Consider the following 144,179-nt stretch of genomic DNA (forward strand, 5'->3'; position numbering starts at 1 on the left):
AGGTGCAGAACACCCCCACCCCAGTGCACTGACTATAAAGGTGGAGAGTGTTACCCATTTTGCGACTGACGACCCCATTCCATTCCATAATCTGTAGGCACGATTAAAAAAAAAAAAAAAAATTACACACTCACCACAAGTGTGAACTGTGTAGATATTTTAGTCATTTAGCAGATGTTCTTCTCCAGAGAGAGTGAATTACAGGAGCAATTACAGATTAAGTGCCTTGCTCAAGGGCACATAAGACATATTTTCTCACCTAGTCAGCTTTGGAATTCCAACCAGCCACTTTTCGGTCACTGGCCCAAAGTTCTTAACCGTTAGGCTACCTGCAGAACTCTTCCAGTGGTTTTCCAACCACCATGTTGCAGATCTTGAATAGCTTTAATCTGCACGCTTGTCTGATAACTTATTTTTATGTAGACAGTTCGCCTCACCTGCTCTCCCTCTGACTGAGCAGCACCGGGCCTCTGCGTGATCCCCCTCGGCAGGGGTCTTTCCTGCCGCTATGGCCTGGTACAGCTTCTTCTTGCTTGGCCTCGAGGCAGCTGTAGGTGGTCCTGGTGGTGAAGGAGGTGGATGCTCCATTGAAATACCCTCTGTCACTGCAGTGCAATTCTGGGTGATAAGAGACAGAGAAGGGAATTGATAAGGGCTCCACACCATGACAGGAAGCTATTGAAATAACACATATCACCCACTGATGGAATAAAGTTGCATTAATGATTAAGTGAAATTTGCTTAATTTGTGTACATACATTTTTTAAACATTACTGTGTAGGAGGCCTATTAATTGAGCTCCTTATTGCTTAACTTACTGTCAGAGCGTCTCCATCTAATGCCTAGATACAGTGCATCCAAAAAGTATTCAGACCCTTTACTCAGTACTTTCTTGAAGCACATTTGGCAGCAATTACAGTCCTGAGTCTTCTTGGGTGTTGACACTACAAGTTTGGCACACCTCTATTTGGGGAGTTTCTCCCATTCTTCTCTGCAGATCCTCTCAAACACAGTCAGGTTGGATGGGGAGCGTTGCTGCACAGCTATTTTCAGGTCTCTCCAGAGGTGTTCGATCAGGTTCAAGTCAGGGCTCTGGTTGGGCCACTCAAGGACACTCACTCCTGCATTGTCGTGTTGGAAGGTGAACCTTACAAAAAAACTATATTTTCCTCAATCCTGACTAGTCTTCTAGTCTCTGCCGCTGAAAAACATCCCCACAGCATGATGCTGCCACCACCATGCTTCACCGTAGGGATGGTGCCAGGGAGTTCAATCTTGGTTTCACCAGACCAGAGAACCTTGTTTCTCATGGTCTGAGAGTCCTTTAGGTGCCTTTTGCAAACTGCAAGAGTGCTGTCATGTGCCTTTTATTGAGAAGTGGCTTCCGTCTGGCCACTCTACCATAAAAGCCTGATTGGAGGAGTGCTGAAGAGATGGGTGCTGAAGAGAGGGAAGGTTCACCCCACAGAGGAACTCTGGCGCTCTGTCAGTGTGACCATTGGGTTTTTGGTCACCTCCCTGACCAAGGCCATTCTCCCCCGAATGCTCAGTTTGGCCAGGTGGGCAGCTTTAGGAAGAGTCTTGTTGGTTCCAAACTGCTTCCATTTTAAAATGATGGAGGCCACTGTGTTCTTGGGGACCTTCAATACTGCAGAAATGTTTTGGTACCCTTTCCAGATCTGTGCCTCAACACAATCCTGTCTCGGAGCTCTAGGGACAATTCTTTCGACCTCATGGCTTGGTTTTTGCTCTGACATGTACTGTCAACTGTGGGACATTATATAGGCAGGTGTGTGCCTTCCCAAATCATGTCCAATCTATTTAATTTACCACAGGTGAACTCCAATCAAGTTGTAGAAACATCTCAAGGATGATCAATGGAAACAGGATGCACCTGAGCCCAATTTCGAGTCTCATAGCAAAGGGTCTGAATACTTATGTAAATAAGGTATTTCTGTTTTTTTTTAAACTTTTTTTGCTTAGTCACTATGGGTTATTGTGTGTAGATTGATGACAGAAAATAATAATTAACTTTAGAATAAGGAGTAACGTAATATGTGTAAAAAGGGAAGGGGTCTGAATACTTCCCGAATGCACTGTATGTTACATCATGACTAAAGTTGCAAAAAACATTTCTGAAATATGTGCATATGACATGCAGTTTGATTAACATTGACTTTATTGCATGTCTGGTTTAGTTGAGTTTAGTAATGACACGACTTCAAGTGCAGACCTGAGAGCTATTTTCAAGTTTTTACATGTTAGGACTAGTAGCTGCTAGCTAGGTAGCTGAATAAAGCCATGTTTGGTAACAAACACGGCTTTCATTTAAAACGGCTACAATGTGGCATTTTCTACAGTAAGGTTACAGAACAGAAGAACTACTTAGTTAGCTAGCTATCAATAACAAAATAATGTAAAAGTAGTTCATCTTTTGAACCGAATAATAGCTGTTTGAAACATACGGATGGCTCTCAAACGCAGTAGATTGCACGATGATAATATCATAAGGATATGTTAAAGCTTATTTCTTTGGATGTGTAAAAGTAAATCAATATGGTTTACAGATTTGATCATCTGCGTAGCATCTTGCTTAGGTTGATTCTCGTGAACGAGCAGCAATAGGCGGGAGCGTCTGAAATGTAGCACATCATATCCAATGATGTTAACGGGGTGGCTAAAATAATCCAATGAAAAGCTATTCTGGACAGGATCCGGAAATTACACCAGCCAATCAAAATAGTTGGCTTGTTAGCTATTAAGGCTTTATACGTCTACTACGTTAGCTAGTAGCAAGCTCCAGCAGAGATAATAAAGTGGGTTGTCGGGTTCTCGTGTAGCTAGTTTCATTCATTTCTTTCGAGGCCGATTATATTGTGCATCCCAGTACTGAAAGGTAAATACAACGTCTCAATTATTAAATTTTTCTAATATGCAAGTTCGATAAGTCACCAGTTTGTAAAAATGAGTGGACATTGATGGCGTGCGTCTGCCAACTAACGTTAACTTATTTGTAGTAGCTAACTTAGCCAGCAGCTAACATTAGCAAATGGTAGCTAGCTAGTTATCTTTTTTTAGTTAACTGTCTACTTTTTAATTGTAAAACACTTGGTTAATGGTTAAAACTAGCTAACGTTAGCTACCAACTTATTCTACATATAGCTACGTAAGTTAGCTAGCTACTTTAAGGAGGTTATAAGGCGCTAACAGTATCGTTAGTTGACATGTGTTCTAAATGACCAATTTGTTTTATTTCACAGAAGATGGCTGCTCCGGATATGCGTCTCAACCACACCATATACATCAACAACCTAAACGAGAAGATTAAAAAAGATGGTTAGATCTAGCTACCCCTTCATTTTTGTTACTGTTTTGCCCTCATGTTTATTTGTTTACCCATCAACCATGCCAACTTCTCCTTGCCTAAACATGTATTGTTTGTACCCTTTGTCCCCCAGAACTGAAGAAGTCGTTGTACGCCATTTTCTCTCAGTTTGGTCAAATCTTAGACATTTTGGTTGCCCGCTCCCTGAAGATGAGGGGTCAGGCCTTTGTCATCTTCAAGGAGGTCAACAGCGCCTCCAATGCCCTGCGTTCCATGCAGGGGTTCCCATTCTATGACAAACCTATGGTGAGCTACTGCCAATACACATGGTACACATCAGCTAGCTTTTGCCTGACACATGTTTAGCTAGAGAATGAAGATTCTCTAGTATGCAGCCCTGTTTTTTAAAATAGTCCTGTCGTCAACTGTACCGCTTTCTCATCACAGCGTATTGGGTACGCCAAAGGGGATTCTGACATCATCGCTAAAATGAAGGGCACCTACGTGGAGCGCGACCGTAAGAAGGAGAAGAGGGCCAAGGTCAAGGGCCCAGAGGCTGCAGGGGCCAAGAAGGGTGTGCCAGGAACCCCTGTAGTACCTATGGGCCCTGGAGTTCCAACACCCATGCCTGTAAGTGATCTACTGTGAGACAGAACCACCTTTGTAGCCACTGTTAGCCATTGTGCTTAACATGTTTTCTTAAAGACAAGTCTATCTAAAATGGCAGATTGTGTTATTCCACGTGTATCGCTAATTGATAATCCGGCTGAGTTCATTGAACATTCTTTTTGTTCTTCTGAAGGGAATGCCACCCATGAGCGGGGCTCCTCGTATGATGCAAATGCCAGGGCAGCCCCCTTACATGCCCCCGCCAGGCATGATGCCACCTCCTGGGATGGGCCCTGGGGGAATGCCCCCTGGTGCCATGCCTCCGGGTGGGATGATGCCAGGGCAAATGCCCCACGCCCAGGTATGGATTACGTGTGTTTATCAGTGTTAGTTTATATCTTGTAATATCTTGTCAGCGCCCTTTTTTATTAACTAAACAGCAGGTCTGTTTAGTGGAACGCTGTAATCATGAGTTTGCTTGATGTTCGTCTTACTGTATAATCTCACTAACTTATTATGTTGATAAATGTGATCTTCTTTACCTCCAGGTTGCAGAAAACCCTCCCAACCACATCCTTTTCCTCACCAACCTCCCAGAGGAGACCAACGAGCTCATGCTGTCTATGCTCTTCAACCAGTTAGTACCTCTTCATTTTATTCCCCCCTTCTCATATACTCCTTGGTGCTGTGTGTAAATGTAATGTTTATTCTTCCATGTTCTGTCGTATTGGAACATATCTGTTCTGTTTTCAGTTTCCAATATTGTGGTTATCTACTAGTGTTTGTGTGTGGTGAGATTGAATATTTTGACAAGTATAGACCCTTGATGTGTGTGTCTTTTTGACAAGTCTGCCTGAAGTTCTGTCCTGATGTTGACTGTTTTCCCACTTCAGGTTCCCTGGGTTCAAAGAGGTGCGTCTGGTACCTGGTCGCCACGACATCGCCTTTGTAGAGTTTGATAATGACGTGCAGGCTGGAGCGGCCAGGGAGGCACTACAGGGCTTCAAGATCACCCAGACCAACGCCATGAAGATCTCATTCGCCAAGAAATAACACACCAGAGAGCTTTTAAATGGTTTACAATCTCACACACACACACACACCAGAGAGACCTCCTCACCTTACACTACCAGCACAGAGCTGACTACTAACCTGTCCTTTGCCAAGAAAGCGCAGTGCGTTACTTGTCCACACAGAATAACTGGAGATGAATTGCCTTGTGTCTGATTGTAGGGTACCTACCAGGTTTAGAGTACAGACACAGACAGGTCAGCGTTTTGATGATTGCAATGCTGGCAGTAGGCTCAAACGATAACTTGTAAGGAATATATTGGTATAGTGATTTGGTGCCAACATAAAGGACAGTTAGCTGACATTTGTGTATCCATAGCTCTGGTTAAGAAACATTTAAATTCAGTCAGTTTCTGCACCCATTCTTTGAGGATAATATCTGGTGTTTGTATGTAAGTATATTTACATTTTTATGATTTGTCTGTTATAAAGCATTGCACCCAGGGTCTGTTTCACCCAGACATTGTACCTGGAGCTTTTCTGTTTGATTAAAATTTTCCTTTTATAATGACTAATGCTGCGGGTGTTTTCTGCTTTTATGTCTGGGGAGACACCAGGGGCTGTATTGCAAACAAAACTATGGAGCAAAACAGGCTGGGTTGGCTTAGATTGTTGACAACTATATTTTGTCTTAATGTTTATTGAAAACAAATACATTTGTTCAATGAGCACTTCTCTCAAATACGTTGTTGGTTAACTAACAAATTTGTATATTATAAACGCCTCCAAACCAACTGAAATGAGCCACCTACGATTCCCCACATGGCAGCATCTCATTGTTGCTAGCTGACTTCAAAATCATACCGAATGTCTGCCGGCTCCATCGGTGCGCGCATCTTTTTTCTACTGTCAATTAACTTGTCTACTGATTTATGATTTAAGCCTTTCCTTCTCGAGCACAATTGAATATTACATGGAGAAGAGGGACCTGGGCCGCTATCCACAAAAGCATCTCGGTAGGAGTGCTGATCTGGGGTGAGGTTTGCCTTTTAGATCATGACTATGATTATATGGACAGATCCTAGATCAGCACTCCTACTCTAATATGCTTTGTGGATACAGCCCCTGGTCTTAGTTCAGCACACTTATTCTGAGATGTTTGTTTCATATGGCCCCAGATATGGGTTCTTGCACAATGTCTCTAGACCAAAGATGTAATTATATCTATAGTGATTCAAACAGCCTACTGTAACTTCATGAACATCTTACACTGAACCAGTGTTTCAGTATCAAGACCACCACTATGGCTGCAATGATGATTAACACCCTGATGAGGGCAGTGTTTATCAGTGTTTTCCATGGCGTGTCTAGTGTAACCACATTGAATGATAGTGGACTCCCGTGCCAAAAGCCAGTTTCAGCATGGGCAGTGCCATTGAGGTCTTTCACCATTTTGAAGTAGTGAACTGGGTGGGACTTCCTATGGGTTAAGGAAGGATAACATAATTTCATCCAGGTTATCAGGAGGGATCAGCCTATAGAGAATGATCAAGGCCTCTAGTGGCCAAAAAGACTGTATTAACAGCGGCAGCGCCATTGAGGTCTTCCACCGTTTTAATGTAGTCAACTGGGTGGGACTTCCAACTTCATTGGCTGATCCCTCCTGGTGACCCTGTTGGAGTCATGTCCAACTGGGTCATCAGGAGGGGTCAGCCAATTTTGAAGAAGAAAATGGACTACTTCAAAATGGAGATAGGATGTGCAGCGCCTTTGAGGCTGGCACAGACACTATAATGGCACAGATATGAGGCCTCTCCATCTCTATGGATCAGCCAATGAATTATACTTGTGCGCAAACCTTCCATAACTGCAGGTGGCAGTAAATTGCCAACCTTGGCTTTATACCTGTTCAAACAACCCACTCCAGCTGGCAATATGTACCCTTTCAGTTTGTTTTACCATCTCATAGAAGTAGTAGAAGAAGAAAATAGACTACATCAAAATGTCGATGCCCATGCTCTCACAGACACTATAATGGGACAGATACAATGTTGTGTCCTCTAACTATGTGTCTAACTAACTAATGCAGTGAGAAATATTGTGCTTTTCCCAACATGTTGCAGTAGGCGGACTGGTGGGACTGTAGTCTAAACTTTGATTTGGCCTCTTGTCTACACTTTTGCAAGAACTTGAGTTTGTGCCATTCCCTTGATAATTCTGCAATCAATTAAAACATTTTGGGATAACGTTTCCATTTGATTATTATAACCTATAAAGTAATGCGATTTCTTTCTTTCTGGAGCATTGTGTCATAATCAAATGGCTCTGTGCTACCACGTAAATCATCATTGCTGACTCACTCTCTGCCCTTTCTGGCCTCAGCCACTGCAGTTTCATCTAATTTCTACCATGAATCAGACAGCAATGCCTGGATAGCCCATTTCATCAATGCTATTTTCCCTTTGTGCTCATTTCATTTAAAGACGTTTTGGAGATTTCATTTAAGACGTTTCCTCTTTGAATGTCTTTAGCATTGATTGTGTCTGAGTAGGTGGGCTGTGAGCCTATAAATCAGCACAATCTACCTTTTCATTTTTTCAAATTGCCGCTGTCTTGGAGCTAGAATTGGGACCATGTATACTGTGCTAATGCCAATATAAAAAAAGAGTAACTGAGAGCATTGTACACTACGGCGAACTTAGCAAATTAGGCATTTGTGGTAAATACATGGGGGCTGCCATCTTTATGCACCTTCGCCATTAAGCCTTTTTTTTACTTACCCAGAGTCAGATGAACTCATGGGTACCATTTTTATGTTTGAAGGAAGTTAAAGGTCGTTTCTACAGCTATTGCTAGCTGTTCTTGTAGACTTCCAGTATTGCGCTAACACTATTAGCGTTGGCTCCAGAAACTACCTTCAACTTTCTACAAACTGCACGCAGTGACATAAAAATGATATCCATGATTGACGGAATTTATTACAGAATTAAAAGCAGTAGACTGCTCCAGCCAGAGACAACATTACATACATTTAAACATTATCGAGGATAAAAACACAATAAAGCCCAGAGAATTATTTCCATTGTGGTCCTCATCAAGTTCATTTGACTCTGGGTATGTAGAAAAAAGGGCTTAGCTGCCAAAACGTCGTATTATGCCTTTAATGGCCGCTGATCTGAAAGGTCTTGATAGAAGAAAGCAATGAGTGGGGTTCACAGGATGACAGAAAGGACAGAAGAACAGTTGGATAACAAAGCAAATACTTTATCACGTACGAACTATCTTCCTTTATGTGCAATCAGTGAAAGCATGACCGTGTTTATCTCAATTCTACAAGGATAACACAGAGGAAGTTTAGTCCGGTGCTGTTGGTTGGTTATCTTTGAATGCGGCAGGTAATCTTATAAACACATATACATAAGGTTTACATCCCAAATGTCATGGCCTCATGTCCATCGGTTCACCCCTTATAGCCCTATATAGTGCTACTACCTTGTGGTGTACCGTGGCCAAATTTGAATGCAACAACTAATCGTTCTCAATTCAGTTTATATACTACATCTGGAGTCAATCTGATTTATGGGTCATGAGAATAAAAAATAAAAAAGTTATTTTAGCATTAGCATATGTGCTAATGTGCATCTATGGGTATACAGCCATGTTTGAATGCAGCAAAAAAAAATTTTTAAACCATGAAAGACTGATGTAATGAGTCTAAATACAACATCTGGAGTGGATCTGATCTATGGTTCATGAGGAGAAGATGATTGCAGATGATTCTGAGCATTAGCGTTACATATGCAAAGAATGAGTTGTTAATATATTCCTTTTTTTATATCAATACCTTTATTCAGGGTGGTTGATCATAGGGATGTCCATGATAGCGATTGCAAGTTTCAAATTGATAGGGCACTGGGAAGTGGATTTACAGTGGTTTCAATGGACATGTGAAATCTGATTTTTGATTTGTCATTCACTCAGCCATCTTTCGACCAATCCCTTAGAGGGAGGGAGGGAGGGAGGGAGAGAGAGAGAGAGAGAGAGAGAGAGAGATAGGAGAATTAGAGGAAGCATACAGTACTTAAGATCACACAGGACACCAGATAAGACAGGAGAATTACACCAGATAGGACAGACTGACCTTAGCCCCCAGCACGTAGACTATTGCAGCGTAGATACCGGAGATATCAACAGACCACCAACTTACTACCTGTGACAAGGCTGAGTATAGCCCACAAAGATCTTCCTCGCCGCACAAGCCTGAGGGGGTGCAAAACCAGACAGGAAGATCACGTCAGTGACTCATCCCACTCAAGTCGAGTATAGCGAAAAAAGCCTGTCATGACGTGACGCACACCTCCTAGGGATGGCATGGGAGAGCACTAGTAAGCCAGTGACTCAGCGCTCATAATAGGGTCAGAGGCAGAGAATCCCAGTGGAGAGATGGGAGCCGGCCAGGCAGAGACAGCAAGGGTGGTTCGAGATGAGTCTTCAGTAAAGACTTAAAGGTCGAGCCCGAGTCTGCGTCTCTCACGTGGATAGGCAGACCATTCCATAGTAATGTAACTCTATAAGAGAAAGCCCTGCCTCCAGCTGTTTGCATAGAAATTCTAGGAGCAATATGGAGGACTGCGTCTTGTGATCATAGCGTACATAGGTAGGAGCAAGGTCATGTAATGCTTTGTAGGTTAGCAGTAAAATCTTGAAATCAGCCCTAGCTTTAACAGGAAGCCAGTGTAGAGAGGGTAGCTCTGGAGTATAATGATCACATTTTTTTGGTTCTAGTCAAGATTCTAGCAGCCTTATTTAGCACTAACTGAAGTTTATTTAGTGATTTATCCATGTAGCCCGGAGAGTAGACCGTTGCTGTAGCCTAATCTAGAAGTGACAAAAGCATGCCCTTGAAATGTTTTTGGGATGTTCGTCAAAAGAGAGATCAGGGTCAAGAGCAACGCCAAGGTCCTTCACAGTTTTGTTTGGGATGACTGTACAACCATCAAGATTAATTGTCAGATCAAACAACACATCTCTTTGTTTCTTGGGCCCTAGAACTAGCATCTCTGTTTTCTCCGAGTTTAAAATGAAAACATTTGTCGCCATCCGCTTCCTTATGTCTGAAACACAGGCTTTTAAAGTAGACAATTTTGGGACTTCACCATGTTTCATCGAAATGTACAGCTGTGTGTCGCCTGCATAGCAGTGAAAGTTGACATAGAATATATAGTGAAAACAATAGTGGCCCTAAAACTGAACCTTGACGAATAACAAAACTTACCATTGATTTGTCAGAGGACAAACCATCCACAGAGACAAACTTATATTTTTCCGACAGGTAAGATCTAAACCAGGCAAGAACTTGTCCGTGTAGACCAATCAGGGTCTCCAATCTCACCAAAAGAATGTGGTGATCGATGGTGTCAAAAGCGGCACGAAGGTCTAAGAGAAGTAGGACAGATGCACAGCCTTGGTCTGATGCCAGAAGAAGGTAATTTACTACCTTCACGAGTGTGGTATCAGTACTATGATGGGGTCTAAAACCAGACTGGAGTGTCTCGTATATATTATTAGTCTTCAGGAAGGCAGTGAGTTGCTGTGCAACAGCTTTTTCTCAAATGTTTGAGAGGAATGGGAGATTCAGTGTACTGTAGGACAATAGTTTTTTAATTTTCCAGGTCAAAATTTGGCTTTTTCAGGATAGGCTTTATTACTGCCACTTTTAGTGAGTTTGGTACACATCCGGAGGACAGGGAGCCGTTTATAATGTTCAACATAGGAGGGCAAAGCACAGGATGTAGCTCTTTCAGTAGTTTAGCTGGAACAGGTTCCAGTAGGCAGCTGGAAGGTTTAGAGGCCATGATTATTTTTGTGAATGTGTGGAGAGATACAGGATATAAAACACTTGAGTGTTTCCATTGATCCTAGGTGCTGGCAGTTCTGTGCAGACTCATGACAACTGAGTTTTGGAGAAATACGCATATTCAAAGAGGAGTCTGTCATTTGCTTTCTAATGATCATAATCTTTTCGTCAAAAAAGTTCATGAACTCATCACTGCTGAAGTGAAGGCCATCCTCACTTGGGGAATGCTTCTTTCCAGTTAGTTTTGCGACAGTATCAAAACTAAATGTTGGCTGATCGAGCAGCAGTGAGGGCTTTTCGATATTGCACGATACTGTCTTTCCAAGCTTGTCGTAAGACTTCCAGTTTGGTGGAGCGCCATTTCAGTTCCAATTTTCTGGAAGCTTGCTTTAGAGCTCGGGTGTTTTCTGTTTACCAGGGAGTTTGTTTCTTGTGACAAATGTTTTTTTTTTAGAGGTGCGACTGCATCTAGGGTATTACGCAAGGCAAAGTTTAGATCCTCGGTTAGGTGGTTAACTGATTTTTGTCCTCCAATGTCTTTGGGTAGGTGGATGGAGTCTGGAAGGGCATCAATGAATTTTTAGGTTGTCCGAGAATTTATAGCGTGACTTTTGATAATCCTTAGTTGGGGTCTGAGCAGATTATTTGTTTGCGATTGCAAACGTAATAAGATGTTGGTCCGATAGTCCAGGATTATGAGGAAAAACATTTAGAACCACAATATTTTTTTCTATGGGACAATACTAGATCTATGTTGGATAGATGTCAAAAGAGGTTACAGAAGATGGAAATGAACAAAGTGCCCCACTTATTCCACAATCACGCTATAGTGTGGCCATCTTTGAATGCATCAACATTCTTTTTTTCAAACTCTTTAGGGACTATTGTGTCCAAAGACCACATTTGGAGTGAATCTAACTTTCAGTCCATGAGAAGATGATTCTTTATGATTCTTTTAAGCATCAGCGTTACATAGTCAAAAAGTGAATTGCTAATAGTCCCTTTCGGTTCCATTCTTTTTGACCAAGTTGCTCATAGCCTCTAGTTTCTGTGTGCAGAATTAGAAAAAGGTTACCAATCTATGCTTTGGTTATTTGACCATGCCAAAAAAATGGAAATTTCAGATAATAATAATTGGTGAACCCCGAATTAAACACTATTAATTTCATAGCACTGGGAGCTAGCCAGACAAGGCCTTTTAGGGGTCTTTTTAGCACTCTGGTGGTCACTGGCTTTTTACTGATGTGCTACTGTCAATAAATCCTTTGTTTTCTTTCCAGGACAGCGTTGCTCCCACAAAACTATAAACGTTTCACTGCTCTCTATCTTTAACGGTAGCTGTTCAAAAGTGTATAGTTCATGAAGCGTCTTAAGTGCTTGTGGTTAAATTTTAGGTCATTCCAAGGCAACATCAACCTCACTGTTTAACCTGTGCTTATGACACATTTATGTTTATGAACCATACCAGTTACCCAAGTTTGTTTATTCATGAGTTAGAATTGGTGGACCCATGATTTTTCCCTGGTTTAGCCAGAGCAGGCCCTTAAAAAGATAGTGGAGTGTAATTGCTAGTCAAGAAGGAGCACCTTCCCCTCTCCAAATGGATTTAAGAAGGGAGAGCAGAGCGACTTGTGAATTAAGCTTGAAAGGGTTAATTTAGGCCTGTACCATCAACTGTATCCAGTGCAAACAAGGGCCTACTGTTGTCGACTTCCACTGTTCCCTGAATAATTGTCTTTAGGTCAGCTCTTCAGTGTACACAAAATGCTTATTCTTCTGCAGTTTCCCAAGCCTTTCCACACTCCCTTATTTTGCCTTGAGAAAGCGCTGACCTTAGCCGATCGGGCGCGGTGTGTGTGTGTGTGTGTGTGTGCGTGTGTGCGTGTGTATGTGTGTGTGTGTGTGTGTGTGTGTGTGTGTGTGTGTGTGTGTGTGTGTGTGTGTGTGTGTCAGTGTCCCATGCTCTTGGCGACATGCCACTCCCCATTCACTACACTGGGATCTTTCAGCCGGGGAACTGAGGCAACTTATCCGCCATCTGCGTGGGACATCTCCGAGCACATCTACGTATATTAAGATCAGAACATCAATAGCATTCCAAAGACAATAACAGTTTAGGCTAACCCTGAATTAAGTAAATCACCTTTTTATGTTTAAGGGGTGTTTACTGTAGGCTACTCCTGTCCTGTTGAAGGGTCTTTCACACGAAGCCTACTGCTCATCTCTGTAGGACTTGCTGCGTCATTGGATAGCACTGGTTGGCCATCACTCACTATCCAGAGTAGATCTATCTGTGGCTGTAGCCGTCTTCAAAGCACTCTGGCCGTTCTCATGCTTTGACACTTAACAGTAAACTGGCTACTGTGATTGCTCACATTTGTTATTGCTTTGACGTGAAGTAGCCTATGAGGTTATTGAATGGTCACATAGCGACAACTAGACCAATTATAAGGATAGCCTAGATCCTGTCGAAAACAGCCTCCAATGATGCATGGACCCTATATATACATCCTTCATTTGTGCCCATCAAATGTCCTAAAACATCATCAGTTAGAACGACTATGCGGTTAAAGTCGTAGATAGTTTGGGGCCCCTTGGTGATCTCTCATTACTTATGTATGTGTCATTAAGACGGTCACCATCAGATGGCACCAACCACCCAACCACTAATGTTGGGTATTCAAAACAATTATTGACCAAGTCACTTTGTACATTCAGCTGGCAGTGTAGATGATAACAACAGGCCCTTCACTCTTCACCAGGTACCAACATAATGCAGAATCAACCTGCAGGTCGCTTCATTCTGGAGGGAGGGAGAATGATTCAAATTCAGCACATGTCTCGGGGTCACTGCTGCTCTATGCTAATGAGCACAGAGCGCCTCAAGAGCCCTCTGTTCTGTCCACGGGTCGCGGCGCAGCACGTGGCAACGGAGATACTAGGCCTACTGGTTGCCAGGGGCGTCAGCGTAAGCAACAAGTCCATCCCTGCTCTCACAGAGAAGGGAGAGAAAGAGAGGGGGAGGACTGGGGTCACTAAAATTGCCTCATTATATTTCAGGCATGAAGCGGACACATTGTCCTGTAGTCTTGGTTCCAACGGACGCGCGGAGAGGAACTAGATGGACAGTGGAAAATATTTACTGGAACTAGTGCCAAAATGCAAAAAGACGCAACCCACACTTCTCATCCATTTGTATAAAATGTATTCAACGTCAAGATGGCTACATACAACGTTACCTTTATGCACATACAAGAAACTGGATTCTTTGGGTAGTTGACGTGACACCCCTTTTTTTACCATGATGTCAAACACAAATATAACTAATTAAATTGGCTAAAATTACAATAGCCTATAATACTAAAAGCGTTTTAATTGTTTTACTTGGATCATTTGTAAATTCATGCATTATTTGTTTTCTAGCTATTTTTAACCAAACTTGACAATTGTCCAATGGTGTGACTGTCCCAGGTAAGGTTTTGGAACATTGAACATAAGTAAATTAATAAAAAAATGAATGACATTCCCTTCACCATTTCTTTTAGTTATATTTCAAGAGAGTATATTCATGTCATTTCCAAATAGTTCTGATTGACAACATTTTGACACTAAAAGCAATGTCCACTTGGTTGTGTGACACAACTCTGTGATTTAACAGCAAGTCAGCATTTGGGCACCATTGCACCGGGGAGGGTTCTCTTGCAAAAAGGAAGTACAGAACACATGGCTGGAGCACATGGCATGAACAGGTAGTAAGCTTTATAAGAAATATTTAGCACTTATCTGCCATTGTCATAAAAGGGTACATTTCTTAGTCCTTTGGTGTGACGCTTTTTGAATGTACAGTACCAGTCAAAAGTTTGGACACACCTACTCATTCCAGGGTTTTTCTTTATTTTCACTATTTTATACATTGTAGAATAATAGTGATGACATCAAAACTAAGAAATAACACATATGGAATCATGTAGTAACCAAAAAAGTGTTAAACAAATCAAAATATATTTTATATTTGCGATTCTTCAAATAGCCACCCTTTGCCTTGATGACAGCTTTGCACACTCTTGGCATTCTCTCAACCAGCTTCATGAGGTAGTCACCTGGAATGGATTTCAATTAACAGGTGTGCCTTGTTAAAAGTTCATTTGTGGAATTTCATTCCTTCTTAATGCGTTTTAGCCAATCAGTTGTGATGTGTGAAATTAGGGATGGTATACAGAATACAGCCCTATTTGGTAAAAGACCAAGTCTATATTATGGCAAGAACAGCTGACATAATCAAAGAGAAATGACAGTCCATCATTACTTTAAGACATGAAGGTCAGTCAATCCTGAAAATGTCAAGAACTTTGAAAGTTTCTTGAAGTGCAGTCACAAAAACCATCAAGCACTGTGATGAAACTGGCTCTTATGAAAAACGCCACAGGAAAGGAAGACCCTGAGTTACCTCTGCTGCAGAGGATAAGTCATTTGAATTACAAGCCTCAGAAAGTACAGCCCAAATAAATGCTTCACAGGGTTCAAGTAACAGACACATCTCAACATCGACTGTTCAGAGGAGACTGCGTGGATCAGGCCTTCATGGTCGAATTTCTGCAAAGAAACCACTACTAAAGGACACCAATAATAAGAAGAGACTTGCTCGGGCCAAGAAACACGAGCAATGTACATTAGACCGGTGGAAATCTGTCCTTTGGTCTACTGAGTCCAAATTTGAGATTTTTGGTTCCAACCGCCATGTCTTTGTGAGACGCAGAGTAGGTGAAGAGAGGATCTCTGCATGTGTGGTTCCCACCATGATGCATGGAGGAGGAGGTGTGATGGTGTGGGGGCGCTATGCTGGTGACACTGTCAGTGATTTATTTAGAATTCAAGGCACACTTAACCAACATGGCTAACACAGCATTCTGCAGCGATACGCCATCCCATCTGGTTTGGCTTAGTAGGACTATCATTTGTTTTTCAACAGGATAATGAGCCAAAACACACCTCCAGGCTGTGTAAGGGCTATTTGACCAAGAAGGAGAGTGATGGGGTGCTGCATCAGATGACCTGGCATCCACAATCACCCAACCTCAACGCCAATTGAGATGGTTTGGGATGAGTTAGACCGCAGAGTGAAGGAAAAGCAGCCAACAATTGCTCCGCATATGTGGGACCTCCTTCAAGACTGTTGGAAAAGCATTCCAGGTCAAATCAAATCAAATCCAATTTATTGGTCACATACACGTGTTTAGCAGATGTTGGTGCGGGTGTAGAGAAATGCTTGTGCTTCTAGTTTCGACAGTGCAGCAATATCTAATAAGTAATATCTAACAATTTCACAACATGTTCCCAATACACACAAATCTAAGTAAGGAATGGAATTAAGAATATATAAATATATGGAAGTGCAATGTCAGAGCGGCATAGACTAACACGTGAGTGCGTCCGCGCGCGCCATCGGATGTTTATTTTGTTCACCCACACCAGAAGCGGTCAGGACACGCAGGTTGAAATATCAAAACAAACTCTGAACCAATTATATCAATTTGGGGACAGGACAAAAAGCATTAAACATTTAAGAATACATTTTTGCCTAAAATGACATACCCAAATCTAACTGCCTGTAACTCAGTCCCTGAAGCAAGGATATGCATATTCTTGGTACCATTTGAAAGGAAACACTTTGAAGTTTGTGGAAATGTGAAAGGAATGTAGGCGAATATAACACAAAAGATCTGGTAAAAGATAATACAAAGAAATAAACACTGTTCTTTTATATTTGTTTTGTACCATCATCTTTGAAATGCAAGAGAACGGCCATAATGTAGTATTCCAGCCCAGCTGCAATTTAGATTTTAGCCACTAGATGGCATCAGTGTATGTGTACAGTTTTAGACTGATCCAATGAACCATTGCATTTCCGTTCAAAATGTTGTATCAAGACTGCCCAAATGTGCCTAATTTGTTTATTAATAACTTTTCATGTTCAAAACTGTGCAGTTTCCTCAAACAATAGCAAGGTATTATTTCACTGTAATAGCTACTGTAAATTTGACAGTGTAGTTAGATGAACAAGAATTTAAGCTTTCTGCCAATATCAGATATGTCTATGTCCTGGGAAATTTTCTTGTTACTTACAACCTCATGCTAATCGCATTAGCCTACATTAGCTCAACCATCCCGTTAAACATGTATGGCAATTTAGCTAGCTTGCTGTTGCAAGCTAATTTGTCCTGATATATAAACATTGGGTTGTTATTTTACCTGAAATGCACAAGGTCCTCTACTCCGACAATTAATCCACAGATAAAACGATAAACCAAATTTGTTTCTCGTCATCTCTCCTCCTTCCTCCAGGCTTCTTTTTCTTCTTTGGACTTGATATGGCGGTTGGCAAACAACTTTACAGCATTACTACAACCGACCGGAGTGTGGACCAAAGTTCATCTTTCATTCACCCATGTGGGTATATGCTCCTAAAAACCAACGAGGAGATGGCATATGGGTATATGCTCCTAAAAACCAACGAGGAGATGGGAGAGGCCTGACTCGCAGCGCATTGAGCGTCACAAATAGAACCAATTTCTATTTTAGCGCCTGGCCACGCAGACGCTCGCTGAGGTGTGTGAGCAGTGTGGGTACAATGATTGAATAACATGTACAGTTGAAGTCGGAGGTTAGCCAAATACATTTAAACTCAGTTTTTCACAATTCCTGACATTTAATCCTAGTAAAAAATTCCCTGTCTTAGTTCAGTTAGGATCACCACTTAATTTTAAGAACGTGAAATGTCAGAATAATAGATAATGATAATGATTTATTTCAGCTTTTATTTTTTTCATCACATTCCCAGTGGGTCAATTCGTATTTGGTAGCATTGCCTTTAAATTGTTTAACTTCGGTCAAACGTTTCGGGTAGCCTTCCACAAGCTTCCCACAATAAGTTGGGTGAATTTTGTCCCATTCTTCCTGACAGAGCTGGTATAATGAGTCAGGTTTGTAGGCCTCTTGCTCGCACACACTTTTTAAGTTCTGCCCACAAACTTTCTATAGGATTGAGGGAGGGCTTTGTGATGGCCACTCCAATACTTTGACTTTGTTGTCCTTTAGCCATTTTGCCACAACTCTGGAAGTATGCTTAGGGTCATTGTTCATTTGGAAGTCCCATTTGCGACCAAGCTTAAAGTTCCTGACTGATGTCTTGAGATGTTGCTTCAACATATCCACATAATTTTCCTCCCTCATGATGCCATCTATTTTGTGAAGTGCACCAGTCCCTCCTGCAGCAAAGCACCCCCACAACATGATGCTGCCACCCCCGTGCTTCACGGTTGGGATGGTGTTCTTCGGCTTGCAAGCATCCCCCTTTTTCCTCCAAACATAACGATGGTCATTATGGCCAAACAGTTCTATTTTTGTTTCATCAGACCAGAGGACATTTCTCCAAAAAGTATGATCTTTGTCCCCAACCGTAGTCTGGCTTTTTTATGGCGGTTTTGGAGCAGTGGCTTCTTCCTTGCTGAGCGGCCGTTCAGGTTATGGAGATATAGAACTCTTTTTTACTGTGGATATAGATACTTTTGTACCTGTTTCCTCCAGCATCTTCACAAGGTCCTTTTCTGTTGTTCTGGGATTGATTTGCACTTTTCGCACCAAAGTACATCCATCTCTAGGAGACAGAACGCGTCTCCTTCCTGAGCGGTATGACGGCTGCGTGGTCCCATGGTGTTTATACGTGCATACTATTGTTTGTACAGATGAACGTGGTACCTTCAGGCATTTGGAAATTGCTCCCAAAGATGGCTTGTGGAGGTCTACCATTTTTTTTCTGAGGTCTACCATTTTTTTTCTGAGGTCTTGGCTGATTTCTTTTGATTTTCTCATGATGCAAAGAGGCACTGAGTTTGAAGGTAGGCCTTGAAATACATCCACGGGTGCACCTCCAATTGACAAATTATATATATTAGTCTATCAGAAGCTTCTAAAGCCATGACACAATTCTCTGGAATTTTCCAAGCTGTTTAATGGCACAGTCAACTTAGTGTATGTAAACTTCTGACCCACTGAAATTATGGGAGATAATCTGTCTGTAAACAATTGTTGTAAAAATTACTTGTGTCATGCACAAAGTAGATGTCCTAACCGACTTGCCAAAACTATAGTTTGTTAACAAGAAATGTGTGGAGTGGTTGAAAAACAAGTTTTAATGACTCCAATCTAAGTGTATGTAAACTTCCGACTTTTGCAACTCTTGTGTACGGCACTCGAGCGGTGTGTTCAGCATTGTTAGATATAGTAGAATAGTATAGAATACAGTATATACACATGAGAAGAGTAATGCAAGACATGTAAACATTTTTAAAGTGACAAGTGTTCCATTTATTAAAGTGGCCAAGCTGTTTGAGAGAACGCCAAGAGTGTGCAAAGCTGTCATCATGGCAAAGGGTAGCTACTTTGAAGAATCTCAAATATAAAATATATTTTGATTTGTTTAACACTTTTTTGGTGACTACATGATTCCATATGTGTTATTTCATAGTTTTGATGTCTTCCCTATTATTCTACAATGAAGAAAATAGTAAAAATAAAGAATAACCCCTGAATGAGAAGGTGTGTCCAAACATGTTGTGGATAGCTGTATTGTCAAATGAGTGGCTGTACTGTTAACAATAAGACCCAAAAATGGACCATACTGTCACGCCCTGACCTTAGAGAGCCTTTTTATGTCTGTATTTGGTTTGGTCAGGGTGTGATTTGGGGTGGGCATTCTATGTTCTGATTTCTATGTTTTTGTATTTCTATGTGTTGGCCGGGTATGGTTCTCAATCAGCGACAGCTGTCTATCGTTGTCTCTGATTGGGAATCATACTTAGGCAGCCGTTTCCTCTTTTGTCATTGTGGGAAGTTGACTTTTGTTAGTGGCACTATAGCCCTAGTAAGCTTCACAGACGTTTATTTTGTTTCTTGTTTTGTTGGCGACATTTTAAAATAAAAGGAAATGTACGCTCACCACGCTGCACTTTGGTCTTCCTTGAACAACGGCCGTGACACATACAGCCTGAGATTTCCAACAGTGTGACAGCTTTGTTTGCTTGGTGTGAAATGAAGTTGGTGTCACACCAGAGGAAATAGCTGTCAATCCAGGGGACATAACCAATTAATAAAATAAATCTGTATTCTGTTGCAATTTTTATCCTTTTAAGTGGTTATGAGTGCATTATTTATGTATTAATTCGCCCACGCCTGGTTTCTCACTCTTGGCAGGTGAACATTGCTCCGGCGACCTCTGGATCTGCCTCTGCCCTCCGGGGAGGGTCTAGTTATTTTACCTGGCCCCAGTGATGGTGCAGGCAGATATTGGCTGTGGTGCTCCTATTCCTGGTTCTCACTGCCTGCATTAGACCATCCATCCCCTTGGTCCCTCTCTGTCTTTCCTACCAGTGCCACTCCTCCTGACCTATTGGCATACGTGATCCACCTTTGGAGGGCCCCCATCAGCTTCCCCCTTGCTCTCCAATATACCCGGCTGGCCTCATTCCGAGCAAGACCCAGTCAACCCGTCTGTCTCATGGTCCTCCGATTGCGTTCAGGTGCGGGGCATGGCACGCCTAGGCAACAATGCCTGGGGGGGGGGGGGGGGGGGGGGGGGGGGGGTTGTGCGGTATACTCCAAAAACTCTAAAAAAAAAACACCTCCCGAGCGGCTTCAGCTGTGGGTGGGTTGGGGCCTCCCACTTGGTGCCCACAAGTGAGCTTGGGTGTCCTCCATCACTGTTTTTATTTATTTATTGTCCACTGCAGACAGCTATACTGCCCTGCCAAGCAAAAAGGCAGTGACTGCTAATGTGGTCGAAAATTAGTTAATGTCATTTTTTCTACATTAAATACATGTTTAATCATGTGGACAAGTATCCTGCCTCTATTGTATTGTGTTTTGGAGAAAATGGGGGTCATGTTTGCAGTAACTGCATAAGGTTACCGTGAAACCAAGGTAAATAAAAGCCATTTTTCTCAGTTCCACGCTATGAGCAGTTACTGCCTTTTTGCATGGTTTATATATATATATATATTTGCTTGGTTGGGCAGTATATTGGTCCGCTAATACAGGACTAGCAAAGGCACAGTGCACTACTTTTGTGAGAGATAATTTATTTTAGGTGGTACTGCAGCATCTCTCAGCACCCCTACTTCCTGCGGCTATGCAGACGTGGGTGCTCTCGCTTTTTGGCACAGGCTTATCATTGGAATGTGTGCCTTATCAACTTTAAATGGGAGTTTCTGTGCTGATCATGCGTAACGGGGAATCAGGGTTAGATTTCGCAGTGGCTACCACGTCCGATGGAGGCAGCAGGCACACAAATGATCCACTCCCGCAGGACACTTTTGTGTCCCTGCAATTGGAATGAGTAGGTTTCACTTCAAATCCTTTAATGAGGATCCATTACGGATCCATTTAGAACGGATGTTTTGAAGCATTTTTACAGTGGTCAGAAACTTCTGAAAGTGTCATTAGTTATGTTTAAACAGTACAATTTGACTGCCTGTTGTGTATTGTCCATCGGTGGGACGTAATGTCTTATGGGGTGAAGCCAATAGCCCAAATGAAAGGAAAAAAACTTGTTGTCTTGGACAATTAAAAAAAATAAGTGTTAAGCATGAAGCAGATAAGATAATAATACATAAAGTAAGATCATTGCTTTTTTATCAAGGTTTAGTGAAATTACTGTGAATCTTACCCAAAATGTAGTAGCAAGACACTTGGTAATCATCAAGAACATTATTGTCTATTTGGGAATCAATAAACCTTTACATTAACCTAAATTATAATGTAACAGCAGAGGACAAAGTCAAGGCACTAATGCATGAAATGCTTAATTAAATTGGATATAAACTCAAAATTGAAGGTGACCATATAACATTTTGAGTTGTTTTGACATAGTTTATTGTAAGTAGGCTGTATTTTTTTATTATTTTTTTACTTGTATTTTAGAAGAAATGATTTGTTCACTTTTGTTATGGCTATATGGCAACTACAGTTGACGGTATAATGAACCCGTGGAATGTGTGTAGTCGTCCAGGCAGGTTTAATTGTAAATGCGCATAAGCAGTCACACACAGAGACACGAGACGGTCAGAGCTGGAAGAAGTTATGTCATGTCCTTTCGTGTACACGCATAATCAAACGATTTAAAACGTCCAATCGTCAGCTGCGGTCCGGCTGTGTAAGAATAGCAAAGCATAAACACCACATATTTTGCTCAGCCACCGGTTTGGCCACTCTCAAACTTTAGTGTATTTTCTTCTCTCTCCGGTTTGTTTTGCACATAGGCCTGATTGGATTCTGTTAGTAAATACATTATCCACTACCATAATAAGTGGTCTCCTAATTGCGCTGAGGTAGTCCCATAGAAACTATATCAGTTTGCCGACCAGTTACTGACAGTGCGGGCTGTGGCCGATAGCCTCCTTAATTGGCACCGTGGCGCTTTGATCTATACCGGATTAACCGAGGCCCGAAACGGGGGTTAGGCCCATTATTCTATTACAGAGTCGAGTTGAATTACACAATATCTAATTTCATGGTCAAATAGGCGAGGGAAGTGATTTGAAAAGAGGTTCAATATGCCCTTTTTTTTTTAATAGGCTATCAAAAGTCTGCTCATGCAGTTACACTTTTCATACAAGGGTAATTAAAACAGTATCATTTTAATCAATACCTACCTACTCCTTTGTTTAATTTCTCTGTGAGATGGTGAGAGACGGAAAGGAGAGGACAGGCATTTCAGCAACGATGGGAACCCATGGGAACCGTCCAGGGGTGCAAGCGCACAGACCGCGTGCACATAAAAAGAGAAGACGGATATCCCCTGCCCGAGGACACACCCTCCTCGCATCCCCCCCCCCCCCCCCCCCCCCCCCCCCCCCCCCCCCCCCGCCCCCCCTCCAACACGCGCGCACACAAACACACAGCCTCTCGTCACTGGCTGGCATCCTTTTTCGCCGAGTTCTTTCCCACAGCCGATACGCACAGAGCCTTGCCCGGGACCTGGGTGATTCGGATCCGTAGCCCTGAGCGAAGTGACCACACCGGGTTGGAAAGCCTACGGAAAGAGTGAGGGACGCAGTATGCAGTGGATAAACAAGAGAGAGTAGAGTCTGGACTGGAAGAGAGGGAGATCCTATTTCATTTGGGTATCAATTCGAGTCCGTTGCGCAAAGAAGGAAAGGGTGTATGCGTATGGGTTTAGTTTGAAGGGCGAGTGCGTTGCGCAGAGGGAGAGTGTAATTGGGATGAGAGCTCAAGTCAGGGAGCCAGCAGGTCTGACATTCAAAGCCTCTTAACGGCAGGTGGAGGGAAGATCGACCTGGTGGAGTGAGAGTGGTTTTTTTTCTTCTGAGGAGAGACCCACGCTGGACACCGCACCAAGAGAGAGAGAAGCCGGGGAGAGGGGTCGAGGAGGGGCGGGCAGGCAGGAGGAACTCCCCAAGGGGAACAATACAAGTAAGGCAATAATGCTTTCTCTCAAGCCTAGTACGAAACGATGAACTGACGCTTAAAGACAGCTGAGAAAGGGATATTATAGAGAAGAGGGGATACTGCGTCGTTTTTTTGTCCTCGATCCTGTGACGTTGAGATGGAGAGAGAAAGAGCGCACGGACGAAAGCCGGTTGATTGCTGCAGCGGAGGTGCGAGGAGCAGCGCCAGGACGGAGATGAGGAGAGATCGGCGCTGGAGACAGCAGTGGACCGTGATTTGTCTCGTCGCCCTCGCTCTGCAACCGCAGGTAAGCCGCACCGATTAAGCGCTATTTTTGGCCGTTGTTTAAACCTGCCCTGACTTTTACAGTCGGTGTTTTCTTCCCACATAGTCAATAATTTTGCCCACATTCTACTTCCCTGTTTCTCTTGTCAATATGTCTACCATTGCTTCTAATGGCGCGGTGCCCACCTGTTGTTGTGCGTCTTAATTGTCTGGTCATCCACTTGTTGCTCCATGGGCGTGTCCTTTCTTCTATAGGCTACATGATAAAACCTTCACCAAGCATGACCTTTCAGTACACCAATGTTTGTTATTGGGATTCTAAGACTATTACACTGCAATTGATTTGTTTTCCTGTTGAAGAATATGCTAGAAGACCCATCCACGAAGTCCATTGTTTGAACCAGAACTGCAGAGGGAAATGTTCTGAACACAGTCTCCTGTGGGCTCTAATGGTGTAAAAATACATCCTTCATGGGAAATAACAAGCCAAATGTTATGGTGTCTGTGGATGGAGTAAGGCTGTCTTCTATGTGTTTACTACTACAGTACACGCACAAGTCAACCTTGTGAACATTATGAACATGATCACAAGGGGAAAGGGGATTCACGGGAATTGTTGGTCAGTCTGTCCCTGTGTGTGTGTGTGTGTGTGTGTGTGTGTGTGTGTGTGTGTGTGTGTGTGTGTGTGTGTGTGTGTGTGTGTGTGTGTGTGTGTGTGTGTGTGTTGCATGGGTGCGCTTGTAATGTGTGTGTGTGTGTGTTTATTCACGTGTCTTACAGTCAGTGCCTCCCTTCCTTTCTTCACATAAATGTAGTCCATCCTCTCTCTGCAGTATGTAAAAGCTCTGCAGACGACCAGGAATAGTCCAGCATAGTATAAATCAAAATCAAGTCAAATTTTATTGGCCACATACACGTGTTGACCCGTTCGTCTGGTCTTGTCAGGTCTTACCAGCGTCTTATTAAATTATTGCATCTGAGCTTCTCCTTTCATTTTTCAAGTGTTCTACGCCGCTAGCCAGCACTTCGCCTAAATAGGTGTGCATTTCTTTCGCCTCCACATACACGTGTTTAGCAGATGTTATTGTGGGTGTAGCGAAATGCGTGTGTTTTTAGCTCCAACAGTGCAGTAATATCTAAAAAGTAATATCTAACAATTTCACAACAATACACACAATACACACACATCTAAGTAAAATAATGGAATTTAGAATACATAAATATATGGACGAGCAATATCAGAGCGGCATAGACTAAGACACAGTAGAATAGAATACAGTATATACATATGAGATGAGTAATGAAAAATATGTAAACATTATTAAAGTGACTAGTGTTTAATTTATTAAAGTGGCCAGTGATTTCAAGCCTATGTATATAGGCAGCAGCCTCTAATGTGCTAGTGATGGCTATTTAACAGTCTGATGGCCTTGAGATAGAAGCTGATTTTCAGTCTCTCGGTCACAGCTTTGATGCACCTGTATTGACCTCGCCTTCTGGATGATAGCGGGGTGCAGGCAGTGGCTCGTGTGGTTGTTGTCCTTGATGATCTTTTTGGCCTTCCTGTGACATCGGGTGCTGAAGGTGTCCTGGAGGCCAGGTAGTTTGCCCCCGGTGATGCGTTGGGCAGACTACACCACCCGCTGGAGAGCCCTGTGGTTGCGGGAGGTGCAGTTGCCATACCAGCTGGTGATACCGCCCAACAGGATGCTCTCAATTGTGCATCTGTAAAAGTTTATGAGGGTTTTAGGTGCCAAGCCAAATTTCTTCAGCTTCCTGCTGTTGAAGAGGCGCCGTTGCGCCTTTTTCACCACACTGTCTGTGTGGGTGAACCATTTCAGTTTGTCACTGATGTGTACGCCGAGGAACTACCTTATAGGCTACCTTATAATTGTAATAACTATGTAATAATGAGTTTGATTCAAAAATACCACACTCAAACCACTATGACCACATAGAAAACCAATTCACATTCAGTCAAATTGGACATAGGCCTGTCACATTCAAGTTCAAGTTCACACAGACCAAGAGGGAAAGCCTGGAGGTAGAGCGCTGGCTGAATGTGTTCTCTACTCTTCCCCTCCCAGACACACCCCCAGGCTATGGTTGTTGGCCTAAAAGGGCCCCCCACTGGCGGAGTGACACAGCCCTCAGTGCAGGGGCAAGATCAGGACGTTCTGTGTGTGTATGTGTGTGTGTCTGTGTGTGTGTGCATTTATGTGAAATGAGAAGCGTGTGTGTGTGTGTGTGTGTGTGTGTGTGTGTGTGTGTGTGTGTGTGTGTGTGTGTGTGTGTGTGTGTGTGTGTGTGTGTGTGTACTGGACTGGGGTGTGTGGACTGGACTGGGGTGTGTGGACTGGGGTGTGTGTGTTGGGCCAGCGGCCACAGCCGTGTAGCACTGGGGCATGTGAATGTACAGAAAGATCCACATGGATCTCTGCACCCAGCTCTGAAGCTCTTCACTAATATAACACTCTCTTCCCCTACTGCAGTACGATGCAGACCTTTCTACTGTGCTGTGAGACATTTATAATGTAGGATTAGCACAGGAGAGTTGATATACTGCATCCATTTCAGCATTGAAGATACTATAACATGTAACAGTAGAGGTCTGGGGATGTGTCAAATTCAGTGCAATGTAGATAAGAGCATTCAAGATGATATATTCATGTTGTTTGATACAGTTTATAATGTTGTCCTGATATTACTCTGTTATTACAGAACAGTCAAGATAGTGCCATATTTAACAGTATTAAAAGGTAAGTGTTTAAAGCCTCTTAAACCCCCTATTTGATTTTTTGTTTTATTCAATTCAGTCTGGTATGAGAACGGTAGCCCCTATCTGCAAAATCAGGGTGTCTGCGGAAAGCTGAGTATGTTGGCTATTGATCTGTGCCTTAGAATCTTTGGCGTGACTTACTACCATATATGGGCATACAAATGTATAAGGGCAGGCCGAGCCAAAGACCTAATTTAAAGATGGCTGTTACCTATATTCGGGTTAGCTTTGTGAAGCATAAACAAAATAAAGACCTAATACGTTGATTCACACCGGAAGACTCCACAGATCATGAGGATGTCTTATTTGTCTACCTGTGACCTACCGTTTTTGATCACCATCCCCGAGAGTACATTTATTTATTTTACTCAACGTTTTCACCAAACAGCCATCCTTTTATACGGTAAGCTTCCATTTGCTCTGTGCTTGAGCTATAGCTACAAAGGTGGTATGACATTAATCGTTAGGTTGGTAGGAACAAATCTAGCCTGTTTCCAATGTTACCTGATGATGTGTGACTTAATGGCAACGAATATCGAACATCGACCGAGTGACTATATCTTTGCGCATGAGAAATATGCTGAAAACATTTGGATATCCCCTGTATGTCCACCGACACCGCCACAATGTTTGAGAGAGGTTGGTGTTGTAGAAATGTATTTTTTTATAGTGAACAATAACTTTTTAGGCATATCCAGTGCGTGCACAAACAGTGTAATTACCACATTTGGAGACTTTGGAGAGGTTGAAAGGACGCTTGAATGTACCCCGGATACCTCATAACACCACAATGTTTGAGTGAGGTTGATATGGTAGAAATTGTGTTTTTATACTGAACAAATAGCATTTAGGGATTGCAAATATGTGATAGCACTGGAATTATCTCATTTACAGACATATGCCACTTTGGAGAGGTTTAGGGACACTTGGAAACGTCCCGTGTCCACACCTGACACCCCTTACTAAAACATCTGTCCATTTCTAGTTGTTAGGTCGATCAATCCCATTTTTTTTCTCTGATATTGCTCACATTTTGTGGAAGCCGTCTGATGTGCATCCAGCCCTGGGCATAAATAATTCACTTAAAGCTTGTCAATGAAAGATTACTTTAAAATGAAGGGGAAAAAACGGTTATTTTGTGTGTGCTTGATCTTGTGTATTCTGAACTATGTAACTATTATCTATCTTCTGATCATTTCCTCATCTCCCAGATGTCTTCTTAAAAATACGTTTTGGCACGTCAGAATCATGTAATTACACATGAATAGCAGTTACTTTTGGGTATGTCTATTTAGGCGGAAATCTACATTTTGCCATTACATCTAAGAGGTTTTAACAATAGTGTTAGTCAGTGTACAATCCAACCGGGTTCATCCAGGGTCAGGTTGTGGTCCTGGTCTCACCTTGTTTTTGGGTTCATTGGGGACTTAATTACCACAGCTCTCCATGGTGATGCTCGAGGCTGAGCGCTTGGAGCGGTCAGATGGAGCGCTGAAACCCAGGTATGCCCGGAATGGCTGAGAGAGGGAGGGAAAGAAGAGAGGAAGAAAGGATGATACAGAGTGATGAGTGGGCCTGTATCTCCACAGGCTGTTTGATGTAGGAGAGTTTAGCCCCTTAGCCCAGGTACAGGGGCAGGTGAGCGACAGAATACCACAGCACAATGGGCTGACTTACCAGCTATTCTTCTTACTGGCTTTAGTCAGGTTGTCAAGACTATTACACCGTTATTCGTTATTGCATAACTTCATTGTGTGTGACGTGTGTGTGTGTGACGTGTGTGTGTGTGACTTGTGTGTATGTGACATGTGTTTGATGTGTGTGGTTTGTGCTTTATTAGTGGTTAGAAATCCTAACCATTATTTCCTTGCTATATAACACACCAACACACACAAACACACACCTGTCCCTCTGGGGGGCTTGTTAGCTCTACCAGCTTGTCTGTCCCCTTCTGCAACCAGCTGAGAAGAATATGCTTTATAGGCTCTGGGAAAAGGGAAAGGGAGAGACAGAGAACGAGAGAGACAGAGAGAGGGAGAAAGAGGGAGAAAGAGAGATGAAAGAAGAATTGCAGAGAAGAAGTGCTGGTACAGAGAGAAAGAGAGAGGGCAAGAGTTACAGCTTGTTCCCAGATAGAGGAGGAAGGGAGGAGGAGGACAGAGAAACCGGGGCCAGGTTCCCAGTGTCTGAGTCCCACTGGGGAGAGAGGGAGAGAAAAGAAGGGAGGGGTACTGATACAGGAGAAGAAAGAAAGGAAGGCGCTAGATGGAGAGGTGTAGGAAGTGCATGACACAGGGGAGGGGAGAGGTGAAAGAGGAAGATAAAGAGAGAGAGGGAGGGAGGAGGGTAAATAAGCTAGGAGGGAAAGATGGAGACAGATAGAGGGAGATAAATGGACAGATATGGAGAGAGAGAGAGAGAGAGAGAGAGAGAGAGAGAGAGAGAGAGAGAGAGAGAGAGAGAGAGAGAGAGAGAGAGAGAGGGAGAGAGAGAGAGAGAGAGAGAGAGAGAGAGAGAGAGAGATTGCTGGAGTGGGGGCGTGTCTCTCCATTGCGATGAAGGGATTCGATTTTTCTTCCGCTGTGGGGAGGAAGGGGTGTGAATCAAAGTTGTTTTTCCTAACCTTAATGAAGCAGATGATACAGAGAGAGAGAGAGAGAGGGACAGGGAGAGAGAGAGAGAGAGAACGAGAGAGGGAATGCTATCCATATATTTCCATCGCTGGAAAGCACTGGGATGAAATGCGATACTCCACCCATTGATCAGGTGTATTCATCACATTCATTAACGTTTTTTCAACAAATATGACATCGGGAACCATATGTTTTTGTTCCTGTAGATGTGTGTGTGTGTGTGTGTGTGAGTTATAACTCATCCTAACTCTCCTGTCTCCCTCTCTCTCCAGGCTGTGTGTGCAGTGGGGATGTTTGAGCTGCAGATCCGTCACTTCCAGAACCCCCAAGGTGTGCTGCAGAGTGGGGAGTGCTGTGACCTCCAGGCCACCGGGGGGCAGCGCTGCTCTCTCAGGGACCAGTGTGACACCTTCTTCAAGGCCTGCCTCAAGGAGTACCAGGCCCGCGTCGTCCCCACCGGAGCCTGCACCTTCGGGGTGGGCAGTACCACCGTCCTGGGAGGCAACACCCAGTCCCTCCGTCATCGAGGTCACGACGGAGGAGGGGGAGGAGGAGGAGGGGATGTCACTACAGGACACATTGTCATTCCCTTCAAATACGCCTGGCCGGTGAGTACAGAAGTGTAGCTACAATGTGGTTACCATGGTAACACGTCGCGGTTCAAGTAGGCAAACACTCACAGAGACCTGCGACAGTGTTGACACTAGCTCTTAGCATTCAGTCAAGAGGCTTTGCTACTATTTGCACAAACTAGTAGCAGTTTTCTACTTGTCTAAACACGGGCATTGGGTGCGATGCTGAGGTGATGCTCTTTCTCCCTCCTCTCTCTCCTCTCTCCCTCATTCTCCCCCTGTCTCTCTTTATCCATCCCTTTCTCTCTCTCTCCTCCTTAACTCTTCCCTGTTGCGTTTTTGCCCAGTTAAAGTCCCTGATATCGCTCCTCTCTGTCTGACTTCGTGTATCGACTTGAATGTGTCTGTATCAGATATGGAGTCCAGGCTGGGGGCTACGACTCGTGCATTCATTAAAGAGCAGGCCTATTAATCGCACATTAGACCCATCGATAATCCAATTCTCTCTCTCTCTCGTCTTCTGTCGCCCATAAGGAGGACCCAAACAATACAGGAAGAGGGAAAAATAGAAACAGCAAATAAAATGAAAGAGGAATTTGAGGTTGAGTGGAGGGCTTGAGGGGGGATAGAAAAGCCCCCTGACTAAAGACTGTCCAAGTCTGTTGGTTCTGGCTCACATAGGTTTGTATATTGCTGCTGCTCACAAATATGTTGTTCTATTTGACTGTTACTAAGCCCTGAGATGTTCGCTAGGGGGGTGAGAGGGGGGGGTGGGAGGTTTGGAAGGGGACTGGAAAGACATCTGGAGGGGGGTGAAAGCTTTTAGCTGGTGGTAGAGAGGGACACTAATGTTCTCAACGAGCAGTTCACTCCTCCCCCCCATTTCCATCCTTTCATTCCCTCCTTCCATCCCTTCATCCACGCCCATTAGAAGTAGTTTCCCGTTTTTTTTACTAGAATCAATGTCTGTTTGCCCGAGTCGTTTCAGGGCCAGAGCCACAGCGAGTATCCCTTTTAAATGACTTGGCACACTCAGGATGACTGATCCACATTGTCTTCCTTCCTGAGACGGGAGCGCTTGTTTATTTCAACGTTCGATGTCTCAATGCGAGCGGCCTATATTTGATTAAGGTCTGGAATGCTTCGTTTCGGACCTCCTCCGTGAGGTTGAATGGTTATTCATAATGAAAGTATTATAATAATGGGGAGCGAGAGCTGACGGTATGGTTGTAATTATATTCATATTGCCTAGTAATAATGTTTTTAATATTGTGCAAAGCCCTGGTGGAGATTTAGAGGCGGACTGGGAATAAGGCTGGTCATGCTCACCAGCTGGTCTGGTGTTGGAGCGCACAGGTCTGTGTCCTGGCTTCAGGCATCTGGAACACACACATGCGCGCGCACGCACGCACACATCACTTCCGCGTTTATCCGCCTCCCGTTAATCGGTATCAGTCCATTCGCCTGTGGAAGTGGGTCTTTATACACTGTCGGTGTCAGTGACTCTCCTCCATGTCGGGGAGGCGTGTGAGTGGCAGGTATGAGTGTGAGAAAATTCTCCCCAGCAGAAAGTCTTGTCTGGATTAGTTTCAGGACCAGGCCGTGGGGCGGGCTGGGCTGCAGGGGAGAGGATAGGGGCACCCCGAGGCAGGCCAGAATTTCTATGGGGATAGCTGCGGCTGAAAGACTCACATTATCTGGCCATCTCTGGGAGGTAGGGGAGAGGCCGGGGGAAATAGGGGGGAGACGGGTCGGGCTCAGGCAGTATTCTGATCCCTCTGCCCCAGGTGAGGGGATGAACAGGTGAGCACAGTCATTATGAGGAAAGGTGAGCTCCCTTTATCTCCCGCCCTCGCTCTTTCTCTCCACTCTTCTATTCAGGGAAATGCGTGTGTGTGTGTGTGTGTGTGTGTGTGTGCGCACATGTGTCTCCCAGCCCCTCACTGTCTAATCATATGGACTGAAGTATTTGGCTGCAGTTTGACTCCCAAGTCCAGGGACAGCTAGCGGCCTGGTCTGGGACGTTTTAGCGAAGGCGTTTCCGTTCAGATATAAAACATCAAAGCATTTCAGAACCGTGAGGTCGTCTCTCAAGTCGCACGGTCTGCTGTTGTTTCCAATCTGATATCTGATTGGCGGAAGGGGGGGGGGGGCTGTGGGGTTTGTCTCTTTGTTGTTGTCTATGTGGCAGAGGAAACTTACACTGTTTCTGAATGAATGGAAGGAGTGAATAGGTGGTACACCAGAAGGAGTTGCCAGGTAGCTCTTAGACAAAGGTGCATTATAATCTCTCTAAAGTCTTGTTCCTCTCAAATGTATTTTTATTTGTATTTAAACCTTTATTTAACTAGGCAAGTCAGTTAAGAATCATGACTCTAGATCTGCTGTGCCTGACTTGAGCTTCCGGGCTCCCGTTGACCATCAATGTTACAGTATGATTTACACTGAACTGTTTAAGTGTCCTGCTCTGCTTTCTACTCCAACAACTTTTCCCATCGTACTGTTGTTGCCTTGGGCTAGCTTTAGAGGAAGGGTTTGGGCTTAGTCTTTTGTTAAGAGTCCTGTGACAAATGACTTTGTGACAGGCACTAAACAAACGCCATTAAAAAGAACGGAAAGGGCTGTGGTCCCCCATCTCTTGATCTTAGGTCAATCTTAGGCCAATCATTCATAATCCTGACCTCAAGTGTTAAAGCCCCTAAATCTGATTCCAGGTCAGGTTCACTGCCAGCGGGAGAGAGCTCTCAACTGGCGGGACTCACGTTCAGCTGACTGTGTGCGTGCGTGCGTGTATGTGTGTGTGGTGTGTGTGTGTGTTTCGGTAACCATATCATCTGTAATAATACATTTTTTTTCACTCTCTCTCTTTCTTTTCTTTCGTCCTTCGCTTCCAACCACTTGCCTTATTTGTTCATGAAGGTTACTTAAAAAGACACGCTCGTACAGTATTGTGTTGCATGTTCGGGTTGTAGAGTGAAAAACCTTCCGTGCCGCACATACTGTTTACAAGACTAACCTCGTGAATGTGGGCCAGTCTTGTGAGGGCTGTAGCACCAGGGAACCGTCAGCAGTCAAAGGTCAGAGTTGAAATATGTCTCATAATTCCCAAACTAGGGTTCTCAGGGTTGTCACTAGATGGCCACGCTAGAACGAACAAAGAGGCATATTTCCACAGAACTGTTGAGGAAGGACCACTATTTGTTAACTAAGGGTTCGCGAGAGTTAGTGGTTAAAACGTCTAAATATATCAAACTAAAAATGGCCCTGCTGTCAAACACGCAAAGTAGAGGAATTACGCACATGACATTCAGCCAGTACTCTACTGTGTTCTAGGTTGGTTCTAGTACGCTCGGACGCACACACACACACACCGTGGGTTTACCTGTGCATTGGCGTTGTGTGGGTAGTCAGGCTGACCCAGTCACCAAGGGGTTATGAGAGGAGAGAGGAGGACAGAGAGCTTAGTTAGAACGTTCTTTCATTTGGGTCGCTCCTTCTTTCACTCGCTTTTCTCTACTCCTCCTTTGTGCTTTCCTCTCCTTTGTCCGTCGCTGACTCTCCCATACACGCTCACCTGTGGGCTGACATTGGACACACACACACACACACGCACGCACGCACGCACGCACGCACGCACGCACGCACGCACGCACGCACGCACGCACGCACGCACGCACGCACGCACACACACACACACACAATCCTCTCTTGCCCTCTCATACTCCCCTATGGTATATGCTTCTATAGCCACACAGCACAGGAGCGCAGGCACAAATCGACTGACATGCATGCTGTCAATTAGCACCCATGCTCACACAGTGTATCATGACACACAAAGAAAGTGGATTCCGTCAGGGATTGAGCCTTGTGTTTTTTAGAGATAAGTTAATAACCTGGAGGACACAAGTCTCTCTAGGGAGGCAGCCTTTTAATGGTTTCATTTGTGTGCAAATTGGATTGAAACGGGAGTTTCTATATTAGGAGTGGAAAGCAGATTTACACAATCACCTTGGAGTTCCTGGAGGGACTGTGTGTGTGTGTGTGTCCGTGTGCGTGCGTTCATCTGAGTATGCTGTGTTTGAAGAAGTGCGTGGGCACACAGCTTTGTAAGTAGTTGAGCAGGTGTAATTACAGAAGTCTATTGACTCCTCACCCAGCTCCCTCTAGCACCCCCCCCATTTTTCTGTTTCTCTACCTTTACTACTCTATCCTCCATCCCCTGTGTCCACCCCCTCCGAAGTCACTCATCTGTCAACACTCCCACACACTTTCTCCTTCTCTCTCTCTCCTACTCTCTCTCTCCTACTCTCTCTCTCCTACTCTCTCTCTCTGTCTCTGTCTCTCTGCCAGTCTCTCTCTCTCTCTGTCTCCCTCTCCCTCTCTCTCTGTCTCTCTCTCTCTCTCCTACTCTCTCTGTCTCTCTCCTACTCCCTCTCTCTCTCTCTGTTCTTTATCCCCATGGAAACCCATTCCTTTGCTTGTTACTGCTCTTGCTCTCACTTCTGTCCCTCTGGTGATGTTAAACCACATACAGTGAGCTCCAAAAGTAATGGCACAGTGACAAATGTTTTGTTGTGTTGGCTCTGTACTCCAGCATATTCATTTGAAGTGATACAATGACTACGACAGTCCTGAATGAATCGTGAGAACTGATGAGTGAGAGAGTTACGGACGCACAAATTTCATACCCATAAGACATACTAACATCTCACCATTACAACAACAGGGGAGGTTAGCATTTTTGGGGGGGGGGTATGACATTTGTGTTTCTGTTACATTCTCTCTCATCATTAATCACGATTCATTCATGACTATCCGTAATCGTGGTAGCATCCACATGAAGTGTTTAGAAACATATTCTATTCTTATTTACAAAAAAAGTGACTCCAAAAGGACACAATACATTATTTTCTAAAACACTTCCAAAACTAATTTTGTAGAGTCACAAACTTGATGTAATCATTGCGTGCTAGGAATATGGGACCAAATACGAAACATTTGACTACTTTAATACACATATAAGTGAATTTGTCCCATTACTTTTGGTCCCCTAAATGGGTGGACTATATCCAAAAAGTGTTGTAAGTTCACCCGATATGGATGAAAAAACCTTCAAATTAAAGCTGGCAATCTGCCCTTTAACCTAACCTCAAAGCTATTGTATCATTTCAAATCCAAAATCCAAAGTGCTAGAGTACAGAACCAAAAACAGCAAAACAAAAGTCACTGTCCCAATACTTTTGGAGCTCACTGTAGCTTCTTTTGCGGTGGGAATTAGATGTAGCAGGGAACAATAGTCACACTATTAACGGTTTCCCTGGGGGTATCCTGTTCAGGGACACAGCGAGTGCAACGTAGTGAATTGGATAAACCCCTAGGTCCCAATTGTAGTTCCCTGTCCTTTCTATGTCATCTTCCAAGTCCCTTTCCTTCTTTTTAATCTCTCTATGGCGTCTTGGAAGCCACAGTCTCCAACTTTGGTATTTGGTATTTTATTAGGATCCCCATTAGCTGTTGCAAAAGCAGTAACTACTCTTCCTGGGGTCCACACAAAACAGGAAACGTAATACAGAATGACATAATACAGAACATCATTAGACAAGAACAGCTCAAGGACAGAACTACATACCTTTTTTAAAAAGGAGCACGTGGCCCACATATCAATGCATACACACAAACTATCTAGGTCAAAAAGGGGAGAGGCGTTGTACTGTGAGGTGTTGCTTTAACTGTTTTTTCTTAAACCAGGCTTGCTGTTTATTTGAGCAATGTGAGTTTGAAGGAAGTTCCATGCAATAAGGGCTCTATATAATACTGTATGCTTTCTTGAATTTGTTCTGGATTTGGGGACTATGAAAAGACCCCTGGTGGCATGTCTGGTGGGATAAGTGTGTGTGTCTGTCATGATCGTCGCAAGAAGCGGACCAAAGCGCAGCGTGGTTTGAATACATTCTTCTATATTTAATGAAGAACACTTAAACAAACTTACAAAACAAAACGAATAAGACGAACGTGACTGCTATATAAACACTGTGCTAACATGCAACATAACATAGACAATAACCCAGAACCCACAATACAAAACAGGCTACCTAAATATGGTTCCCAATCAGAGACAACGCAAAACACCTGTCTCTGATTGAGAACCATATCAGGCCAAACACATAGAAATAGACAACATAGAAATACAAACATAGACTGTCCACCCCAACTCACGCCCTGACCATACAAAACAAAAGACAAAACAAAGGAACTAAGGTCAGAACCTGACAGTGTCAGAGCTGTGTGTAAGTTCACTATGCAAACAATTTGGGATTTTCAACACTTTGTTTCTTATAAAAAGAAGTGATGCAGTCAATCTCTCCTCAACTCTTAGCCAAGAGAGACTGGCATGCATAGAATTAATATTAGCCCTCTGATTACAATTACGAGCAAAACGTGCCACTCTGTTCTGGGCCAGCTGCACCTTAACTAGGTCTTTCCTTGCAGCACTGGACCACACGACTGGACAATAATCAAGATTAGACAAAACTAGAGCCTGCAGGACTTGCTTTTTGGAGTGTGGTATCAAAAAAGCAGAGCATCTCTTTATTACGGCCAGACCTCTCCCTATCTTTGCAACCACAGAATCTATATGTTTTGACCATGACAGTTTACAATCTAAGGTGACGCCAAGTAATTTAGTCTCCTCAACTTGTTCAACAGCCTCACCATTCATTACCAGATTCAGCTGAGGTCTAGCACTTAAGGAATGAATTGTACCAAATACAATGCTCTTAGTTTTAGAGAGGTTCAGGACCAGTTTATTACTGACCACACAATCCACAACAGACTGCAACTCTTTGTTAAGGGTTTCAGTGACTTCATTAGCTGTGTAACGGCTATCGTCATATTCCTCCTCCTCGGACGAGGAGAGGCGAGAAGGATCGGACCAATACGCGGAGTGGTTAGTGTTCATGATGAATGATTTATTATAACGGAAAAACTGAACACTGAAAATACAAAACAAATAAACGAAGTGCAGAAAACAGATACAGTACCGTGTGGTGAAAAACACAAACGCGGAAACAAACACCCACAAAACACACGTGAAACCCAGGCTGCCTAAGTATGATTCTCAATCAGGGACAACGATTGACAGCTGCCTCTGATTGAGAATCATACCAGGCCGAACACAAAAATCCCAACATAGAAAATCAACCATAGACAAACCCACCCAACTCACGCCCTGACCAACTAAAATAAATACAAGACAAAGGAAAACAGGTCAGGAACGTGACAAGCTGTGGTTGTGTAACGATTGTCGTCGGGAGAAGGAGAAGAGGACCAAGGTGCAGCGTGGTAAGTATTCATAAATACGTTTCTTTAATAAATATGAACACTAACAAAACAACAACACGACAAACGAACAGTTCTGAAAGATGACGACAAACACTAAACAGAAAATAATCACCCACAACTCAAAGTGGGAAAACAGGCTACCTAAATATGGTTCTCAATCAGAGACAACGATAGACAGCTGCCTCTGATTGAGAACCACACACGGCCAAACACAAACAAATAGACAACATAGAACACCAGACATAGAATGCCCACCCAAACTCACGCCCTGACCAACCAAAATAGAGACATAAAAAGGATCTCTACGGTCAGGGCGTGACAGGTTGCTGATGTGTATATGGTTGAATCATCCGCATACATGGACACACATGCTTTGTTTAATGCCAGTGGCAGGTCATTGGTAAAAATAGAAAAGAGTAGAGGGCATAGAGAGCTGCCCTGCGGTACACCCCACTTTACATGTTTGACATTAGAGAAGCTTCCATTAAACAAAACCCTTTGAGTTCTATTAGGTAGATAGCTCTGAATCCACAATATGGCAGAGGTTGAAAAGCCATAGCACTTAAGTTTTTTCAACAACAGGTTATGGTCAATAATATCAAAGGCTGCACTGAAATCTAACAGTACAGCTCCCACAATCTTCTTATTATCAATTTCTCTCAACCAATCATCAGTCATTTGTGTCAGTGCAGTACATGTTGAGTTCCCTTCTCTATAAGCATGCTGAAAGTCTGTTTACAGAGAAATAGCATTGTATTTGGTCAAACACAATTTCTCCCAACAGTTTGTTAAGAGCTGGCAGAAAGCTTATAGGTCTGCTGTTAGAACCAGTAAAAGCCGCTTTACCACTCTTGGGGAGCGGAATTACTTTGTCTTCCCTCCAGGCCTGAGGACAAAGACTTTCCTCTAGGCTAAGATTAAAGATATGACAGATAGGAGTGACTATAGAGTCAGCTACCATCCTCAGTAGCTTTCCATCTAAGTTGTCAATGCCAGGAGGTTTGTGGATGATCTTGTTCCTGTAGTGTTTGTAAACACCCTGATCGTTAACAATAATTTTTCCACCTCTCCCACACTAACTTTACAAAATTCAAAACTTGCACTGCTTTTCTATCATTCTTAGTTTTTTTATACATGAATATAATTGCTCAATGTTTGTCGTGGGCATTTCCTGTCTAAGTCTAATGAAATAATCATTAAAATAAGTGTCAACATCAAATGGTTTTGTGATGAATAAGCCATCTGATTTGATGAAATTTGAAGTTTAATTTGTCTTTCTGCCCCTAATTTCATTTAAAGTACTCCAAAGTTTTTTTCCATCATTCTTTATATCATTGATCTTGGCTTCGTAATAACGTTTCTTTTTCTTTTTGGTGAGTTTAGTCACATCATTTCTCAATTTGCAGTAAGTAAGCCAGTCAGATGTGCAGCCAGACTTATTAGCCACTCCTTTTGCCCCATCTCTTTCAACCATACAGTTTTTCAATTCCTCATCAATCCATGGAGCCTTAACAGTTCTAACAGTCAGTTTCTTAAAAGGTGCATGTTTATCAATAATTGGAAGAAGCAATTTCATAAATTCATCAAGTCCAGCGTCTGGATGCTCCTCATTAATCATATCAGACCAACAAATATTTTTAACATCATCCACATAAGAGTCGCAGCAAAATCTTTTGTATGATCTCTTATACACTATTTTAGGTCCAGCTCCTGGAACTTTGTCTTTCCTGGATATTGCCACTATATTGTGATCACTGCATCCAATGGGTACAGATACAGCTTTAGAACAAAGTTCTACAGTATTAGTAAAAATATGATCAATACATGTGGATGATCTTGTTCCTGTAGTGTTTGTAAACATCCTGGTAGGTTGATTAATAACCTGAACCAGATTACAGGCACTGGTTACAGTAAGAAGCTTCTTCTTGAGCGGACAGCTTGATGAAAACCAGTCAATGTTCAGGTCCCCAAGAAAGTAGACCTCTCTGTTTACATCACATACACTATCAAGCATTTCACACGTACTACTCATTATTAACACACGAACACTGCTCTCATTCTGTTCTGCTGTCGGTCTGTGGGTGATTGACTCACCAACCTGACATCTCATCTCTGGGAAAAGAGAGTGTGTACCTGTCTGGGGTGTGTACTTGCGAGTAGTTGTCTATATTTTTTGGGATGGACAGATTTTTTCTCTCCACAACCTTGAATCCAGTTTACTGAGAAAGTAGAAACTGGAGAACTTTTGAGAGGCCATCCAATGACCACACACACACACACACACACACACACACACACACACACACACACACACACACACACACACACACACACACACACACACACACACACACACACACACACACACACACACACACACACACACACACCCATCCCCATACCTACTTTCTCACTCGCCGTGCCTCACACTGGCTGCTAAAAATCACACAAGTGTGGATTTTTAGCAGCCAGTGACCAGACAAGGTAATTTCCTGCGGAAGCCGGAGGGGGCGTCTCGCTGTGGGCCGGGGAGGCGAGGCGAGGGGCACTCGATGGGGAGATGAGGGGAGAGAGAGGGGGAGTCAGGGAGAGAACATGCCGCGAGGGCTCTGTTGTTTCAGAGCGTTTGAAGTAGCCTGGAATCACATACCTTTGTCAAGCCAATTAACCTGCTAAGAATGTTACTCAAAGACAGAGAGAGAGGAGGAGGGGTGGAATGGGGGGATGAAGAGTCTCATACTAATCATGTCCTGAATGAAAGAAAAACAAAAAGATGGAAAGCATAAAGGAACAGAGAGGCGTAATTATATGGACAGGGTCACGATGCCCCCCCCCTCTCTCTCTATATATACATTTGAAGTCAGAAGTTTACATGCACTTAGGTTGGACCCAAGGATGAACCAGACTTGGCTGATTTCTTTAGATTTTCCCATGATGTCAAGCTAAGAGGCACTGAGTTTGAAGTTAGGCCTTGAAATACATCCACAGGTACACCTCCATTGACTCAAATGATGTCAACTAGCCTATCAGAAGCTTCTAAAGCCATGACGTCATTTTCTGGAATCTTCCAAGCTGTTTAAAGGCACAGTCAATTTAGTGAATGTACACTTCTGACCCACTGGAATTGTGATACAGTGAATTATAAATGAAATAATCTGTCTGTAAACAATTGTTGGAAAAATTACTTGTCTCATGCACAAAGTTTATGTCCTAACCAACAAGAAATGTGTGGAGTGGTTGAAAAATTAGTTTTAATGACTCCAACCTAAGTGTATGTAAACTTCTGACTTCAACTGTATACACTACCGTTCAAAAGTTTGGGGTCACTTAGAAATGTCTTTGTTTTTTAAAAGAAAAGCTACATTTTTGTCCATTAAAACTTCTTAGAGTGGAGATCCCGCTAGCGTGATCAAATTCGACAACATCCGGTGAAATCGGAGCGCGCCAAATTCAAATACAAAATCATAATATTAAACATTCATGAAAATACAAGTGTCATACATGATTCTTTAGCTTAGAATCTTGGTAATCGAACTGCGTTGTCAGATTTCAAAAAGGCTTTACGGCGAAAGCATAGCATTCGATTGTCTGAGGACATCGCCTCACATTAGCATATTTTCCAAACCAGCACAGGCGTCACGAAATAACAAATAGCGACAAAATAAATCACTTACTTTTGAAGATCTTCCTCTGTTTGCAATCCCAAGGGTCCCAGCTACACAATAAATGGTCGTTTTGTTCGATAAAGTCCATCTTTATATCCCAAGAACGCTGTGTATTTGGCGCCATTGAATTCAATAATCCAGTCCTTCAACATGCATACAAAGGATTCCAAAAAGTTACCAGCAAAGTTCGTCCAAACGAGTCAAATTATGTTTTTTTATTAATCCTCAGGTTGTCTAATATCTAAATAAACGATAATATTTCAGACGGAGATTACAATGCTCAATAGCAAAGGAAAAGAAAGAAGAGCGCCCATGGTTACACGCACAAAAAGACAACTTTTGCCCTGGCGCTCAACTTGGAACGACTACAAATACTTCTTCATTTAAAAAAAAAACAAGCCTAAAACCTTGTATAAAGACTTTTGGCATCTACTGGAAACCATAGGTACCGCAATCTGGGAGGCGGAAATTAGATCTTTCAATAGCATTGCATTGGAAGTCATTCTGAGCTCCAAAAAAAATCTCTACGGGTTGATTTTCCTCGGGGTTTCACCTGCTATACCAGTTCTGTTATACTCACAGACATTATTTTAACAGTTTTAGAGACTTCAGAGTGTTTTCTATCCAATTCTACCAATTATATGCATATCCTAGCTTCTGGGCCTGAGTAGCAGTTTACTTTGGGCACGTCAGACTGGAGGAAATTCAGGAAACTAGCCTTACTCGCAGAGAGGTTAAAATAACATCAATTTGATCAGAAATACAGTGTAGACATTGCTAATGTTGTACTTGACTATTGTAGCTGGAAACGGCAGATTTTTTTATGGAATATCTACATAGGCGTGCAAAGGCCCATTATCAGCAACCATCACTCCTGTGTTCCAATGGCACGTTGTATTAGCTAATCCATGTTTATAATTTAAAAGGCTAATTGACCATTAGAAAACCCTTTTGCAATTATGTTAGCACAGCTGAAAACTGTTGTGCTCATTAAAGAAGCAATACAACTGGCCTTCTTTAAACTTGTTGAGTACCTGGGGCATCAGCATTTGTGGGTTCGATTACACGCTCAAAATGGCCAGAAACAAAGAGCTTTCTTCTGAAACTCGTCAGTCTATTCTTGTTCTGAGAAATGAAGGCTATTCCATGCGAGAAATTGCCAAGAAACTGAAGATCTCGTACAACGCTGTGTACTACTCCCTTCACAGAACAACGCAAACGGTCTCTAACCAGAATAGAAAGAGGAGTGGGAGGCCCCGGTGCACAACTGAGCAAGAGGATAAGTACATTAGCGTGTCTAGTTTGAGAAACAGATGCCTCACATGTCCTCAACTGGCAGCTTCATTACATAGTACCCACAAAACACCATTCTCAACGTCAACAGTGAAGAGGCAACTCCGGGATACTGGCCTTCTAGGCTGAGTTGCAAAGAAAAAGCCAAATCTCTGCCTGGCCAATAAAAAGAAAAGATTAAGATGGGCAAAGGAACACAGACACTGGACAGAGGAAGATTGGAAAAAAGTGTTATGGACAGACACATCTAAGTTTGAGTTGTTCGGATCACAAAGAAGAACATTCGTGAGATGCAGAAAAAATTAAAAGATGCTGGAGGAGTGCTTGACGCCATCTGTCAAGCATGGTGGAGGCAATGTGATGGTCTGGGGTGCTTTGGTGGTGGTAAAGTGGGAGATTTGTACAGGGTAAAAATTGATCTTAAAGAAGGAAGGCTATCACTCCATTTTGCAACTCCATGCCATACCCTGTGGACAGCGCTTAATTAGAGCCAATTTCCTCCTACAACAGGACAATGACCCAAAGCACAGCTCCAGCTTTGCAATAACTATTTAGGGAAGAAGCAGTCAGCTGGTATTCTGTCTATAATGGAGTGGCCAGCACAGTCACCCGATCTCAACCCTTTTGAGCTGTTGTGGGAGCAGCTTGACCGTATGGTACGTAAGAAGAGCCCATAAAGCCAATCCAACTTGTGGAAGGTGCTTCAGGAAGCATGGGGTGAAATCTCTTCAGATTACCTCAAAAAATTGACAACTAGAATGCCAAAGGTCTGCAAGGCTGTAATTGCTGCAAATGGAGGATTCTTTGACGAAAGCAAAGTTTGAAGGACACAATTATTATTTCAATTAGAAATCATTGTTTATAACCATGTCAACATCTTGACTATATTTCCTATTCATTTTGCAACTAATTTCATGTATGTTTTCATGGAAAACAAGGACATTTCTAAGTGACCCCAAACGCAGTGTATTTGAAACGCAGTGTATATGTATTGCTGCTCTCTTTGTATTTTTCTCTCTGTATGTGTCTCCTCCAATTCCATCCATCCTCTGTTTGAGAGACAGATAACAATGTGTAAAGGAGGTAGTGCGAGAGAAGTCACAAAGAGAGGCATTTAATTGTTTTACCATTTTTATTTAACCTTTATTTAACCAGGTAGGCTAGTTGAGAACAAGTTCTCATTTACAACTGTGACCTGGCCAAGATAAAGCAAAGCATTTCGACACATACAGCAACACCGAGTTACACATGGAATAAACAAACATATAATAATTCAGTAGAAAAAATCCAATTACAGTGTGTGCAAATGAGGTAAGATAAGGGAGGTAAGGCAATAAATAGGCCATGGTGGCGAAGTAATTACAATATAGCAATTAAACACTGGAGTAATAGATGTGCAGAAGATGAATGTGCAAGTAGAGATACTGGGGTGCAAAGGAGCAAGTTAAATAAATAAATACAGTATGGGGATGAGGTAGTTGGATGGGCTATTTACAGGTGGGCAATGTACAGGTGCAGTGATCTGTGAGCTGCTCTGACAGCTGGTGCTTAAAGTTAGTGAGGGAAATATGAGTCTCAGGCTTCAGTGATTTTTGCAGTTCGTTCCAGTCATTGGCAGCAGAGAACTGGAAGGAAAGGCGGCCAAAGTAGGAATTTGCTTTGGGGGTGATAACTGCTGGAGCGCGTGCTACGGGTGGGTGCTGCTATGGTGAACAGTGAGCTAAAGGCGGCGCTTTACCGAGCAAAGACTTGTAGATGACCTGGAGCCAGTGGGTTTGGGGACGAGTATGAAGCAAGGGCCAGCCAACAAGAGCGTACAGGTCGCAGTGGTGGGTAGTATATGGGGCTTTGGTGACAAAACGGATGGCACTGTGATAGACTGCATCCAATTTGTTGAGTAGAGTGTTGGAGGCTATTTTGTAAATGACATCGCCGAAATTGAGGATCGGTAGGGTGGTCAGTTTTCCCGAGGGTATGTTTGGCAGCATGAGTGAAGGTGTCACGACTTCTGACGAAGTCGGTTCCTCTCCTTGTTCGGGCGGTGTTCGGCGGTCGACGACACTGGTCTTCTAGCCATCGCCGATCCATTTTTCATTTGTTTTGTCTTGTTTTCACACACACCTGGTTTCAATTCCCTAATTCCATGTTGTATATTTTCCCTCTGTTTTCCCCATGTCCTTGTCGGGAATTGTTTATTTGTAAGTACTCGTGCTATGTGTTACTGGTGCGCTACGGGTTTTGTACCCATGTGTTTGTTGTTTTGTATGCCGTTAGTTTTATATATTAACCTGCTCCGGCTATTCACCAAGTTCTGCTCTCCTGCGTTTGACTTCCCTGCCAACAGTTACGCACCCCTTACAGAAGGATGCTTTGTTGCGAAATAGGAAGCCAATTCTAGATTTAATTTTGGATTGGAAATGCTTAATGTGAGTCTGGAAGGAGAGTTTACAGTCTTACCAGTTGGCTGTAAACTCGTAGTTTATTTGTAGTTGTAGTTGTCCACATATTCTAAGTCAGAACAGGGCAGGTGTGGGCAGTGATCGGTTAAAGAGCATGCATTTCGTTTTACTTGCATTTAAGAGCAGTTGGAGGCCACGGAATGAGAGTTGTATGGCATTGAAGCTCGTCTGGAGGTTAGTTAAGAAGGGCCAGAAGTATACAGAATGGTGTCGTCTGCGTAGAGGTGGATCAGAGAATCACCAGCAGCAAGAGCGACATCATTGATGTATACAGAGAAGTGAGTCGGCCCGAGAATTGAACCCTGTGGCACCCCCATAGAGACTGCCAGAGGTCCAGACAACAGGCCCTCCGATTTGACACACTGAACTCTATCAGAGAAGTAGTTGGTGAACCAGGCGAGGCAGTCATTTGAGAAACCAAGGCTTTTGAGTCTGCCGATAAGAATGTGGTGATTAACAGAGTCGAAAGCCTTGGCCAAGTCGATGAATACGGCTGCACAGTATTGTCTCTTATCAATGGCGGTTATGATATCGTTTAAGACCTTGAGCGTGGCTGAGGTGCACCCATGACCAGCTCTGAAACCAGATTGCATAGCGGAGAAGGTATAGTGGGATTTGAAATGGTCGGTAATCTGTTTGTTAACTTGGCTTTCGAAGACCTTAGAACGGCAGGGTAGGATAGATATAGGTCTGTAGCAGTTTGGGTCTAGAGTGTCTCCCCCTTTGAAGAGGGGGATGACCACGGCAGCTTTCCAATCTTTGGGAATCTCAGACGATACGAAAGAGAGGTTGAACAGGCTAGTTATAGGGGTTGCAACAATTTCGGCAGATAATTTTAGAAAGAGAGGGTCCAAATTGTCTAGCCCGGCTGATTTGTACCCCGGCTGTTGACCGGGGTAGGGGTAGCCAGATGGAAAGCATGGCCAGCCGTAGAACAATGCTTATTGAAATTCTCAGTTATAGTGGATTTATCTGTGGTGACAGTGTTTCCTAGCCTCAGTGCAGTGGGCAGCTGGGAGGAGGTGCTCTTATTCTCCATGGACTTTACAGTGTCCCAGAACTTTTTTGAGTTTGTGCTACAGGATGCAAATTTCTGTTTGAAAAAGCTAGCCTTGGCTTTCCTAACTGACTGTGTATATCGGTTCCTAACTTCTCTGAAAAGTTGCGTATCTCGGTACGTAATGAGGAAGGGAAGAGATAGAGGGAGAAGGAACAGGTAGAGTAAGAGAGCAATAGATGTGCTTGTAATAGAGGGAGAGGGATGTCCCTTTCCACACACAGGCATTGATTTTTTTCCTCTGTTATTGTAAGCCTTGATCAAGTATTATGATGTTGATAGCACTAATATGGTTCTTCCCTGAGCCCTCTTTCTCTAGTTGTAAAGGAGAACTTGTTCTCTACTGGCCTACCTGGTTAAATAAAGGTGAAATATATATCTTTTTTTAAACATACATAATCCGTGTCTCAATTGTCTCAAGGCTTAAAAATCCTTTTTGAACCGGTCTCCTCCCCTTCATATACACTGATTTGAAGTGACATCAATAAGGGATCATAGCTTTCAGCTGGATTCACCTGGTCAGTCTATGTCATGGAAAGAGCAGGTGTTCTTAATGTTTTGTACACTCAGTGTTGGTTCTCTCTCTTATAGAAATGGTCGGAGTAGAACTCATTCTAATTCTATGCTCTAAATTATTTAGAAAGCAGCCAGTGTTCCGGAGTGTTCCTGTATCAGTCATTATAAATTCCTATCAAAGCTGTGCCAGAATCAATTCCCCAGGATGTACTCTCATTGGCGAATCCATATTCTTACTACTATTTAACATAACCCCTTCTATTCATGTACCTGTTGTAAATTCACACTAGCGGGCGGGTAGGTCTGTCTTGGAAAGGTAAAACTGTCTGTGTCTCAAATGGCACCCTATTTTCCATATGTAGTGCACTACTTTTGACCAGGGCCCATATCGTATAGTGCACTATATAAGGAATAGGGTGCCATTTGGGATGGACACACTGTTGCTGTGATTCCATTCGGGTGTTGCTGGTGTGGTGCAAGCCATCATATCCAGCTTCAAGCACCGCTGTCATGACAACACTGTTACTGAGGCGACGTGTGTGTGTGTGTGTGTGTGTGTGTATGTGTATGTGTGTCTATAATTACAGTTGGGCTATTGATACTTCAGGAGAGTGGTGCCATCTGTATGAGAGAGGGGTTTTGATGGTAATGGGCCTGGTAGCAGAATGATTGGTGTGCTGCTCATGTAGAATGTAGAAAATGCGGTGATGGAGAGAGGCAGAGGGAGCGAGAGAGAGAGAGAGAATACTGTTATAGTCGATAGTTTTGACTATCATATTTCTCATGTGCACTTTTGTATGTTTGTGTGTGTGTGCGTGTGTGTGTGTGTGTGTGTGTGTGTGTGTGTGTGTGTGTGTGTGTGTGTGTGTGTGTGTGTGTGTGTGTGTGTGTGTGTGTGTGTGTGTGTGTGCGTGCGTGCGTGTGTGTGCGTGTGCGTGTGCGTGTGTGTGTGTGGAAGGGAAATTCCTCTCTCAGGGCTGGGAGTCCTTCCTGTCGTAGAGCTGTGTTTGTACAGCCTGGCTCAGCCGGGATATCCTTCCCTGCCCATGTCTGAGAGAGAGGTGGGGAGTGACTGGAGGGGGGTGTCATGGTGCCCATCATAAATGGAGTGAGAGGAATTAAAGAGACAACAGAGAGAGAGAGAAAGGAAGAGAGAATGAACATCAGGGAGAAATGGAGAGAGAGGGGCACACCTGGCTCCATGAGCTTTGAGGAAAAGGAATGTGGAGGGGTAGGATTGTGGGCACTAATGGGGATCTGTCTGGGCATAGTTAACTTAGGCCTTCTTTTATTTATGGTAGACTGGATGGGAAGGGAGGGAGAAACAATCAGACAGTTTCCAGCGATTTATGTCTGTTTAATTTCCTTGTTGTTATTGCGTCTTGTTTTGGGAACTCCCTCTCGTTCTCTCTCCATGCTAACACAGCCTGTTAAGAAGAGTGGTCAACGAGGGCATAGCATGAGAGCCGTGGAACTGTGGAGATGTGGTATGTCCAAATGGAAAAAGGCCCCATCCTCCCTCCAGTCCACAGCAACATCAACCCCAGACTTGTTGTGGATGGAGAGGTTACGAGGGGTAACATTTGTAAAATGTTTCCAGAACAGTGGTTTTAAGAGAAGATGAAATGCATGACAGTTTTGCAAGAGATGATAGACATTCCATGGATGTTTTCTGGGGGAAATAGTGGGGTTATGAAAGCCTAGTCCTCTTGAACGAATCATCTTACATTTTAAAGTGTTTCAATGTTTTTTTTACAGCCTCTCAACTCACTGCCGTGACACACTTTGAGCCCTCCCCTCAGCTTTAGACGACACACACACACACGCACACACACGCGCACACACACACGCTGACACACACGCCCACACACAGTGAACAATGAAATGACACACACAAACGTACTGTGGTAGTCCATGCACACACACCAGACAACACTGCACTCCCACACACACTCCCACAACGACATTGCACCCTGACAAACACACACACACCATGTTCTCAGACATAAACAACACACACGTCACTCCCCGGCTCTGTCATCCCTTCTGCTATTATTGTCCCAAATAGCTCAAATATCACAATGTTGTTGTTTTGGTGACTAAAGGTAGAAATATCCCTGCATTATTGTCATTGTCGCTGATATCATCAGTGACCCTGTGTCTCATTACTGTTGTTTACACACGTAGGCACGGACACGCACACGCACACGCACACGCACACACTGTGTACTCAGTCAGGCCTGTTTTTTTTCCCTTAGCGACCTTAGCAACGTATCTGTGTATTTCTAACCTGACTTGTAAGAGAGCGAGTGGAACCAGACTGCTGTGGTGGAACTGCAAGGTTGAGTGACAAGGAGAAGAAGAAGGGCGGGGGGGGGGGGGGGGGGGGGGGGGTATGCCTTATGATTAACGAGACGCGGTGTGATCATAACAACATACAGGAACTCAAGTCCTTCTGTTCACCTGACTTAGAATTCCTCACAATCAAATGCCGACCGCATTATCTACCAAGAGAATTCTCTTCGATCATAATCACAGCCGCATATATTCCCCCCCAAGCAGACACATCGATGGCCCTGAACGAACTTCATTTGACTCTATGTAAACTGGAAACCACATATCCTGAGGCTGCATTCATTGTAGCTGGGGATTTTAACAAGGCAAATCTGAAAACAAGACTCCCTAAATTCTATCAGCATATCGATTGTGCAACCAGGGCTGGTAAAACCCTGTATCATTGTTATTCTAACTTCCAGCCTATAGACAGAACCTAAAACAGGAAGCTCCCGCGCTCAGGTCTGTTCAACGCTGGTCCGACCAATCTGATTCCACACTTCAAGATTGCTTCGATCACGTGGACGGATATGTTCCGCATTGCGTCAAACAACAACATTGACGAATACGCTGATTCGGTGAGCGAGTTTATTAGCAAGTGCATCGGCGATGTCGTACCCACAGCAACTATTAAAACATTCCAGAACCAGAAACCGTGGATTGATGGCAGCATTCGCATGGAACTGAAAACGTGAACTACTGCTTTTAATCAGGGCAAGGTGACCGGAAACATGACCGAATACAAACAGTGTAGCTATTCCCTCCGCAAGGCAATCAAACAAGCTAAGCGTCAGTATAGAGACAAAGTAGAATCGCAATTCAACGGCTCAGACACAAGAGGTATGTGGCAGGGTCTACAGTCAATCACGGATTACAAAAAGAGAACCAGCCCCGTCGCGGACCAGGATGTCTTGCTCCCAGACAGACTAAACAACTTCTTTGCCCGCTTTGAGGACAATACAGTGCCACTGACAAGGCCCGCTACCAAAACCTGCGGGCTCTCCTTCACTGCAGCCGACGTGAGTAAAACATTTAAACGTGTTAACCTTCGCAAGGCTGCAGGCCCAGACGGCATCCCCAGCCGCTTCCTCAGAGCATGCGCAGACCAGCTGGCTGGTGTGTTTACGGACATATTCAACCAATCCTTATCCCAGTCTGCTGTCCCCACATGCTTCAAGAGGGCCACTATTGTTCCTGTTCCCAAGAAAGCTAAGGTAACTGTGCTAAATGACTACCGCCCCGTAGCACTCACTTCCGTCATCATGAAGTGCTTTGAGAGACTAGTCAAGGACCATATCACCTCCACCCTACCTGACACCCTAGACCCACTCCAATTTGCTTACCGCCCCAATAGGTCCACAGACGACGCAATCGCAACCACACTGCACACTGCCCTAACCCATCTGGACCCTGGGTCTCGACCCCGCCCTGTGCAACTGGGTACTGGACTTCCTGACGGGCCGCCCCCAGGTGGTGAGGGTAGGTAACAACATCTCCACTTCACTGATCCTCAACACTGGGACCCCACAAGGGTGCGTTCTGAGCCCTCTCCTGTACTCCCTGTTCACCCACGACTGCGTGGCCATGCACGCCTCCAACTCAATCATCAAGTTTGCAGACGACACTACAGTGGTAGGCTTGATTACCAACAACGACGAGACGGCCTATAGGGAGGAGGTGAGGGCCCTCGGAGTATGGTGTCAGGAAAATGACCTCACACTCAACGTCAACAAAACAAAGGAGATGATCGTGGACTTCAGGAAACAGCAGAGGGAGCACCCCCCCTATCCACATCGACGGGACCGTAGTGGAGAGGGTAGTAAGTCTTAAGTTCCTCGGCGTACACTTCACGGACAAACTGAATTGGTCCACCCACACAGACAGCGTGGTGAAGAAGGCGCAGCAGCGCCTCTTCATATTCTGTAAATGATATGCATATTCTAGTCCGTTTACGTTGGGAACGTTATTTTTTTTTAAATTCTGGCCCCTAGCGTCAAGAACTTAAAAGTTCATTTGTGTCATTTCTTTCCTTCTTAATGCGTTTGAGCCAATTAGTTGTGTTGTAACAAGGTAGGGGGTATACAGAAGATAGCCCTATTTGGTAAAAGACCAAGTCCATATTATGGCAAATAAGCTCAAATAAGCAAAGAGAAACGACAGTTCATCATTACTTTAAGACATGAAGCTCAGTCATACGGAAAATTTCAGGACTTTGAAAGTTTCTTCAAGTGCAGTCACAAAAACAATCAAGCGCTATGATGAAACTGGCTCTCATGAGGACCGCCACAGGAAAGGAAGACCCAGAGTTACCTCTGCTGCAGAGGATAAGTTCATTAGAGTTACCAGCCTCAGATATTGCAGCCCAAATAATTTCTTCACAGAGTTCAAGTAACAGACACATCTCAACATCAACTGTTCAGAGGAGACTGCGTGAATCAGGCCTTCATGGTCGAATTGCTGCAAGAAACCACTACTAAAGGACACCGATAAGAAGAAGAGACTTGCTTGGGCCAAGAAACACGAGCAATGGACATTAGACCAGTGGAAATTTGTCCTTTGGTCTGGAGTCCAAATTGGAGATTTTTGGTTCCAACCGCCGTGTCTTTGTGAGACGCTGTGTGGGTGAACAGATGATCTCTGCATGTGTATTTCCCACTGTAAAGCATGGAGGAGGAGGTGTTATGTGTGGGGGTGCTTTGCTGGTGACACTGCCTGTGATTTCTTCAGAATTCAAGTCACACTTAACCAGCATGGCTACTACAGCATTCTGCAGCGATACGCCATCCCATCTGGTTTGGTCTTAGTGGGACTATCGTTTGTTTTTCAACAGGACAATAACCCAACACACCTCCAGGCTGTGTAAGGGCTATTTGACCAAGAAGGAGAGTGATGGAGTGCTGCATCAGATGACCTGGCATCCACAATCCCCTGACCTCAACCAAAGTGAGATGGTTTGGGATGAGTCGGACCGCAGAGTGAAAGAAAAGCAGCCAACAAGTGCTCAGCGTATGTGGGACCTCCTTCAAGACTCAGAATCAGGTTGAGAGAATGCCAAGAGTGTGCAAAGCTGTCATCAATGCAAAGGGTGGCAGTTTGAAGAATCTCAAATTTAAAATATATTTTGATTTGTTTAACACTTTTTTGGTTACTATATGATTCCATATGTGTTATTTCATGGTTTTGATGTCTTCACTATTATTCTACAATGTAGAAACTATTAAAAATAAAGAAAAACTATTGGATGAGTAGGTGTTCTAAAACTTTTGACCTGTAGTTTATATTTCACAAGTTTGGACATCAAAGTAGAGCACAGTAGAGCTCCGTAGAGTAGAGTACTATTCAGTACAGTAGAGTTCAGTACAGTAGAGTACAGTACAGTAGAGTTCAGTACAGTACAGTGGAGTTCAGTACAGTACAGTACAGTACAGTACGGTAGAGTAGAGTAGGGTACGGTAGAGTACAGTAGAGTAGAGTATAGTTCAGTAGAGTTCAGTACAGTAGAGTTCAGTACAGTAGAGTTCAGTAGAGGGAGAGAATTTAGAAAATATCTTAAAGATATTTGTGTTTTGGTAAGGCTTACAGAAAGCAGAAAAATGTCTCCAAATCAAAATATAAGTGTTGATATTAGTTGGAAGGGGTCTTCAACATTATTGTGTTTTTATGTATTTCTAATTCCTTTTAATACTTTTTATGTTAGATGTTGTCTTAGACCCCTTTTCCATCTGTTTGCCCAGAAATCAAAGCCTTTGCTTAGTCCAAATTTTTCGGATGGGAAAATGATTGAAAAATCTATACCTTCATTTTTCAAAAATATAGACTCTTAGTTTAAATTTGACACCGAATTTGACATGCTCCTATGAACTTCACATGTTGGTGCTCATTGGTCCTTTTCCATGAAAATGACCAGTAGCAGTAAAATAGCAATTAATTTAATAGCAGGGCTAAAATATTGCACAACAAAGAAATGACAGTGTACAGATGTCATGATGAGTAACCATGGTTACTCTGGTCCCCTGGGTGTGATCCCAGCCTTAGTAACAGGTCTGGTCACAGGTACACCCTTCCTGAGTGTGTGTGTCACCTGGCTGTGTGTGTGTGTGTGACCTGGGCTCTGCGTGCATGTGTGTGTGTTTGTGTGTCACATGGGCCTCCCTTAGGTCGTAGCCTGCTGCTGGCATGGGAGCAGGTACAGGGTGGGGGAGAATGGGGGAGGGTTGGGGGAAGGGTGGAGCAGCGGTTGGAGAACAGAGGGAGAGAAAGAGATAAGGAGAGAAATTGGATGGGAAAGGTGTCCTTAGCTAGTAGCCAGGGAGCAGGCCAACACTGAGGTAATGGTGTGTGTAAGCGTGTGTGTGTGTGTGTGTGTGTGTGTGTGTGTGTGTGTGTGTGTGTGTGTGTGTGTGTGTGTGTGTGTGTGTGTGTGTGTGTGTGTGTGTGTGTGTGTGTGTGTTGGACACTGCATCATTTCCTACCCAGAAGTTTTCTGACAGGATGTCCAAACCAATGATGACTTTTGCCCATAATCACCCCACCCTAGTCCCCTCTCACATAGAAAGAGAATAGGTAGAACGGTCACTGTTCTTCAATCCTAATTTGTCACTAGTCTATAAGATTTTTTAAAATGTTCTAAGAGATGATATGATAAACATCAATGAATGTAAGTGGTCCATCACCCCGAGCCACAAACACCCTGCTTGCACTCTGGGGGGTTTCAATGGCTCTCATTAGCACTGACTGATGTGGGTTACCACTGTGTGTGTGTGTGTGTGTGTGTGTGTGTGTGTGTGTGTGTGTGTGTGTGTGTGTGTGTGTGTGTGTGTGTGTGTGTGTGTGTGTGTGTGTGTGTGTGTGTGTCTGTGTGTGTGTGTGTGTGTGTGTGTGTGTCTGTGTCTGTGTGTGTGTGTGTGTCTGTGTGTGTGTGTGTGTGTGTGTGTGAATGGGGGTGGATTGTAAACACCACAGGTAAAATAGTGGACTGAAGAAAACTCCGATAGACAGAGGGATGTCTCACTCTTCTCTAAACCGGTGTGTGTGCGCGCGCGCGTGTCTCGGCACTGCTCTCCACATCCACACCTCCCCCTCGCCTCCCCACCTCTTCTTTACCGCTCCTCTATGCTGTCATCCATTGTTCTAGCACTTTCTTCTCCGCACCTTCTTTATCTAACATCTCCCCGACCTTCAACTCCTCACTTTCCATGCTCTTTTCCTCTACCATGCCAGAGTTCCATCCTCCCGTTCTCTTCCTCCTGTATCTGTTTTCTGTCTTGTTTCCTGTTCTCCTGAATGTCTGGTCGGTCTAAGACCCACCGACCTATTTATTCAATGCCCATGTTCTCTGTCCTCCCTCACCTCGGATCACACACGCATGGGCGAACGCACGCACGCACAGACACGCACGCACAGACACGCACGCTCGCACGCCCTCAGCGTCTACACTCCAGTGCACCTTCCCCTCCCTTCATCCTTCCCTCCACACTCCTGAATGTTTTTTCCCGACCTCTAATTAACTACCCTCTACACATTTTTATACCCGCTCCCTTTCCCCTCCATCCTGCCATCATTCTTCTACATGTAATTTACTCTCCGCTCACGCACTGTCTTTTAACTTATATTCCGCCCTCTTTTCTTCCATCTAAACTCACCTTTCGTCGTCCACCTCTCCATCTCTCCCTCCCTCCCTCCCTCGCTCCACTCATCCCCTCGGCGGTGGGCCCTTAGAGCAGAGGCGTGACTGCACATCCATCCAGCCCTTTAGGAGGACACCCGGCCCACAATGCACGGCGGGGTGATTTGCATGGCAGCCACTGGTGTTTCGGAGAGAGGGAGAGAGGACGGATGGAGAAAGGGGGGACATGGGTCTGAATTATTCATTGCTGATCTGCACCAAAGACAGAATGAGCGAAATAATTTAAGTATCTTTGTAAATCCTAAATTGTAAGATATCTGCTGTTTGTCCCTGTCTTCTGTACAGGCCCTTTTGTAGCCAGATGTAGTAGTCTATACAGTACCCTCTCTGTCTCTCTGTGTGTCTCTATGTCTGTGTGTCTCTCTCTGTGTTGCTGCTCTTTTAAGGTGCTGAATTCCGAATGGTTCACCCCACTCTGTCGTATCATGCAAGCATACTGTACCTGGGCCGGTGTCCACCAACGTCTCAGAGTAGGAGTGCTGATCGAGGATCTGTTGATGTAATCTTATTCATTAAGATCTAAAAGGCAAAACTGATCCTAGATCTGCACTCCTACTCTCAGACGCTTCGTGGATATGGGACCAGTCCTATTAAATCTATGATCTGGGAAAGAGGAAAAAACGCTTGCCTCCTCCCGGCCCTTAAGGGCCTGGCAGAGTTGGAAGAGTGCTCCGTAGATGTGGGTAGCACGGCTTCCTTGAGGTAGCCTAGCTTGGCATATCACATCATTGCTGCTTTGCAGGGCTGGGACAATTACCGTATAACCGTGTAAACAATGGTTATGGATGAAGACCGTCATGACAATAAAATAACCGTCATAACCGTATTAAAATATATATATATATATATATATATATATACACATACATACACACACTGAGTGTACAAAAATTTGCAACACCTTCCGAATATTGAGTTGCACCTAGTTTTGCCCTCAGAACAGCCTCAATTCATCGGGGCGTGGACTACAAGGTGTCGAAAGCGTTCCACAGGGATCCTGGCCCATGTTGACTCCAATGCTCCCCACAGTTGTGCCAAGACGGCTGGATGTCCTTTGGCTGGTGGACCATTCCTGATACACACGGGAAACTGTTAAGCGTGGAAACCCCAGCAGCGTTGCAGTTCTTGACCCACTCAAACCGGTGCGCCTGGCAACTACTACCATACCCCATTCAAAGGCACTTCAATATTTTGTCTTGCTCATTCACCCTCTGAATGGCACACATACACAATCCACGTCTCAATTTTCTCAAGGCCTAAAAAGATTTATTGAACTCGTCTCCTCCCCTTCTACTCTGATTGAAGTTGATTTAACAATATGGATGCTACCATGATTACGGATAATCCTGAATGAATCGTGAATAATGACGAGCGAGAAAGTTACAGAAAAGTTTGTGGTCGTACAAGAAGGGCCGCACTCTGTTAAAGCTCCCAATTCACCGCGATGGGTACATCTCACTGAGAAAGTTACAGACGCACAAATATCATATCCCCCCCCAAAATGCTAACCTCTCCTGTTACTGTAATGTTAGTATGTCTTATGGGTAGGATATTTGTGTGTCTGTAACTTTCTCACTCATCATTATTCACTATTCATTCAGGATTATCCGTAGTGATGGTAACATCCACATTACTGTAGAAGTGTTAATAAACATATTATATTCTTATTTACAATAAAACGGACTCCGAAAGGACACAATACATTATTTACTATTAATTTCCATTGGGCACAAAATAATCTGAAACACAACCAAAACAAACAGCAAATGCATCCAACTAATGTGTTTAGTCACATGCTTGATGTAGTCATTGCATGCTAGGAATATGGGACCAAATACTTCACTTTTTACTACTTTAATACACATACATTGCCTCCGGAATGTATTCAGACCCCTTGACTTTTTCCACATTTTGTTACATTACAGCCTTATTCTAAAACTGAATAAATAGTTGTTTTCCTCTCATCAATCTACACACAATACCCACAATGACAAAGCAAAAACTGTTTTTTAGAAATTTTTCCATATTTATTACAGTTTAAAGCTGTAATATCACAATTACATAAGTATTCAGACCCTTTACTCAGTACTTTGTTGAAGCACCTTTTGCAGTGATTATTTTCAGTCTCCAGAGATGTTCGATCGGGTTCAAGTCTGGGCTCTGGCTGGGCAACTCAAGGATATTCAGAGTCTTGTCCCGAAGCCACTCTTGCGTTGTCTTGGCTGTGTACTTAGGGGCGTTGTCCTGTTGGAAGGTGAACCTTCGCCCCAGTCTGAGGTTCTGAGCGTTCTGGAGCAGGTTTTCATCAAGGATCTCTCTGTACTTTGCTCCGTTCATCTTTCCCTCGATCCTGTCTAGTCTCCAAGAGTGTGTGTGTGTTTATGGACGTTTCTGAAGTGAGTCAAAAATGACCTTGTTCTTCACACTGTGAGGTTGCCAGGTTGTATTCGTTTCATTTCATCAGTAGGACTACTGCGAGCTGCTACATGTTCTTGGCTAGCTCTTTTGGGTGTTTCACGCCAGATTGCCACTTTGTGACAAATCAATTTGGATCAGAACTACATACGTAGATAAAACTGAATTGATTGAACCTTGTTGTCTCTCTTTGTCGTCCACAGAAATCCTTCTCCTTGGTGTTAGAGGCTCTGGACCATGACAACGACACATCAGAATCAGGTAAGGCTGGAAAGAGAATTTCCTGTGTGTGTGTGTGTGTGTGTGTGTGTGTGTGTGCGTGTGTGTGTGTGTCTGTGTGTGTGTGTGTGTGTGTGTGTGTGTGTGTGTGTGTGTGTGTGTGTGTGTGTGTGTGTGTGTGTGTGTGTGTGTGTGTGTGTGTGTGTGTGTGTGTGTGAGAGCGAATCAGTGAAAGAGACAGACAGACTAAATTGCCTTATTTCTTTGAGCACAGCCAGACTCTCATACTTTCCCACACAAGTTAAAAGCAAAATAAGCAGTGACACAGACAGGGAGGGAGGGAGAGGGACATGTGGCCCCTTCCTGTTTGTGACCCAGGGCTATGGTTCCCCCCTGTCCTCACTGGGTCCCCTTGCTGTCTTGAGAAGGAGGCACAGCCAGTATGTGTGTCTGTTTTGAATGTGTATCAGTTTGCACTTGCAGTGTAAGAAATGTGTTTGCCTTTGTGGTTGTGCGTACAGGGTGGATGTTGATAGTGTGTGTGTGTGTGTGTGCGTGCGCGCGCGCGTGCGTCTGCATGTGTTTCTAACTGTGCCTGTAGGTGTGCTGGTGTGTGTGTGTCAGTGTTACAGTGTAAGGGTCTCCCAGTCAGACCTCTTAATTTCACACTCCGCTTCTTGTTTCTGCTCATAATCAGAGATAGGGAATGTGAGCAGCGTTCTCTAAAAACAGACAGATATAGACGACACACACACACACACACACAAATCAACACTTCAATACTCATTACATACACACTAAGACACACAAACACAAAGATGCGACTGTCCTTCCTCATTCCTCTCGTTCCCCAGCCTTTCCCGTTCATCCTCTCCCCCTGTCTCCTTGTTCCTCTGCCCCCTCCTGCCCAGTAAAAGGCTGCAGACAGACTCAGCCAAAAGATGAGTGCAGAGATAATGAGAGACTGGGAACCAAACCCCAGAACTCTTCCTCCTTCTCCCTCTCTTTTTTCCTCTTCCCTCCATCTCTCTTTCCCTCTGCCCTCCACGGCTCTCGTCGTACGTCTTGTTTGCGCCATCCCTCGTTCTCCTGAGCTCCTGAAATATTCTCTCTTTTTACCACATTGGGTTTAAAGCCTCTCTCCTGGCTCCCAGCTTAGCTCAGCTAAATAAATAAAAAACAGACATCCTAGAGGAGTCGGGGCCAACTTACAGGCCCACAGCTCTAATCAGGATGGATTACAACACTGTAATGGAGCTGTCTAACACAGAGCCACAGAGTCCTTGGACAGAGACGGAGAACATAGTGACAACGCTGTAAAACATTAATGACCTTCATCGACTCTCCGGAATGGAGCTAGTTGTGTTCCCCCCGGTGATTTTCTCCCTCTTTTTTTATGTGAGCAATACGTTTTCGTTGGATCACACGGAAGGCAATACAATCAATAAAAAACAATACAACCTCCCCCACTTTTTTGAACAACCAATCGCAACTCTCTCTCTCTCTCTCTCTCTCTCTCTCTCTCTCTCTCTCTCTCTCTCTCTCTCTCTCTCTCTCTCTCTCTCTCTCTCTATCTCTCTATCTCTCTCTCTCTCTCTTTGTCTTTCTCACCCTACCCTCTTTTAATGTGTATTTGGAGACAGGTATGAAAGGTGCTTGTGTGTTGATCTATTGACTGAGATCGGTCTATTCATTGATTTGTAGGCCCAGGTGATTTGAGAGAAAGGTAGAGAAAGAGGTATTAACCCCCCCCCCCCCCCCCCCCCCCACACACACACACACACACACACACACACACACACACACACACACACACACACACACACACACACACACACACACACACACACACACACCGTCAAGGGCAAACACTTCAGATCCAATACAGAGCAGTGGGACACAATCACAAGGGATTAGAGATTAGCCCGCTGACATGGTCCTTGTCCGTGTGGGCTCTCGCCCATTGAGACCTCTCTCTCCGTCTGTCCCTGTCTTAACTGTGCCCAACTCACCACAACGGAACAGTCATACTGTACACTCTCTCACACACTCCCACTCTGACTCTGTCTCTCTGGTGGAGCACTTTTACTGTGGGCGTTGAAGTGAGCTGTTGGACTCATCAGAGGCGTCAAAGTAAGGGAAGGAACATGTGCTGCTGTAGCTGCAAGTTCAAGAGCTTTAACAAAACACACGCACACACACACGGCCGCACGTGTGGAGAATGGGGGGGGGGGGGTGTAGCTGGGATAACAACACCCTTAGTGTCCGCTGTGTTCCCTCTCCCCTTCCAACCCCCCAGCCAATATGTGCCCCTGTTTTCATTCTTTTGTTTCAAACCCAGATGATCTCATCCCTCCATCAGGACTTTTGCTATGTGTGTTATTAGCTCTCCCTCCCTGTCTCTCTCTCTCTCCTCCCCTCTCTCTCTAATGCTCTCTCTCTCCCACTCACTTACAGACCCCCCCTTTCTCTCTGTCTCTATCTCTTGCTCCATCTCCCCGTCTCTTAAATACACATTCACACAGTACACTGTTTCGCCACTCACATTCTCTGCCTCGCTCTCTCGTATACACACATTCTCTCTCTCTCTCGTACTCACGCACGCACGCACACACAAACATCTCCCTCTCACACACACTCGCACACATGCACACACACACACATTCTCTCTCCTTTTCTCACACGCACGCACACGCACGCACGCACGCACGCACGCACGCACGCACGCACGCACGCACGCACGCACGCACGCACGCACGCACGCACGCACACACACACACACACACACAGTGCTTTGTGTGGGTTAATACCCTGTCAGGGGGGATTATAACTGAGGTGGAGATGACAGCCTCTCTGGGAAATCCCCCTGGGGTCAGCAGCTCTCTCACCATGTCACCACCCAAACTCTGTGCCTCTCCTACCCATCTGTGCCCTCTCTACCCTCTGTACCCTCTGCACTCTCACCCTGTCCCCTGTCTGCCACCTCTGCCCTCACCCTGTCCTCTCCTCCTTATCAGTAGCTCTCACAACATGTCACCACCGTGCAGGGTGGAGCGAGACTCTGTCCCTTCTCGTTCTCTCTCTTTCAGGGCAGCCACACCGACCCTGTGCCCTTTAGCTGCTCTCTTTACCTAAACGCTGTCTCTTCTCTACTGTCTTTCTCTCAGGGCAAATCTAACTCTCTCTCTCTCTCTCTCTCTCTCTCTCTCTGTCTGTCTCTTCTCTACTGTCTTTCTCTCAGGGCAAATCTAACTCTCTCTCTCTCTGTCTGTCTCTTCTCTACTGTCTTTCTCTCAGGGCAAATCTAACTCTCTCTCTCTCTGTCTGTCTCTTCTCTACTGTCTTTCTCTCAGGGCAAATATAACTCTCTCTCTCTCTGTCTGTCTCTTCTCTACTGTCTTTCTCTCAGGGCAAATCTAACTCTCTCTCTCTCTGTCTGTCTCTTCTCTACTGTCTTTCTCTCAGGGCAAATATAACTCTCTCTCTCTCTCTCTCTGTCTCTTCTCTACTGTCTTTCTCTCAGGGCAAATCTAACTCTCTCTCTCTCTCTGTCTGTCTCTTCTCTACTGTCTTTCTCTCAGGGCAAATCTAACTCTCTCTCTTTATCCCTGTGTCTCCTCTCTCTATATATATATCCCTCTCTCTCTCTCTCTCTCTCTGTCTCTCTCTCCTTCAGGTCAGGCTGGTCTGATCGAGCGTGTCCTCCTGTCCTCCATGTTGAATCCTGGCGAGCAGTGGCAGACGTACCGTCACCACGGGCGCGCACTCAGCCTGGAGTACCGTCTGCGGTACCGCTGTGACTCCAACTACTACGGCCCCTTCTGCAACAAGCTCTGCCGGCCCCGGGACGACTTCTTCGGACACTTTGACTGTGACGTCAGTGGCATCAAGGTCTGCAAGGAGGGCTGGACCGGACCGGAGTGTCGAGAAGGTGAGCGAGGGTTACCTGGTGCTGGACACGGGTTGGTTTTGTGTCTGATATTCTGTTGGACTTCCAGGAGTGAAGAGGACCTTCAGCAGCTCTTAGAGGACAGTGGAAGTTGATAGAAAACGCTTCTTTATTGAGGAAACCAACGCTTTTCGGGCTTAGCTTGCATTAGGGACTTGGTGTTATAGACTACAGACATATTAGGGTCAGCACAAATGATTGGATGGAATCCAAGTGATGGCTCCTCCTTGCTCGTGACTCGTGGCTCTTTGTATGTCAATTCCTATTCTTAGTATGTTATGCCAAGGTAATAACCATCAAGCCTGGAAAATCCCCTTAGAACCTCAAATGTCCTGACAGTTTTTTCAAAGTCACTTTATGATTCCGGCTTGTGAGTCATCATTAAAGGCGACCTCACACTCTGACCTCTGACCTGAAGCGGCAGTGTTGCTGAGGTGAGACTAAATCAAGGAAATGATGGCGGAAACCATGGAGGATACGAGCCTGGAGTAATGACATCCTGTGGCCCTCCCTCCCGCTACCGCCCTCCTCTGGCTCATCTCACTTCCTCCTCAGCAGGGCGCTGATTGGACTGGAGAGACACAGGAAGGGAGACATCATTTGTCGAGAGTCGTTAGAGACGTAGAGGGTGGAGAGCACTGAACGTTACCATAAATGGAACGACCCCACCCGGCGTCGATGATGCTGTGTACTGTTGCGGTTCTGTGTCCTGTGTTTCTCTGACGACAGTGTTGTTTTGTACTCTTGGTCGGTACGTAGGGACTGTGTTGATTTGGCGTCTGTCGTGTCTATAGGTCCCCAGTGTCCGTGGACTGTCTCTGACCTGACAGACGGTGATGTAATGTCGTGTGTGTGTGTGTGTGTTGTGTTACAGCGGTGTGCAGACAGGGGTGTCACCAGATCCATGGCTCCTGCTCTGTGCCTGGAGAATGCAAGTGAGTCTGCACCACCCTGCTGTCGAAAAATAACGTTTGTTCTCAAAGACTTCCATGTATCTTACCATGTAGCCCCCCCCCCCCCCTTCTGCCTCTGTGTTTGTAGGTGTCACTATGGCTACGAGGGTGCTCTGTGTGACCGGTGTATGACGTTCCCAGGCTGCGTCTATGGGAGCTGCGTTGAACCCTGGCAGTGTGTGTGTGACGTCAACTGGGGAGGCCTGCTGTGTGACAAAGGTCAGTTTTGTGTTTGTGTCCATGTAGTACTAACTTTGGAACAAAGAAGAGTAGACTATCGATCAGAAGAAAGTCATGCTTTGAGAGTGCTTGTACATCGGTCTGTTTTCGACTGTGTGCGAGTGAATGGGTGACATTACCGAAACATTGTACAAACATTCCCCAATGTTGCCCTCCTGTGCCCCAGTGTGGGAACCTCCGGGAGCCACATGAGAGGCCAGCAGCTGAGCATTGTGAGGGGAAAGGCGATAGCCTTGGGTAAAGTGAATGTGAGCTGGGCTGGGTTGGGTCCTGCTTAGCTAGGTGGGGTACTGAGCCTCTTCCTGTCCCTCCATTCAGGTCGTCTGTGAAGAGGCTCAGTCACAAAGAGAGCTGAACACGGCAGAGAGAGGGATCTTTAGAAAGTAGGGCTTTATTCTGGCTGCCTTCTTCCGTGCACAGGGCCCACGCCCGGGCCCCAGGCAGGCAGCCACTCGCCAGTACCACACTGACGTGGATTCACTCACTCTGGGGGGGGGTTTGTGGTTTATATAAAACTTTATCAGTTTTATGTTGTGTATCTAATGAGGACGCCTCAGTGTCAACTACCGCAGAACGCTTTGTTGCGTGTGTGTTTGCGCTAATGTAGTTCTGAGACCAGACGGATCGAGGACACGGGAAAAGATAAAGGGTGGAGATGAATCCTTTTCTTTTGTTCTCCCTCTTCCTCCCACGTTCCCTCTCCGTCACTTTTTCAAACTGCCCTCCACTCTACCTATTCTCACTCTTTCTTGCTGCCGTCTCCCCCCCCCCCCCCCCTTGCCGTCTCCCCCACCTCCATTTACCTCTCAGATCTGAACTACTGCGGTACCCACCAGCCCTGTAAGAACGGGGGCACCTGTTCCAACACAGAGCCTAACGAGTACCAGTGTGAGTGCCAAGAGAGCTTCCGCGGGCGCAACTGTGATATCGGTGAGTTCATTACTGCTGCAGTATTTCTGCATAGAATTCTGAGAATAATACCAGCGTGAATGAACTTCTAGCACATGGGCAGTTAGTGACCAGATTCATGACTGAATTTGCCTTGTTCTGAGTTTGACTTCTCTCTCTCTCTCCTTCTCCCTTCCCCCGTCTCTCCCGCTCTCCTGCCGTTCCTCAGTGGAGCATGCGTGCCTCTCCTCCCCCTGTGTGAACGGGGCCACCTGTGAGGAGGACCCGTCGGGTTTCAGCTGTGTCTGTGCGGACAACTGGACCGGACACACCTGCGCAGACGGTAATTAGCGCCAATCAGCACGGCTGAGATTACCCGTGATTGGAGCAGAGCCAGTGCCAAGATTCTAATCAGTGTCCAGGATGAGACTAATTTACACAGAACACAAGCAACACATCAATCAGTAATCAGTAATCAGATACAGATAGAAGACATTACACCACTGGCACAAACACATTAGCGACATGGAGTCGGCCATGTCCCCCCCCCCCCAGTTATGTGTGTCAGAGAAAGAGAGTGGTCTTACATAAATAGCCCACAAAAAGCAATCGGCACAGTCACATGCACCCGTTACCCATTCTGTGAGACTCGTATGCGCGTGTCCCTGTCCGTGTCTCTTCAAAACAGGTAGAGCTTGCTAAGCTGTGCAGGTTAAACATGGGGTGTGTTCGGGGTATATGAGGGCCCGAGGGGATGTATTTTGATCTTTGCCGATTAGCCGATTAGCTAACAGGCTTAAGCATTTAAGTTAAGATGAGTGCTTGGTCTTTAGTTAGAATACCAATCACCCTTGTCTACCCTCCCCCTTCTTCCCACAAGTTAACAGGGGCCCACACAGCTTGGAGAATGTTCCACTTCACCATTACGGGGGGGCATTGAGGTCACAAGTGTTTAGGTGGATTACAGGGTCACAATCAAAAGATCTAGTGATCTCACGTGTGTGTGTGTTAGTTAGTTTGTTTGTTTGTGTGCGCGTGTGCACGGCGCAGACACAGCGTAACGTAATATATATAATATATAATAAGAATAATAATCAAATATTTGCCATTTAGCAGATGCTTTTATCCTAAGTGACTTCGTCATGCATTCATAAATGTGACATCTGGATATCTAAGAGGTATCTGTATAAACATGCAGGGTTCCACTTTGTCTCTTTTTACCCCCGTGACAGGTACAGCAGATACACACACTGGAAATAATGACTGTGTCACAGGTGCTCTCCCTTCCTCAGTGAGGACAGAGGGGAGCCATAGCCCCAGGTCACAAACTCACTCTCCCTCCCTCCCTCCCTGTCTGTGTCACTGCTTATTTGCTTTTAACGTGTGTGGGAAAGTATGAGAGTCTGGCTGTGCGCAAAGAAAGAAGGCAATTTAGTCTGTCTGTCTCTTTCTCTGCTTCTCTCTCTCTCTCTCTCTCTCTCTCTCTCTCTCTCTCTCTCTCTCTCTCTCTCTCTCTCTCTCTCTCTCTCTCTCTTTCAATGGACACCATGTTTACAAGAACATTCTCCCTCTCTACCTCCCTGTCTCCCTCTCTCTCTCTTTCGTTATTTATTCCTCTCTCGCTCGCTCTCCCACTCCCTCTCTCTCAAGCAATTTCTCCCTCTCTCTCCCTCTCCACAAAATTTCTCAAGGCAATTACATTGTAGTAATGATGCCAATTAGAATGTTATTATTCATTGAGCGTTTGTTGACAACATGGCAAACAGCTGAACTATCTGTCTACTGTTTGTCACTGGGTGGGAGCACGAAGTGACACACACACACACACACACACACACACACACACACACACACACACACACACACACACACACACACACACACACACACACACACACACACACACACACACACACACACACACACACACACACACACACACACACACACACACACTCTGGGGGACAGACTGTCGGTTCGGGTTCTAGGACATGGATGTCGGAACCACAGCACAGCTCAGTTTTTCGACGTGATTTATATATTGGACATTAATTAAAGGGTACTTTGCTTGTTATTGACTCTCCCCCTGGGCTGCGGTGGCTTTGAATGGGTTATTGTGCAGGGTTAAGGGTCAGGATCATGGAAACTGGTATGACTGTAAGGTTAGGTAAATGGGAAGGGTTATGAGAGAGGTGCTGACAGATGAGAAATGTACGCCACAGTGGCTCTGCATGGACGGAAAAAAACCGATGACCGCATTACTGAACAAATATGCCATGTTAGCCATGTCACCCTACCTACCTCCTTCCTAGCCTGTTTCTACCCGTTCCCTCTCTCTCTTTCTGTCGTTTTTTTATTTATTCCCCCATTCTCTCTCCATATATTTCTCCCTTTTTCTCCGTTTTTAATTACTCTCCAGAGAAGTGGAACGAGGCGTGGTTGCTCCCTCCTCTCCCCTATCCCCCTTTCCCCCCCCCTCTCTCTCGCTCCCTATCTCTCGCTCCCCTATCCCTGGATGGGAAAGCGAGCTTAGGAGATCCGGTGAGGTGTGAACGATGCGCAGCAGATGATTTTATGTATCAGTGTTTGCTCAGGAACCAGAGCAAGAGAATAGGGGAATGAAAACCCGGCCCACGAGCATCCACATACCAACGCGACGGTTAGGAACACACGTGTGCATCGCTAACGCGCATACAACTGCACACACATTTGCATATTTACATTTATATTCGAGTCCTTTTTCGCAGATACTCTAATCTAGAACGACTCACTGTGCGCGCGAATGAGAAAGCTGGGGGGAAAAACACATAAAACGAGCAATAATAGGACAAACGTTCCTAACAGAAGAAGGGTAAGTAAGAATCACGTTGAACACACCAATTGGTTGGTCGATTAATTGGTCGGTTGTCAGGCCGATTCATATTTTCCATCTCTCCTCAGTGACGTTGAGGTGTAAGTCACTGGTTGTTTTATTGTTTTGCTGTATAATCAACTAATGTTCTTAGTTGGTTCAATTCACTGAGTCCTCGCTCTCCTCTTAGTGGCGCGGCGGTGTGACTCAAACCCGTGTGGGCGCGGGGCGACGTGCCAGGAGTCTCCAGAGGGGTTCCGGTGCCTCTGCCCCCCCGGCTGGACTGGCAGAACCTGCCAACTGGGTCAGTAAGATGGACGCAATGGAACACACTAGTCGTCTACAAGAGCGACCTCTTCGGTGTCGACACGTAGTACATCCACATCAAGCACTTCAAGCTAGAGAATCCAGACATCAGATCGAACTCAGTATGCGTACAATGTTACACTGTGTCCATTAGACCCAAGTACTCTCGTATTGAGAAGAAATTCCCCAAAGCCCTGATGCATATTAGTTTTACAGACAGATGATACTTCAGTAAGGGGTAGGCACGCAAACACACACACACACACACACACACACACACACACACACACACACACACACACACACACACACACACACACACACACACACACACACACACACACACACACGACACACACACAGACAGGCTTGGGGCTCATAAGGTCCGTGGAGACATATTTCAGGATGACAGTCTCCTTATAGACCTCTGTGTTGTAGTGATATGTCACACTGACACCTGATCCCCTACAGTTCCACTTCATAGTGCGCGGTACATTGCTCACATTCACTTGTTTGCACTCAACACACGCACGCATGCACACACACACACACACACACACACACACACACACACACACACACACACACACACACACACACACACACACACACACACACACACACACACACACACACACACACACACACACACACACGTAGAGACACACACATAGAGACACATACACACATAGAGACACACACATAGAGACACACACATAGAGATACACGTAGAGACACACACACGTAGAGACACACACACATAGAGAGACACACGTAGAGACACACACACATAGAGACAAACACATAGACACACACATAGAGACACACACGTAGAGACACACACACGTAGAGACACACACACATAGAGACACACATAGAGACACACGTAGAGACACACACACGTAGAGACACACACACATAGAGACACACACACATAGAGACACACGTAGAGACACACACATAGAGACACACACACATAGAGACACACACACGTAGAGACACACACACGTAGAGACACACACACGTAGAGACACACACACATAGAGACACACACACATAGAGACACACGTAGAGACATACACACATAGAGACACACGTAGAGACACACACGTAGAGACACACACATAGAGACACACACACACATAGACACACACACATAGAGACACACACACATAGAGACACACACGTAGAGACACACACACGTAGAGACACACACACGTAGAGACACACACACATAGAGACACACACATATAGAGACACACACGTAGAGACACACACACATAGAGACACACACACATAGAGACACACACACACATAGAGACACACACATAGAGACACACACACGTAGAGACACACACATAGAGACACACACGTAGAGACACACACACACGTAGAGACACACACACACGTAGAGACACACACGTAGAGACACACACACACATAGAGACACACACGTAGAGACACACACACACATAGAGACACACACGTGTAGACACACACGCACGCGCACACACAGCCTCTGGCGCAATTGAACTTAATTGGTCTGACATTTCAGTTACCACAGCCTTTGTCATTGTTGCCTAGCATGTTTGCTGTTTCTCTTTTTAGAGGTTTATTGCTCTCTGTATGTGTGAGTTGTGCCAGGCTCTTACAAAAGGACTGCTGCTGTACATTTGTGCAAGCTTAAAGATTGTCCTGAGACCCCACCAGTGATTTTTATTGATGTGTTCTCTCTCTCTACTTCCCATCTCTCTCCACAGACACCAACGAGTGTGACATGGGTGTGTGTGTCCATGCCCGCTCCTGCCGTAATCTGATTGGTGGATACCTGTGCGATTGCCTGCCAGGCTGGGCGGTGCCTAACTGTGACGTCAGTGAGTATGAGGTCAAGGATGGAGCAAGATGGTCCTGTGTGTTCACGTGTGCATGTGCGCATGTGCGCGTGTGCGTGTGTGCGAGTGTGCGTGTGTGTGTGTGTGCGTGTGTGTGTACTGATCTGTATTTATCTCTGTTCTGTAGGGAACAGCAGTTGCCAGGGGTTGTGTCTAAACGGAGGTCACTGTGAGGACTCTGTGTCAGGCTCACGCTGCCTGTGTGTACCTGGTTTCTCTGGGAAGCACTGCCAGACTGGCCCCAGTCCCTGTGATAGCACCCCCTGTCAGCACGGAGGCCAGTGTGTGGACCAGGAGGGCAGGGCGGAGCTGTGTAGCTGTCCCATGGGCTACTCAGGGACGTACTGCGAGGTCAGACTCCATCCTCAGATTCATCATCTTCCTATTGGTTTTCTGAATCCTCCTGACATATTTTGATCTTGTTAATATTTTCCAGATGGTGGTGGATCTGTGCAATCCCAACCCATGTCAGCAGGGGGTGCCCTGTCAGAGCGCCGACGGGGGGTACACGTGTGCCTGCCCCGAGGGTTACTATGGTAATGAGTGCACGAGCCTTAAGGACCCTTGTCATGGCCAACACTGTCCAGGTGAGTCGTAGTGGGACTACGGAGATGAGATTTTTTCCCTTCACATTATGTGTGTGTACAGGTGTGTTTGTTAACTAACTAACATGCCTCCCTCTCTCTCTCTCTCTGTCTCTCTGTCTCTCACTAGGTGCCATGTCAGACCCGGGTCATGGAGTGGTCAATCTCTACATGGTGTTGGTGGGTGTGTCAGCGTTAGTAACGGCGTGCGGCTGCGCAGCCTGCGCCCTCCTCCTCTCCCGTCTCCACCGACGACGGAAAAAGACGCAGGGCGGGCCCCGGGAGGAGGGCATCAACAACCAGAGGGAGTTCGTCACCCTCGTCCGAAACCTGGACCGCCCCGCGCCCCTCCTGCCCCCTCTCACCCCCAACACCACCGTCCACACCCCTGTCCCTGTACCGCGCTTCTGCGAAGAGATCGAGCTCACTCTGCCCCCCTCCCCGGCCCCCTCACACCCCTCCCCTGCACTCAAACCATTAAACCACGCCCCCAAACAGGACATCTCCAACCGTGAGAGGGAGAAGCTCAACCGCTTCCACTACTCAGACAAACAGGAACTGGAGGTGTGACCTTTGGACCTTTCAACTGTCTAGAGGCTTTTATTATTTTGCGCCCGCTTCTCTCTGACCGGGCCCTGGCCCTGGACCCCGGCGCCGTGCCATGTTGCACAGGTTCCTGTGGTGATGCCCTCACCCCGACCCATCCCTCTGTGAGTTGACTCCTCATCTTTTGTGAGCTGATATTGTCATCTGCTAAATGGCATAAATTATTGTTGTAGAATGCTGGGCCTACGAGGTAGCTAAGCAGATCTATTTTGGGGCCCGACCTTGCCAACATCAAGAAACAGCATGGCGGGGAACTTTTTACATCGTGCCCTTCTGAACTGCTGACCCCGGAGCTAATCTTATGAGGGTTGGCCTTTGAGTTAGAGTCTGGCCTGTGTCTGAGTATCTCTGTGTTGTATGGGGAATCATGTAGACGGGAACAACTGTGAGGAGCCCTGTGAGCCATTCCCCAGGTTTTAATGTCCCTCTGTAGGCACCCCACTGCCCTGGCTGCCCTGGAAGGCCTGTCACCGACATCTGTAACTGGACCTCTACAGGAACTGCAGCCCTGCGCTGTTGCCTTCTGGGCGGCAGCAACCGACAGGGGACGGGACGGAAGGGCAAAGTGGTTTTAATTCCAATTAGTCCATTTCCACATGAATTATTGAAGGATAAACGGTGGTATAATTATTGTGTGTGTGTGTGTGTCTGCGTGTGTCTGTGTGAGGTGTGTGTCACTGTGAGGTGTGTGTTGGTCTCTGTGTGTCAGTCTGAGGTGTGTGTGTGATAAGCATTACAGAGCGTCATGCCTGTTGCCAGGAGAAAGAGAGAAAATGACTGAAGGAGCAAAAGAGAAAAAAAAGAATCAATAAATTCAACCTTTAGATTAAAAAGAGGGAAAGGTTAGACAAGAGAGTAGAGCCTGACCCCAATCCATTTGAACCATGAGAGAACTGAGTTAAAACACGACACTGTTGCCTGTGCGGTCTCTGTAACACACTGCGGTTGTCGAAGATGTCAAATGTTTTTTTATACCTGTGTGTAAAATAGCTCTGTTGTATATATGTTGTACATATTGATATTGTTTTTTTTGTACTGTGGTTTGTCTCTGAATGTCGCTGTTTTACTTTGCTCTATTTGTCCTCTCTCTCCTTCCATTCGTCTGGGGCTGCCAGCAGGTGTGGATCGTAATTAAAGTGCATTTACCTTCCAAATCCATGTTTGTGTCGCAGAGTTATTTGTACGTCTCAGATCCAACACAAATGGATCGGTGAATGGGTAGCGTTCAACAATCCTGTCGCCGTAGATCCGTGAGTTCATCAAGGGAGGTAGAAAGGAAAGACATTTTCAAAGTGTTTGAATGGGTCATGCAGTTCTATGGCTAGTAGCGCCATTCTATTCCACCAGTACTGGGAGTACAGAGAGGATATTCCATCATGAAGAGCATGGCTCTAAGCCACCATGACCGTGTCACGAGGTCACACAACACACAAACACCTGACCGGCTTTGATTTAATTGCCTGTGAGGGACTTTGTTAGTGTGTAAGTCCCTGTATGTTTATGTTAGAGAGCAAGAGATACTGTAAGTGGGTTCACAATACAGTGAGAATTAATATGTGATTTATATGTGTGTATGTTGTGAGAAAGAGAAAGTGAGTGAGAGGTCAGAGCAGTTAGTGAGCAGGCTTATGGCTATGACGAATGTGACCTTTGCCCTTCTCAGAAAGGCTAAAGGGTGGAAATGACCATGGGCTTCCCGTCCCCACCCTGGCCACAAGGAAATGTAGGAAATAGAGTTTCTACCCAACACGCATGCACGCACACACACACACACACACACACAAAATCACTGCATTGTAAAGACCTCTTCACACCTGCTGTGCAGCTCAGGATGACTCCATAACCCACCCATCATCAACCAAGCAAAGGTCAAAGTTCCTCATTGTACAAAGTTTTAAGTTCCTCGTTCATCAATCATCCATTGATTTTGCTATCATACTAATGCAGGTTATATATCACACATTCTATTTATGGTGATGTATCCTATTGTGTGTACTGGTACTCGAGTGTGAGTTTGTCCACTTGTCGTCTCATTGGTGCCTGTATGTCCGCCCCTGCAGCTTTGAATCCATGAACTGGGGGTCAAGGTTAAAATCACAGAGGGTGGTTGTAATGTTTCTGCTAGTTCCTCTAGGTCTATTTTGAGGAGCCAGAGACCACTAGCTGTTGGAAACCTGCAGTTTCCATTCTGACCTCTCGATATTCTTGTCAGAAATTCGCTTTGGAGTGGTTGAAAGTAGTGATAAAATGATAACGTTTCCTACAGGTTTCCTCGTGGTTCTATTTCAATTCATCTTCTACTCTTTTTAGCCATTTTCTGGTGTTTTGTGGTGGGTAACGGTGAGGTTCGAGAATAATAAGTCAACGCTGTAACTGATAGATGTTAGGCAGGAAATGTTTGAACAATTATATATTTTTTTGTGAAGCTTGCATTCAAATGCCACTCCCTGTTGCACACAAGCTTCCTGTCACAAGGGGATTTATGGTTGATTTAAGAACCATGTTACTTTATTTGGCACTGAATAGGAACTTACTATAGTCATTTTATTTTACCTCTTGAAATGGGAAAATTTGTTTTTTATCAAGTTGAAAATGTTTTCTTCATGCAGAAGGTTAAAATTAGGTGAAATCAAACTTTATTTTTAAAAACAAGTTAGGCTACACTTCTCAAAAGGCACCGAATCGGTGGAACAACCCCCTTTTCAATATCAACATAACTCACAAGTGTGGGATAGGTATGATACATATAAACCATTTGTCCCTCAAAGGTGGAATCATATCAAAAGGGTACTCAGCTTCATCATCTGGCAATGACTTCAGAGGAATGAGAGAATGATTAGGTAAATGAACCGCGAAGAAAGGGCAAGTTATGTAGTGCCATCTGGTGGCCAATAAAGGTAGTCATTATGTTAGCGGGAAAAAACGTTTGCTTTTATATTAGTTTGCAACACTAACTATTAATCTGTGGCTTAGTGCCAGTAAATTCATTGTTCATATAATTTTTACTTTATTAAATATTTGTTTAAATACAGAAAATTTGCCAATCAATCAATCAATAGTGAGCTTCACTTGAGTTTATCTGCAGATTTTCAATACAAGTCTAAACACCGGGCTTGTAAAAAAAGGCTGTCCTACTCCCCTCCTCTCTACCTAACTTCCCCTCGCAGTCCCCTTGGTTTCCCTTAAGTCCCATTAGTTTGGCTGCGCAGTCTAACTTAGTTGTCACTCATCCATTATAGCGACACCATTCCATTCATCATGGATGTCAATATTTCCATAAGAAATATTGTAGCGGCTGTAAAAAAGGCCTTCCTGCTCCCCTCCTCTCTATCTTAACTTCCCCTCACAGTCCCCTTGGTTTCCCTTAAGTCCCGTTAGTTTGGCTGCGCAATTTAACTTAGTTGTCACTCACCCATCATAGCGCTGCTATTCCAAACCAATCAGAGCGCTTGGAAATGTGCATCTGGACACTGTAATTAACTATGTTTAATTGTTACCCATTTAAATTAATAATGTAACAATTAACTCATTAGGATTTGGGGCACCACGAGAGCGGTTCTTTAAAGAGTTACCATCTCCCGAATGAAACTCTAAAAGGACTTTACCTATCACATCTATAAACAGTCAACATATTAATCATAACCTCGTATCGTATCATCATTCTGAACAGTCGTAACCTCCTTGCAAAAGCCCAAGCCTTACTTATGATTCAGTACTACACAAATTGGTTTAATTATTTATTTACTAGCTAATTAAATGGGAACACAGGATAAACATACAGTCGTGGCCAAAAGTTTTGAGAATGACACAAATATTAATTTCCACAAAGTTTGCTGCTTCAGTGTCTTTAGATATTTTTGTCAGATGTTACTATGGAATACTGAAGTATAATTACAAGCATTTCATAAGTGTCAAAGGCTTTTATTGACAATTACATGAAGTTGATGCAAAGAGTCAATATTTGCAGTGATGACCCTTCTTTTTCAAGACCTCTGCAATCCGCCCTGGCATGCTGTCAATTAACTTCTGGGCCACATGGCAGCCCATTCTTGCATAATCAATGCTTGGAGTTTGTCAGAATTTGTGCGGTTTTGTTGGTCCACCCGCCTCCTGAGGATTGACCACAAGTTCTCAATGGGATTAAGGTCTGGGGAGTTTCCTGGCCATGGACCCAAACTATTGATGTTGTGTTCCCCGAGCCACTTAGTTATCACTTTTGCCTTATGGCAAGGTGCTCCATCATGCTGGGAAAGGCATTGTTCGTCACCAAACTGTTCCTGGATGGTTGGGAGAAGTTGTTCTCGGAGGATGTGTTGGTACCATTCTTTATTCATGGCTGTGTTCTTAGGCATAATTGTGAGTGAGCCCACTCCCTTGGCTGAGAAGCAACCCCACACATGAATGGTCTCAGGATGCTTTACTGTTGGCATGACACAGGACTGATGGTAGCGCTCACCTTGTCTACTCCGGACAAGCTTTTTTCCGGATGCCCCAAACAATTGGAAAGGGGATTCATCAGATAAAATTACTTTACCGCAGTCCTCAGCAGTCCCTTTTGCAGAATATCAGTCTGTCCCTGATGTTTTTCCTGGAGAGAAGTGGCTTCTTTGCTGCCCTTCTTGACACCAGGCCATCCTCCAAAAGTCTTCGCCTCACTGTGCGTGCAGATGCACTCACACCTGCCTGCTGCCATTCCTGAGCAAGCTCTGTACTGGTGGTGCCCCGATCCCGCAGCTGAATCAACTTTAGGAGATGGTCCTGGCGCTTGCTGGACTTTCTTGGGCGCCCTGAAGCCTTCTTCACAACAATTGAACTGCTCTCCTTGAAGTTCTTGATGATCCGATAAATGGTTGATTTAGGTGCAATCTTACTGGAAGCAATATCCTTGCCTGTGAAGCCCTTTTTGTGCAAAGCAGTGATGACAGCACGTGTTTCCTTGCAGGCAACCATGGTTGACAGAGGGAGAACAATGATTCCAAGCACCACCCTCCTTTTGAAGCTTCCAGTCTGTTATTCGAACTCAATCAGCATGACAGAGTGATCTCCAGCCTTGTCCTCGTCAACACTCACACCTGTGTTAACGAGAGAATCACTGACATGATGTCAGCTGGTCCTTTTGTGGCAGGGCTGAAATGCAGTGGAAATGTTTTTTTGAGATTCAGTTCGTTTGCATGGCAAAGAGGGACTTTTCAATTAATTGCAATTCATCTGATCACTCTTCATAACATTCTGGAGTATATGCAAACTGCCATCATACAAACTGAGGTAGTAGACTTTGTGAAAATTAATATTTGTGTCATTCTCAAAACTTTTGGCCACAACTGTACACACTCTGCACCGGTTATTGACTGGACTTAATACGCTGAAAGCAGGTCCCTAGCAGAAATACAATAACATGGATGCTTGTTAAAGAAGAGATGGAGAGGGAAAGAGAGGGACAGAGACCCTTAACATTGCCACATTCATAAACTACTTTAAACTACAGTAACCATATACTTTGCACACAAACCACCTCCCGCTTTGAGTAAGAAATCATGAATGTATTTACGTGAAATGCCTGGGTTCGCCGGGGATCTCTCTGTGAACAGGGCAGCCTTGGAAAGGGGGTTGGGCCTTTTCGTGGCATGCTTGTCAGGCTCTGATTGTCCGAAATGGTTCCAACAATTCTTCTACTGTTGTCCTTCTTTGTAGTTGTCCGGTACCCGGTAACTGGTCACGTAGTCCTGGACAACTACAGGAGTGATTTTCCTTCCATTTGCTCTTGAAGATCCTTTTTTGAAGATAGGCTAGCCAGCCGTATCGATGGTTCCCCAGTGGGGGGGGTGAGAGTAGCATAATACGATGGTTAGAGCAGAGTAACAGGATGGTCCTACTTAAATTCGCTTTTGAGGATGCTTTACTTGGGACAGCTAATCAGCCGTACCAGTGTTTGTCCTGGAGGGGAGTTTATCATCTCCACCTCGTGTTGAGATTCAAAGTTCAAATCGTTTTAAATGTGTAGCTGCCACTTCATGCTTTTCTGGTCCAATGTGTTTGTTTCTTAATCCTTCGTTTATACCTTTTGCTAGAAAGTGGCGGTTCCGGCAGGCTGACACACTCTCTAACCTCACTTTGGGGCAGTGACTACTCCTGGTGCAAAGTTATTTAAAACAATTATCTCGTATAGCTTCTCAAATCACATCCCTCTCTTAACAAAAACACTTTCATCATGTTTCATATTACATGCACAACACATGGTATGAAAACTTCATATATGTTGTGGGTATGCTTTCCAAGTTACAGTATTTCCTTTATAACATTTTTAATGACATCGCAAAATAACAAACAAAATGACATTAGTGTTCTATAGTTTGCCTCTGACCATTCCTCACGTTCTACGTTAGAAATACTGTTCCAGTAGTTGCTTTCGAATGTGTTCGAGTTTCACCAGGAAAAAGGTCTGCTGAGACAATGCACATTCCTTTGGTGAATTTGGAGAGGGAGAGCCTGGATCTTCTCCCTTGATTTACACAGGACGTGAGTTGTTAATAATCCCCACTAGTTATTTCCATCCCCCTTTACGGGTGAGAGGGGGTCTAATTGAAGTTATTCATTGCAAACCTGATCTGACCTATTTGGATTCTAGTGAACAGTCATGACATACCAAAGAAGAAGAAAAATAACTTACACACCATTTTGACAACATCCCGCTAACGCAGAGTGAGGAGATGGGATTAGCAGAAGGTGATTCCGACAACGGAGAAGATGGCGGAGGGAGATGCTGAGTTCGAATCAAGCAGCGCGTCGAGTAAAGGTGGTGAAGATGAATGTTCTGAATGTACAACAGTTGTATCAAAAACTGGAACAAAAAGGAAATTGTCTAAAATTGGAGCGGAGGATACATGTGCGAATGATAATGAATCGCTTCTTGTTGGGATGCGTTTGTTGAGTATGCATGCGTATGTGGGAGACCCGTTTGAGGTGTCAAAAATTGTGAAGAATGCGCTTGGAAAAGTGGAGTCTGTCAGAGTGACCAGGAGTGGTCTTATTTGGATTAATTGTATTTCTGAAGAACAGAGGAAGATTGCAGTGGGCTTCAAAAGAACAGCAGTTTTGTGTTTTGAACTTCGGAGTAGAGCACCCGTCAAAGGAGTGCATCTCAGGAGTGACGACGGGTGTTCAGGTTGAATACCTGAAGAGAATTCCTGGGGCGGTTGGTGCCCGGCGTGAATAGGGAAAAAGAAGAAAGCCTCTCGTCCTGTTGTTTTTTCATGAAGCGCAAATACCAACGCATGTGGTTAGTTATGTAAGATATTGTTACGTTCCCCAGTTTCTGTGTTCTGTTTTGTATTTGAGTGTGTGTGTTTCAGGAGATGGCTTCCTGAAATACTCCCCAACCAGCTGATTAGTCGACCCCAGGCTAATTGGTGATTGGAGCTGACCCCGCCCCCTCGTCAAGAAGCAGCTGACTAATTAACATTGCCACCTGAAGATATAAAAACCAGTGTTCTGTTCAGTAGAGAGGAGATTGGAGAGAGAGGAGAAGAGATGAGATCAGGAGAGAGATCAGAGGGAGATTGAATATTTAGGAGAGAGATTAGAGAGAGAGGAGAGAAATTAGAGATTAGAGGGAGATTGAATGTTTTGGAGAGATCATTAGAGAGAGAAGGAGAAGAGATCAGAGATAGAATTGAATATTTTGTATAGTGTTGGTTGTGTATCAGAAAGTGTTGGTATGTACTATATTAGTTGTTGTTGGTAGCAGCTTTGCTATGTCCTGTGTTTGTGAGTGTTTGTGAAATTGTTAATAATTATTCTGTTTCATTTGTTCCCAGGGGGGAAGGGGAAGGCACTTAGGGAGTGCTTAGGCAAGAGGCCCGAGGGCATACATATACCCGTAGTATATTCAATGTCTAGGCACACTAGGTAAGACCTGGGCGGACCACCCCCTGTATTTTGGTTAGGGCACCAGGTGGTGCTTAGTTAGGTAAGTTAAGTGGGTAGGCAGGTTAGATAGGAGAGGGGGAGCTTTGATATTTACTTTCTTTCCTTTGGTTCCGTCCAGCCCCTTTTCCCCATATTACCGTGTAGGAAATAAATCATAGTAACGGTAAATTCTGCCTTTGTCGTCCTTTCTCGCACCTGCAGTCCATACCTCTTGCACTTCACAGAGAGTTGAGTTGTAGCAGGGAGTTGCGTTCCCTCTTCTCAGAGGCGTGCGTAACATAATGGGGGCTCATCCGGGATTCCATTAAACCCACCGGACCCTGCTGCACTGAGCTCTCAGTGGTTAGTGATTGAGGTGTGATGGTAGGTTGTGAGTTTGGATGACTTGTTTAGTTTGTGTGTTCAGTATATTGCTGTGTACAAGATGGCTGCCTCAGCCATCTCCAAGTTTATTGAAGCGCCCTCTATTGATTGTTTGTTGAGGTTTCGAAAAGTAGACCTTTTAGCTATAGCTGACCATTATGGATTCATTATCCCTGAGAAAGCCCTGAAGGCTGAGCTTTTGGTGCTAGTCAGGGAGGGATTAGTAAGAGAAAGAATTCTCTCATTGCAAGGAGAGGAGACGGGTAGACCTTCCGATGTCAAGTCGGAGGACAGGGCGAAGGAAGGGGTTGCTCGTACCCCCTTTGCATTGCCCCGATTCGATCCTTTATCTTCTGCTTCAGGTCGTTCAGACGGGACCGCTAGGCTAAAGGTGAGGCTGGCCCGGTTAGAAATGGAGCAAAAAGATAAAGAGAGACAAATGCATTTTGATCTTGAAATAAGGAAAATAGAAGCCGACAAGGAGGTGAGGATCCGACAACTGGAGCTAGAAGCTGGCTCCGGTACGACTCCAAAAGCTGCTCATCATCAAGCCCACTTTGATGTAAGTAAAAATATCGCTTTAGTCCCACCATTCCGAGAGTCGGAAGTTGATTCCTATTTCTCTGCGTTTGAGCGTGTGGCCGCTGCGCTGCATTGGCCACTTGAGGTTTGGCCGCTCCTGTTACAATGTAAATTGTCTGGGAAAGCCCAGGAAGTAGTAGCTGCTCTCTCGCTGGAAGACAGTTTACATTACGAAACAGTTAAAACTACCGTGTTGCGGCCGTATGAGTTGGTGCCTGAAGCTTATAGACAGCGCTTCAGGAACCACAAGAAACCCTCTCACCGTACTTTTGTTGAGTTTGCTAGGGACAAAGAGTCTCTGTTTAATCGATGGTGTTCAGCCAGCAAAGCTAACACATTTGCTGATATTCGGGAGTTGATGCTGTTGGAGGATTTTAAAAGCAACCTCCCTGATAGAATTGTAGTTCATTTAAATGAACAGAAAGTGGTGACTTTGGCCCAGGCAGCAGTGTTGGCAGATGAGTATGCTTTGACACACAAGACTGTCTTTGGTGCACCTCGTTTTGAAGGTAGACTGATTACGTCATCAGTGCCTCGTTCAGGTCGCTTTTCCTCTGACAAGCCTTTTCATGAAATCCGTGAATATTTTTACTGTCACCAAAAGGGTCACGTGATTGCGGACTGCCCAGTTTTGAAAAATAAACCGAAACAGTCCCAGTCACCGTCCCCAAAAAGAAAAAGTTTGGGTTTAGTCAAGTCTTTGGCTCGTCCGTTGGTCCGAGGTATTGATTCAGCATTTGAGAAACCGGATCCTGTTTATGCTCCGTTTATCTCTACCGGTTGTGTTTCCTTAACTGGAGAACAAGCTGATCAAAAGCCAATTAAAATCTTACGAGACACCGGGGCGGCGCAGTCAGTAATCATTACTGATGCTTTACCCTGGTCTCCTGAAACATATTGTGGCTCGCATGTCATATTACAGGGGATAGAGACAAAAACAGTACCTGTACCATTACACTGGGTCCACTTAGTGTCAGACTTGGTATCAGGACGTTTCCGTGTTGGTGTAGTGTCTACACTGCCAGTAAAAGGAGTCACATTGCTACTAGGGAATGATATTGCTGGTGGTAACGTTACTCCTGTGTTAGAGGTAGTAGACAACCCAGAAATCAGAACTACAGATGAGAAATTGGTTCAAGCATTTCCCCATGTTTTTCCTGCATGTGTGTTAACGAGGGCACAAACTCGCAAGCTTGGAGATGTGGTGGATTTGGCTAGTTCCATTTTTGAGAATGTTGAAGTAGAAGACAATGCACCGAGTATTCCTTCTGCAAGTCCGACAGTTTTTACTCCTGTGAAAACTAAGGAAGGGGACTGCGAAATCGCGCCCCAATTACATGACATTCTTTTGTCTGTCACCCCTGAGAAGGTGATTGAATGTCAAAAAGGAGACACCAGTCTTCGCAAGTGTTTTGCTTCGGTAATTTCCATTGAGGAAGCTAAAACTAAAGAGACTGCCTACTTTATGGAAGCAGGAGTTTTGATGCGTAAATGGGCAGCTCATGACACCGTTAATGAATGGAGTGAAGTGTGTCAAGTGGTTGTTCCTACACCGTTCCGACAGCAGGTGCTGTCACTCGCCCATGACCAGGCGTGGTCTGGACATTTGGGGATCACAAAGACTTATAACCGGGTCCTTCGTCATTTTTTTTGGCCAGGTTTGAAGTCTGATGTGGTCCAATTTTGTAAAACATGTCACGTATGTCAACTCACTGGGAAAGCGAATCAAACAGTTCCTCGAGCACCGCTCTGCCCGATTCCTGTGGTGGGGGAACCGTTTGAAAGAGTGATAGTTGATTGTGTAGGTCCATTGCCGAAAACCAGGTCAGGTAACCAGTTCCTACTAACAATAATGTGCAGTGCTACTCGATACCCAGAGGCTATTCCTCTCCGTACTATAACGGCTAAGACTGTGGTGAAGGCACTGGTGAAGTTCTTCTCTACGTTTGGACTCCCTAAAGTAATCCAAACTGATCAAGGATCCAACTTCATGTCAAAGCTGTTTTCAAATGTGTTAAAGACATTGTGTATTTCCCATCAGGTCTCCAGTCCGTATCATCCAGAGAGTTAAGGGGCTCTTGAACGCTGGCATCAGACGCTGAAGGCAATGCTACGCAAGTATTGTATGGATACCAGTACCGATTGGGATGAGGGGGTGCCCTTTGTCCTATTTGCTATTAGGGAAACGATACAAGAGTCCTTAGGGTTCAGCCCTGCTGACCTTGTGTTTGGACACACCCCACGGGGTCCGCTGAAAGTTTTGAAGGAGCATATCTTATCTCCTACACCCAGCAGCGCCCCTAAAAATGTGTTGGATTATGTCAGTAAGATGCGGGAGAGACTGCACGCCGCATGTGCGTTGGCCCAAAAAGTCTCTTTCCTCTTCGCAAAAACGCATGAAGGTGCATTATGACAAAAAGGCTGTTGGCCGTTCTTTTGCACCAGGGGATCAAGTTTTAGTTTTGTTGCCAATTCCTGGCTCATCTCTGTCAGCATGTTTTTCTGGACCATATCTGGTGGAAAAGAAACTCAGTGACACCAACTATGTGATAAAGACCCCAGATCGAAGGCGTTCTTCCCGTGTGTGTCATGTGAACATGCTAAAAGCATATTATGTACGTGACTCTCCAGACAGCTCCTCAAGTAAGCCGGTCCAGCCCGCCGTCTCCAGTGTGGCTGCGGTGGTGCTGAAGCCTGGCTGGGACCTAGAGGAGGATAAGGAGGATGGGTTGGAGTTACGCCATACGTTACAGCAGTGTGAACGCCTATGTAATTCAGAGATGCTAAAGAAGTTACCCTCTCAAATCGAACATTTGGATAACGATCAACGATAACATTTGGATAACGATAACGATCAAACGATCAAACGAAGGACCTTATCCTATTGATAAACAGTTTTCTCAGTGTGTTTCAGGACGTTCCGAGTCGCACATCCATCTTGGAACATGACGTGGATGTAGGGAACGCTGCTCCTATACGTCAGCATCCGTACCGGGTTAATGCAAAGAAAAGGGAGGTAATGAAAAGTGAGGTAGCTTATTTATTACAGAATGACATGGCAAAACCCAGTAACAGCTCCTGGAGTTCCCCATGTATTCTTGTTCCTAAGCCTGACAGTACGTCCCGCTTATGCACGGACTATCGTCCGCAGTTACAAAGTCTGATTCTTTTCCTCTACCTCGATTAGATGACTGCATTGATAGAATTGGCTCTGCTTCTTACGTTAGTAAGTTAGATTTGTTAAAAGGTTATTGGCAGGTGCCTCTGACCTCTAGAGCTTCTGACATATCGGCTTTTGTTACGCCTGATAACTTTGTACAATACACTGTGATGCCCTTTGGCATGTGTAATGCACCTGCTACTTTTCAGCGTCTAGTTAACATTGTGTTTGCAGATGTGCCAAATTGTACTGCATACCTTGATGATGTGGTGATACATTCGTCTACTTGGTCTGATCATCTCTCCACTTTGAAAAGTGTGTTTCAGCGGTTGGAGAATGCTTCTTTAACCCTCAATTTGGCCAAGTGTGAGTTTGGGAAGGCTACGGTGACTTACTTAGGGAAACAAGTGGGACGAGGTCAAGTGCGCCCAGTATCTGGCAAGGTGGAGGCAATTGTTGCTTTTCCTGCTCCCACGACTCGACGCCAGTTGCGCAGATTCCTAGGGATGGTAGGGTACTATCGTACATTCTGTAAGAATTTCTCGACGGTAGTAGCTCCCCTTTCATCTCTGCTTAGTCCCAAGGTACCATTTAGGTGGTCCAAGGACTGTAACCATGCTTTTGAGTCCGCTAAAGCGCTACTTTGTAGTGCCCCAGTGCTTGCCGCCCCCAACTTTGACAAACCTTTTAAGTTGGAGGTTGACGCTAGTATAGTGGGGGTGGGTGCGGTTCTCTTACAGGAAGATGAAGACGGAGTGGATCGGCCCGTCAGTTTCTTTTCCCGTAAGTTCAACTCGTGTCAGTCAAGGTACTCCACAATTGAACAAGAGACGCTAGCTTTATTGCTAGCCTTACAGTTCTTTGAAGTATATGTGGGATCCAGTGCCTTGCCTGTAATGGTCTTCACGGACCATAATCCTTTAGTGTTCTTAAAGCAAATGTACAATCAGAACCGCCGCCTTATGCGGTGGGCTCTGATTGTACAAGGATATAATGTACAGATAGCCTATGTGAAGGGATCAACGAATGTGGTTGCTGACGCTCTATCACGGGTTTACTAACTGGGGAAGCGTTGGGTTTTGTTATTACAAACTGTATGTTTGCAATTTTTGTGGTGGGCGTGTTACGTTCCCCAGTTTCTGTGTTCTGTTTTGTATTTGAGTGTGTGTGTTTCAGGAGATGGCTTCCTGAAATACTCCCCAACCAGCTGATTGGTCGACCCCAGGCTAATTGGTGATTGGAGCTGACCCCGCCCCCTCGTCAAGAAGCAGCTGACTAATTAACATTGCCACCTGAAGATATAAAAACCAGTGTTCTGTTCAGTAGAGAGGAGATTGGAGAGAGAGGAGAAGAGATGAGATCAGGAGAGAGATCAGAGGGAGATCAGAGGGAGATTGAATATTTAGGAGAGAGATTAGAGAGAGAGGAGAGAAATTAGAGATTAGAGGGAGATTGAATGTTTTGGAGAGATCATTAGAGAGAGAAGGAGAAGAGATCAGAGATAGAATTGAATATTTTGTATAGTGTTGGTTGTGTATCAGAAAGTGTTGGTATGTACTATATTAGTTGTTGTTGGTAGCAGCTTTGCTATGTCCTGTGTTTGTGAGTGTTTGTGAAATTGTTAATAATTATTCTGTTTCATTTGTTCCCAGGGGGGAAGGGGAAGGCACTTAGGGAGTGCTTAGGCAAGAGGCCCGAGGGCATACATATACCCGTAGTATATTCAATGTCTAGGCACACTAGGTAAGACCTGGGCGGACCACCCCCTGTATTTTGGTTAGGGCACCAGGTGGTGCTTAGTTAGGTAAGTTAAGTGGGTAGGCAGGTTAGATAGGAGAGGGGGAGCTTTGATATTTACTTTCTTTCCTTTGGTTCCGTCCAGCCCCTTTTCCCCATATTACCGTGTAGGAAATAAATCATAGTAACGGTAAATTCTGCCTTTGTCGTCCTTTCTCGCACCTGCAGTCCATACCTCTTGCACTTCACAGAGAGTTGAGTTGTAGCAGGGAGTTGCGTTCCCTCTTCTCAGAGGCGTGCGTAACAGATATGCTGTAAGAGCATTCGTCCTCAAACCACTGCAGTATAAGAATTGTAAAGGATATGTCCATGTTTCAACAGACGGACAGAGTACACTGAAGAACGGTGTGTAGAAGGGCAAAGGTGTTGCAATTGTGGTGGGAATCATGATCTTGAGTTCCTGGAGTGCCCTATAAGGGTAAAGGAGATTGAGGTGGCAAAAGATAGAGCGGTCAATCTAATCTCCTATGTGGAGGCGATTAAAACAATTAAGAAAACAAAAATGATGCTGGTGAAGATATAGTAGTGGATGCACCACAGCCTGTAGTAAATGTTTGCTTCCAGACAAAAGATACCCTGTTTGTTAAAAAATTAGATTTTTTGGGGGGTTCATTGCCACAGTTATACACTGTAAGGCACGAGTCTCAAAAAAGTCTAAGAAACTGGACATTATTATGGCTGCGGCCATCCTTGGGACTTAAGGATTTTACATCTGAAGACTTGCAAGGTGTACTGGCTCCGGAAGACCCGGCCTCCCAGGTTCCCCTTGAGCCTGTGTAGGGATCAGATCTATTTAAAATGTGTTTTTTAAAACGTTGTGGTTTTATTTATCGTTTTTTAGTAGTTTGTTCAGTTTTTTGGGAATCCTGTTTCTATCCCGAACAGTAGGTGGCGGGATGCACATTAAATTGTGTGATAGTCAATATACCATAGAACAACTCAGAGTGAGCTTCCGGTCTGAAAGGAGGTGTAACTGTGACGAGATGACTTCGGCTGCTATCGCTCAGCCGAACAATCTGGAGAAATAATTCAAGTGTGTGTTGGAGAACTACAAAAACAGGTATGCCAATACGTGCCTAAAATCAACTAAATTAATGATTGCATGTATTGTATTCATACAATCTTTCGTGTGCATTATTCCAACCACACATGGAGCCCCCCCATTGCTAGCTAACATTAGCTAAAAGGCTGGCTAGTTAACACGTTAGTGGGCCAGAAGTCATTGCGTTTAGTAGCTAGCAATTTGTGGCAAATTCAGGAAGCTAAAACCTATTTTCTGCAGACATGGTGTTTTAAGTCTCCAAAACAAATATTGCTTTACTAGTATACCTAGGTAACGTTAACTTGCTAGTGTGCTACTTTTGTACCTTTTGTGACGAAAACGGTGTTTACCATGTTGTTTTGGTCGCGCCACGGTGCGCTGTAGCGGCAGGGCTAATATAATTGGAAATGTCACATACTTTGTAAACAATAGGTGTAGACTAACAGTGAAATGCTTACTTACGGGCCCTTCCCAACAATTTAGAGAAATAATAACAGGAGGGATAAATACACAACGAGTAACGATAACGTGGCTATGTACACGGGGTACACGTACGGAGTCGATGTGGAAGTGTACGAGATGATCAAATCAAATGTTATTTGTCACATGCGCCGAATACAACAGGTGTAGACCTTACAGTGAAATGCTTACTTACAAGCCCTTAACCAACAATGCAGTTAAGAAAAAAATATTTAAAAAAATAAATTTTTAAAGTAATAACTAAATAAAGAGCAGCAGTAAAATAACAATAGCGAGGCTATATACAGGGGGTACCGCTTAGTCGATGTAATTGAGGTAATATATACGTGTGGGTAGAGTTAATCAAATGACTTATACATAGTTAATAGTAGAGTAACAGCAGTGTAAAGGAGGGTGGCGGGCAATGCAAGTAGTCTGGGTAGCCATTTGATTAGATGTTAAGTTGTCTTATGGCTTGGGGGTAGAAGCTGTTTAGAAGCCTCTTGGACCTAGACTTGGCACTCCGGTACCGCTATCTGTGCGGTAGCAGAGGGAACAGTCCATAAACTAGGGTAGCTGGAGTCTTTGACAATTTTTAGGGCCTTCCTCTGACACCGCCTGGTATAGAGTTCCTGGATGGCAGGAAGCTTGGTCCCAGTGATGTACTGGGCCGTACGCGCTAACCTCTGTTGCCGAGCAGTTGCCATACCAGGGAGTGATGCAACCAGTTAGGATGCTCTCAATGGTGCAGCTGTAGAACTTTTTGAGGATCTGAGGACCCATGCAAAATATTTTCAGTCTCCTACCACTGTTGTGTCATCGGCAAACTTAATGATGGTGTTGGGGTCGTGCCTGGCCGTGCAGTCATGAGTGAACAGGGAGTACAGGAGGGAACTGAGCAGAGAGAACCGTCTACGACTTGTCTGGCTGGAGTCGTTGTAAATTTTAGGGCCTTCCTCTGACACCGCCTGGTATAGAGGTCCTGAATGGTAGGGAGCTTGGCCCCAGTGATGTACTTGGCCGTATATACTACCCTCTGTAGCACCTTGCAGTCAGATGCCAAGCACTTTCCATACCATGCGGGCGGTCAAGATGCTCTCAATGGTGCAGCTGTAGAACTTTTTGAGGATATGTGGGCCCATGCCAAATCTATTCAGCCTCCTGAGTGGGAAAAGGAGTTGTTGTGCCTTCTTCACGACTGTGTTGGTGTGTGTGGACCATTGGTCATTCCGTGTAATTGTTCAGCAAACCATGACACCCACCATCTCAAATTTTTTCGGAAATTGTTTCTGTAGTTTAGAACAGATAAAATTAGCAGTCCTGAAACATTATGTTGTAATCTAATTTGATCTCTGAGAAATTAAGCTGATTGATTGAACCAAAATTGGCCCTTTTTTTAATTTATAGGATTCACATAATATTCAACAAGTATACTACCCAACATCCGATTAAGACCAAACTTCTTCCTACCATTAAGACATGAGGAATGTAATAAAAGTATCAAATTGAGAAATGAATTTTGATGGAGAAATGGGCTAGTGACTAAAATGTTGTGACAACCCTAATAAAATAATACAGTTAGAGAACATAACATTAGGTGTGCTTGTTCGCCTGGAATTGTCTAACTAATCCATTCCTTTCTTTAATGGGAAAAAACCCACGGGCCGTTTCCTGGACTCAAATTAAGCTTAAGAGAAGGACTAACTGAATTGCTTTCATGGATGACCGCAAAATGTATTTTCATCATGAGCAAAAGCTATTGGTTCTCTACCCAATGTTTCAAATAAAATGTTGTGATCCATGGGCTGGGTTTTACAAAAGCATCGCAGCACTAAGATAGTCTTTCGTTCATCGTTTTGATGTAATGAAGATGATCTTAGTGTTATGATGCTTTTGGGAAACACAAAATGGATAAAAGTTGCAGAACAGTGGCATCTAGTGGGAAAAACATGGAACTTTCTCACATTTATGGTAAATAATGCAAGTGACTGAAATGGCTCATTTCTCTGAACGGGGAAAAAATCTATCACCTGATTCGCATGGAATACATTACATAGTATGGAGAAGCATTACTCCAAGCAGCAGCTCCATACTACTTGTCAGACATGGAGAACTGATACTGTATATTGGTTGTTGCGGCGGGGGATCTATGGGTGGCTTTTGATACATTTTATTGGATTCCTGGTGTCTTACTCATTGTTAAGAAGAATTATGGTCCAAATCAGATGTCGGGTACTATATTTATTGAAGATGATATAAATCCTATAAATTAATGGCCAATTTCAAATAAAATTGTATTGGTTAGCAGATGTTATTGCGAGTGCTAATGCTTCTAGATCCGACAGTGCAGCAATATCTAACAATTCCACAACAAAACCTAATACACACAATCGAGTAAAGGAATGGGATAAGAATATTTAAGTATAAAATATATGGATGAGCAGTGACAGAGTGAACGATACATTATATACAGTTCAGTCGGAAATTTACATACACTTAGGTTGGAGTCATTAAACTTGTTTTTCAACCACTCTACAAATTTCTTGTTAACAAACTAGTTTTGGCAAATTGGTTAGGACATCTACTTTGTGCATGACACAAGTCATTTTTCCAACAATTGTTTACAGACAGATTATTTAAATTATAATTCACTGTATCACAATTCCACTGGGTCAGAAGTTTACATACACTAAGTTGACTGTGCCTTTAAACAGCTTGGAAAATTCCAGAAAATTATGTCATGGCTTTAGAAGCTTCAACAGCAAAGGACCTTGTGAAGATGCTTGAGTAAACGGGTACAAAAGTATCCTAATCCACAGTAAGACGAGTCCTATATCGACATAACCTGAAAGGCCGCTCAGCATAGAAAAAGCCACTGCTCCAAAACCGCCTTAAAAAAGCCAGACTACGGTTTGCAACTGCACATGGGGACAAAGATCATACTTTTTGGAGAAATGTCCTCTGGTCTGATGAAACAAAAATAGAACTGTTTGGCCATAATGACCATCGTTATATTTGGAGGAAAAGAGGGATGCTTGCAAGCCGAAGAACACCATCCTAGCCGTGAAGCACGGGGGTGGCAGCATCATGTTGTGGGGATGCTTTGTTGCAGGAGGGACTGGTGCACTTCACAAAATAAATGGCATCATGAGGCAGAAAAATTATGTGAATATATTGAAGCAACATCTCAAGACATCAGTCAGGAAGTTAAAGCTTGGTCACAAATTGGTCTTCCAAATGGGCAATGACCGCAAGCATACTTCCAAAGTTGTAGCAAAATGGCTTAAGGACAACCAAGTCAAGGTATTGGAGTGGCCATCACAAAGCCCTGACCTCAATCCTAGAAAATTTGTGGGAAGATCTGAAAAAGCTTGTACGAGCAAGGAAGCCTACAAACCTGACTCAGTTACACCAGCTCTGTCAGGAGGAATGGGCCAAAATTCACCTAACTTTTTGTGGGAAGCTTGTGGAAGGCTACCCGAAACGTTTGACCCAAGTTAAACAATTTAAAGGCAATGCTACCAAATACTAATTGAGTGTATGTAAACTTCTGACCCACTGGGAATGTGATGAAAGAACTAAAAGCTGAAATTAATCATTCTCTCCACTATTATTCTGACATTTCACATTCTTAAAATAACGTGGTGATCCTAACTGACCTAAGACAGGGCATTTTTTACTAGGATTAAATGTCAGGAATTGTGAAACTGAGTTTAAATGTATTTGGCTAAGGTGTATGTAAACTTCAGACTTCAACTCTAAGTATGAGATGATTAATGCGAGATATGTAAACATTCTTAGTGGCATTATTAAAGTGGCCAGTGATTTCAAGTCTGTATGTATGTGTTAGTGATAGCTTTTTAACAGTCTGATGGCCTTGAGATAGAAGCTGTTTTTCAATCTCTCTGTCCCAGCTTTGATGCACCGGTACTGACCTCGCCTTCTGGATGGAAGCGGGGTGAACAGGCAGTGACTCGGATAGTTATTGTCCTTCATCTTTTTTGCCTTCCTGTGACATTGGGTGTTGTAGGTGTCCTGGAGGGCAGGTAGTTTGCCCCCGGTGATGTGATTTGCAGACCGCAACACCCTCTGGAGAGCCGTTGTGGGCGGTGCAGTTGCCATACCAGGCGGTGACAGCCCGACAGGATGCTCTTGTGCACCTGTGAAAGTTTGTGAAAGTTAGTGAGTGTTTTCGGTGTCAAGGCAAAATCTGAGGTTGAAGAGGCGCTGTTGCTGTCTGTGTGCGTGGACCATTTCAGTTTGTCGGTGATATGTACACCGAGGAACTTAAAACTTTCCACCTTCTCCACTGCTGTCCCATCGATGTGGATAGGGGGGTGCTCCCTTTGCTTTTTCTTGAAGTCCACGATCATCTCTTTTGTTTTGCTGATATTGAGGTTATTTTCCTGTCACCACACTCCGAGGTCCCTCACCTCCTCCCTGTAGGCTGTCTCGTCGTTGTTGGTGATCAAGCCCACTACTGTTGTGTGCAAACTTGATGATTGAGTTGGAGGCGTGCATGGCCACGCAGTCACGGGTGAACAGGGAGTACAGGAGGGGGCTGAGAACTCACCCTTGTGGGGCCCCAGTGTTGAGGATCAGCGGAGTGGAGAAGTTTCCTACCTTCACCACCTGGGTGCAGCCCGTCAGGAAGTCCAGGACCCAGTTGCACAGGGCGGGGTCGAGACCCAGTGTCTCAAGCTTATTGATGAGTTTGCAGGGTACTATGGTGTTAAATGCTGAGTTGTAGTCAATGAACAGCATTCTTACATGGGTATTCCTCTTGTCCAGATGGGATAGGGCAGTGTGATGGTGACTGCATCGTCTGTGGACCTATTAAGCAAATTGAAGTGGGTCTAGGGTGAAAGGTAGGGTGGAGGTGATATGATCCTTGACTAGTCTCTCAACCCAGTTCATGATGATAGAAATGAGTGCTACGGGGCGATAGTCATTTAGTTCAGTTACCTTAGCTTTCTTGGGAACAGGAACAATGGTGGCCATCTTGAAGCATGTGGGAACAGCAGGCTGGGATAGGGATTGATTATGTCCGTAAACACACCAGCCAGCTTGTCTGCCTATGCTCCAAGGACGCGGCTAGGGATGCCGTCTGGGCCGGTAGCCTTGCGAGGGTTAACACGTTTAAATGTTTTACTCACATCGGCCACGGAGAATGAGAGGCCACAGTCTTTGGTATCAAGCCATGTCGATGGCACTGTATTGTCCTCAAAGTGCGCAAAGTTGTTTAATTCGTCTGGAAGCAAGACGTCGATGTCCGCGACAGGGCTGGTTTTCTTTTTGTAATCCGCGATTGTCTGTAGACCCTGCGACATACGTCTTGTGTTTGGGCTGTTGAATTGCGACTCCACTTTGTCTCTATACTGATTTTGCTTGTTTGATTGCCTTACGGAGGGAATTACTACACTGTTTGTATTCGGCCATATTTCCAGTCGCCTTGCCATGATTAAATGCGGTGGTACGTCCTTTCAGTTTAGCGTGAATGCTGCCATTAATCCACGGTTTCTGGTGAGGGATGGTTCACTCGGTGAGGGATGGTTTTAATAGTCAGTGGGTACAATATCTCCTATACACTTATAAACTCCCTCACCGAGTCAGCGTATACGTCAATGTTATTGTCTGAGGCTACCCGGAACATATCTCATTTCCATGAATCGTGAAACCATGAATCGTGGTTTCAACTGTACCGGGCAGACTGCGTGGGTGAGCGTTGTGAACAGAGTGCCCACATGGTCTGGTTATGGCATGGGCAGACACAAGCTAGGAACAATGTAAGTTTCAATGCACAGAGATATCGTGACGAGATCCTGAGGCCCATTGTCGTGCTATTCATCTGCCAACATCACCTCATGTTTCAGTATGATCATGCACGGCTTGGAATGCTCTGGATCGACAGCATGTTCCTTTTCCCGCCAATATCCAGCAACTTCGCACAGCCATTGAAGAGGAGTGGCACAACATTCCACAGGCCACAATCAACAGCCTGATCAATTATGCGAAGGAGATGCGTCACCCTGCCTGAGGCAAATGGTGGTCACACCAGATGCTGATTGGTTATCTGATCCACACCCCATACCTTTTTTTTTAAGGTATCTGTGACCAACAGATGTATCTGTATTCCTAGTCATGTGAAATCCATAGATTAGGGCCTAATGAATTTATTTAAATGGACTGATTTCCTTATATAAACTTTAACTCTGAAGTCTTTATTGCTGCGTTTTATATTTTTATTCGGTGTAATATGGTATTGGTTCTGTCCTGTCTCCTCACAGCCACCGTGCCCCGCCGCGCCCCCACACCCAGCGGAGCCGTCATGTGGCAGGAGGCCCGCAAACATGAGCGCAAGCTGCGCGGCATGATGGTGGACTACAAACGCCGCGGCGAGCGCCGGCGAGAGTACTACGAGAAGATCGTAAGTCGCCCCGGCGCGCTGTTTTGTTTTTGCTTTTCTTGTGCATAGCTCATTACACTGATCGTCCAGATCTGCACAACTTCATATAATCTGGTGTTTTAGTGCTGGGCTGGAACGAAAGCCTTCACAGCATGTAGCTCTCCAGGACCAGAGTTGGTGATTTTTACTGAATGACGATTCACCTGCTCTGGTCTCCTCCCCTGTCCTTCCTTTCACCCTTTCCTCTCCTCTACAGAAAAAGGACCCGGCTCAGTTCCTTCAGGTTCACGGCCGGGCCTATAAGATCCATCTGGACTCGGCCGTGGCGCTCGCCGCAGAAAGCCCCATCAACATGTGAGGAGAGAAACACGCATGAGTGCAAGACATGCATGTGCATACATGCCGCCGTGTCTTACTCTTACATACGCATGATATAATACTGCCACACAAATACTCTTTCTGCACATCACACACACCGCCTGAGAGTACTAATCAGGATGTTATGTTCTCTGTTGTTGCAGGATGCCCTGGCAGGGAGACGCCAACAACATGATTGACAGGTTTGACGTGAGGGCACACCTGGACTTCATACTCACCTACACCCCTCCGCTCCTCAACACAGCGTAAGTGTGACTGGGGTCTCTCCTTCAGACTTTCTACCTTATTACGCCACTCTAGTAAGATGTCCTCACTGAAATTGATTATAGTCATACACACACACACACACACACACACAGGTTGATTTGTTGCGGTTGTTTGATGAAATGTGATATGAAAGGTCAAATGTGTTATGTGGGACCACCACCGTTTTTCGTCAGACATATTGAAGTGTTCCGTTTGGGTTGCAGCACCCCAGAACAGGAGTCGGAGGAGAGGAAGTGCAACTACGAGCGTTTCAGAGGCCTAGTGCAGAACGACTTTGCCAGCAGTGAGTATCCGCCGCTGTTGGTAACGCCACGTCTCTTGTGCCTCCCTCCCAGTGGGTATATTGTGTTTCTCAGTGTTCTCTAACCTCCTGCTGTCCCTCTGCAGTCTCTGAGGAGCAGTGTTTGTACCAGATCCAAATGGACGAGCTCTATGGTGGCCTGCAGAGGCCAAATGAGGACGAGAAGAAAAAGTTAGTCCTGTCCCATCTTTTCACAATCTCCACATTCTCTATTTATGGCTTATCGAAGTATACTCGTATTTAGATTATTTGTATTGATTATGAATACCTTTTTTTGTTTAGGCTTGCCAAGGAGAAGGCCACCATTGGCTACACGTACGAGGACAGTACTGTTAAGAAGCCTGGGGAGGAAGAAGAGAAAGGGGAGGAGGATGACTCTGACAACAGCGAATCAGAGGAGGACGAGGGTATTCCAGACATTGGTGAGTTCCCGTACCTTCTTACCCACATACTGTAAGTATGAGTGGTTGGGTTGAATGGACATTGGGCTTGTTTGACATTGCAGCCGACTGACTGATCTAGAAGTGACGTTACGTCAAAAATAAATTATTATTTGTAGGTCAGTCGGTCACAATTTACCCATAATGCATCATGTTGACTGCAATGTTGAACAAGCCCAGAAAATGGACATGTATGTGGAATTTCGGATACCATTTTGTCTTGTGTGTGTGTGTGTTTCAGACGTAGAGGTGGACGTTGACGAGCTCAACACGGAGCAGGAGTTGGATCTGAACAAGATGGCCACTCCATATGGAATGGCAGAGGGAGATTTTGTCAGGTCAGTCTACCTGCTCCCATTTATCGGCTATGCGTTTCGCTACAATTGTATTCGTCGTCATTACATTATCGCTGCAAATGCCTGTCATAAAAATAAATGTCGCTCTTTTTTTTTTGCATTTTATGCTTCTAGTACATGACCAGTTCCTTTCGTAGTGTATTTGAACAAAGGTTAAGGAGTAAAAAGTCTGCTGTTATATACACTGTGTTAACTGGCTGACTGTTTGACAGGATGCTGAGGAAAGACAAGGATGAGCTGGAGGCCATTAAACATGCCAAGGCTCTGGAGGCAGAGAAGGCCATGTACTCGGTAAGAAAGAATCAGTGTGTGTGTGTTCCCGGTGTGTTGCTGTTATGTCAATGATTGTTGGTAGGCCTTTCCCCTGATGATGTCACTGACTGTGTGTGTGTGTGAGACACTCAGGGCCGTCGCTCTCGCAGACAGAGGAGGGAGTTTAGAGAGAAGAGACTGAAGGGCAGACAGATCAGCCCACCCAGGTAAACAGAAGTTTATACCAGGGTTGGGGTCAATTCCAGTCAATTCAGGAAGTACACAGAAATTCCAATTCTGTTTGTTGCTTTTGTCATTTGAATTTGGTTTGCTTTCTGAATTTACTTGGAATGGACAACCAACCCTGATTTTTGTACGATATGGGGTAACTCACCTCATCCACTACCAATGTGTAGCACACACATGGTACGAGACACACTGTCACACCTCTTTTAAACCCTTTCTCTGTTTATGATCTCCAGCTATGCCAGGAGAGACAGCCCAACATACGATCCCTACAAACGGTGAGCGGGAGGCCAACCATTTAACTTTCTGTTGAAGTTTTTCACTTTAAAAGTCCATCTAAATAGTATGTTTTGACTAGGAAAGTAATGGCACAGTCCTCCTTTTGTCAGTGCTAACAACTCAAGATGAACTGCTTGCTAGTGAGGTTTGAGGTCACCCTTTTAATCAGTAGAGAGAACACTGATGATTCTCCCTTGCCGGGCAGCGCGGTAGTTAGCTTAGTTGTTAGAGCTAGTTCGAATCCCCGAGCCGACTAGGTAGGAGCATCTGCCCTTTGCACATGATGCCGAAATGCATCATACTGTGACACTTTGTGTATTTTGAAAGTTCTATATCTTGAAAACGTGATTGCTGGCATGCAAGCCATTTTGGGACTGTATCAACGGTGGACTAGTGAAACAAATACCAAAACAGATTGTGAGTGGAATTTTCCTTTACCCCGTATTTAGTCCAGCATCGCCGTAAATAATGATCCCTGGCCTTGAGCCCCCCCCCCCCCCCCCCCCCCCCCCCCCCCCCCCCCCCCCCCCCCGGAGAGTGGGCTCAATTTCACACCACACACTTTTACAGGTTACACGCTTGTACATGTGTGAAACAGGACAAATATAAGCAGCCCTATTTTTATTTATTTGACCTCCTTCCTCTCTCCCTCAGGCCCCAGTCGGAGTCCAGTTCGGAGTCGCGGTCCCGCTCCCGTTCCCCGGGCCCAGAGAAGATCACCTTCATCACCAGCTTCGGAGGCAGTGACGAGGAGGCTGCCGCTGCAACTCAAGCTCCACCCCCTGTCCACACCCCCGCCAACTCGCTGCACCACCCCGCAGGTCATAGCAGGGGCTCCCGGTCGGTAGCTTTCCCCTTCTGCTTTCCATTGGTTGTTTACTCCTGTCAGTTATGTTGCTGTCCATTGACTACAGCTGTAGAGATTTGGGCTTTAGAGATTTGGTAGGTGAAGTGGAGCTCAGATTTAGGTTAGTAAGTTTGACCTGAACAGTTTACAATCCTAGTAGTGACATTTTAAAGATGTGTGTTAGTTTGTGCATCCCAAACAGCAAATTCTGCATGTTGTTCTTTATGGTAAATCAATTGGATAGGGTACTTCTTCACATTAAAAGCTGCCCTAGACAACTTAGTACCACTTTTAAAGGCACCATGAGGTAAGGGGTAAGGGAAAAAGTATATGGCATGTACGCCATGTGTCAATGTTCAGTATGGTTCACAAAGTAGCAATGCTTAAGTCCTGAGCTCTGGTCTACCTGTTGTGGTTACATGATTTTACAAAAAACGTGCAGCACTATCAGTCCTATGTAGATCAAAACCTGAAATAAAAATGAGTCCAAGCAGACATTAGGATTAGAGCAGCTAGTGGGTCGTTGCTAATACCTCAGTGTGTCTCTCTGTTCAGCAGACGCCGCTCTTCCTCCAGCCCTTCCTCCTCTTCCACCCACTCTTCCACTCATCGCTCCTCCTCTCATTCCTCCTCTCACTCACGCCGCGACAGACGCCGTGGAGGAGGGAGGGACAGACGACATTCCCGCTCCCGGTCGAGGCGGCGCTCCGACTCGCGGTCCCGGGGTAGAGGAGCCAACGGAGGAGGAAGAGGGGGGTCACGGAGGAGATACGACCGGACACAGTCCCGCTCCAATGACCGAGATGGAGACCGGGAGAGGGACAGGGAGCGAGACAGGGACGTGGGACGTCGCTTCGCAGCACGCAGACACACACGGTAAGGCAGCCTAGACCACCATATTTATTTATATGTTTTGGACCCCTTTTTCTCCCCAATTTTGTGATATCCAATTGGTAGTTAGTTCGGGGGTGTCCCGGTCACGGCCGGCTGCGACACAGCCTGGGATCGAACCCGGGTTTTGTAGTGGCGCCTCTAGCGCTGCGATGCAGTGCTTTAGACAGCTGCGCGTCTTGGGAGGCCCCTCCATATGACTTTTCTAACCTAAGTAAATCCTGAACGTAATGTCTCTTAAAAATCGATGTTTCGATGTTGTGCTGATCACATCTGTCTGCTCGACTTCCAGGTCCCGCTCTAACTCTCGGCAGGGGGACCGTGCCAGGCGGGGGGGTGGGGGGCGGACTTCAGGAGGCCATCAGAGGGGGGTCGGCAGCAGCAGTCCTAGCCCCTCCCAATCCCCCCAGCCCAGCTGCACCCCTTCCCCCTCACACAGAGGAGGCCCGCCCTCTGCCACTGCACTCTGTGACAAGCTGAGAAAGTGAGTCCACTGACACCTACATGCATAAACACACTAGAGATCCTTCACGGGTTCAAAAAAGTTGGATCCGTGCCGAAATAGACCTGGGGCTTTCCCACCCAGACCCAATATGCATAAATACAATTTTAAAATATAAAGACCTGTTCTAAAAGTACCCAAGAACAACTAGACCCGTTCCATATAGACCTGGTCGGATCCAGACCCGGTCCGACTTAAGGAATCAGACGAAAAGTCAATTTTACCCTACTTTATTAACCGGAGCTGATAAGCAAGGAGGAGAGTGGGGTGCCGCTGTAGCAGGGGCCGTGCTGTGCAAGGACTCTGAGTGTGTGAGCGAGTGACACAGGGAGGCGGGAGTGAAAGATGAGACGGCAACCAACCAAGCCAAAGGAAGGAGGGAGCGAGAGACCGGAGGGAGGGACTGCAACCAACCAAGCCGACTTGCGTTATAGTAGATAGCTGCCATAGCTAGGTTATTCATCATTCAATATGATTACAAATCAAATGTTATTTGTCAAATGCTTTGGAAACCAACAGGTGTAGCCTAACAGTGAAATGCCTACTTTACCTTCCATTGATTAGATATCTCCTCACTTTTACCACACATGGAGGCTCTATGACTGTAGCCTATTGCCGCTTTGACTTATGATTGGCCAGCAAGCTGCACGTGCCACTCTCGTGAAAGCAAGAGCAGCAGCATAAATTATTACATTTCTCTCTCTCTACTGCAGCAGTCGTCGTTCGGATCTGTACGCGTCATGTGCAAACTCAGTTAAAATGACACGTACCCGAGACCTGTGACAATCGGATCCGACCCAGACGCCGTGATATTTAGAATTCTGGGTCCCGGATTGGGTCTGGTAATCGGGTATAGGTAGATCGGCGAAGACCTCTAAAGCGCACACACACATTAATACTCACATATGTATATACACACACCCAGCCTCCCCCTCACATGCCGTTTAAAACAAACCGCAGCAATAAGTAGCTAATATTTGCCCTAGTCTGTCCCATGGAGGAGCTCTCTGATGGGAAATGGTGACATTTTCAGCCCTACTTTTCTTCCTCTTTCTCCCCCTCTCTCTTTCTCTCCCTCCAGGCCTGATACTCCGGGTGGTAAAGAGACGGGAGCTGCCAAAGTCAGTAAGAATTTGATCTAGCTGGGTTTATTGCAAAAGTCTACGCCTCCCTGACAGGCTGAGCTGGTTATCCATCAGGCCGGGGGACCCCCCCCCCCCTCAAAGGCCACTGTGCACACAGAGAATGGAAATCATATGAAATGTCTTTTGACTGCCCCTCTCTGTGGAGCTCCCGTTTTTAAATGGTGGCCTTACCTCCCCCCTGAATGTAGTGTAGAGTTAAACCCTTCTCAACTCAGTTTAGAGTGTGGTTACAGGGTTAGCCTGCCTCCAAAGGGCACAACCTACATTGCAGAGTGTTGTGACAGACTTTTTCTGGGTCTTCTTTCTCCTTATCCCTGAATGGACTGGTGTTCCCAGCACCCTTTCTGTCACTTATGTATCGGTCTATATTATGGATGTTGCGGTATTCTGCGGCGTCTGCTGAGCTATGCAGAGTGGTGCGGTCAGACCAGAGAAGGGAGTGTGTCCCTCAATCTCAATGCAGAGATGTTTCACTCTACAGACTCCCATTTTTAAAGCTCGCGCCCTAAGACTGAGGGGAAAGCACTGATGTCATTGTCAGAAGCTCTTAAATGGCTTCCTTGTCTCCTTTCCTTGTCTCCTCTCACCATTGATCTTGGGGCGGCAGGGTAGCCTAGTGGTTAGAGCGTTGGACTAGTAACCGAAAGGTTGCAATCCCCGAGCTGACAAGGTACAAATCTGTCGTTCTGCCCCTGAACAGGCAGTTAACCCACTGTTCCTAGGCTGTCATTGAAAATAAGAATTTGTTCTTAACTGACTTGCCTAGGTAAATAAAGGTAAAATAAAACAAATCTTAAGGGACTGGGTAAGTAAAAGCAAAGGAGTAGTGAAGGAAGCCATATAAGAGAATAGGGGGGGAGAGTAGTCTAGAGTCTGGGTGCGTTCCAATAGTCTTTAAGTGGCTTCCTCGTCTCCATTCTACCATCTGCACTGACGGTAAAGAACTAGACCGGTGAAGGCAATGCACATACTCTATTTTTTTACGTTACGTTTCAGAACAGCTAAAGTGAAGGAGACTCAGGAGAGGAGGCCATTTTAGGCTGTTAAGCACATCCCTGCTATGTAGTGAGGTCTGAGCTCTCAGGTGTATGCAGCTGTTGTGGACAGCAGAGCGGTGAGGGGGCCTGGGCTTGTCTGAGCAGGCAGGAGAAATACACCACCACGCCTCTCCACCCAGGACTAACAGCACACACTGTTACCTGCTACTTTCCCCTTAGAGACACACCACTAGACATGGCTAGTAACCGCTCCAGCACAGGGGATTCACAGGGAAAGGGATGTATCGGAGTTACTGTATAGAAGGAGAGCGATAGAGGAAGGGTCATTTAACTCAGTAGGTTGCCATGTTAGCCTGTAGTGTGTGTGTGCTTGTTTATCCTCAAGCTGAATTCCTACCTGGCCAGGGAGTGTCAGCAGGGAATGTACAGGGGAGGGGAGGGCCGCTGGCGCTACTTGTGACCAAAATTTGCCAGACTGTTCTTTCCCTGTTCGACTCTCTTACCCTTAGCTGTCCTCACAACATTCACACGTACGTACAAATGCATAAGACGCATACACTTAGAGTCTAGTTCCATGTAATGTGATCCTGTCCTGCTACAGTGTACAACAGCTGCAGGCAACGGGCACGGGGTTCGCCTCTCCTCCCCTTACGTAGCCGGCTCTTCCAGTCCAGCAGAGAACAGGACGTGACAAACGGCTCACGTGATTTACGACTGTATACCCCCATATGACTAACCGTGGCCTTACCAGCTGCTATATGAGGCAATGGTGGTCCAAAACGTACCCCTGTCCCCATAGTTCCACACACACCCTGCGCTCCTGCCCTGCGAGTGTGTGTGCTGATGCCTGCGTGTCTCTTACAGCCCAGGATGACCCCGCAGGAGAAGCTGAAGATACGCATGCAGAAGGCCCTCAACAGGCAGTGTGAGTAGACAAGACTGGACTCTGTTTGGTCCGTCTCACAGTTACAGCTAGTTTATACTGTGTTTGCATATACATATTCATCCTACCTCTGCTCTTTTTCTCCCACAGCCAAGGCGGATAAGAAAGCAGCCCAGGCGAAAGTCACTCAGCAGGAAAATAAGCGAGCGGTGCGTGGATTCGTGTTTGTGAACTGCTAGCCAGCCCCCCCCTCCCCCCTTATAGCATATTGTGTGACGTTTCCTCTAGAAACAGACAGTGTCCCCCTAAGACAGTCCTTTGATACATGTTGTCGTCTGCCATTGGCCCTCATGGCTGTGTTTACTTTACAGGAGCGCGAGGGAGAGCTCAGAGCCATGGCACGCAAGATCCGCATGAAGTAAGACCGTGTGTGTGTGTGTGTGTGATGCTGCATTGTGGTGCCGTATGACTCTGGTTAAACGGTGGTGTGTGTGTTCCAGGGAGCGTGAGCGTCGGGAGAAAGAGAGGGACGAGTGGGAGAGACAGTACGGACGACAAAGCCACTCGCCCTCCCCATCTAAATATAGTGAGTCCGGTGAGTCACCCCTTAACTGTTATCGTTGTTAAATCCTTGACGGGAAGTGTTCAATTGCAGACTTTTTGAAATGGGCGTGGAATTGGGATGCAGCTCATAAGCCTGTAACAGTGGCTCGGTACTAGTTGTCAAATCAAATTGTATTTGTCACACGTGCCGAATACAAAAGGTGTAGACTTTGCCGTGAATTGCTTACTTACAAGCCCTCTCCCAACAATGCCGAGTTAAAAGTAAGAATTTGCAAATTTCAACTTTTTTTGTCAATGTGTGTGACATTGGCTCAGTACTAGTTCTGAGTGTTGTCAGTTAACTTTCTGGCACGCTGTTGTGTTGGTCGTCATTCTTTCATCAGTGTGTCTGTCCTCTGTCTGTCCCTCAGGTCGTGACCACAGCTCATCCAGAAGGTATGTGAGCAACCACAAGAATCTCCACTGTTGAGGAAGGATGTTGACTCTGGCGCACGTTATCTCAATAGCGCATCATAGTCTCCGTCTGCGATCTGTCACAACTCTTTCTCGCACTGTGATGGGGAAGTTATGATCACTGAAGTTCATATTCCGTTTAGCGTGATTAACACAATGTCGAGCATATTTCTGTAACGCTCAAGATTTCCAGTGTTCTATTTGTGACACACGACAGACACACACTCTCACACTTTTATTCCTTTCTCCCCCCCCCCACACACACTCGTATTCAAATGTGTTCTCTCTCGCTCACACGCACCCACATTGGGACAAAGAGTTTGAATCAAAAGCCTGCATACTCTCACAGAGGGCTGTCAGTACTGATGTTAGGCTCTCTCATCCCTGGTCCTCCCTGGGGAGTGTGGGGCCGGCTGTGGTATTGGGTAGTGGGGGCCACTGTGAACCTGGAGTCTCGGGTACATCAGAAACAGATGAGGCTTAACACTGTCAGTCTCAATACGCTACAGCAGTTCTGCACTTAGACCATCCATGTGTGCTCGACAGACCAATGGTAGTTTAGTCAAATATGTTACAAGCTAGCAAGTACCAGCAAATACTGGAGGGCAACTGTTTACACCAGGAAGTATCCAAATATTTTAAAGAAAGTTATGTCTTGTGTAATAACTGGCTAGTCATGTCCAGTTTGACATACAGCATTATATATGGGGGTAATGAATATACTGTGGGGTCCAAATGTAGCACTGTGTCACCTGAGACTCACACTCTTTTCTCGAGTTTCCAGGAGGTCCCGTTCCCGGTCGAGGAGTCCATATTACCGCTACTAAACATCCCGATTGGACCCACTAACCCCCACAACCCTCCTCATCCCCCTCTGCCTACTCTTCCAGTGAAGAGATTTGAGAAAAGGAGAGAAGTGAGGGACAGTGTGCTGAATGGAAGAGAGACAACGAGAGTGAGGTGTAGAGATGGATGGGGAGAGGGAAATGGAAGAGCTGAATTGGAGGCCGGAGATTGAGATTTGGTAGTTATTGCATCTGGCCACATTTTAGTATCTCAGTAATTGTGCATACATATTATCTTCTTTATGATGGCCTTAACTAGCTTTTTCCCCATCTCTGGGTGCTCTTTCTATCTTTCCCCATGCCCCGTCCCCTCAATCTCTCGCTGAGAAGAGTATGTTGCCATCACTGAATAGCACATGAATAGGATGTAAAAGAATCGGATTAAAATGTTTACCTTCGTGTACATAGTTTTCTTCAATTACAAGTGAGTGAACATTGACGAAATCCTGAGGCGGTGTATAGCTCCATGTGAATATGAAAAATAATTGATCGCTAATGATTTGAATCTTTTTGTATGGCATGCCCCCAACCACTCACCCTGTGAATTGAGACTTGATTGTACTCTTCTGAGAAACAGATTGTCTTTTTTTTTTTTTTTTTAATGGTCAGTTATCAAACTGAGAAATCCAAATAAAATGCACAAAAGTATCTGATCTATTGGTTTTGTGTCTTTACTTGAACGTTCTCATCTCTCATACGTGCATTATAAATGTCCCCAGGTCATAACTGCAACACTTCACTAGTGAGGCTTTGCTGAGTCAAGAAGCTAAGTGTCTTGTCCAACACTTGATTAAATTTGTTTGGAGTTATAAATGCTTTTTTTTTTTTTTTTTTCAGGCAAGTCAGTTAAGAACAAATGCATATTTTCAATGACGGCCTAGGAACAGCCTTGTTCAGGGGCAGAACGACCTTGTCAGCTCGGGGATTTGAACTTGCAACCTTTTGGTTACTAGTCCAACGCTCTAACTACTAGGCTACCCTGCCGCTCTAAGATGCATTACTGTTTAGCATTTACAATTGTACAGTAATGCATTTGTCAATGGTTGCGCTTTAGCCTACTGGTAAGATCAACTCACTAAGTGATGAGTGTGAATGCTGACCCCTTATGTTGTCAACATTTATAGTCTACCCTACTTATAAGGTGAAGTTCTCGTTAAACAGGCCACTTTTAGCCACCCGGTGGCGCCAAACATCTTCGTGTAATGACCTACCTTCTACACACATTATTCAGCATGTGTTACATTGTTACAGCTAGCCATTTACAATGTTTCACAACATACTTTATAGCTATATTGTCTCCTAATCCGTCTGAATAATTTCCCAACCAAGATAGGCTAGCGCCTAGGCTGCTTAGTTTAACTTTGTAAAAGTTTAAGGTCAGTCCCATGTTTCCCCCTCCCCCTCCCCACTGTATTTTATGTGCCGTCTGGTGAGTAACAAAAGGAGAAACTAACAGACCGTTTACTTCGGTTTCGAAATCAGCCGGACAGCAAAACACCTGTCTTCAGCGACCTTGTTAAAGCCACTTCCGCCTCACCCACATCCTTAGCAAGCAGCTATAACCAGTAGACTGCATGTAGGCTAGGGGTGCAAGGGGGAAGTGGCTGTGCAGCTGTAAGTCCTATGGCTGCCTCCCATCATCCCATGTATTCTGCAACGTGCATTTTAATATAATTGCGTGAGATAGTTCCTGAAATAAACGGCCCACTAATATTGATTGCTTATACAAGCCAAACCAGTCTAGACTGTGATGACACTATCGCATGAGGATTCTGTGTGTGTATTATGTTTTGGGTTTTACTATCCTTGTGTGTGTTATGTTTTTGGTTTTACTATCCTTGTGGGTATTATTATGTTTTGGGTTTTACTATCCTTGTGGGGACCAGAAGTAAAACAAGGAACATTATGATAAGTGGACATTTTGCTGGTCCCCATAAGAAAAAAAGGCTATTAGGGTTAGAATTAGGGTTAGGGGAAAATATGATTTGGAATGGGAATCAATTGTTTGGTCCCCACAAGTGAGAGTAAAACAAGGTATGTGTGTGTGTGTAACATTGTGCAGAGGGCGGGGTCGGGGTCGGAGTAGTATAGTGGCGGGCGGCGCCTAACATGTTTCCCCTTCTTTCCTCCGCTGCGGGGCTGGTAGCCTGAACTTGAACACTGGCTGGTACACAGCGAGCCACGACCCGTCCGTGCCATTGAACTACCCAGTATTCTTATCAACTTGATCAATTAAGTTAGATTCCGATCAGGAGTGTGGATACACCGGACAAACCTTGCCTGGTGTAATCAAACAGAATGTCCAGACGCAAACAAGGCAGCCGACCGCAACACCTGAGTGCAATTCAAGGTAAACTGAGATGAGGCTATGGCCATAGTTTACTAATAAGAGGATGGCTATATGCATGTTATGTATTTCATATACGATGTATTCATGTTAAACTTCGCTTTTTGGGGGGGTTGTATCAGTCAGGCTTTGTGGGGTATGCGCACCTTGACATTAACTTTTATCAATGATTTAACTTTATCAAATATATTTTTCTAAAGAGCCGATTTATATATAGGCTACACTCAGCTGTGTAACGAATGAAGTTAAAATCAATTAAATGTGTTTATAAACTACACATAAAAGGTGGCTTTAAACATGGGTAATGCTTTTTAAAAATCTGGGTTCTTTACTGGCCTGTCTTTTTCCCCTAGTTTTTCTTTCTGTCTTGTCTGTGGGGGCTGTTTTGAATTATCTCATATTTTTGCTAACATGAACGCTTCCTTGTGGGGCAGACCGCGTGTTCTAGACACTGTATCCGTGTGACAAGGCGAGAGAGGAGAGGATATAGTCTGCCCTCACAACAACTCCACTGACCTCTACCACTTTATAGCCTTTTCGTCAAAATATATCCTAGATACCCCATACACTTGACTTGTGTATAGGCCTATGTAGGTTATCATAAATATAGTTTTATATCAAAATAACAGGCTCTGCTTAAACCACGGGTTCGTTGATGATATCGTGTTTCTTCCCCCGGTCACGGAGGGCAGACCTTTGACAAAAACACTGAAAAATGCTCTGAAACAACATATTTTTCTCTGTTCCCCCAACGAAGACCAGTAGAGCGTGCCTAGTTTGACCACAAGCCTTGACTCTTCAATGGTGTGCGTGCAACCGCGCCTAGCTTGTCTGCACAAACAGTGAGCAGCACTGAAACAGGAAAGGTTACATTTTTGAGTAACCACCGGTGAGCTACTCAGCGCGACTGTACTGTCTGTACCTGTCCTGTACTCGGCCTAGTCCGGGCAAGTGAATCCGGTCCAAGCTTTAAGGTGTGTACATGACCATATTTACTCACTCCCTGCCTCAACTCTCACAAGTGGATAAAAGATTGTTGAGGGCCAGTCCAACAACTCAAACCTGACCAACGGCAATTAACCGTCCTTGTCTTTGACTGTCTACTTGGGTCATATATGAGTCATGGGCATTTTTCTTTTGTAGCCTACATTTATGGCACTGATGAGAGACTGACATTGGAAACCAGACTACATCCCCGAGAGGCGCTTAAATCTAAAGCTCACATTTCATTTGAGTAATCTCCTGTTAGACTCAACTCTCTTGGTGATAAATGAGTCATTTGGCCTCAAACCCTGAGTGACTCTGAACATCTTCAAGTCATGGCCCCTCACTTTCTCGCTGATAAACGGGTCAGTTCCTTGCCTAGTTGTTGCTCTCACTTGAGTAGTTGATGATTGAGAATGTATTGACAGGTGTTTGTTTTTTAGGTTTTTTTCTCCCAGGCCTTGGGAATGGTATAATTAAAAATAGATATATTTCTACTCACAGCACCAATAGAGACAGGAAGCAATGTTGTCAGTGAAGACATACCACTATGCAGCCTGCCATCTCAGTGAAAGGAGCTGTCAAAGGGTTAGTTAGGGGGAAGTGGTCAGTATCAGCTGACCGGAATAGCCTGACTGCCTCTGTAGCCCTGGTGGAGCGTGTGGAGTGGAGTGGCTCAGCATCGAAAGTAGCGCTTTAAAAAAAAAAAAACAGGGATGGGTTGTTTTTCCTCCTGAAGGCCATATCAGCAGTTGCCCAATCTACATGGTGTCTGACCACCCACTGCCTCCCTGTTGCTGTAAGATCTTACATGATGGACAGAATATACAAGTTTCTATTTTCTTAAATGTTCCTCTTGACTCTCTTCATTTTCCTCTCTCTGTCTTCGCTGCCTTTCCCGTATCACTCCCCTGCCCTAATTTTATTTTACACTTTCCCCCTCTTCTTTCTCTGACTCTCCCTCACTTGTCTCTCATCTTCTCTCAGATGCCCCTGAGCCCTTGGACGCTGTCACTCCATCATTGGAGGAGAGGGGGTCCCTTCCCCGGGTCAGGGGTATTGAGGAGGGTCGTGACCTGCTGACCTGTGGGCAGTGCAGCCAGGCCTTCCCTCTCGCCCACATCCTGGCCTTCATCCAGCACAAACAGGGGGGCTGCCGCTCCCGGAATCACGCCCCCAACACCCACACCCCTCCCTCCCCAGCCAACCGGACACAGCGACGCGGTGATGTCACTCAGATAGAGGCTGGGTTCGTGGAGCTGAGGAGAGTGGCAGACACGTCTAGAGGGGAGGAGCATAGTGTGAAGGTGAAGATGGAGCCTAACAGAACAGGTGAGTGCCGGCAGGTCGCTAATTAGTGACTTTTTTGTTATGTTGTTTTCTCCCCCCCCCCACTTCTAACAACTGTCCCCCCTAGTCCAGCTCATTAGCTGGGCGTTGCTGTGCTGAGGAGGCCTCTGTGAGTTAGCGACGCGCTGGGTAATTGTGTGGAAAGGATAGGCAGCAGTGTTTTGAGGCCCCAGGGGGCCCCTGAGGGCTCCAGTGCACCTGAGCTCCCCTCCATCTCCTTGACTCTGTCTCTCTCAGGTGAAGTGGCCAGGTAAACACGTAGGGCAAGGCACTGTGCTCTCTGGCCACGCAATAACATGGCTTGCACACACTTGAGGACTGGCTGTGCTAAGCTGAGAGGTGACACCATCTCATTGTCACAACAGGCTGCGGTGTGGTCGTACTTCGTTACGACATGTTTAAAAGGATAATGTCACCATCGTTCTGATGTGTTTTGCATGGCTTCTCAGTGCAGGTGTGTGGTGTCCATCAGATGGGCATCCCAATCTGCATTTTGATAGTAAATAGTTGAGTGATACTTCCTTTCTAATCAGTCTCTTTCTCCCTTGTCTCCTCACCAACATCTTTACAGAGATGGGAGGAATGGAGACAAGTGAAGAACAGTGACATGACTATTGAGATGCACCCATGGTCTCCTTCCTTGTCTCTCCTACCTAAGACGCTTTCTACTATGCATCTGAAGCAGGACTATGTAGGCAGTAAGAGGGGGCCTAAACTCACAGTATGTAAAGGTCATGTATTTAGAAGTGAAAAAAGCAAGTTCTCATTGTGTGTCTGAACCATAGAAATAGAATCTCTAGATTCTATTTACAGTATATGGTCTGAATGACTCTGGTTAGAATAGCTTTAGGGCGGCAGGTAGCCTAGCTGTGAGAGCGTTGAGCCAGTAACCGAACCGTCGCTTGTTCAAATACTCATGCCTATCAGGTGAAAAATCGGTCGATGGGCACATGAGCAAAGTACTTAACGCTCATTCGCACCAGGGGCGCCATCCTTCTATGGCTTATCCTGTAAAACAGCACATGTCAGTGCACCTATCCAGTGTATGTGACAATAAAACATATTTTTTTAAGTGTTTTGTTCATATGCATATTTTTGGAACTGAGACCCTTAGACATACATGCGCACTCTTTCTCTCACACAGCCACTTGCACTTCCTTCCTTTGTGTAACGCTCAGGGGACTGCTGCATGCTCTGTTTCCGTCTGTCCACGTTTTTCTCTTTCGGTCTCTTCTCTTGCTGCCTGTTTTTTAATGTTTTCTCTCTTTCAACCTGTCTCTATCTCTCGGTCTCTCGCTGCCTGTTTTACATGTTCTCTCTCTCTTCTTTCGCTCTCAACCGCTCTATCACTTTCTAGCTGCTTTAAAAAAAAAAAAATCTGTCTGTGTGTAAGTTCTCTTCTCCGTGCCCAAAGGCTTACACAACAGAGCTACCCACGTGCACTACACAAGAGCCGTACCGTATCTCCAACCAAGCAAAGCAAGATAACTTTTAATTCAACTTTTTAATAACGAAATTAGTCACTGGGGCATGAAAACGTGTATCTAATGTCGATCAACCGTTTTTAGAATTTAGATTTGTTGTTTAAAATGTTAGGAGGTATTTGTGGAAAAGACCAAGGTTGAAATGTGTTGAACTGTTGATAAGTTTGGGGTCACTGAGAAATGTCCTTGTTTTTGAAAGAAAAACACTTTTTTTGTCCATTTAAAATAACATCAAATTGATCAGAAATACAGTGTTAATGTTGTAAATGACTATTGGAGCTGGAAATGGCAGATTTTTAATGGAATATCTACATAGGAGTACAGAAGCCCATTATCAGCAACCATCACTCCTGTGTTCCAATGGCACGCTATATTAGCTAATCCAAGTTTATCTTTTTAAAAGGCTAATTGATCATTAGAAAACCCTTTTGCAATTGTTAGCACAGCTGAAAACTGTTGTTCAGATTAAAGAAGCAATAAAACTGTCCTTCTTTAGACTAGTTGAGTATCTGGAGCATCATTTGTGGGTTTGATTACAGGATCAAAATGGCCAGAAACAAAGAACTTTCTTCTGAAACTCGTCAGTCTTCATTTCTCAGAACAAGAATAGGCTATTCCATGTGAGAAATTGCCAAGAAACTGAAGACCCCGTACAACGCTGGGAACTACTCCCTTCACAGAACAGAGCAAACTGTCTCTAACCAGAATAGAAAGAGTGGGAGGCCCCGGTGCACAACTGAGCAAGAGGATAAGTACATTAGATTGTCTAGTTTGAGAAACCGACGCCTCACAAGTCCTCAACTGGCAGCTTCATTAAATAGTACCTGCAAAACACCAGTCTCAATTTCAACAGTGCTTGGGCGACTCTGGGATGCTGGCCTTCTAGGCAGAGTTGCAAAGAAAAAGCCATATCTCAGACTGCCCAATAAAAAAGAAGATTAAGATGGGCAAAAGAATACAGACACTGGACAGAGGAACTCTGCCTAGAAGGCCAGCATCCTGGAGTTGCCGCTTCACTGTTGACGTTGAGACTGGTGTTTTGCGGGTACTATTTAATTGTTTTCTTTACTAAATTAGTATTGCTAAAGGTACTGCATAGGTGTAAACATACTATTTTTTTGTTGTTGCAAGAGATGGCACTTGTATAGCCTAAGAAAGTAGCAAAAATGTGTAGAAAGTCGTTTTGAATGCATTTTATTGAAGGGAAGCAATGTCTTGAGCTTTTTTGGCAACATAGTGATATATTCTTATATACTGTACAATGAGGAATTCAACTACAAGGTATTAGTCTTCTCCCAATTTTTTAACCATTGCCCCCACCCACAAGGTGTATAAACAACAACAATAAATACGAATAAGATAATAGATACAAAACAAAAACGTGAAGAACATAAATCAATCAACTCTAATTAGCACATGTAGGACAGTATTCAAGTGTGTGTGGATGGACTTTGCAGATGTATTTCTCACATGTGCACCACACAGTATTTGTTTTACAGTCCTTCTTTGGGGGGGGTAGAATTGGCATCTCATCCTCTTGCCTGCTGCAGCCTCAGGTGGATCAGAACAAGATTCAGCCCCCTGAACAGCTTTCACAAGCGCTGCTGTCTTTGAATGTGTGGGCTTACAAGGGCCTTTCCCAGCTCCTCCAGGAACACTTATCAGGCACCCAGGTAGGGTTGATCTTGTTCCATATCACGAAGGCATTGTACAAGGACACATCAATGATGTTATGGAAGATGACCAGTCGTCCTCCTGCAGCTGTAAGTTCCAGTCACCTTGTCCAGGTTGTCCACGCCTCCTTTGTTGTGGTTGTGGTCCAGGATGATGGCTGGCTTCCTGTCCTCACGATCACTGATCTCAGCCGTTTTGTGCCGTGTGCTCAGGAGGACCACATTTTTGTTCCTCTTTGGGAGGTAAGATACTACAGTGGTGGTGTTTTTCATATTTTAAATGTTATTTGACCTTTATTTAACTAGGCAAGTCAGTTAAGAACAAATTCTTATTTTCAATGAGGGAACAGAGGGGTCAGAACATTTTTTTTTTTACATTGTCGGCTCGGGGATTCGATCTTGCAACCTTTCGGTTACTAGGTAAACTTTGATGAGAAGGCCTCTCTCCCCCTTGTTGTGAGAAGTGCAGGGGGGAGCTCAGGCTTGTTCTTTCTACCTCTGCCAACCATGGTGATCTTCCTCTTCAGGAGCTGCTGGCTGAGTTCAATCAGTAGCACACACAATCTACATTTCTCATTGTGTGTGTTTTTGTGGTGTGTAAATTGTTTTATAACTGCCGGGTCAAAAATGACCCTAAGACAATCTTTGTACCCTGGTGGTGTACAGCTTTCATGGAAATATGAACAAAGGCGATGTTTCACTTTTTCTAATGTTGGGGTCACTCTAGGAAAAGTCATAAAATTGAAAAAATGTCTCTGCTGTTAAACAGTGGCGGGTCATTTTTTTTGCCCTTAAGACAACACAAGGGTTAAGTAACTCAAGTTAAATGTTTTGTATGTGGTATGATTTGATACAGTGCTGTATGCGCTACGTGTTGTGGGTCTATCTAAAATCCCTGGTGATGCCAAGCCCATTTAATTTTTTTCATATTACAACCTATGTGTTGTGATAATTGCGTTGTTTGCTCTATAACCTGTTTGTTCATATGCCTTGCGACTGTGATATATGCGCCAAGACAGTGGCAGAATAAATTCAACCACACCTTTGTTTCATCGTAAATCCAGAAAGCAACCTCTGTCCGGTGAAGTCCACAAAGCATATTGCATGTGACAGACGGTTACATTACCTACAGCACGGTCAAGCAAGTTGATGTTTACAACATTTTCAGACTACTAAACAACTATTGATTTAGAACCACGGAGAGTTAACGCAAGTCCCAAAGAAAACAGGAGCTGCCTTCACTATTCCAGCACCATTTCAACATCATCAAATCACCTATGCTATGACAACTAAAATATACCATAAAACAATTTAGTCCAATCAACGTTAGCTAAATATCATGTGGCTGTCCATGGCTCGCTGTGTGCGTGCGTTCAAGTAGAGAACATGTTGACTCACCCTACACGTAGAGAAACGCCAATGCCATCCTCTCTTTCATGTTGACGAAATGGTCTATGACTCTGTCATACCGTACACACTTAATTTTTTGTTGACCTAGGCTACTTGGCTAAAGTGCTTGCTCACTAGCCTAACACCCTTTTCATGAGCATCAATGTGCCAGGCCAGCTAGTTAACATTAGCCTACTACATCTAGCTACATATTGAACTTCCATCCTCTCAGGCCAGGGGAACAATTTATGGTTGGATCAGAATCACCGTTATAATCATTTGCCAGTACGGAGAATTAAGTAAAACCACAAGTCCAAATCCCTATCTCCATTCATGGATAATTTAGGAAAGGGCCAATTTTAGCTAGCTAGCCAGCCAACTAACTGAGGAAAACAACACACTATATTTTTTTCTGTCTATATGTTTTGCTCTCGATGTGATTGGCGTGAAGCCCAATCCAAACTGGCTTCCCTTTTTTTACGCACCAGGACAATTCACAGTTGAGCTCACTCAGTTTAGCTCAACGCTGATTGGCTTTTATTTTATACCTTTATTTATAAAGGGAGGCTAAATGCTCGCAATACTATGGGCGGCAACAATGTCATACTATTTTTGACCAGACAGCATCAGATAGATGGGCTACACATACAGAGACAGAGGGGTGCTGTTTCGCTCGCTCGGATGCTTTCTCCGGTGCGATACTGTACATTCGATTTTGAAGGAAAATATGAAACGGACCAAAGATAAATTATTGTATATTTTTCTTGGTAGATGTTTTGGGGAAACCTGGCTCCCCTTGGCATGTGAATATGTCTGCTTGAGGAAGATGACTCAAATTGAAAGAGCAATTATACCCACAACGGATAGGTGTCCCTTCACACTAGAATGTGTGTGTATGTGATGGAGAATGGAAGAACGTGATGGATTATAATAACGTGTGCGTCGGTCTCATTTATTTTTATTTATTCGACTTGTTTGTTTTTTCTCATCTCTAACATTATTCTCTCCCCCCCCCCCCCCCCCCCATTTCAACAGACTCTCGCTTGCCCTATTTCAATCTCCCCCCACACTCTTTTCTCCTCCCTCTTTCTCCCTCGGGAGAGGAGATTCTGCCTACTGCTCGTTAGTGCTCCTAGCCAATCTGCATTTTTAATTAGCAGTTATTGCTTCTGCTTAATATTCAAGTGCTACCCCGGGCCAAATGGGAATCCTTACAAAAAAAGATGGAGAGGGAAAGAAAGAGCGAATGAGAAACCGGCTGGGTATTGTGTTTCACTCCAGGAGCCCAAGACAAAAGCCCCCCCTCGGGGAGAGATTTGGAGGGTTAGGGGGGGTGAGGGGTAGGAGGATGGGTCTGAAGTACAATCCAAGGGGTGACACATTTTTGTGGTGTTTCTCGACCCGCACTGCTACATCATCCTTTTTGATCTTTCTCCCGCTTTCCTTATCTTTTTTTTTGTTGCGCTCTCATTCACCCCACTTTTCATAAATATACCAACTTCTCTCCTGCTCTGCTCATCTCTTCAGGCTAAGTTAAAGGATGTGTCCACCACATCTCCTATCCTCTCCAGGCAGAGCGTGAGAGAGAGAGAGTTGCTTTCTTTTTCATCTTTTCTCTCCTCCCCCTCCAGTAAAATACAGAAGGATTTTGACTTCAGGAAACATGGAAGAGGCTTATACCAGAGTCGGCTTTGAACCTTTACAAAAAAATAGAACTGTTTTCCCCCTCAATTTGAGGATCTTCTTTCCAATTTAGATTTATGCAGAAAGGCCTCATTTGTCAAGCAGGCTGAGTCAGTCCCTGATTTACATAAAGCCTTCGTTTTCTCGGTTCCGCTAATTAGCAATTTGCAGCTTAATTGGAGAGTGGCTCTCGGTTAAGAGACAATGCTAACCACATTTAAAACATTTCTCCAGATGTACTTGACTATCCGTCTCCCCTTTCTGCTGGCCTCAGTCTCTGTCGTTCATCTCTCACCTGCTTCTGGTCCCATCAACAGCCTTCGCTATCTCTGAGTCCCTCTCTCCTTGGCTTCTGTCTCAAAAAGGAAGAGAGGCAGGAACAATGCTTTTTTTTAAAAGTAACTCAGACTACCTCGTCCTGTAGACCTGAACCAGAGAATGTTAAGCATCTTCCCTCTTGCTGTAGTCACTCACTCTTCACTGACTTAACAGGCTTAGTGTCTCTGCACCTATGTACTTCCCTAACCAGAGTGCCTTTTTCTGTGCTGTGTTCCTTTTATATTCTCCAGTATTCTGCTATCACTGCCTAGCTATCCACAATAGTTCCTACTATCTGATATGTGCTGTTTTAATAAAAACCTATTGAGATCCCTTACATTTTTCAGATCAAGAAAATTTTTCTGCTAATGTCGTTTTGGCTTGCTTACTAACTGTGTTTTTTTTTTCTGTGGCAGAAGAGCCGTCCTGCTTTACCTGCCAACTGTGTGAGTGTGTGTTGCCCTCTGCCTGGGCCCTGCTCCAACACGCCCAGCACACACACTCCTTCAGCATCTACCAGGAGGACGGTGAGCAGGAGAAGGATGACGAGGAGAAGATGGGAAGATGGGGTCACCAGCACTCCAAACCTGCAGCTACCCTGGATCCCTGTCAACTGAGCCACACCCTGGCCACTGCCTTCCACCCTTCCGTTCTGCGTCTGCCCCGCATCTTCAGTCCTCATCAGAACCGCAGGCCAGCTTCTCAGGCCAGCTCTATCCCTTCCTCCAGAGAACGACAGGCCCTCAACTTCTGTCTGAGAGAGCTGGCTGAGGGCGGTAACAACACCACCATCCTCACCACCGCTGGAGATCTGGTCACCTCTCCGTCGCCATCCCCCCCGGCCGCCTCTTCCTACCCCCAGTGCGGACCCGCCCAGGCGGGGTTTCCCTGTGAGCTGTGTGGCCAGGGTTTCCAGTCCCTACGCAGCCTGTCAGCCCACCGGAGGACCCACGCATGTGAGCGGCCCTACCACTGTGGCTTGTGTGACCAGGCCTTTGCCCAGAGTGGTCAGCTGGCTCGCCACATGAGGAGTCACCGCGGAGAGACAGGAGGGGGCTACGAGGGGGTGGAGGTGGGGCTGGTAGTGGAGGATGAGGGGGGTCGGCAGGGGATGAGAGGGAGATTTGTAATGCAGGGGGCAGGAGAGAGGGTGTTGAGTGGAGGACCAGGGGAGAGGGAGACCTCTGAGTTGGACCTATCCCAGTCCAAGCCTCACTCCCCAGGCTCTGGACTGATCCTGCTCTCTTCCCAGCCTGGAGGTCCAGACATGAGCCTGCTCAGGCTGTTCCAACCCCAGGGAGAGGTGGTGGAGGGTCAAGAGGAGCCCCAGCATGCGTCCCCCTACGCCAGCCCTTCAGGGGGGTCACTTGAAAGCGGAGAGACGGGGGGCAGCGGGGAGAGTGGCATCGCCAGCGGAAATTGCACCCCCAAACGTCCGGAGAGGGAGGAGAGGGCTCAGGTAGGGGGGGAGTGGGTGAGCGAGAGGGATGGAGAGATGGCGGGTGGAGAGAAGGAGTGGCTTGCAGGCGGGAACATCAAGGTGGTCCAGGAGTGGCAGAGGGAGAGCGAACGGAGAGGAGGAAACGGCGTCATCAGCAGTAACAGTGGTAACAACGACGGGGGGTCAGGGAAGAAGAAGAAGGAGGAAGCCTGTGAGTACTGTGGGAAACAGTTCCGGAACAGCAGCAACCTGACGGTGCACCGGCGCAGCCACACGGGAGAACGGCCCTACCAGTGTGGCCTGTGCAGCTACGCATGCGCCCAGAGCTCCAAGCTCACACGCCACATGAAGACCCACGGCGCCCACGGGGCCCGTGCCCCGTTCCTGTGCCAGCTGTGCGGGGTGCCCTTCACTGTGTACGCTACCCTGGAGAAACACCTGAAGAAGGTGCATGGGCTGAGCCATTCCAGCGTCGGGGCCTACACCCAGGCCAGTGCAGCTGATGCCAACTGGGCCCTTGACCAACCCGTCCTCCATTTTGACATCAAGATGGAGGATGAAGCCAGCACGGACCAGACAGAAAGCAACATGGCTGCCATCGACGTGGGAGTGGAGGCTGAGGAGAACCAGAAAGGGGAGGTGGATGGTACTGTTAGCCCAGCCATAGTGGAGGATAGTGTGGGTGAGCTTCCTACTGAAGGCAGTGTGGATGTGGGCTTGGTGTAAACTACGGGTCCAGCATATCCATCATTTCACACTTTTGTACACTGACTAAGACATTCAAAAGCACTGGCTTGGACTCTCAATCATACCAACCACTTTGGCCAACATAAATATCCATATAAATGTAATGAACCTTTCCTACCACTCAACTGGGGATTAATTCAAACTGGAATCTAGGTACCATCCTGCTCTCCTCTGAATTCCCTATCTGTGCAATGCTGAGGTACATCACGTCTCGCCAGAGCTGACAATTAGCATATGCAAATCCACCTACTTAGACCACAGCACAAAACCCAGACATGCAATGGAAAGGTGGAGGGCAAACAGGACTTGAGAACAGGAAGTCAACCACCACAGTCCACCAGAACACAGGACGTTGATCACCATGCTCCAGCAGAATATAGGAAGTGGACACCAGTGGTCAATTGATTGGTAATCATCACTATGTTGAGTGAGTGAACCAATCAGAACTGTCAAATGTAGAAAGTAAAAAAAGGTTTAATTATTTTTATTTTTTTTATATCTAGTGGCAAGAGATTGCGACAATAGTGAGGCTTTCATATCCTGTTCCGTTGCTTTGGTGACAACTGGGATGGTGGTCGTCTCACTCTGTGGACGAATTAAAGACTAGTAGTTTGGACGGAGACTGGGTCAAAGGGGAAACGAACCCAAACATAGATTGCCTGTAGTTTGTCTGTCATTCCTTTTAAATGTGCTTCTTTGACACGACACTTGCCACTTAATGTAAAGTTTATGAGGCTCACGAGGCCCAGCAAGATTGTGTTGTTCCTCTCTGTGTCGATGTTATTTTTATATATATGTGTATAAGTCTCATCTGCTGATTTCCTTAGCTCCTATGCATAAAAAAAACTGCAATTTAACTTCATATGAAATGTGTGAATGTATTTCCTTTTGTGCTTGATAATTGGGGGGGGGGGGGGGGGGGGGTCTTGTTCTTTCCTTTGTTTACATTTTTTTTTTTTTTTTTTTACGCTGAACTGCTTGAAGCTTACATATGCATGTTTTGCTGCCATTTGAAAATGTTTTCTTTTGCCTGTGTTTTTTTTTAGAATTTGTCCTTATTTATGAACACTGCATGTTAGTGGTTAGCAAACGAAAAGTCTATCTACTGCTGTACTACAGGGTAGAGAGCTACAGTAAATGGCTTGTTGATAGGTGGGAGAGTTTTGTGGGTAACACCGAATGAGCACTTGTGTCTGTATGTTTACTGTGTGTGTGTATACAGGGGAATTTTTTGGTAACACTTGACTTGAACCTTCGGTCAAATGCCTAACTAACTACATCCGAACCATGACGTAACAAGTCATAAGCAAGCAGTTTTATGTGCATGGAAAGTGAGCCTATGCCAACAACAATGATGCAGCTAACCTTTGGCTACATTTGCCATTGTGGCTGAGAACATGGTTTGAGTGAAGTGTCACCAACGTTTTGCTGACTACTGTGATTTACATGATCATTATTGATGTCTATATACACTGATGGCAGGGAACCTTTCTTTTCGGACACTTTGAAAAAACAATTCTATGCTTTGTGTATGAAATGTAGTGATAGGGTAAAATGTAAATGATTGATGGACATGAGTGGAGTATACTTGTTCAGGGACCAATGTTATGTACGTAAAATGGCACTCCTACATGTAGATGTCGTTGCCATCGGTATCATCAATTGACTGGATGCTGTATGCCTCAAACTCATTTCCCCCAGCATTCCTGGTTTCTCTGTCTGTGCTGACTGCAATGAGTCGAACTATGCCACTGTGTTTTTGTAAACTTGATACCATTTTGTCATTGACCTGGTTATGAGAAGTCTCATTAAAACAATTGAGGCAAAGCGATCTCTGTGTGTGTTTTGGTCTCAGTGTAGGAATGGCGAACCGGCTCCTGGAAGTCAAAGGCAGCACATCAGACGGATGTGAACAAGCACAGCGGGTCCTTCATCCAGTGCTGTGACATTACACATTCATAACTCGGGATGACAGGAGTCAGTCCACAGAGAAACGACCCACACAGATCAAACGCACACCGGAGGGAGTTTCTAAAAGGAAGTGACGTGACTCAATCTGTAGGCCAGTTGAACTTTCTGTAGAAGGCTACATAGCCAGGGAATTGGGGACGTGTATGAAGGCTACATATCCAGGGGAATTGGGATGGGACGGGCAAGCTGTAAGGTTTTTAGGGGTAGGGGGTACTGGGTGCCAGGGGTTTGCGCTCACGTAATTGCGGACTGCATTTTGGGGGCACAGAAATCCCTGCGCCAGCATCCTATGGCCATAGCCCTGCCCCCTCTAATGAGAAGGCAGCTCTATGATCCCTATAGCTCATTAACAGCAAGCCTTTTTAATGAGCTTTCAGCAGGGCGGATGGGAGGGGTGGGCACCAGATGCGCACACGCCCCCCACTACCAATTTCTATTGTGTAGGGGAGAATAAGGAGGGAATGAAGAGAACCAAAGCCGTTCACTGGACCAGACCCAGAGGAGTTGGTCTGCTCTTCTCCCCAAAGAGGGCGAGAGGGCAGGTACCACACAGGTGTGGGACAGGTAACCTCCTGCACTTCTCCCCTTGGACCCAGGGCAGGTACGCTACGTGGGCACTCCTGCACCATTTGGTGTCCGTATGGACCAAATTACGCAAGGTAAGGTGATACACAGCAGTGCAGTAGCCTCCACGGCAAATGCTTACCTTCCCACCCCCAACTGGTCTTTGTTTTCCTGCCAGCCACCTCCAGTCCGCAACAATGACCAACCCCGACCCTGCTCCATTCACACTGGGTCAGCCAATCACCTCTCTGGACTTTATCAGACACAGGCCGTCCGCCAATAAAGCAGGGTGCGGGGGAAATCATCAGCTGACCGTGTGTGTGTTTCTGACCAGGGCCCAGCCCTGGGGCGGCGGTGGCATGGACTTTGAGATCTAATAGCCGTGTCTCAGCTCGACAGAGAAGGCTTTTGTTGGGCCAGGACAGGGAGAGGGGTTATAGGAGAATGGGCTCATTGTAATGGCTGGAATGGAATTAATGGAACGGAGTCAAACACATCAAAACATGGATACCTCGTGTTTGACTCCGTTCCATTTACTCCAGCCATTACAATGAGCCTGTCCTCCTATAACTCTTCCCGCCAGCCTCCTCTGGTTGGAAACTTTTGGAACGTTTCATGTCTTTCCTGCAGTAAAATGGCCAGAAAGCCATCAGGGTTGTGCAAGAGCTTCCTGTGTGTATGTGTGTACAAAACACTAACAGCTGAACCAATTGAATTGTTTATAGAGCTAGCAGCACCGTCATGGTTACCTTCCCTGCCTTATGGCCATGCAGTCATGGGATTCATTCATGATATTGTCTTTGACTCTTGTTATTAGTATAATCTCAAGGGGTAAACAGGGACACTCTGTCGTGTTGATAAGACATCCAATTATGAAAGTTACCACAAATAGCCCAGACAGACATGCAGGTCTGTGATACACTGTGGTATTGTATGGGGCAGGGCTGGAGCTACAAAAATGCCTCTACCTTATATTAGAACTAAGGTCAGGCTTTCTCATGTAAAAAGCCAATTAACTTCTCTTAATTACATTTCTTAACGTATGCCATCCAATCCTCCTCCCCCATGACTCCCCTTTTGCCTCCCAGAACGGAAAAGGGGATACAGTTTAGAAGGCAAGGCAGGGGTGAGGGTTCACACCAAAGGGGTGAGGAGAAAGGGGAGAGATGCGTTTGGGAATGAATAGGCTAAGCCTTCGTTCCCACAACCTCAATCTCCCTCCCCCAACAAAGACCACAACGTGAAACCTAAACCCTGGAATTACACTCCCCCACCCTCTGCCCTCCCCTCCATCACCTAACTCTCCCAGTGAGAGTGTGAGAGGATGGGTGAGAGGCGACACGGTCCCAGCCGTCGAATCCAGTCTGTGCCATTCAACACCTCCACATAATGAGCAGGGGGAACAATGCATTCAGATGGTGTCCATTCTTCAGGGGTTATATAATGATATTGAATGGCTGGGGAGGACCGTATGAGAGTGGCCTTGACGGGCTTCTATGGGGAATAATCATGACAAGGTGGGAACGCTGTGATACAAGGTTATGATAAAAACAGGGCAGGAAGTCTATTGATGTCTGCCATTTAGGTGGTGTAAACAGCAAACCTCTGGTCTAGGATCTACAGGATTTCAATGGAACCAACTGCCGTTACACTGAAGCCTGAAGTTCACCATAATGGCTAATATTACAAGGTGTATGTTTAGTAGTGTGTTCCTAAAGATGAGGCATGTCCTCGAGTACAGTTTCAGTGAATAGCCTAACTGAAAATCTGTATCTGCCTGATTCTCTTCAGTGAATTGTAGCCCAATACAACACTGTCGCCATCTCTCCATTCATGGTTTGCGTCTCGTACTCTTTGTCAGGACCCACAGTGGTCCAAACCTTGCTTAAAACATGGAGCGTTTAAAACGTCTTCTTTATTTTCACTCTATTCATCACGCCTGAAACGTGTCGTATCTTTTTTTGCTCTATTGACACTGAACATATTTGCTGAAATTCTCTTTCGGAGTGCTGTCATTTCAGTGGACATTCTCATTTGGACCTCTTCCACCCACCTCAATACACCCTTATGACCAGCGTAGAGAAAGAAAGAACGGGATATTCTGACATGCACCTTCACAGTCTCATTCCTCCACTAGCTACCTCATTAATAAAACCTCCACTGCCACCTCCACCCACGCAATAACAAGCAGTCTGTTAACACTTCCAGCACTTGACACACACATGAACATGTTCCCTCTGCACCTGGTTATAAACCTCTCTGTCTCTCTCTCTCTCTCTCTCTCTCTCTCTCTCTCTCCACACCTGAGGGCCAGTCACAGGGTCATTCTAGCCCCCCAGCAACACATGAGAGAACTGGAAGAACTAGCTTCTCTGACCCCAGATCCATCCTTTCAGGGTTCCGTGACAGACATAAACGCACGCGCACACACACACATAGCCTAACTGCCATGACCTGGCATTACCTGGATGGCTAGCTAAGCCAGCTCTAAGGAAAGTAGGACCTGATTCGTGCCAGGATAAGGAGGAGTTAGCGTTGTGGATAACTGCTGTCGACCGTTCGTCTGAGCGTGTCAAAACACACTGTTTTTTGAATTAATATTCTATGGATTTTCAGACGCAAAGACTGTCATGTACCGGCGGTGGCGGCGGTGGCGGCGTAGGCGGTGGCGGCGTAGGCGGTGGCGGGGTAGGCGGTGTCAGAAGGTTCATATTCTTGATAATTTCCTAACGTCTGTAACGTCAAGACTGTCCCTCACCCTCCCTTTGGTAAATCTGACCATAACTCTATCCTTCTGATTCCTGCTTACAAGCAAAAACTCAAAACAGGAAGTACCAGTGACATGCTCAATACGGAAGTGGTCCAATGAAGCGGATACTAAGCTAAAGGACTGTTTCGCTAGCACAAACTGGAATATGTTCCTCAGATCCTCAAAAAGTTATACAGCTGCACCATTGAGAGCATCTTGGCACGTCAACTTCTTGGCATCTGACTGCAAGGCGCTACAGAGGTTAGTGCATACGGCCATAACATCACTGGGGCCGAACTCCCTGCCATCCAGGACCTCTATACCAGGTGTTGTCAGAGGAAGGCCCTATAAATTGTCAACGACTCCAGCCAACCAAGTCATAAACTGTTTTCTCTGCTACCGCACAGCAAGCGGTACCGATACACCAAGTCTGGAACCAACAGGACCCTGAACAGCTTCTACCCCCAAGTCATAAGACTACTAAACAGGACTCGGTACTGGTACCCCATGTACTGGTACCCCCCTTCCAAAAGTATTCACACCCCTTGACTTTTTCCACATTTTGCTGCGTTACATCCTGAACTTAAAATGGATTAAATTGTGAGAAAAAAAATTCACTGGCCTACACACTTTGAATAATGTCAAAGTGGAATTATGTTTTTGAAATGTTTACAAATTAAATATAAATGAAAAGATGAACATGTCTTGAGTCAGTAAGTATTCAACCCCTTTGTTATGGCAAGCCTAAATAAGTCCAGGAGTAAAAATGTGCTTAACAAGTCACATAATAAGTTGCATGGACTCACTCTGTGTGCAATAATAGTGGTTAACATGTTTTTTTAAATAACTACCTCATCTCTGTACCCCCACACATTCAATTATCTGTAAGGTCCCTCAGTCGAGCAGTGACTTTCAAACACAGATTCAACCACAAAGACCAGGGAGGTTTTCCAATGCCTCGCAAAGAAAGGCCCCTATTGGTAGATGGGAAGAAAAAAACTAAACAGAGATTGAATATCCCTTTGAGAATGGTGAAGTTGTTAATTACACTTTAGATGGTGTATCAATACACCCGGTCACTACAAAGATACAGTCATCCTCCTTCCTAACTCATTTGCAGGAGAGGAAGGAAACCACTCAGGGATTTGGTGACTTTAAAACAGTTACAGGGTTGAATGGCTGTGATTGAAGAAAACTGAGGATGGATCAACAACATTGTAGTTACTCCACAATACTAACCTAATGGATAGAGTGAAAAGAAGGAACCCTGTAAAGAAGAAATATCCAAAACAGGCATCCTGTTTGCAACAAGGCACTAAAGTAATACTGCAAAGAATGTGGCAAAGCAATTACATTTTTCTCCTGAATACAAAGGGTTATGTTTGGGGCAAATCCAATACAACACATTACTGAGTACCACTCCATATTTTCAAGCATAGTGGTGGCTGCATCATGTTATGGGTATGCTTGTAATCATTAAAAACTGGGGAGTTTTTCAAGATAAAAATGAAACGGAATGGAGCTAAGCACAAAGTAATAGAGGCAAACCTGGCTCAGTCTGCTTTCCACCAGACACTGGGAGATTAATTCACCTTTTAGCAGGACAATAACCTAAAACACAAGGCCAAATCTACACTGGAGTTGCTTACCAAGCAGACAGTGAATTGTCCTGAGTGGCCGAGTTACAGTTTTGACTTAAATCTACTTGAAAATCTATGGCAAGACCTGAAAATGGTTGTCTAGCAATGATCAACAACCAATTTTTAGAGGTTGAATAATTATTTTTATGGGCAAATGTTGCACAATCAAGGTGTGGAAATTTCTTAGAGACTTACCCAGAAAGACTCACAGGTGTAATCGCTGCCAAAGGTGCTTCTACAAATATCGACTCATGAGTGTAAACACTTATGTAAATGAGATATTTCTGTATTTCATTTTCAATAAATATACAAACATTTATAAAAACATGTTTTCACTTTGTCATTATGGGATGTTTTGTGTAGATGGGTGAGAAACATAAATATTTAATCCATTTTGAATTCAGGCTGTATCACAACAAAATGTGGAATAAATCAAGGGGTATGACTACTTTCTGAAGGCACTGTATGTACAGTGGCAAGAAAAAGTATGTAAACCCTTTGGAATTACCTGGATTTCTGCATAAATTGGTCACAATAGACAAGCACAGTCTGCTTAAATGAATAACACACAACAATTATACATTTGTATGTCTTTATTGAACACACCGTAAAAATAATGCACAGTGCAGGGTGGAAAAAGTATGTGAACCCTTGGATTTAATAACTTGTTGACCCTCCTTTGGCAGCAAAAACCTCAACCAAACATTTTCTATTGTTGCGGATCAGACCTGCACGATAGTCAGGTGGAATTTTGAACTATTCCTCTTTACAAACTATTTCAGTTCAGCAATATTCTTGGGATGTCTGGTGTGAACCGCTCTCTTGAGGTCATGTCACAGCATTTCAATCTGGTTGAGGTCAGGACTCTGACTAAGCCACTCCAGAAGGCATACGTTCTTCTGTTGAAGCCATTCTGTTGTTTCTGTGTTTTGGGTCGTTGTCCTGTTGTATCACCCAACTTCTGTTGAGCTTAGCCTTACAGATAGCCTTACATTCTCCTGCAATATGTCTTTATAAATTTGGCAATTCATTATTCTGTCGATGATAGCAAGCTGTCCAGGCCCTGAGGCAGCAAAGCAGTCCCAAACAATGATGCTCCCTCCACCATACTTTACAGTTGGGATGTGGTTTTGATGTTGGAGTGCTGTGCCTTTTCTTCTCCACACATAGTGTTGTGTGTTCCTTCCAAACAACTCAACTTTAGTTTAATCTGTCCACAGAATATTTAGCCAGTAGCGCTGTGGAACATCCAGGTGCTCTTTTGTGAACTTCAGACGTGCGGCAATGTTTTTTTTGGACAGCAATGGGTTCTTCCGTGGTGTTCTCCCATGAACACCATTCTTGTTTAGTGTTTTACGTATCGTAGACTCGTAAACAGAGATGTTATCATGTTCCAGAGAGTTCTGTAAGTCTTCAGCTGACACTAGGATTCTTCTTAACCTCATTGAGCATTCTGCGCTGTGTTCTTGCAGTCATCTTTGCAGGACGGCCACTCCTAGGGAGAGTAGCAACATGTGATTTAATTTGGGTGTACTTTTCGTATCGATGCCAATAATCTGTATGATTGGGAACTCCAGTCAAAGCTAACAAGCTAACTAGCTACCTCCCTGTGCGGAGCTTGTTCTGTTAGGTAAGCTTTGCATATCTTCAGCTGTTGATGACACTTATAAATAATGGAAATCCTGCTAGCTAGTTTTTACAACACTGTTATTGTACATAATGATAGGGAACTGTACAACTACTAACGTAGCTAAAGTAAGTTAATAGTAATCTAACTCTATGTCTTACTATCTAATTGTGTGCTGCCTTGAATTATGCAAGTATTTGCTGTGGATTGCAGTGATTAGAAACTACCCAGGGACCATAGTCCGTCTCAACTATTCCTGTGACCCATTTGGACTGCAAGGTAGCTAGTTAGCTAAGTAAAGATGACTAAAACTACCCATTTCATATACCCACTTGATCTACTGTTACCTGTGTGTTCTCTTTATTGCATCCCACCGCCTCCCCGTTCTACTCCCCACTTCCGGTTTACTCTGTTCTAGTTCTACAGAATCTACAGAGGCGCCAGACAGCAGGTACCTCCAGGGCTCCTTTCCCAACATCCAAAGTCCTCCCCCCTGATCTACCCAACATCACACAACCAACCTTCATCAAGATGCGTCATACTCCTAAATTGAATCTACCGCAATAACATTCTGGTTAAGTATTTTCTCAGTAAATCTTCCCTAAACGTATTTCAGTTGTAGGTGTGTGTGGTGTGTGTTAACGTGTGAAACGGTTTTAAAATGTTTTTTGTATGTTACTGTTTCAGTTATGAATGTGAGATGTCACAGGGATTTATTTTTATTACACAATGATTTTTGAACTGCCATTTTCATGTAGTATCTATGATTTACCTTTATTGTCCCTTATGCTTGAGACTATCATTGCCTTCAGATATCAAGTAGGGTGTTCATCACAACCCACTGTCGTTTTCATGTAGTATTTATGATTTACCTTTACTGTCCCTCATGCGGAAGACTCTCATTGTCTCATCCGACAGTTCCCACATCACACAAATCATTTCACTTCTTGCAGTTTTAGAGCCCAAAGCCAAAGACCTGAACACAACTGCAGCCCAAAGTACTAGTACTAGACAGCATACAGTAACACTACCACACACCCTTAAGGAGATCACAAATATCATGGACACATTTTTTTATTTTATTTAACTAGGCAAGTCAGTTAAGAACAAATTCTTATTTACAATGACGGCCTAACGGGGAACAGTGGGTTAACTGCCTTGTTCAAGGGCAGAACGACAGATTTTTACCTTGTCAGCTCGGGGTTCAATCCAGCAACCTTTCGGTTACTGGCCCAACGCTCTAACCACTAGGCTAAATACCGCCCCACGTTAGTACTAGTGGATATATGGAGGCAAAAAAAAACGGACCTAGTGAGATATACATGGAGGAGACTTAAACAAGCTAGCCATCATGAATAATTTATTGTGTTATTCTCTCTGGCACCAAAAGTTTTAAAAAGTATTGATAAGAGACAGAATGCGATCGGACCACCATCTAATTAGCCTCCACATAACTCTTACAGAATTTCCATGTGGACGGGGGTAATGGAAATGTAATCAAAGCCTACTGGATGACAATTTGTTCTTAACTAAGACATAATAATTTATAACTGAATTTTTCACCCACAATATATAGGTACAGCAGATCCCCTTACTGTATGGTACCCTTCCAAATGTGTCTTGCAATGCAATGCTCATCTTTAAAACAAAGCAGTTCGGTCAAAAGAGTTTAGACTGCCTCCCAAGTGGTGCAGCGGTCTAAGGCTCTGCTTTGCAGTGCCTGAGGCATCACTACAGAACCGGCTTCAATCCCAAGCTGTGCCAAAGCTGGCCACGACCGGGAGACCAATGAGGCGGCGCACAATTGGTCCAGCATCGTCCAGGTTAGGGGAGGGTTTGGCCGGATGGGATTTCCTTGTCCTATCGTGCTCTAGCGACTCCTTGTGGCGTTCCGGGTCCTTGTGGCTGACTTCGGTCGCCAGCTGGATGGTGTTTCCTCCGACACATTGGTACGGCTGGCTTCCGGGTTAAGCGAGGATTGTGTCAACAAGCAATATGGCTTGACAGGGTTGTGTTTCGGAGGACACATGGCTCTCGTCCTTCGCTTCTCCCGAGTCTATAGGGGAGTTGCAGCGTTGGGACAAGACTGTATCTACCAATTGGATATCATGAAATTAGGGAGAAAAAGTGGTAAAAAAAATAATATATAAAACGATATATAAAAGTTTAGACTAACAAAGGAAATAGAGGAACTAACTGCACAGGTAGCTGGCAATACAAACAGTACTATAGAGGCTAGAGGAAAACAAAAAGAACTTGAGGAACTTATTCATGAACGATCCAGTGTAATTTATTACAAAAATAAAGAGAACTGGATGGAAAATGGGGACAAATTCACAAAATATTTCGTGAATCTTCAACATCGAAATGCTACCAAAAAGAAGTTACAGAAACCCATTACCAATGACAGAGTCATCCATGATCCACCAAATTATATTTTGAAAAAGGAAGCAAAATATTTTAAGCATATGTTTTCTTTCCATTCTCCTCCATCTCCACTGAATGATGTTAACTGTAAGGATTTCCCCCCCAAATAATAATGTAAAATTAACAAATGTACAGAAAGACCTGTGTGAAGGCCAACTTACAGAGGAGGAACTTCTTGAGGCAATTAAATACTTTCGGTCTAGGAAAAACCTCAGGACTTGATGGCATACCAGTAGAGATATATCAAACCTTTTTTTATGTACTTAAAGATACACTATTAGCATGTTCTAACTACTCCTATAAAAATAGTCAACTACTCAACAAGGAGGTCTGATTTCACTATTACTGAAACAGGAGAGATAATATACAATAATTACTTTAAACAATAGAACAAAATGAAACATCAAATAAACCAGGCCTGATCTTTATAGCAGATTTTGAAAAGGCTTTTAATAAAGTATCACTAGAATTTATACATAATTGCCTGGACTATTTTAATTTAGGTGAATCTCTTATACACTGGATTAAAGTCATGTATAGCAACCCCAGGTGTACAATAGTAAATAATAGTTACATCTCAGAAGGTATCGAACTGTCAAGAGGAGTAAAACAAGGCTGTCTGCTGTCTCCATATGTATTTGTTATGGTTATTGAAATGCTAGCTATTAAAATCAGATCCATCAAGAACATCTCAAGGGGTTAGAAATCCAGGGCTTTAAAACAAAAGTGTCGATGTATGCAATCTGGACCCCTGCCCGGTCTCATTGAAGATCACTTCTCTAGCCTCTCTGGACTAAAATCCAATTATAATAAGTGCACCATATTACATGTTGGATCTATAAAAGATACAACTCTTACATTACCATGTAGTTTAGCAATAAAATGGGCTGATGGCGAAGTATACATACTTGGTATTCATATTCCTAAAGATATAAATGAACTTACCACAACAAATTTTAATTGAAAATTCGCAAAAATAGACAAGATTCTGCAACAATGGAGGGGTAAACCACACTGATCAATTCTTTAGTCATATCAGAGTTTACTTCTTTACTTATGGCATTGCCTACTCCAGATTATTTTTTTATTTTTATCATATGAACATAAAATATTTCACTTTATTTGGAACACTAACCCAGACAAATTTAAAGTGCCTATTTATATAATGAATATGAGTTTTAGGCGCTGAAATAATTAAATATTAAAGCATTAAACCTCTCACTAAAAGCTTCACTCATACATAAATTATACTTAAACCCGAACTTGTTCTCCAGTAGATTACTAAGAAAGGCTCATCCTGTGTTCATTTTTTTGTTGTCTTTTTACAGATGACAACTTCTACTTTTTGGTTAATTGAAAAAGAAACCTTGTTCAAAGTATCGCCCTTTCTGAGACAAGCCATACAAAGCTGGTTACAATTTCAATTTTATCCTCCAGAAAAGACAGAACAAATATTACAACAAATATTATGGTTAAACTCAAATATACTCATTGTTAAAAAAAAACTACATGGTGGACATTAAAAAAAAGGATTATAGTTATTAAGGATGTTATGAGTAGTAATGGTGGATTTATGTCACACATGCAGCTATCGACAATATATAGGAATGTTGGCTCAGTCCAAACTTATAACCAACTGATTGCAGCATTACTGCAAAAATTGAGGAGGCAGGTGGAAGGGGGACAAAGTAGCGAATTTGTTAGTCTGCTATATATTAAAGACCAAAACTATCTGAAAAAGATTGGCATAAATAGAAAAATATACCAGTTTCATTTGAGGACAAAACATGTTGACAGCTGTGCCATACAGGTAGCAAAAATGTTTTTCTGATGTACCAATTCCATGGCACACGGTATATAAACTAATACACAAAACAACACTTGATTCAACAGCAAGTTTTTCAGTTTAAATTATTATACAATAGTCTTGCCAACAAGTTTCCTAAGGTTAGAGGCAGAAGCTTGAATGGGACACACATTCTCAGCTCTGCAGATTTTGCTGAACAAAATCATTAGATCATTTATTCTGGTATTGTCCCCATGTAGCTTGTTTCTGGTCACAGGTTCAGAAATGGCTGAACAATCACAACATTCATTAAAAATTAACCCTACAAATAGCAGTGTCGGACGATTTGGAAAGCCATAGTCAATCAATTAACAATATTATAATACTCTTAGGAAAAATATTTATCTTTAACATACAGTCGGAGGATACTATGTGATTAGAGAAGTTCAAAGTTCATGTGAGACATCACAGCACATTTGAAAAATAAATGGCGTGTGGAAATCAAAAAGGGGTGGTCTTTGGAGACTGGTGGGATGGGCTGAGAGTAGCAGAGGGCTGGGTTTAAAAAGCTCATAATCGGTAACAGTTATTATTGAAAACACTAGGTAGATCAGAGTACTAACTATCCAAAATGTTGTGTATTGCTGACCATGCAATACACTGCTACAGCAGAACTAACCTTCAGTTTCTCTCTTTCTCTCTCTCCCTCCCTTCCCTCTGTAGTTAGTGAAGCCCAGGGACAGGGTGTTTGTTGGTGGGGGACAAGGTGTTTGTTTACTATGTTGGCATGCTGCTGGATGAAACCCTGTTTAACTCTAGCCTCGAACAAGGAAATAACTTCTCTCGAGCTGGGCAAGGCGGTGTGTGTGTGTGTGTCTCAAGTGTGTCTGTGTGTTAGTGTGGGCCAGGCAATCAAGGCGTTGGACCTGGGTGTAGTCACTATAACTGTGTGTGTGTGTGTGTGTGTGTGTGTCATGCAATCAAGTTGTGATACCTGGGAGTGGTTACTATGAAAGAAGGACAACCAGAGTACGACTACGGCAGTCCCCCCCAAACACGTCTTCCAGGTCTGTCTGTGAGGGATTGAGAGAGTTTGTTTTTTAGCTATACATTCAGTCAACATTGACATGTGTGACTTTGTGAGAGCGCTTCAATTAAGATTTTGTTTGTGTGTGTTAGATGGAGCTGTTTGAGTTACAAGGGAGGATGGAGGAATCATCTGTCGCATCATCACTAAGGGACCGGGATACGCCAAGCCTAATGAAGGAGCTGCCATAGAAGGTACACACACACAAACACACACACAAAACCTATCATCATATTAATAAGGATTTGCTTGCCAAGGCTGGGAATAAAGATTCCATCAGGTGCACTCTCTATATTCCCAGGTAGAGTACCCAAAATGAACAAGACAGTAACTGCAACTGCAGAAACCGACCACAAGATGGCAGGCTACCCCTTATAAAAAAAAAAACTGAATAACTACTTCACAAGATCTTAAAGGCCCAATGCAGTCAAAAACGTGATGTTCCTATATTTTATATATATATATATGTTTCTACACATTAGGGTTGGAATAATACTTGGAAAATGTGAAAATGACAGACTTTTAGTGTAAGAGCTGTTTGAAAAGGCTGCCTGAAAGTTCAGCCTGTTTTGGTGGGAGGGAGTTTTGGCATTCCATGGCCAAATTTTCACCATGTGGTAAATGATGTAATAGACCAATAAGAAAGAGAGTTCCAATCCTCTCTGCCAATAACAACTCATTTTCAGTTTCCCCCTCCCCACTCAAAGCTAACATCTGGAATTGTTTGGCTATTTGACTTAGAATTTTAGAACTCCTTTGGGTATTATTATTTGATAAAATATTGAATTTGGCCTTTACTACTATAGCCCATAGAAACTCTTTGAATAACACATTCATAAATGGCAAAAAAGACCGTCAAAAAATGGATCACAAGGAATACGGTTTTGAAGTGTCTGTTCTATATCTAGGAGATATAAGAAAACGTTCATATTTACCCTCCTATTTTGATTTTTTCCCACTAAAGGGCTTCATTACAGACAGAAATACTCATCAAATTCTCTAAAATGACGTTAGTGTCTTATGGTAGAGAAATTAACATTCAATTCTCTGGCAACAACTCTGGTGGACATTCCTTCAGTCAGCATGCCAATTGCACGCTCCCTCAAGACATGAGACATCTGTGACTTTGTGTTGTGTGACAAAACTGCACATTTTCGAGTGGCCTTTTATTGTCCCCAGCACAAGGTTCACCTGTGTAATGATCATGCTGGTTTTTTTTTAATCAGCTTCTTGATATGCCACACCTGTCAGGTGGATGGATTATCTTGGCAAAGGAGAAATGCTCACTAACAGAGATGTAAACAAATTTGTGCATACATTTTTCTTTGGGGGGGGGGGGGGTCTTTTATTTTAGTTCATGAAACATGAGACCAACACTTTACATGTTGCATTTATATTTTTGTTCAGTATAGTTTGGAGCTCAAACAGTTTGGACACCACAGACAGAAGTTTTAGCGTTTAGTTTTAGTGCACTTTAGCGTTACTGACTGTAGGGTCGTAGAGCAAAATGGAAAACACCTTTGAACACCAACCATTTGGACGCTACAGGCATTTTTGTGAGTAGACTGTTTTTCATAATCTCTCATGGTCTGACAAACACAGCTGTAGCTCGGCCACATAAGCAAATTAGATTTCATTTAAAGTTTTGGGCAGGTTGCACAGTGGCTGATTTCATAATCGCATTCCTCAGATGGGAGATTTTATGCCCTCTGCAACCCTAAACCTTTGTGTTGTATTTTAACATGCAGCATGTTTGGTTTATTTTCAGGTGGGCTAAAGGGGTTGGTGGAGGCAGAGCTGCAAGCCAGGGATGAGACAGGCCTTTAGTCTAAGTTTTTTGTGAGTGTCACGACTTCCGCCGAAGTTGGCTCCCCTGCCTGTTCGGGCGGTGCTCGTCACCGGTCTACTAGCCGCCACCGATCCCTTTTTCGTTGTCTGTTTGTTTTGTCTTATTAGTTGCACCTGTGTCTATTTTGTGTGCTTGATGGGCTTCCTTATTTATAGTACGTTTACCCGCCCTTGTTTTGTGCGGGATAATTTTTATGTTACGTGTGTATGATATTTGGTGTTCGTGCTCCGGACCTGGTACCCTGTGTGTTTGGGTTGGTCCACATTTTGTCCGCGCCCTGTGTTGTGGGCATTGTTTTTCGGTGCGTTATTAAAGTGCACTTCTTCCTGTGGAACTTATGCTCTCTGCGCCTGATTCTTCCTCACGCACCTAGTCTCTCGTGACAGTGAGACTATTATAGACATATACAAAGCTCAAAAGGGATGAAAGTATCTGTATCAGAGGAGGCTATGTATTGGCATGTCCCCATCTAGACCTGTAGAGCTGACACTAAATGGTCCTAAAGGCCCCGTTTACATTTGACATTTGAGTCATTTAGCAGACGCTCTTATCCAGAGCGACTTACAGTTATTGCTATCATCTTAAGATAGCTAGGTGGGACAACCACATCTCCAGTAGTGAGAGTCCGTGGTGCAGACACAAATCCTCTCCACGTCATCTGGTAGGAGCGGCCTGCCAGGTAGGATGCAATCCAAGAGTGTGCAGAGCCTGAGACACCCAGCCCTGAGAGGGTGGAGAGGAGGATCTGATGGTTCACGGTGTCGAAGGCAGCGGATAGATCTAGGAGGATGAGAACAGAGAAGAGTCAGCTTTGGAAGTGCGGAAAGCCTCCGTGATAGCAGAGAAGAGCAGTCTCGATTGAGTGACCCGTTGTGAAGCCTGACTGGTTAGAGCCAAGATGATTGTTCTGAGAGAGATAACAAGAAAGTTGATCAGAGACAGCACGCTCAAGTGTTTTGGAAAGAAAAAAAAGAAAGGATACAGGTCTATAGTTTTTGACTTCAGATGTTGGTTGGGTGTCAAGTGTTGGTCGAGTGTTGGTTTCTTGAGGAGGGGAGCAACTCCGGCCATTTTGAAGTCAGAGGGGACACAGCCAGTGGTCAGTGATGAGTTGATGAGGGAAGTGAGGAGTGGGAGAAGGTCTCCAGAGATGGTCTGGAGAAGGGAGGAGGGGATGGGGTCAAGCAGGCAGGTTGTCTGGTGGCCTGACCTCACTAGTCGCAGGATGTCATCTGGAGAGAGTGGGGAGAAAGAGGTCAAGGCGTAGGGTAGTTCTATGTGAGTGAGACCATTGGACTCAATAGGCTGAGTGAATGAGTAGCGGATGTCATCAAGCTTTTTTCAAAGTGGATGACAAAGTCGTCCGCAGAGAGGGAGGAGTGAGGGGGAGGGGTTGGGGGATTAAGGAAGGAGGAGAAGGTGGAAAAGAGTTTCCTAGGGTTTGAGGCAGAAGCTTGAAATTCAGAGTGGTAGAAAGTGGCTGTAGAAGCTGAGACCTGGGAAGAAAAGGTAGGTAGGAGGGAGTGAAAGAATGATAGGTCCTCTGGATGTTTAGTTTTCCTCCATTTTCGCTCAGCTGCCTGCAGCCCTGTTCTGTAAACTCGCAACGAGTCACTCAGCCACGAAGCAGGAGGGGAGGGCCGACCTGGTCGGGAGGAAAAGGGACAGTGCGAGTCATAGGATGAGGAAAGGGAGGAGAGTAGGGTCGAAGTGGCAGAATCAGGAGACAGGAGGGAGAAGGATTTAGCAGAATGGAGATAGGATAGAAGAGGAGAGAGTAGTGGGAGAGAGAGAGTGAAGATTGTGACGGCACTTGACCATCTGGGTAGGGGCTGAGTGGCTAGGGTTGGAGGAGAGGGAGACAGAAAAGGAAACAAAGTAGTGATCAGAGACCTGGAGGGGGGTTGCAGTGAGATTAGTAGGAGAGCAGCCTCTAGTAAAGATGAGGTCAAACGTATTGCCTGCCTTGTGAGTTGGAGGGGACTGGGAAAGAGTGAGGTCAAAAGAGGCAAGGAGGGGAAAGAGAGAGTTGGAAAGAAATTAATCGAAGGCAGACGTCGGGAGGTTAAAGTCGCCAAGTACAGAGACCGGTGAATGTTGTTATAACTGTTGCTTCATAAGTTAAGACACCACGCCTACAACTGAAAATCATTTATGGAAGATTTAGTTCGAAAATTAACCAGAATGTTATGGTAGATGAGATTTAGGAGCATGATGCATCTTGATGGACGTCTGTTGGGTAGAACCAGGGGGACAAATCTGGATGTTGGGAAAGGAGCCCTGGAGGTACCTGCTGTCTGGCACTGCAGAACCCCTCTGTAGATTCTGTAGAACTAGAACAGAGTAAACCGGGAGAGGAGAACAGCCAGGTAACTGTACAAAAAGTGGGTTTATCTGTACATCAAGTGGGTATATACAAATGTATAAGAATTTGTTCTTAATTAACTGACTTGCCTAGTTAAATTAAGGTTAAATAAAAATAAAAAAACATCACACTGACCCTTCCTCAGTCAGAGGGAATTAGACAATCTCAGAGAGATCAACCCACTTCTTAACTTTATAGCGAGACTCACAGAGAATGATGGTGAATCGTGTAAATTGGTTTCTGTAACAGAGAGAAGGAAAGGGTTATGTGTTAGACAACAGAAATAACAAGTGAAGGACTATGCAATCAAATTATCACAATTCAAATTGTGGTAATGACACAAATAGCACACACCAGAGCTATGGAGGACAACGGCTCTAACCTTAAACTGCTCTGTCTTGACAGTTGTGCAGCCCGGCATTGGGAAGGACTGGTATATAGGTATGGCAACTGCTCGGCCTCCGACCACAAGGCACTAGAGGGTAATGCGTACGGCCCAGTACATCACTGGGGCCAAGCTTTCTGTCATCCAGGACCGCTATACCAGGCGGTGTCAGAGGAAGGCCCTAAGAATGGTCAAAGACTCCAGCCACCCTAGTCATAGACTGTTCTCTGCTACCGCACGGGCAACGGTACCGGAGATCAAAGTCTAGGTCCAAGAGGCTTCTAAACAGCTTCTACCCCCCCAAGCCATAAGACTCCTGAACATCTAATCAAATGGCTACCCAGACTATTTGCATTGCCCCCCTTCCCCCTGTTTTACACTGCTGCTACTCCCTGTTATGTATGCGTAGTCACTTTAATAACTCTACCTACATGTACACATTACCTCGACGAACTGACCCCGCACATTGACTCTGTACCGGTACCCCCTGTATATAGCCTCGCTATTGTTATTTTACTGCTGCTCTTTAAATATTTGTAACTTTTATTTCTTATTTTTAGGTATTTTTCTTGAAACTGCATTGTTGGTTAAGGGCTTGTCAGTAAGCATTTCACTGTAAGGTCTACACCTGTTGTATTCAGCGCATGTGACAAATAAACTGATTTGAATATCACATAACAACCCTAGAAAATGGATGGTTCAAGTCATCTTTACTTAGCTAACTAGCTGCCTTTCAGTACAGATGGGTCACAGTAGTAGTTGAGATTGACAATCCAGGGACCGTAGTCTTACTCATGGATGGCAAATGTTCTGTTGCTTCCAATCACTACAATCCATAGCAAATGCATACTACTTTGCGTTTCATAATTCAAGGCAGCACACAATTAGATAGCTAACTGTAAAATATAGAGTAACTTACGATTAACTACAGACCCTACTGAGTATTCCCAACCCATCTTTTACCTCGGCACATAGAATAGTTTTTTCTCTGGAAGCCAATAGTAACTCATACATGTACTGTCAGGGTTGTGTGCAGAGAAGTAGCGGAGTCAAGCGCAGGACACAGGTGTTGAGCGAAACCACAGCGTTTACTCAAAAATAAGCAAAAATTCCTCAATGGGAATATAACAAACACACACGTACTAACAACAACCACTAACGAAACAAACAATCACGGACAGAACAGAAATGAATGCCAGAGGGTTAAATAGGGAACATGATAGGGGAATTGAAACCAGGTGTGTGTAATACAGACAAAACGAAACTGAAAAATGGATCGGTGGTGACTAGAAAGCCGGTGACGTCGACCGCCGAACACCACCCGAACAAGGAGAAGGGCCGACTTCGGCGGAAGTCGTGACAGTACCCCCCCCCCTTGACGCGCGGCTCCAGCAGCGCGACGACACCGGCCTCGGGGACGACCCGGAGGGCGAGGCGCAGGGCGATCCGGGTGGAGACTCTCGTAACATTGAAGGATCTAGAATGTCCTCCACCGGTACCCAGCATCTCTCCTCCGGGCCGTACCCTTCCCACTCCACGAGGTACTGAAGGCCCCTCGCCCGACGCCTTGAGTCCATGATGGCTCTTACGATATACGCCGGGACCCCCTCGATGTCAAGAGGGGGCGGAGGAACCTCCCGCACCTCAGACTGCTGGAGCGGACCAGCCACCACCGGCCTGAGGAGAGACACATGGAACGAGGGGTTAATACGGTAATCAGGGGGGAGTTGTAACCTATAACAAACCTCGTTCAGTCTCCTCAGGACTTTAAATGGACCCACAAACCGCGGACCCAGCTTCCGGCAGGGCAGGTGAAGGGGTAGGTTTCGGGTCGAGAGCCAGACCCGATCCGCCGGTGCATACACCGGGGCCTCACTGCGGTGGCGGTCGGCACTCGCCTTTTGTCTCCTGATGGCCCGTTGTAGCCGCACATGGGCAGCGTTCCAAGTCTCCTCTGAGTGCCGAAACCATTCATCCACCGCAGGAGCCTCAATCTGGCTCTGATGCCATGGTGCCAGGACCGGCTGATAACCCAGCACATACTGAAAAGGTGATAGGTTGGTAGAGGAGTGGCGGAGGGAGTTTTGGACCATCTCCGCCCAGGGGATGTAAGCCGCCCACTCCTCCGGCCGGTCCTGGCAATAGGACCTCAGAAACCTACCCACATCCTGGTTGACTCTTTCCACCTGCCCGTTGCTCTCGGGGTGGAAACCTGAGGTAAGGCTGACCGAGATCCCCAGGCGTTCCATAAACGCCCTCCAGACTCTAGACGTAAATTGGGGACCCCGATCAGAAACTATATCCTCAGGCACCCCGTAGTGCCGGAATACGTGGGTGAACAGAGCCTCCGCAGTTTGTAGAGCCGTAGGGAGACCGGGCAAAGGAAGGAGACGGCAGGACTTAGAAAACCGATCCACAACGACCAGGATCGTGGTGTTACCCCGCGACGGGGGAAGATCCGTCACGAAATCCACCGATTAGGTGTGACCACGGTCGCTGTGGAACGGGAAGGGGTTGTAATTTCCCTCTGGGCAGATGTCTAGGTGCCTTGCACTGTGCGCATACCAAACAGGAGGAAACATAAACCCTCACGTCCTTAGCTAAAGTGGGCCACCAGTACTTCCCAGCAAGGTAGCGCACCGTCCGACCGATACCAGGATGACCAGAGGAGGGTGACGTATGAGCCCAACAGATCAAACGATCGCGGACATCAAATGGAATGTACAGACGCCCAGCTGGACAGTCAGGTGGAGTGGGCTCTGCACGTGACGCCCGTTCGATGTCCGCGTCCACCTCCCACACCACCGGTGCCACCAGGCGAGAGGCTGGAATTATGGGAGTGGGATCTGTGGACCGCTCCTCTGTATCATACAGCCGGGACAGTGCGTCTGCCTTAACGTTCTGGGAACCTGGTTTGTAGGAAAGGGTGAAATCAAAACGGGTGAAAAACATGGCCCACCTTGCCTGGCGGGGGTTCATTCTCCTCGCCGCCCGGATGTACTCCAGATTGCGGTGGTCAGTCCAAATGAGAAAAGGGTGTCTAGCCCCCTCAAGCCAATGTCTCCACGCTTTGAGCCATGACAACAGCCAGCAACTCCCGGTCCCCCACATCATAGTTTCGCTCCGCCGGGCTGAGCTTATTCGAAAAGAAGGCACAGGGCCGGAGCTTTAGTGGCGTACCCGAGCGCTGAGACAGCACAGCACCTATCCCTGCCTCGGACGCGTCCACCTCAACTATGAATGCTAAGGAAGGATCAGGATGAGCCAGCACGGGAGCCAAGGTAAACAGAGCCTTCAGGTGACCAAAAGCCCTGTCCGCCCCAACTGTCCACTGCAGTCGCACCGGTCCCCCCTTCAGCAGTGAGGTAATGGGAGCCGCTACCTGACCAAAACCCCGGATAAATCTCCGGTAGTAGTTGGCAAACCCTAAAAACCACTGCACCTCCTTTACCGTGGTTGGAGTCGGCCAATTACGCACGGCTGAAAAGCGGTCATTCTCCATCTCTACCCCTGACGCTGAAAAGCGGTACCCTAGGAAGGAGATGGACTGTTGGAAGAACAGACATTTCTCAGCCTTGACGTACAGGTCATGCTCCAACAGTCGACCAAGCACCCTGCGCACTAGGGACACATGCTCGACGCATGTAGCGGAGTATATTAGAATGTCATCTATATACACCACTACACCCTGCCCGTGCAGGTCCCTGAAAATCTCATCCACAAAGGATTGGAAGACTGATGGAGCATTCATTAACCCGTACGGCATGACGAGGTACTCATAATGCCCAGAAGTGGTGCTAAATGCTGTCTTCCACTCATCTCCCCCCTTGATACGCACCAGGTTGTAAGCGCTCCTGAGGTCCAATTTTGTGAAGAAGCGCGCCCCGTGTAATGACTCGGTCATACTGGCTATGAGTGGTAGCGGGTAACTGTATTTTACCGTGATCTTATTTATACCTCGATAATCAATACACGGGCGCAAACCTCCATCCTTCTTCTTCACAAAAAAGAAACTCGAGGAGACAGGTGAGATGGAAGGCCGAAAGTATCCCTGTCCCAGAGATTCGGTGACATATGTCTCCATATGTCTCCTCCTGTGACAGAGGATACACGTGACTCCTGGGAAGTGCAGCGTCTACCAAGAGATCTATCGCACAATCCCCCGGTCGATGGGGTGGTAATTGAGTAGCCTTCTTTTTACAGAAGGCGAGTGCCAAATCGGCATATTCTGGGGGAATGTGCATGGTGGAAACCTGGTTTGGACTTTCCACCGTAGTGGCACCTAAGGAAACACCTACACACCTCCCTGAACACTGACAGGACCATCCCTTGAGAGCCCTCTGCCACAAAATAATCGGATCATGAGGCCAACCAGGGAAGACCCAACACAACAGGAAACGCAGGAGAGTCGATCAAGAAGAGACTAATTCATTCCTCGTGATCCCCCCGCGTTCTCATAGCAATGGGCGCTGTGACCTCCCCAATCAGCCCCGACCCCAAAGGACGACTATCTAAGGCATGTACAGGGAAGGGAACATCAACAGGAACAATAGGGATCCCTAATCTATGTGCCAAAGAGCGGTCAATAAAGGTCCCACCTGCGCCTGAATCTACTAGCGCCTTATGCTGGGGATGCGGGGAAAACTCAGGAAATTCTATGGGTAACCACATGTGTGCAACAGAGGGCTCTGGGTGAGTTGTGTGCCTACTCACCTGAGATGACCCACCAGTGCTCCACCTGCTACCTCGACTTCCAGGAGAAACACCCCAGCACCGACCAGCAGTGTGCCCTCTGCGGCCACAGTTGGTGCAGGGAATGGTCCCCCCTCCGGTCTCCCTCCTAGCAGCCCCTCCTAACTCCATAGGTGTAGGATCCAAGGGGCTGGGTAATGGAACGGGCGGACCCCGATCTAGACGTCCGCGGGAGGCCAACAGGTTATCCAGCCGGATAGATAAATCCACCAGCTAGTCCAGGTTGAGAGTGGTGTCCCTGCAGGCTAGCTCCCTACGAACGTCCTCTCGTAGACTACACCTGTAGTGATCGATCAGGGCCCGCTCATTCCATCCCGCACCAGCTGCCAGAGTTCAGAAGTCCAGTGCGAATTCTTGAGCGCGCCTCATCCCCTGTCTCAGATGGAACAATCGCTCTCCCGCCGCTCTCCCTTCAGGTGGATGATCAAAGACTGCCCGGAAGCGGCGAGAGAAGTCGTCATAGTTATCCAGGGTTAGGCCTTCCCTTCCCCAGATGGCGTTGGCCCACTCCAGGGCTTTACCAGTCAGGCAGGAGATGAGGGCGCCCACCCTCTCGCGTCCCGAAGGGGACGGATGAACAGCTGCCAGGTAGAGCTCCAGCTGTAGTAGTAACCCCTGGCACCCGGCTGCTGTTCCGTCATACGCTCCTGGGAGCGAGAGCCGAATCCCACTGGGTCCGGACGATGGAGGGATGGACATCGGTGTAGGTTGAGGTGCGGGCGGAGGTGATGTGGTATGATTGACCGGGAGACCTCCTCTCTCCCATCTGTCCATTGTTTGCAGCACGCGATCCATGGCTGTCCCTAGACTGTGTAACATGGTCGTGTGCTGTTGGACTTGCTCCTCTACTGGGAGAGAAGGGCTGGCTGCACCTGCTGACTCCATTTGAGATGGTCCGTGATTCTTTCAGGGTTGTGTGCAGAGAAGTAGCGGAGTCAAGCGCAGGACACAGGTGTTGAGCGAAACCACAGCGTTTACTCAAAAATAAGCAAAAATTCCTCAATGGGAATATAACAAACACACACGTACTAACAACAACCACTAACGAAACAAAAAATCACGGACAGAACAGAAATGAATGCCAGAGGGTTAAATAGGGAACATGATAGGGGAATTGAAACCAGGTGTGTGTAATACAGACAAAACAAAACGATATAGATATATATAGGGCATAGATTGGACAACCATGGAGAAACAAGGTACAAATCGCAATTTCCCTGGGGGAGTGGGGTGGTTCAAAATAGGGGAGGGTTGTCAAACTTGTTATTTTGTTTTGAGATGTTTTTTAAAATTGAGCACGGGGGTTAGGGTAGTGCGTTTTTCCCCCCTGGTTTGCATTCGCTCTTTTGCAGGTTTTACTATATCATTTATTCCATCCAACCCACATGTCCTTATCTGCTTGCATGTGCTTCCCCTATATCAAGTCCTTATGCACTATGCTTTTCCGTATCCTAACTTTTAGTATACCACAGGTCAGCATAGTTTACATGAAGCACACAACTCAAAAATCTCCTCTACTGATCTTGTTTAGGGACAATACAATTATCCTACCTATGCTAGCCTACAACACCAGGTGGTGCCGTTTCTGGAGGCGGTGGATCTTCTGGACCAACTATTGAGGAAGTCGACTAACCCGTTCCAACGTTTCTGCAACTACCTCCTCCCTAGCAAGCACGGTTTGAAATATGTTCTATGCTCTTGTGGCTTTGAGTCAACGTTCTAGCCTACTCTATGCTGCAGTGAAAGTGTCATTTGAATAACAGTGCAAAAGCACTGTGATATGAATGTTTCATTAGATTTGGATCAGTTGCGGGTCTACTCTTGCCAGTTTATAAGGTCTACAAATGAACACTAGCAGGCCAGTCTGGCTGTATTTTTAATTTTGATACTGAATGCGCTGTTTTTTGAGGTCATCATTCGCCCAAGTCGTCCTATAAATAATGTGGCCACATATGCTCCCGGCATGCCCAGTTATCCAGGAAAGCTTAACACATACATAGCCTACTACACGATGAGATTATTATGGACAGAAGTGCCAGATTATTTTCATTTTCTCTCTCCAAATGGGAGTCAAGCATCGATCACCATGTCACCAAAATAAGACCCTCGATATTTATTGAAAGCAGTGCAGTTTCACCACCCTGTGAAGCTCATCTTAACTTATTGCATCTGTAGCCTAATAAACTGCATGCTTTCCCATGACGTGGTGACATTTTTTAACAGACACGTAGGCTCCTTTACTCGCGTAAAAAGGTTGAAAGGAAACCTGGTTAATGTCAAGCCATTTTGAGGACGCTGGATTTCTATGTTGAATGAACGTGCGTATGCCTACATGACACTTTTGAAGTAGCCACATCTGATTAAAACATCGTGACTGGTTGTGTTTATGCCATATATAAAAGGTAATACATCTAAACAGTTACATGCTACATATTTTGGCTATATTGAAGCGTTAGGTTCTAGGTGTGTGAAGAATAGCCGGAGAGGATTGGAGAGGAAGCAGTACGTTACCTGCACTGTAAACTGTTGGCTAGAGCGCACCCGCCAATACCCGAATGGGCACATTCGCTACGCAACATGTTTTGTGACAAAACCATAAGTAAGACTTGAAAATGAAATGGAAACCCGGTAAATGTATTCGATACATGGGAATTTTCATGTGCACTACATATTTACACGCGTACTTTTATCTGGAACAAGTACATTTGATGGAACACAACTCTGATGGGAAAATGCTCCATGGGTTCCCTTCGCTGGTAATTGCCTGCATTTGGCTGAGATTTTTTTAATTAAAGCAAGATAAATAAAATTGCAGCAGGACAAATTGTCCAGGAGAGGCTGTCTATCATAGCCTCCACCCCGAATTGGCGCTTCAGTACCAATCTCTCTCGCCTTGCGCACACATGCGCCTGCTGCTGAGGAGAGAGAGAGCGGAACAGAGGAGCCTTGGCCTGGTGCTTAGGCTACAGATACTTGCAAAGATGGAGGCCTTTTTCAAGTCAAACAAAAGTTAGATGAAAAAGAGGATGTCTATAGTGAAAAGCTTACAAGAGGAATTTTATACGAGTTTTAATATTGTAGTGGACTAAGATATAAAGAATGCAGACCTCTGTGCAACTCCCTATTCCGGTAGGATGCAATTTTGGACCTAAAATGTAGTTTAATCATTTGTTTTATCATAATAATAAGTGTTATTGTATATCATTGTTATTATTGTAAGCCTATTTATTAATCGAAAACAGTTCTTTAAATATGCTACATCTGTTTTGTTTAATTCTGTTGAGACATTTTCATTGGCTAAATTAAAGTGCAAACAGCACCCCCTATTGAGAAGAAGTTAACTGTCTTTTTAATTTTGAGCTCCGTCTTTAGTTTAAGATAGGTTATAAGTAGGTCTGTTGTCAAATACATTTCTGTCATTTTGGGTATGGTAGGCACTTGCCTTTGTTAGTAATTGCTGCAATATAGCTTGTTCAAAACTTTTGTTAAGGTTTAAACCCGTTTGCAAGTGTTTTTTTTCATTCTGTTGAGCCATTTCCTTCAGCCAATGTATCCTGCAGTCAAATGACTTAGTGGCCTCATGGGTGGAATGTTACTAATATTTTTCATGATTTCATAATTAATAAACTTTTTTTTTTTAAGCTGCAGAAAATCCAGTTGTTTCAATGTCAAACTGTTTTGTTATATTTCAATCTTCTGTGATGTGTATAAAGTGTAATATTAGTATGGTGTACTGGTGTCTTCTTTTTTACCCTTATTTTACTAGGCAAGTCAGTTTAGAAAACATTTTTATTTTTTATGACGGCCTAGGAACAGTGGGTTAACTGCCTTGTTCAGGGGTAGAATGACAGCTTTTTACCTTGTCAGCTCGGGGTTTCGACCTTACAACTTTTCGGTTACTAGTCCAACGCGCTAACCACTAGGCTACGCTGCCCCTCCCCCATAACCATGTGTGTGAGGTGTATACTTTTGTTTCAAAGTAGACTTGTTTAAGACTACCAAGAAACACTGTGTGACCCTGATTTAGCCCACTGCAGTAAAATATTATTCAGTTCCAACTGTAATGCTGTGTTTGCCACAATATAATAGTCTGCTCATATTTCCACTATAAACAATGGCTCGACTTACTTTTGATATTACCCTAATAAAGTTTAGAAATGTTTGTGAAGGTTTGGTGTGGCTATTATTAAGCTTTAGCTGCTGCAAGCCTACGATATGAAGGCAGTGTGCACCAGCGCTCTAACTGACTCCGACAGTTGAACTTCGAGGTGAGGAAGAATGTTTCATGCCTACCAGAGTTACTCCTATAATTTAACAATATAATGCTTATCTTTATACAAAATATTAACGAATTAGCCTCCTTCTGTACATCTATATCTGTATAGCAGAGGCAGTAGCCATCTGACATAAATAAGTATGTAAGTGTTATGTTCTGTTAATTACTGATGTCCCCTTTAAGAATGGAGCATCCTTGGTCATGCGCAGTGTTGTTCTATGTTATTCTGGTACTAACTGATTCCAGTAAAATGTGAAGCTCCAGTACCATTTCTTGTATTCAGAGTCTTTCTTATTATATAAATAAGTAATAAGAGCTAAGACACTACAGTAAGTATGACATAAGTAAGTATGTCGGCAATGTAGCATGCTACCAGCATATCTCTATCTCTCTCGCTCTCTCTCTCGGGCTAGGCCTAAGCTTCTCTTCCTTTATATAGGCTATATATATATTATAAATATTAATATCATACAATAAACACCTAAGCCTATACATACCCTGATGCATTTAGTGCTCAAATCTCCAACAGCTGAACCGTGAGGTGGACAATTATTGTTTTAGAAAAGTAGCCTAAAAAGCCATACAAAAAATTGGTTATAATGTTTTGCATATGCTACACGTGGAAACACAAGGAATAGTGTTTTTGTCATTTGTTATAGGCTGTTAAGGACATGTACACGTGGCTCATTTGACCAATATCCCTAGTTTATTGATGGCGCTGGCTGCGCCAAGTCGGATCTGAATGCGTATGGATGTCTGGTAAATTTCTCAAATGTCTGGTTAAAATTATTAAAATCTCAGATGTCTGGTTAAAAAGATTAAAATCTTCCGGGTCACGTTGTCCGGCGATAAAATTAGAATTTTGAAACCGTGAAATGTGCATATGTGAAACCTATAGACACTCTGAAGTCTCTCAAGTGCTATTGTTCAGTGTCACTTTGATTATGCCTGCACATCATGGTTCACCAGCAGCCCCAAATATCTAAATAAACTACAGATGGGTGTAGAATATTTTTCCTGTAATACAAATGTTCCATCCCGAGTATAATCCTTTTTCTCCCGGGTAACACAGTATATCCCTCCCAAACCGGAAATGTCATTCTAAAGCGTATAAAACACATTATTAACATGTCTGGATTTGATTGGAGCTTTCATCGGCGTGAAAATTCAAGTCTGATGCTACCTGAGCCAGATGAGCCATACATTAAAGACATGTTTTGAGCCCAAAAATGCCCAGGTGATTGTACCGTTATCCAATACACTACCACACATTACGCACGACAGGAAAACATAAAAGCCCATAGATGTAGCTATGTTCAAAAATAAGGTGACACCAGAAAGCCAGATGGAGATGTGTAAATTAGACTTGCAATCAGTCCCTATATTATTGTAGCATATTCTGCAGCAAATAGGGACCACAATGGAAATCAGTCCTGACTTTGTGCTATCCCGGTCACTTTAAAAATGATTTGTGTATATATGTATTTTTTTAACTGGCAAATAAAATCAATCAATCAATCCAAACTGTGCAGAGGAAATTTGATGAATGGAAATAGACATCTGTTCCAAAACACCAACAAGTTCAATGGCATTCAGAGATTGTCACCAAGTCTTCGATACTCGGCAAGACTACAAGGTAGGGAGGGATGTGTTTTCTGTTTGTCGAGATTGACATAGTCTATTTATTGTGGTGTTGAAACGCAAACCATGTCGGTATCTTTTGTTTATTGGTTGTGTGGTGCATTGGCACAGAAACCTGTTGGTGGAAAATGTGTTGCGTAAATGTTAGATAATTATAAATATGGCACCAAAATGTTGAAAATCTGATCATTGTTTGCAACCGGCTCTGATCGTGAAGAAATGAAACAAGCAGGGAGAGTGAGCTCCTCTGTGGTGATCGGTGAAACCTCAACCTGCGTGGCATCGACACGACTGTGCCACAAAAGCAAAGTAGATATCCACGTTTATAAAGACAGGGTTGATACAGTTATTTGTTTTTGTGGTCTAAGCATTTATTTGAGTTAATTCTATGAGGGGGTAAGATGTTCAATTTAGGGGAGGGTCATGTGAAAATACACCCCATGGCCAAAAGTATGTGGACACCTGCTGGTCGAACATCTCATAAAAAAATAATGGGCATTAATATGCAGTTGCTACCTTTGCTACTAAAACAGACTCCACTCTTCTGGGAAGGCTTTCCACACAAAGTTGGAACATTGCTGCAGGGACTTTCTTCCATTCAGCCAGAAGAGCATTAGTGAGGTTGGGCACTGATGTTGGGTGATTAGGCCTGGCTGCAGTCAGCGTTCCAATTCATCACAAAGGTGTTCAATGGGGTTGAGGTCAGTGCTTGGTGCAGGCCAGTTAAGTTCTTCTACACCAATCTCAACAAACCATTTATGTATGGACCTCGCTTTGTGCACGGGGGCATTGTCATGCTGAAACAGGAATGGGCCTTCCCTAAACTGTTGCCGCAAAGTTGGAAGCAGATAATCATCTAGAATGTGATTGTATGCTGTAACGTCACGATTTCCCTTCCCTGCAACTAAGGGGCCTAGCCCGAACCATGACAAACAGCCCCAGACCATTATTCCTCCTCCACCAAACCTTACAGTTGGCACTATGCATTGGGGCAGGTAACATTCTCCAGGCATCCGCCAAACCCAGATTAATCCGTCGGACTGCCAGATGGTGAAGCGTTATTCATCACTCCAGAGAACACATCTCCATTGCTCGAGAGTCCAATGGCGGTGTCACCTTCCAGCCAAGTGCTCCAGCCAACGCTTTGCATTGTGCATGGTGATCTTAGACTTGTGTGTGGCTACACGGCCATGGAAACCCATTTCATGAAGCTCCCATTAAACAGTTATTGTGGTGATGTTGCTTCCAGAGGCAGTTTGGAACTCGGTAGTGAGTGTTGCAACCGACGACAGATGTGAGCTTGTGTGGCCTAAAACTTTGCGGCGGAGCCGTTGTTGCTCCTAGACATTTCAACTTCACAATAACAGCACTTACAGTTGACCGGGGAAGCTTTAGCAGGGTAGAAATGTGACAAACTGACTTTTTGGACAGGTAGCATCCTATGCCGGTGCCTCGTTGAATGTAACTGAGCACTT

The 144,179-nt window shown here is 44.9% G+C and overlaps 4 protein-coding genes across 8 annotated transcripts; all 4 read left to right on the forward strand.

Annotated features, from left to right (window-relative positions):
* The first annotated feature begins 2,777 nt into the window (after positions 1 to 2,777).
* On the forward strand, positions 2,778 to 5,520 carry LOC120029207 (U1 small nuclear ribonucleoprotein A-like). Of its 2 annotated transcripts, none has more exons than XM_038974501.1 (7): positions 2,778 to 2,896; positions 3,261 to 3,336; positions 3,459 to 3,631; positions 3,773 to 3,955; positions 4,128 to 4,295; positions 4,483 to 4,571; positions 4,828 to 5,520. In XM_038974501.1, exons 2-7 carry the CDS (start codon positions 3,264 to 3,266, stop codon positions 4,985 to 4,987), a joined length of 846 nt encoding a protein of 281 aa, XP_038830429.1. In that variant the 5' UTR covers positions 2,778 to 2,896; positions 3,261 to 3,263; the 3' UTR covers positions 4,988 to 5,520. The 2 variants fall into 2 exon arrangements, with proteins under 2 accessions (XP_038830429.1, XP_038830430.1); XM_038974502.1 differs by having other exon boundaries at positions 2,785 to 2,896; positions 3,264 to 3,336.
* A 17,259-nt stretch (positions 5,521 to 22,779) lies between these two features.
* On the forward strand, positions 22,780 to 69,945 carry LOC120028302 (protein jagged-1b-like). The gene is made up of 13 exons (XM_038973501.1): positions 22,780 to 23,571; positions 29,234 to 29,569; positions 56,503 to 56,560; positions 60,195 to 60,449; positions 61,342 to 61,402; positions 61,509 to 61,639; positions 62,471 to 62,590; positions 62,778 to 62,891; positions 65,590 to 65,703; positions 67,466 to 67,579; positions 67,725 to 67,948; positions 68,034 to 68,184; positions 68,312 to 69,945. Exons 1-13 carry the CDS (start codon positions 23,422 to 23,424, stop codon positions 68,749 to 68,751), a joined length of 2,268 nt encoding a protein of 755 aa, XP_038829429.1. The 5' UTR covers positions 22,780 to 23,421; the 3' UTR covers positions 68,752 to 69,945.
* A 13,627-nt stretch (positions 69,946 to 83,572) lies between these two features.
* LOC120028274 (CLK4-associating serine/arginine rich protein-like) lies at positions 83,573 to 100,822 on the forward strand. Of its 4 annotated transcripts, XM_038973450.1 has the most exons (22): positions 83,579 to 83,675; positions 89,990 to 90,220; positions 90,404 to 90,543; positions 90,779 to 90,876; positions 91,044 to 91,145; positions 91,371 to 91,450; positions 91,555 to 91,639; positions 91,751 to 91,890; positions 92,150 to 92,246; positions 92,477 to 92,555; positions 92,670 to 92,743; positions 92,999 to 93,040; positions 93,696 to 93,881; positions 94,444 to 94,764; positions 95,072 to 95,263; positions 96,363 to 96,402; positions 98,289 to 98,349; positions 98,458 to 98,516; positions 98,679 to 98,725; positions 98,808 to 98,902; positions 99,282 to 99,306; positions 100,109 to 100,822. In XM_038973450.1, exons 3-22 carry the CDS (start codon positions 90,445 to 90,447, stop codon positions 100,149 to 100,151), a joined length of 1,965 nt encoding a protein of 654 aa, XP_038829378.1. In that variant the 5' UTR covers positions 83,579 to 83,675; positions 89,990 to 90,220; positions 90,404 to 90,444; the 3' UTR covers positions 100,152 to 100,822. The 4 variants fall into 4 exon arrangements, 3 of the variants coding, with proteins under 3 accessions (XP_038829377.1, XP_038829379.1, XP_038829378.1); XM_038973449.1 differs by lacking the exon at positions 89,990 to 90,220 and having other exon boundaries at positions 83,573 to 83,675; XM_038973451.1 differs by lacking the exon at positions 89,990 to 90,220 and having other exon boundaries at positions 83,573 to 83,675; positions 94,447 to 94,764.
* Positions 100,823 to 112,522: 11,700 nt separating this feature from the next.
* Positions 112,523 to 114,496, forward strand: LOC120028276 (zinc finger and BTB domain-containing protein 49-like). The gene has a single exon (XM_038973452.1). The coding sequence runs from the start codon at positions 112,527 to 112,529 to the stop codon at positions 113,562 to 113,564; it is 1,038 nt and encodes a 345-aa protein (XP_038829380.1). The 5' UTR covers positions 112,523 to 112,526; the 3' UTR covers positions 113,565 to 114,496.
* Positions 114,497 to 144,179: the final 29,683 nt, after the last annotated feature.

The sequence above is a fragment of the Salvelinus namaycush genome, chromosome 34 (genome assembly GCF_016432855.1).
Source record: "Salvelinus namaycush isolate Seneca chromosome 34, SaNama_1.0, whole genome shotgun sequence".
NCBI lineage: Eukaryota > Metazoa > Chordata > Actinopteri > Salmoniformes > Salmonidae > Salvelinus > Salvelinus namaycush.

Bases quoted from the DNA above. Each gene is read 5' to 3' on its own strand.
- LOC120028274 (XM_038973449.1), top strand. From the start codon at position 90,445: ATGTGGCAGGAGGCCCGCAAACATGAGCGCAAGCTGCGCGGCATGATG. The intron at 91,640-91,750 runs GTTAGTCCTGTC...TTTTTTGTTTAG, and splicing joins AATGAGGACGAGAAGAAAAA to GCTTGCCAAGGAGAAGGCCA. The intron at 98,350-98,457 runs GTGAGTAGACAA...TTTCTCCCACAG, and splicing joins GAAGGCCCTCAACAGGCAGT to CCAAGGCGGATAAGAAAGCA.
- LOC120028302 (XM_038973501.1), top strand. From the start codon at position 23,422: ATGGAGAGAGAAAGAGCGCACGGACGAAAGCCGGTTGATTGCTGCAGC. The intron at 65,704-67,465 runs GTCAGTAAGATG...CTCTCTCCACAG, and splicing joins TGGCAGAACCTGCCAACTGG to ACACCAACGAGTGTGACATG. The intron at 67,949-68,033 runs GTCAGACTCCAT...AATATTTTCCAG, and splicing joins ACTCAGGGACGTACTGCGAG to ATGGTGGTGGATCTGTGCAA.
- LOC120029207 (XM_038974501.1), top strand. From the start codon at position 3,264: ATGGCTGCTCCGGATATGCGTCTCAACCACACCATATACATCAACAAC. The intron at 3,956-4,127 runs GTAAGTGATCTA...GTTCTTCTGAAG, and splicing joins GAGTTCCAACACCCATGCCT to GGAATGCCACCCATGAGCGG. The intron at 4,296-4,482 runs GTATGGATTACG...CTTTACCTCCAG, and splicing joins GGCAAATGCCCCACGCCCAG to GTTGCAGAAAACCCTCCCAA.
- LOC120028276 (XM_038973452.1), top strand. From the start codon at position 112,527: ATGCAGGGGGCAGGAGAGAGGGTGTTGAGTGGAGGACCAGGGGAGAGG.